We start from the raw sequence: 142,754 nt of genomic DNA on the forward strand, positions 1-142,754 counted from the left end.
ACCATGGCAGACAGACACGAGCAAGCCCCCGAAGAAAGGGAGCAAGCCCCCGAAGAGAGACAGGAAGCCCCTGAACAGAGAGAGGACCAAGCCCCCGAAGACAGGCAGGAAGCCCCCGAAGACAGGGAGCCAGGTGAGAGCAAAGTGCCCCTCCCGCAGCCTGGCAGAGGGGCTGTCAGGGTGGGCAGCACAGGTGCCATGCCCGGGGCCACTGTCTCTCTCCCTCCAGCATGCGTGCTGTGTCAGCGATCAGAGGCTGACCCGGACATCTTGTGCGGAAAAACTCCAGATAAATGGGCTCTGTGTCCACAAGCTCTGGTGACCCTGGGCCTGGCAGTGGGTGCCCAGGGTGGGTTTGGCAGAGCCGCACTGCTCTGGCCTATCTTGACCCAGGTCTGGAACGATCTTGTCCCTCCTGTTTCCCCTCACACCCTCCCGAGATGACTCAGGGCTTGCTGGTGTCAGTGTGGCCAGACAGTCAGGACTGGAGCCTTCTGACAGCTCCAGGGAACCTGAGACCATCAGCCCCAACACAGGCAGCCTGGCGCTATCAGGGCTGTCTCCCGGTTCTCCAGCACTGGAGACCGTCAGCCCCAGCCCCAGCGCCCAGCTGCCATCTCCTGGATCTTCAGCACCACAGACCAGCAACCTCCATACCACCCAACAGGCAACATCAGAGGAGACTCTGGAATCCCCCTCACAGGAGACGAGCAGCTCCAGCCCTGACAGTCAGGTAACATCGGGGTCGTCCCACAGCAGCTTCCCAGAAACTGAGGACAGCAGCTGCTCCAGCAGTCGGGGGCCTGACCGACAGCAAAACCACTCCCGCCGGCAACGTCGGGCCCAAATTCCACACCTTTGGTCCAGAAGTCCCCAGGACAGGACCCATGTGCCAGCACCAAGTCCTGGGAGGCGCAGGCCCAGGCAGAGACACTCAAGGACATTCCGCAGGCGAAACCGCTCCCGCCTGCAACGTCAGACCCCAAATCCATCCGGCCGGTGCAGAAGTCCCCATGACAGGAAGTGCACGCCAGCACCGAGTGCTGGGAGGCGAAACCCAGGGGAAACAGCAGCCAGGACTTGCCAAAGGCAACACCACTCCCGCCAGCAGCGTCGGACCCGGAACTCATGCAGAACATTCCGAAGTCGCCATGAGAGAAGCCGTGTTAGAGCACCCAGTGCTGGGAGCCCCACTCACCGCTCAGACGGTGAGACAGGGACCCACCACTGACATGTCCCACATCAGACAGAGAGGAGGAGGCCCCCAAAGGGAGGGAGCCAGGTAAGAAGCAAAGCACCTGGTAACCCTGGGCCTGGTGCCCCTGGGCCTGGCAGTGGGTGCCCAGGGTGGGTTTGGCAGAGCCGCACTGCTCTGGCCTATCCTGGCTGGGCCTGGGGTGGCCTTGACATTCCTGCTTCCCCTCACAGCCTCCTGAGATGACTCAGAGCTTGCTGGCCCCAGCATGGCCTGACTGTCAGGACTGGAGCCTTCTGACAGCTCCAGGGAACGTGAGACCATCAGCCCCAACACAGGCAGCCTGGCGCTACCAGGGCTGTCTCCCGGTTCTCCAGCACTGGAGACCGTCAGCCCCAGCCCCAGCGCCCAGCTGCCATCTCCTGGATCTTCAGCACCACAGACCAGCAACCTCCACACCACCCAACAGGCAACATCGGAGGAGACTCTGGAATCCCCCTCCCAGGAGACGAGCAGCTCCAGCCCTGACAGTCAGGTAACATCGGGGTCGTGTCAGTGTTTCCTGCCTCGGAACCAGTGGAGGAGCACCTTGGAAGCGACCTCGGTGTTCCGAGGACAGACGCCCTGCTGACATCACCATGGCAGACAGACACGAGCAAGCCCCCGAAGAAAGGGAGCAAGCCCCCGAAGAGAGACAGGAAGCCCCTGAACAGAGAGAGGACCAAGCCCCCGAAGACAGGCAGGAAGCCCCCGAAGACAGGGAGCCAGGTGAGAGCAAAGTGCCCCTCCCGCAGCCTGGCAGAGGGGCTGTCAGGGTGGGCAGCACAGGTGCCATGCCCGGGGCCACTGTCTCTCTCCCTCCAGCATGCGTGCTGTGTCAGCGATCAGAGGCTGACCCGGACATCTTGTGCGGAAAAACTCCAGATAAATGGGCTCTGTGTCCACAAGCTCTGCCTGGTTAGTTGCCCTGCAGGCTCCCTCCACTTTTTGACAGGCAGTCCCTGCCAGTCTTTCCTCATCAGTGAGTGTCCTTTTCCTGCAGTTTTTTGTCAGCAACTCTCCTGACATCCCGGTTCAGCGACTAGAAGACTGGAATATTGGCGCAAGGGAGATCCCAGATATAGTCTCCCAGGCGGCTCAGCAGGTGAGAGCCTGACAAGAGCAGGGAGATTTGGGCAAGGCAAGGTTTGCTGGAGCTCAGCCCAGACCCCAAGCAAGAAAGCCCAGCCCTTCCAACCAGCTCTGGCACAAGGAGGAGGCCCTGAGGCTGCTGCTGATGGGGCTGCTCTGCTCTTTCCAGAGCTGCTGCATCTGTGGCCAGAGTGGGGCCAACATCCCCTGCTGTGATGGCACAGTGGGAAGGCAGGGACACCCTGCACCTGCCCAATACCAGGACAGAGGGAGCTCATCAGTTTTCTTTTCCCATCAGGCCACCATCATGGGAGGGCTTTAATGCATTGGCCGAGCTAGAAGAGACACACAGACACTGCCTCCTTTGTCCAGGAGGCAGGCAGGAGGCAGAAAAGGAGGGGTAAGTTGCCAAAGCTGCACCCCAGGGCTCTTCAGGGCTTGAAGCAGAAGGACCCAGGAGAAGAGCTCAGCACCTCCATGAACTCCTTTGCTTCCCTCAGGCCCTGGGAACTGCTCCTGTGCTCCTCCTGTGCTGCCGAGGGCACCCACCGACACTGCTCTGGCCTGGAGACAGCAGAACCAGATGGGAATGTGATGGCTGTGCACTCCCGGGCACAGGTAAAAAGGCAAAGCACCCTGGTGATCCTGGCAGCTGGTGCCCCTGGGCCTGGCAATGGGTGTCCAGGGTTGGCTTGGCTGAGCTTGTCTGCTCCAGGAGGGCTGGAGGTACTGCTGTGGGAGGGACCCCACGGGAACAGGGGAAGGACTCCAACTCCTCTCCCTGAGCAGCGGCAGAAACAACAACTGACCGTGACCCCCATTCCCATCCCCTCCCATCTCCCTGCTGGGGGGGAGGAGGGAGAACAAGGAAGGAAAGGTGGCGGAAGGTGTTTTTAAGACTGTTTTATTTCTCACTCTTTGGCTCTTATCCTGTTAGTAATAAATATAAGTACTATCCCCACTTGGAGTCTTGTTTTGCCCGTGAAGGTGATCAGTCACTGACCTCTCCCAGCTCTTATCTCTACTCAGGAATTCTTAGCTGTTTTTTTTCTCTGTCCTCTGTCCAGTTGCAGAAGGAGAGTGAGAGTGGCTTTATTGGGTACCTGGTGTCTGGCCAGGGTCAACCCACTACAAGAATATAAAAAGAAGTAATTTTTTTGGTCTTGTTCTGATGCAGTTAAGGAGCTGGAAAACCAAGACTGGTGCAGGGAGGTCCAAAGCATGGCTTTGGGTCTGGATGATGGAGACATCACATTTAGAGGGAGATAGACTCTGCCATTGCTTTCCTAGACTTTGTCCCAGCTTAATGGTGTTTTTCCACCCACAGCAGCATTGCTGGGAGATGTTGCAGTGGCACATCCCTCCTTCTCTGCCAGGGCAGCATCTTGGCCCTTCCCACCCCACCATGGATTTTCCATTCCTGTGGCAGGGACTTGTCCCCACCTGATATCCGAATGGGAAATGCAACTCCTGGGGGTGGCTTTCATGGTTTCACCACAGGCTGGCACAGATTCTGATCCAGCTTTGAGAAATTGTGTGGTCTACGTGTTCTGGATAAAGCTGTCCCACCTTTGCACGTTATGACCCAAGAGAGTTTCGGTGGCCAGTTCGTGTATCAAAAGCACTCAGTACTAAAATGTACCAAGTTGCACCTGTGGACAAATCTGCAGGAGCTCAATGCCCCGCGTACCCACACAGGCTTTTCTGTCTCGAATCCTGCTCATTGCGTGCCTGAGACTGGATTTATTTCAGCAGCTAAATGGTTCACTGGAGGACTAATTGGCTCTGAGAGCTCCAGTCCTTTGCGACAGATTATTAACCCTTCCCCCTTCATTATAAAAACATGAACTGTAGAGAAACCAAATACCACAGGGCCCCTGCACCGAGCCCGTCAGTGCTCCCGGCTCGGTGTTCAGCACAGAAAGTCCCTTTTATAGTTGGGAAGCGGAGGGAGAAAATTCTGAAAGCGCGAGAACGCGGCAATAGCTGGGATGAACTGGTAGCCCTTAGGAAAGGACTGGGAGGTACTGGGATAAACTGGGAGCCCCGAGGAAGGAACCGGGGCTCTCCCGCCATTTGCGTAGCGCTGAGGGCAGGGCGCTTACGCCATTTGCGTAGCTTAAAGCAGTTTACGTAGCGCCCCTCTCTTGCCGTTACCGGCGCCCCCTTACGCCGTTTGCGTAGGGCTGAGGGCAGCGGCAGCGCCCTTTACGCCGTTTGCGTAGCGCTGAGGACAGCGGCGTTAGGAGGGGACTGGGATGGACTGGGAGGGACTGGGAGCTCTTAAGACGGAACTGAGAGCCCTTAGGAAGGGACTGGGACAAACTGGGAGTCTTTGGAGAGGACTGCGATGAAGTGGGAAAGGTCCGCGAGCCCTCAGGAAGCCACCGCGGCCCTCCCGTCATTTGCGTAGCGCTGAGGGCAGGACCCTTGCGCCACTTGCGTAGCTTTACGCAACTGACGTAACACCTCCATTACCATTACCGGCGCCCTCCTTACGCTGTTTGCGTAGCGCCGCAGGATTGCTGGCCCCCTTACGCAATTTGCGTAGCGCCGCTCCATTGCCGGGGGTGTCCAAAAGCTCCTCCAAAAGTCAGTTTATGGCTTTGCAGAGGGCTCTCGGGAGTCACCGAGGGGCTGAATGTAAAGAGAGAAAAATTAAATCTTTAGGAGGAAAAGAGTCTCATGGCACCCCCTGTGCCTCCCCAGAACTCCATGGAATCAAGCAGAGCCCCTGCCTCCCCCCCGCCGCCGCAGGGACCGGTGTCGCCGGCTCTGCCCCGCTTGGACACCTCTGGAGTCAGCGTGTTCTTGGGCAGCACAACTGATCTCAGACCAGAGATTTGCCCAGATTTGGCTTTGCCCCCTCTTTCCTTGGTTTCTTTTTTGTTCTTTGTTCATTCAGGGGGAAAAGGGGGAAGGCAGGCACGTGTTGATCCCTGTTTTGATCTGTTTACAAAAGGGAGTTGGGGCAGGGGGGCAGAGAGGAAGCAATTTCTCTCTCTGCTGTTCTTTGAACTGTTCTGTTGCTATTGCTGGTTTTGCTGCTCTATTTCTCATCAGTGAACTGCCACGGCCCGCGGGGGAAAGGAAAATGGGACCGGGCACTGCAAATCAGGGTCCTGACACAGCTGAGGTCTCGTGAAGCAATGCCAACTTTATTAGGACAAGCAGGGACTTACAGAGGGTTGGAACAGGGGCTGGACTCAGGATAGGGGAGGAGTAAAGGATTGACAACTCAGGGGCTCTTGGGATAGGGCAACAGGGTAGAGATGGGCGGAGTCTGGGTGTCACCAGGAGAATGGGCCAATAGGAGCTACCTCTGCACTGCACCAAACAGCAGCCAATAGCAGGCAGAGGAGCGGGAAAACAGGGCAGAACAACAGGGTTTGGCGGGAAAACTGTGAGGGAAGAAGGAGACAATATGGAGGATATGATTTTTAAAACAAGAAGCTGGGGTACATACAGCACTAGAACAGTACAACAACAAACTGGGGAAAACTGGGGAAAAACTGTCAGTGCAATGGTAGTCACATCGGGTAAATAAACGTCTTTTCCAGTGTATTAGTGTCCATTCCGGTGTAGATTAGTCATCTCAGGGGTTATAGATCTGTCTCCAAGCCTGGTATTTCTGCCAGTCGTTTTCTTCTTCCCCAACAGTAAACTGTTATTTTTTTCACTTATACCTCTTTGTATTTTGTCTCCTTGTACTGGTGGGGAATAAAAGGGGAGTAATTTGATTGGAGTTCCCACCTCAATAAATGTCTTTAAACCAGGACAGGTTGCTCAAGGGCTCCCTGAAATTTGGCATCATTCACAAAGGACTTGAAAACACATTTTGTCCCATTGTACAGAGAGATAATAAAGATGTTCTCTAGTGGTGTTCAAGAGATGGTCACTGAGGGATTTCACCAGGAAGTTGCTGCCAAGAGGACTTTGTACCATGGATTTTATTTGACACTCTTCATTCAGCCAACTTCCCACCCACCACATCTTCCACTTCTTCAGTCCAGCTCTCACCAGTCTGGCCATAAGGAGACCACAGGAAACCATGTCAAGGGCCTTGATAAAGTCTGGGCACAAAACATCCCCTTCTATTCCCTCCCACAGGCGTTCTGCAATCCCTGCCTTGTCCTTCCCATGCCTGGCAATGGCTGCAGCAGGACTTGCCCTCTCCCCTTCCCTGCTGAGCCTGAGCAGTGTGGAACTCTGCCAACCCTCCTTGCTGCCCTGTTTGCAGACTGCTTCCATGTCTGCCTTTGCCAAGGCCCCAGGAAGCTCTGGGATGGCTCTGGCCTTTCCAAGGGTTTGGGAGAGGTCTCCCAGTGACACTGCCCAGCCTTCTCAATAGCCCTGACACCAAAACCTTTTCCATATCCCACACTTCCAGAGGAGTGCCCAGGACACAACACAGGTTGTCCTGCTGGTTCTGGAAAATGAGAATTGATTTCTTCCTCGAGGCCAACCCCTCCAACTGGATTTGAGTGCAGCTGAAAGGTTTCCTCAGCATTTTGCCCGGTGCCTCCCTGCCCTGAAGGTTTGTGGCCATCAGGCTGGAGCTGAGGGGGTTGGGCAGGTGCCTGAGGAGGGGGTAGAACAAGGGCTGTGTCCAACTGTGCCAGGAGGGCTGTGCTGGGCAAGGATGAGGAGGCTGCAGAAAACAGTGGCACTGGGGAGGGGAGAGGAGCAGCTGGAGAGACCTTGTGCCTGCCCACGCTGGGCAGGAGCTGCCCCAGGATGGCAGCTCTGAAGCACTCACAGGATGTCCCTGTGAACAGGAGGGGAAGACTGGATCTGAAAATGGAACCTGGAAAGCAGAGAGCAGCAGTGTCATGGTGACACTGCAGGAGAGTTCCAGCCCTGGAGCAAGGTGACAGAAGAAGTGACCCAGTCCATGCAGTGGCCTCAGAAGATCCCACAGCATCCTGGAGATGCTGGAAGGGAGCCCAGCTCTGCTTCACAAGTTCCCAGGGCCTGTCCCTGCCTGTGCTCCAAGGGCTTCCAGCCCATAGGACTGCACTCAGAGAGCACTCAGGCCTTACAGCGAGAAAGGGGCTCAGGAGGACAGTGTGGGAGTGGCAAGAGAGCAGCTCTGCAAAGACCAAGCACTGCTGCTCCCTGGCAGTGCTGCTGGGCTGGGATTATTGTCCTCGTCCCGTTTGCAAATACACCCTGTCCTGCAGTGTGCTGTCCTTTGGGAACAGCTAAGAAGAAGGGTCTTGGATAAAGAAGACACTGCAGTGTCCTTTATTTTGTTTAAATAGTCAGAGAGCACAATTCACCATTTATACATCTCTGGGTCCAATTCAATGGGTAGACACTAAATTAGAAGGCAGATGCAAAATAATATTTCATTGCACAGAAGATTATTGTAAGAACAATCTGATGACCTTCACGAAAACCTGAGCAGGAAGGCTGGGCCATGAAGGAGTCCCATTCTGAATGCTATGCACCAGAAAACAGGCACTTTATTGCTCCTGAAAAGCATCCAGTCCTCATTTTTCTCAGGGTGTTCTTGAGCTCTTTGTTCCTCAGACTGTAGATGAAGGGGTTCAGTGCTGGAGGCACCACCGAGTACAGAACTGATAGTGCCAGATCCAGGGATGGGGAGGAGATGGAGGGGGGCTTCAGGTAGGCAAATGGGCCAGTGCTGACAAAGAGGGAGACCACGGCCAGGTGAGGGAGGCAGGTGGAAAAGGCTTTGTGATGTCCCTGCTGAGAGGGGATCCTCAGCACAGCCCTGAAGATCTGCACATAAGAGAAAATAATGAAAACAAACCCACCAAAACAAAAACAAGCACTAACCCCAATAAGGCCCAGTTCCCTGATGTAGGAGTGTGAGCAGGAGAGTTTGAGGAACTGTGAGATTTCACAGAAGAACTGGCCCAGGGCATTGCCCTGGTCCAGGGGCAGGGAAAATGTATTGGCTGCGTGCAGCAGAGAATAGAGAAACCAGTGGCCCAGGCAGCTGCTGCCATGTGGGCACAAGCTCTGCTGCCCAGGAGGGTCCCGTAGTGCAGGGGTTTGCAGATGGGAACATAGCGGTCGTAGCACATGATGGTGAGGAGGGAAAACTCTGCTGAGATGAAAAAGGCAAAGAGAAACAGCTGAGCAGCACATCCTGCATAGGAGATGGTTGTGGTGCCCCAGAGGGAATTGTGCATGGCTTTGGGGACAGTGGTGCAGGTGCAGCCCAGGTCTGTGAGGGAGAGGTGGAGCAGGAAGGAGCCCATGGGGTGTGCAGGTGGTGGTCGCAGCTACCGCGCTGAGGATGAGGCCGTTGGCCAGGAGGGCAGCCAGGGAGATGCCCAGGAAGAGCCAGAAGTGCAGGAGCTGCAGCTCCCGCCTGTCTGCCAATGCCAGGAGGAGGAACTGGGTGAGGGAGCTGCTCTTGGGCATTTGCTGCTTCCCAGCACAGGGACACTGCTCAGAAACACAAAAGGACAGGGAGAAGTTAAACAGACTCCTCTAAGCAAAGCCACTTTATTTCTCATAGAAATCCCCAGAACTGAAAGGCTTTTCCTTTCCCTTTCTTGTGGTGGCTGAGGGTGCTGTGAGGAACAGGAGCTCTGCCCATGTGCTGCCAAGGGCTCAGTTTTCCTCTGCTCCAGTGGGGACGTGGAGCTGGTCTGTGACAGCATCAAACCCTCCCAAGGGATGTCAGGCATCATCCACCCTGTTCAGTCTCCACTCTCAAGACATGGAACAGTGTGTGCTTCAGGGGAAAGGCTTAGCATGTCCTTAAAATAATGTTGTCTGTGGTTATTATTTTCTATGGTTGCACCTGATACCTGTTCTTGTTAGAGTACAAATCCTCATTTTTATGATGCAAAATGTAACGAGACTTTAAACAAGAGAGGACAAACAGCACAGCTCTCTGTAGCTCAGTGCAGAGCCAGGAGAGCTGCAGTGTCCCTCCGTCTGTTCCCATCTGCCCTGTGCTTTCCCTCGTGCTGTCTGAGGAACAGATTGACACACTGCTCACCTTTTCATCTCTCCCCTCCCAGAGTGAGACACAAACTGCTGATTGCAGCTGCCCAGAGCATTTCCATGGATTTCGCACTGAGGAGTTTTCTCCATGGGGATCCTGTGCAGCACAGAGATACTATGGCAGAGCTGTGCCCTTCTGGAGGGCACCTGCAGCCCTGCAGGACACCCAGGCAAGCAGCTGAATCCCCTGAAGGTGCCTGGAGGGCACTTGGGCACTTGGCTCCCCCAGACACATCCCCACAGCAGCACCCTCAGGAATCTGTCCACCACAGGAATCTGTCCACCACAGGAATCTGTCCCACCCTCAAACCCCAAAGTGGCTCAGAAAAGCCAATGGTGAGAACCAGGAGAGCCCAGGCAGCAGGGGATGGCAGTGAAATGCCACAGTGCTGCTGCCAAGGGAGGAGGGACACCCAGAGACAGCTGGAAATCAGGGCCCTGTCCTTGCCTGGGCTCTGGCTGCTGCAGGGCAATGCACAGCCCAGCCCCCGTGGGCCTGAGGGCACAGGCTCTGCTTAGGCTGGGAAAGGAGCCCAGGCAGGAGCTGCTCAGGGAAGGGGTCTGTGCCACAGGGACAGCAGGGAGGGGCCCACATCCCGCTGCCCAGCCCTTGTGGCAGCAGCTGCCTCTCCCTGCCTGCCTGTCTCCGGGTGAGGAGCTGTTCCTGCCAGCAGCCCCTGCCTGTGCCCAGCTCAGCTCCCTGCCAGTGCTGCCAGAGCCATCCCCAGCCCAGTGCCCAGGGGCAGCTCTGCCTGGGCAGGGGCTGCAGAGCAGATCCCAGACCCCCTGCGGTGGCTGGGAAGGGGGGGTGTTCTGGGGGGATGTGCTTCCTGAGAAGGGCCCCTGGAAATGGAGGAGGTGGAGCTGAAGCTGTGAGGAGCCCTGACCCTGCAGCTGAAGGGCCCTACCCAGCCCTGCCCTGCCCTGCCCTGCCCTGAGGGGTCACTCCTTCCACCCCCCCCCTCTCCCTGCAGGGCCGTGGCAGCTCCTTGGCCGGGCTGAGAGCTGCCCCTGGCAGGCAGCAGAGTCCCTGCCCCAGCACACAGAGCCCTGGGGGCAGGACCCTGCTCTGCACCACAGCCCTGGGCACCCCTGGCTGCACCCCCACCTTCCCACCCCACAGCCAGCCCTGGCACAGGGAACCTTCTTGCCCTGGGCCTCTGAGGGGGCAGCAGCAAGTTCTGCTCTGCAGCAGCTTCTCCTGCTGCACCCCAGCAAATCCAGCAGAGCCATCCTGACAGCTCCTGCCACTGTTGGCATTTGGCAGCTGGCAGAGGCACTTGCAGGAACTCCCCTGCACTGCTCTGCAGCCACAGCCTGACCCTGGCAAAGGGCTGGCAAGGTTCCTGCCCTGAGCAGCTCTGCCCTGTCCTCCCACCCCAGGATCCCTTGAACCTCCTGCTCACTTCTCTCTGCCCTTGCTGCCTGCAGCTCCTGCCCTGCTCTGCCATGTGGCCACTTCCCCTGCACTGCAGCAACTGGGAGAGTCCTGCTGAAAGATCCTAGAAGCTGTGGGATGTGCCAGCTTGAGGAGATGCCTCCAGGAAGGGAAGCTGAACTTTCCTACAGCCAGAGAAATCTTCCTTCAAATCCTGGGAAGGCTTCTAGCCTAGTGAGGGCTCAGTCACCTCCCAGCCCAGGCTGCCTCTCATCTCTCTGCCTTCTCTCCTGTGCCCTGGGTGCTGCAGGCAGTGCCCTCAGCCCTGCTGGGCTGTGCAGAGGAGCTGCTCACCAGCAGAGCTGTCTCTTGGAAGCTCTTCTTGCTTGCCAGGAGCTCCCTGTGTACCAGGAGTCCGGCCCAGCTCAGCAGCACAGACAGCCCCAGGTATTTCATGACCCTCGGGGGGTTTGGCGTTGTTTGCATGAGACTCAGTCCCTGAGAGGAAGTTCAAACAACTTTTCAACAAGTCAAAATGAGTTTGAAATACTGACGTTTCTTGTAGTGTTAATGGGTCCCACTGAGGGACACGACTGTGAAAGTGTCCCCAGGTTCCAATTGGAACAGAAAATTCCAGTGATGACAAGTATGGACAAGCAATGGAAAGGTGGCTCTGATGATAAGGAAACCTGGATGTGTTTTATTAGTCCAAAGGACCAAGCCCTGACCCCCAGCCCCTATGAAGGCACATCCTGTCCCTGCCTCATTCCTCAGGGCTCTTCCTGGGGCACTGGGATGTGAGATGGGCAATGCCAAGGGCAGGCCCATGGGGTGGCACCTGCCAGGCTGCTGAGCAGGGACAAGGAGGCCATGAGGCCCCAGGGCTGCAAGGGGCACTCCCCTCCCCCTGGCATCAGGGGACACAGACAGCAGCCCTGGCCAAAGGCCTGCAGAAGGTGGCTCTGTCAGGGCCTTTCAGCTTCTCCCCCTCCCTGTCTCCTCTCCAGCCCAGGCTGTCCTACGGTGTCCATGCCCTGCCCCTTTCCCTGCAGGCTGTCGTCATCCCCCCGGCTGCCCCACCTGGCTGGCACCTTCCTGCACTGACATCTCTGCGTCCTCCCTGGCTCTTCCTGCACACACAAAGCCTTGGGCTCATCCACACTCCTCCTGGGGGATGTGTTGCACCACACCATTGCCCTCAGAGTGAAATTCCTTTCTCTTTGTTTCCATTCTGGACCTCTCCAGCTGAACTTGGCAGTATTTCTTTATTTTTCATGCTGTTTCCTGCTATGACAAAAGGATCCTTCATCTCTGAAACCCCCCTTCAAGCCTTCTCTGGCTACTCCTGCACTGTCCTCAGTCTCCACACCATGGAGCCCACAGCTCCTTAGTCCCTACAGAGTGGTCATGGGCTTGAGGCCTCCAAATCTTTTCTTGGGAGATCCCTGGGTACTCTCCAAGGTGTTTGTAGATGAACACCTGGTGCTCATAGTCTAAGGAAAACACAGGGATATGTTTTACCAAGGCCTGTAGTGGCAGAACACGGAGCAATTGCTTTAAACTGAAAGACTGGAGTATTTTATTTATAATCAGAAGAAATATTTAACATTGAGGGTGGCAAGAACTGGAACAGGTTCCCAGAGAAGTGGATGCCCCATCTCTGTATTTGTCCAAGGTCAGGGAATGTGAGTAATCTCAATTAGTAAAAGATGTCCATGTCCAGGGACTTAGACCAGATGACCTTTTAACTCCCTTCCAACCCAAATCATTCTGTGGTTCTTTCAGTCCCAAACTCCTTCTCCAAAGAATTGCCATATCTAGGACATGAATTGCCATGTTTTTAGAGAAACCCTTCTAAGCCACAACTAGTCAGGTCTGGTGTTCTTTGGGGGGGCAGACTCTGCCCAGAGTTCTGTGTGTGTTGGAAGCACAAAAGAGTGAAGCAAATGCAAAGCTAAACACCCAATGTAGCCTGACTTTGTCCCTAAGTGGGGGCTGAGAATTGGACACAACATGTGCAGGGACAGATGGAGGGGTTTGTCCCCCTGGCCCTGCCCAGAAGGGACACCTTTCAGGAAGGGTTGTGGCCTTGGCTGTGCTGAGGGTTGCCCCGGGCAATGCAGCTTGGGATTGCAGTGGCACTGTCAGGGCTCTGCAGAGCTCCTGGCAGTTCATGCATTTGTCCCCAGCAATGCCAGAGACCTGCAGGGGTTGCAGTCAATCACTTGTGCTCTTTGGGACCCCGACTGGCTCTGCTGAATGTCAGCAGGCCTGGAGTTCCCAGACTGTTCCTGCATCCAGGGTCAGGCCTGCAGTGACGTTTGTGCAGCATTCAATTGGGGCAGTGGCAGGATGGCCATGGATCCATTCCTGCACAAACACAATGGGGCTCCATCCCAGGCAGGGAGAGAATGGGCCCACAAGTTTTGGAAGGATAAGAACCAGGGAGTTTTGGCCCTGTGGAACCCCATGGAACCGAAGGAACCCTGGGACATGGCAGAACCTCATGGAATAAAGGGGACATTGTGACCCTGCAGCACCTCATGGAACCAAAGGGAGTCTGGGACGTGGCAGAGTCTGATGGAAACAAAGGAACCTCCTGGGAACAAAGGGACCCTGGGACACTGTGGAATCTCCTGGAATCCAGGGGCCATTGGAATACACTGGGGCCTCCTGGAACCAAAGGGAACATGGGACACTGTGGAACCTCATGGAATCAAAAGGACCCCAGGACTCTGTGGAATGTCAGGGAATCAAGGGGCCAGTGTGACATCCCAGAACCTTTTGGAACCAAAGGGAACCAACGGGACACTGAGGAATCTCATGGAATCAAGGGTCCATTGTGACACTGGGGAAAATTATGGAATCAGTGGGCTGTTGTCACACTGCAGGGCCTTATGGAGCCCAAGAACGGTGGGAAACAGTGCAACTTCATGGAATCAAGGAGCCATTGTTGCACTGCAGAGCCTCAAGGAATAAGGGATCCAATCTTTGCCTCAGATTTTGTCAACAAATTAAATTTAAGGAATTACAGAAGTGGGATTGGAACATTTTTGTCCCACAAGTTTCAATGATTGGCCAAATGAGAATATTTATATAAAGTGAATCATTTATTCTTACAAATGATCAGACAAAAGATCTTAATCAGAGTTATTTACTACACAGTATGAAGGTTAAAACTACTAGTAGTACAGTATAAGATAGGATAGTGCACTATATTGAAGCAATTATTGGAACAATTATATTAAAGTTAGCCAAAAGAAATAATTATTATGTAGAGATCTGATGGAACTCACCCAGACCAACGGTCGTGGGGAGATTTCTTTTGCTCAGCCTTGAGGAGTGTCCTTGGAGGGCGTCCCCAGCCAAGGCAGGAATCTCCACACATCTACCCCAAGAAGGGCTGTGTCAGAAGAACCTGCCTGGATGAAAGGGACTGGACTTCTCTAGTAGGAAGGGATTGACTGCTCCTCACAAATGGACAGGCCAGTTACCAGCTTCTCTGTCCCATCCAACTTCCAAAAGCAGGATGTGTGTTTGGAGTTGGGTGAACCAGGCTGGTTTGAGCATCATCCAACACCAAAACCATTCCCATGGTGGCACCAGTAACTCTCAGATCTCACAGACAGCTTGCAGGAGAGCTGGCACTGTTGGCATTGTCTGATGGGATTTTAGGCCTTATCAGGGCAGGCCCTCCTGCCACCCGGGCAGAGAGGTTGGCTGTGAAAGTCCATCCTGGAGATGCACAGGAAGCCAAGAGTTGGGCTCCTGAGTGACATCCAACAGTGGACAGGGGGATGGGACTGACCAGATGAAAGTGTCTCAGGCAGAGCTGGACTGGCAACACAAGGGGGAATTATTCCTGGCTCCCTGGGCCCAGGACACCTCAGGGCCTCAGGGAAGAGGTGCAACATCCAGCTGGGCTTGTGATCCAGGGCTGCATTTAACCATGGACACCAACTGCCAGGTTCTCCAGAACTGGGAAATGTGTGCTGCCATCAAAGAGGCCAAGAAGGGGATGATGGCTGAAATAGAGATGTGGGCAGGCCTGGCAGATTGATCCCAGCACACTCCCCAAACCCACCAAGGCAAGCTCTACGTGCTGACAATGGTGGACACAAGCCCTGGATGGCAGGAGACACCCACCTGTGCCTCCCACCACTGCCCAGAGCACCATCCTGGGCCTGGAAAAGCAAGTCCTGTGGAGACATGGCCCTCCAGAAACACTGGAGTTGGACAGCAGGACTCTTTTCCAAAACAACCTTGTGCACACCTGGACCAGAGAGCTCAGCATGGAGTGGATGGGTCATATTCCCTGTCCTGCACCAGCCTCTGGGAAAGTGGAATGGTAGAGTGGACTGTTCCAAACCACCTGGAAAGCAATGGGCAGTGGGACCTTCAAACCTTGGGACGTGAATTTAGCAAAAGCCACCTAGTTAGTTAATCCTGTAAGCTCAAGAGAGAAAACTCCAGGCCAATTCAGTGTGTAAGATCAGCTCAAAAGAGCAGGTCCTTTAATCAGGCCCACAGGCCCAGGGGAACACACACGACGCACCCTCCCAGGCAATGGTTCTACAGTTTTAGAAGATGGTCTGTCCAATGCCAGAACTCTCCACCCCCCAGTTCTGCCCAGTTCTGCCCCCGACACGCCCCTTGGGGAATTGGGTTTGGGGGCTTTGGGACCCCTTCTTCCTCATCTTTCTCTTCTTCACAGCACGTACAGTCCTTGGAGCGCCTCCAAAGTTCTGGGCTTGAAGGTTGCTTTGTCTCTTGTGGGATCTTGTTGTCCAGGCCTAGGGTGTGATGGTGTTCAATAGAGGTGTTTTTCTACAATTCTACCTTGAAAAGAAGTCTAAACACGCTAAAGGAATTTAGAAAGTTTGATATCAAATGGGGTAATAAGATTGGGTCTCTGTAAACTACTGTGCTAAAGGGTTGCATCTAATACAGCTACATTAACATCTACATTTACTGCACAACTACTTTTAAATTAAAAAAAAAAATATCCAGAAAGCTTTAAGGCATCACACAAACCGAGTTAGTTAACTCTACCAGTTGAACTGGCCCTGCCCAAAAAGAACCTCTCCGTACCATTGAAGGGGATAAAATCCCTGTGGTCCATGTGAGGAATATGTTAGGGAGGACAGTTTGCATTAGTCCTGCCTTAAGCAAAGGCAAACTCACCCATGGGATTGTTTCTGCTCAAGGACTTGGGTGCACTTGGTGGATGATGCAGAGGGAGGGGAAACACTCTGTGTACCTCAAGGGGATTTGATTTTTGGGTCAGAACAGTCCGTGATGTTGAATTGTAGAATATTGTTTGCTGAATGACACTCCCACTGTGTGCCAGAACTTCCATGAACAATGAGATCTTTCCTTATGTCCATTTTTTTTTATTTTCTATAGTTTTGATGTTTTCTTTTTAAAAAAAGTCATGTTTTCATTCCCTCCTTCTTCAGTAGCCCCCATCTTGTGTGTCCCAGAGAATTAGTCTACCTGGGGAGTCTCATATTGCATTTGAGTGACATAAATGAACCTGCAATAAGGTTTTGTCTGAGATTCCTTTCCTGAGCAGAGCAGGACTGATCAGGAAATGAGAACAGCTTTCTGGCTGCCCCAGCTTTGGGATGGGCCCTGTGCCTGGAGCTGGAAGAGCTCTGGAGGACCACAGGGGCCGGGGCTTTTGTGCTGGCCTGGGGTGATGGGATGGCAGGGAGGGGCTGCAGAGCTCTCAGGATCTCCTGCAGAGCAGAGCAGGGCACACCGGGAGCCTCCTTTCCCTTTTGCCAAGCACGTTCCCCCCCGGCTGGGGCTGAGTCCTCTCGGAGCTCCAGCTCTGCTGTGCCCAGAGGGGCTGGGGCTGTGGTGCCACTGCCCAGAGCAGCCTGCCCTGGGCAAGGCTGTGGGGCCAGAGCCACCTGGTCTGTGCTGGGGAGAGGCCCTTGGGGGTGGAGAGAGCTCAGGGCAGGTGGGAGAGCTTGGAGGGAGCTGGGCTGGGCTGGAAAGGAGCTGGGAGAGAAAGCCCTGGGTGTGTCTGTGACACTGTGTGAGCGTGCAGGGGGAGGACTCAGCCCAGGGGGGTTGTGGTGCAGAGCCAGGGCCTGTGGAAGGGATGGAAAACATGCAAGTGCCAGCGAGAGGAGGCTGCTCTGTGCCCTTGGTGGCAGGAACAGAGCAGGAAGGTGGCCCAGGACAGTTGTCCCCCCCAGCCTCTCTCCCCAGCCATTCCCAGCAGTGGCTGCTCAGCCCAGGGTTAGGGGTGAGTTTTGCTGTGCCCCCCTCCATCCTCCTGCTGGGCTCAGGGCCTGTGCCAGGGCCATGGCCAGCCCTGCCCGGCCTCTCTGCTGGCCCAGAACCCGGCAGAGCCTGGAACAGGGCTGGCTGTGAGGCCCCACAGGGGACACGGCCTGTCCAGGAGCTTGGAGAGGGGCTGAACAGGAAGGCCCCGGGTGCCCGAGGCCAAGGACTGCCCTGGGCATCCCGACAGAGGGGCCCTTCCCCACCCTGAGTGCTCCTGTGCTGGGCTGGGCCTGCCCAGGGGGCTGTGGGACCAGCTGGGAGGCAGCGGGGCACAAAGGGGCCACGGAGCCACTGCCAGGGGGGGACAGCAAGGCAGGGACAGACAAGGGATTGCTGGGCATGGCCTGGGCTGTGCAGGGGGACTGTGGGAAAGGCAAAGCTCCCCTGCAGTTGGGGGCTGCAGGAAAAGTCCAGAGCCCAAAGAGCCTCAAGGGCTGTGTTGGACACCAAGGCTGCAGGAGGGAAAGGCAGGGCTGCTGTGCAATGGGGAGGGGGGTTGAATTCCAGCAGACACTGATGTGGTGCTCAGGGACTCCCTGGCTTCTCTGCCTGAGTCTTTCCTGGAAGGGTCTCTCAGGCCTCTGTGCTCGGGGAAGGGCTTCAGGGAGGAGGAGAGCACGTCTGGGCAGGAACCTGCTGAAATCCCCAAGGGACAAATGGCAGTGTCTGCCCCTGCAGGGGACTCAGCCTGGCCATGGCACAGCTGGAGCTGCCTGGCTGGGAGCAGCCCTGTCAGAAGCTGTGGGTGGGCAGGGAGCTGGGCAGGAGGCAGCCGTGTGCCCTGGCACCAGGGGAGGCCAGGAGCACCCTGGGCTGTGGGACCAGCACATCAAGGACGGGCATCCTCCAGGTCACTGCGGCTGAGGAAAACTGAGGGAAGAGCTGGGATGTTTATAAATTGTATCGTGTTTAAATTTTGTTTGTGGGCAATGAAGAGAAACTTTCTGTGTCTCTAAGTCTCACCAGTTCCAGACCTCCCAAAGAACACAAACCTGAGGAGTTGTGGTTCCCACTCCAGTGGCACTTGGAGCTCCCTCCGTACCCAGAGCACAGAGCTCCCTTGTCCCACAGAGTCCTTGGAAATGGAGGGATTAAGGACACAGGACAGGCTGTGGGGAGCAGTTGCAGGGCATGGTCAGGGCTTTGGGGTGGTTGTGACCCCAGGGCAGGACCCAGCACTTGGCCTTGTTGAACCTCCTCCAAGTGGCCTGGGCCCATGGATCCAGCCTGTCCAGATCCCTGTGCAGAGCCTTCCTGCCCTCCAGCACATCAACACTCCCCCCAGCTTGGTGTGCCCTGGGAACTGCCTGAGGCTGCACTCGATGCCCTTGTGCAGATCATTGAGAAAGAGATTGAAGTGCCCTGAGCCCAGTGCTGAGCCCTGGGAACACCCCTGGCTGGAACTCCATTGCCCACCACTCCTTGGGCCTGGCCATCCCCACAGATGTTTGCCCAGTGAAGAGATGCTGCAGAATGTGTTTGATAAAGGTCCTGTAAGCCCAGAATATTGGGATGAGTGCAGATTTAGCTCTGCACAACACAGAAATTCTTTCACTGTCTCTTTTCCTCCCTCTGTGGACTGAGGGATCTTGTGACTTCAGTGTGTGACTCCCTCTGTGCAAAGGGCAAATATGGACAGAATGCGGGGCAGGGAGTGCTGGGGGGACCTTGGGCTCTGTGCTTGACACAGAAGGTGTTTGCCATTGGTCTAAGACTATCTACTGTGCAAAGTGGACTTCATTGGAGGCAATGTGGACCTAATATACAGCAGGGGAAGGACTTCTGGGTTTATTGAGCTGTGCCTTCCTCTGGTTTTGTTTGCTGGCAATAAATGAACATCCCTCTGTGTCTCGGGCAGCTCTCTCTCCAAGCCAAGCAGGTGGGAGTTGGTGCCAAGGAGCTGAAACCTGCAGGTCCAGCCTTGAGTGGAGGGAGCTCAGATTTGCCCAAGGCTGCTTTGAGTGCCAGGGGTTTGATGAGGGAATGGTGGGGTGGGGATAGGGACAAAGTCTGATGGATTGTCAGACATAAAGGGTCCTGATTTTCTGATGTATTCAGACTGAATTAGGAGGTGTCCATGATCAATATCGACTGGGGATTGCTGATATCAATGTTAAAACAGGAAAAAAGTAAACAGGACACAAAAAAACCATCTTTTTTAATGGTTTTATTAATATAAGATATTCACTTTGAATGCACTTCTGAGATCTATCTAATTAACCACAAAAGAATTGAAGACTTAGAAGTAAATTATTCCCAGGGGCTTGTCTGGTTAAGATGCCATCACTGAGAAGAGAGTGTGGAGGAATGAGCAGACAAGGAGACCATCCCTGGGGCTGGGGAAGCAGGAACTCAGAGTCACTGGTTCCAGGTGGCAAATGGACTGTGGGATGTTTCTGTGAGAGCCCCTAAAGGGTTTGCTAGTTTCAGGGGGAGTCCAGTTAAATTTCTTCCCCTGCACAGGCCCATCCCCAAGGGTCACACCATGAGCCTGAGAGGATCATGCAAACACTTCTTGAGCTCTGCCAGCCTTGGTGCTGTGCCCGCTGCCCTGGGGAGCCTGTTCAGTGCCCAACCACCCTCTGGGGGAAGAATCCTTTTCTAAGATCCAACCTAAACCTCCCCTGACACAACTCCAGGCCATTCCCTCAGACCTGTCCCTGGTCCACACAGAGCAGAGCTCAGGGCCTGCCCCTCCTCTGCCCCTCCCCAGAAAGCTGGACCTGCAGTGAGGTCTCCCCTCAGTCTCCTCTTCTCCAGCTGAACACACCAAGTGCCCTCAGTGTCCTCACACGCCTTCCCCCCAGGGCCCTTCCCCATCCTCGTTGCCCTCCTTTGGACACTCTCTAATGGCTCAATCTCTCCCTTCCATTGTGCCCCCCCAGACTGCCCCAGTGGTGCAGGTGAGGCCGCCCCAGGGCAGAGCAGAGCGGGACAATCCCCTCCCTGGCCCGGCCGGCCATGCTGGGCCTGATGCCACCAGGACAGGCTTGGCCCTCCTGGCTGCCAGGGCACTGCTGACTCAGGACCAACTGGCCACCCACCAGCACCCCCAGGGCCCTTTCCCAGCGCTGCTTTCCAGCCTCTCCTTCCCAGTCTGTCCGTCCATGCGGGGTTGCCCCATCCCAGGGCAGAATCCGGCACTTGCCCCTGTTGTTGGGGACGGGGTGGGGGCACAGCGGGGCCGCACATGCAGGAGCGGGGAGAGAGGGAGATCTCCCGGGGCAGTTTGTGGCCGCAGGGAGAGCTGGGGGAGTCCTTTTGGGTTTGGTCGGGGACCTGGTTTTTGGCCACCTCTTTCCCTTTTCCTGAGGGGAAGTTTTTCTCCTCACAGGACACCTTGCGGAGAACGACTGAGAGAGAGAGACCGACCCATCTCAGAGCGAGGCATTCTGCTTTCAAGACTGCCTGTGGGGAAAAAGGGACTTCTTTGCTGGCTGTGAGCAGCTGTTGAACTGCCAGGACAGTCCTGCCTTCTCTCCCCCCTCCCTGGATTGCCACAAGTTTCTCCCAGTACACCTGGGGAATTGGGTCTTTGTGTTTGTTCTGAAAGTTTTTGATTGCACCATTTGTTGCTTATTTAGATTTTGTTAATAAAAAGTTGTTTCTTTTCCTTTTCCACACTTCCACCTGAAGTTTCTTAATTTCTAAGTTGTAATCTTGTTAGACAGTAAGCAAATTATTCTTTATATTATTGTTCAAATAGAGTACCATTGGCCTCTCCAGTTGCGTGTTTGAAAATGGATTCTGTTTTCAGAAGTGCAGGAAGTTCTTAGGTCACCAGGGAGTTTGCTGTAACTGCCTGTCTGTGCTGCCATGGACCCCTGAGGGAGCAGGAAAGCAGCTGAGTGCACCAGTTCTGGAGCACGGGGTTACACTTAGAGCCAAAGCCTTAGAGCAGCGGCCACTTCCGCCGTCACCCCGCTCCCGTCTAGACACGTGAGGACACTTAGAACCAAAACCTCCAACTCGTGGCCGCTTCCACCGCCACCCCGCCCCGCCGAGACACACGGGGACACTCAGACCACAAGCCTTAAAGCAGCAGCCGCTTCCGCCGTCATCCCCCTCCTGTCTGGACACGCGAGGACACTTAGACCAAAAGCCTTAAAGCGGCAGCCGTTTCTGCCGTCATCCCTTCCCACCGAGACGCGAGAAAACTTAGAACCAAAGCCTTAAAGTGGCGGCCACTTCCGCCGTCACCCCGCTCCCGCTGAGACATGCGAGGACACTTAGAACAAAAACCTCCAACTGGTGGCCGCTTCCACTGCCACCCCGCCGAGACACACGGAGACACTTAGACCACAAGCCTCAAAGCAGCAGCCGCTTCCGCCGTCATCCCCCTCCCGCCTAGACACGTGAGGACACTAAGAACAAATGCTGCCCGGCACGCATTTGCTGGGGGGAAGCGGGAGACCTTGACAAAGAGAGACGTTCCTTTTGGACCCTCCCAGCATGAGGCTGCAACCCAAAGAGAAGAAGGTAGGAGGTGAGCAGGTAGGGAGGCACCGCAGAAGTGCCAGTGTTTGCTGACCACGAGAGGAGAAGGAAGAGGAGGGACAGCGAGGTGGCTGTGGCTGCAGCACAGGGGGAAGGCAGGGACACCCTGCACCTGCCCGATTCCAGGACAGAGGGAGCTCATCAGTTTTCTTTTCCCATCAGGCCACCATCATGGGAGGGCTTTAATGCATTGGCCGAGCTAGAAGAGAGACACAGGCACTGGGATGCCAGTGAGTGCCTTTGTCCAGGAGGCAGGCAGGAGGCAGAGGAGGAGGGGTAAGTTGCCAAAGCTGCACCCCAGGGCTCTGCAGGGCTTGAAGCAGAAGGACCCAGGAGAAGAGCTCAGCACCTCCATGAACTCGTTTGCTTCCCCAGGCCCTGGGAACTGCTCCTGTGCTCCTCCTGTGCTGCCGAGGGCACCCACAGACACTGCTCTGGTCTGGGGACAGCAGAACCAGATGGGAATGTGATGGCTGTGCAGTCCCAGGCACAGGTAAAAGGCAAAGCACCCTGGTGATCCTGGCAGCTGGTGCCCATGGGCCTGGCAATGGGTGTCCAGGGTTGGCTTGGCTGAGCTTGTCTGCTCCAGGAGGGCTGGGGGCACCTCTCTGACCTATCTTGTCCTGGGTCTGGAAAAATCTTGTCCCTCCTGCTTCCCCTTACAGCCTCCAGTTAAGACCCAGAGCATGTTGCGCTCATGAGGGAATCTTCTGACGACTCGACAGAATACGAGACCATCACCCCCAGTACGAGCAAACTCCATAGCAACCAACAGGCAACATCGGAGGAGACTCTGGAATCCCCCTCACAGGAGACGAGCAGCTCCAGCCCTGACAGTCAGGTAACATCGGGGTCGTCCCACAGCAGCTTCCCAGAAACTGAGGACAGCAGCTGCTCCAGCAGTCGGGGGCCTGACCAACAGCAAAACCACTCCCGCCGGCAACGTCGGGCCCAAATTCCACACCTTTGGTCCAGAAGTCCCCAGGACAGGAGCCATGTGCCAGCACCAAGTCCTGGGAGGCGCAGGCCCAGGCAGAGACACTCAAGGACATTCCGCAGGCGAAACCGCTCCCGCCTGCAACGTCAGACCCCAAATCCATCAGGCCGGTCCAGAAGTCCCCATGACAGGAAGTGCACGCCAGCACCGAGTGCTGGGAGGCGAAACCCAAGGGAAACAGCAGCCAGGACTTGCCAAAGGCAACACCACTCCCGCCAGCAGCGTCGGACCCGGAACTCATCCAGAACATTCAGAAGTCGCCGTGACAGGAGCCGTGTTAGAGCACCCAGTGCTGGGAGCTCCACTCACCGCTCAGACGGTGAGACAGGGACCCACCACTGACATGTCCCATGTCGGACAGAGAGGAGGAGGCCCCCAAAGGGATAGAGCCAGGTGAGAGCAAAGTGCCCCTCCCGCAGCCTGGCAGAGGGGCTGTCAGGGTGGGCAGCACAGGTGCCATGCCCGGGGCCATTGTCTCTCTCCCTCCAGCATGCGTGCTGTGTCAGCGATCAGAGGCTGACCCGGACATCTTGTGCGGAAAAACTCCTGATAAATGGGCTCTGTGTCCACAAGCTCTGCCTGGTGAGTTGCTCTGCAGGCTCCCTCCACTTTTTGACAGGCAGTCCCTGCCACTCTCTCCTCATCAGTGAGTGTCCTTTTCCTGCAGTTTTTTGTCAGCAACTCTCCTGACATCCCGGTTCAGCGACTAGAAGACTGGAATATTGGCACAAGGGAGATCCCAGATATAGTCTCCCAGGCGGCTCAGCAGGTGAGAGCCTGACGAGCAGGGAGATTTGGGCCAGGCAAGGTATGCTGGAGCTCAGCCCAGACCCCAAGCAAGAAAGCCCAGCCCTTCCAACCAGCTCTGGCACAAGGAGGAGGCCCTGAGGCTGCTGCTGATGGGGCTGCTCTGCTCTTTCCAGAGCTGCTGCATCTGTGGCCAGAGCGGGGCCACCATCCCCTGCTGTGATGGCACAGTGGGAAGGCAGGGACACCCTGCACCTGCCCGATTCCAGGACAGAGGGAGCTCATCAGTTTTCTTTTCCCATCAGACCACCATCATGGGAGGGCTTTAATGCATTGGCCGAGCTAGAAGAGACACACAGGCACTGCCTCCTTTGTCCAGGAGGCAGGCAGGAGGCAGAAAAGGAGGGGTAAGTTGCCAAAGCTGCACCCCAGGGCTCTGCAGGGCTTGAAGCAGAAGGACCCAGGAGAAGAGCTCAGCACCTCCATGAACTCCTTTGCTTCCCTCAGGCCCTGGGAACTGCTCCTGTGCTCCTCCTGTGCTGCCGAGGGCACCCACAGACACTGCTCTGGCCTGGAGACAGCAGAACCAGATGGGAATGTGATGGCTGTGCACTCCCGGGCACAGGTAAAAGGCAAAGCACCCTGGTGATCCTGGCAGCTGGTGCCCCTGGGCCTGGCAATGGGTGTCCAGGGTGGGCTTGGCTGAGCTTGTCTGCTCCAGGAGGGCTGGGGGTACTGCTCTGGGAGGGACCCCACGGGAGCAGGGGAAGGACTCCAACTCCTCTCCCTGAGCAGCGGCAGAAACAACAACTGACCGTGACCCCCATTCCCATCCCCTCCCATCTCCCTGCTGGGGGGGAGGAGGGAGAACATGGAAGGAAAGTGGGGGAAGGTGTTTTTAAGACTGTTTTATTTCTCACTCTTTGGCTCTTATCCTGTTAGTAATAAATATAAGTACTATCCCCACTTGGAGTCTTGTTTTGCCCGTGAAGGTGATCAGTCACTGACCTCTCCCAGCTCTTATCTCTACTCAGGAATTCTTAGCTGTTTTTTTTCTCTGTCCTCTGTCCAGTTGCAGAAGCAGAGTGAGAGTGGCTTTATTGGGTACCTGGTGTCTGGCCAGGGTCAAACCACTACAAGAATATAAAAAGAAGTAATTTTTTTGGTCTTGTTCTGATGCAGTTAAGGAGCTGGAAAACCAAGACTGGTGCAGGGAGGTCCAAAGCATGGCTTTGGGTCTGGATGATGGAGACATCACATTTAGAGGGAGACAGACTCTGCCATTGCTTTCCTAGACTTTGTCCCACCTTAATGGTGTTTTTCCACCCACAGCAGCATTGCTGGGAGATGTTGCAGTGGCACATCCCCCCTTCTCTGCCAGGGCAGCATCTTGGCCCTTCCCAGCCCACCATGGATTTTCCATTCCTGTGGCAAGGACTTGTCCCCACCTGATATCCGAATGGGAAATGCAACTCCTGGGGGTGGCTTTCATGGTTCCACCACAGGCTGGCACAGATTCTGATCCAGCTTTGAGAAATTGTGTGGTCTACATGTTCTGGATAAAGCTGTCCCACCTTTGCACGTTATGACCCAAGAGAGTTTCGGTGGCCAGTTCGTGTATCAAAAGCACTCAGTACTAAAATGTACCAAGTTGCACCTGTGGACAAATCTGCAGGAGCTCAATGCCCTGCGTACCCACACAGGCTTTTCTGTCTCGAATCCTGCTCATTGCGTGCCTGAGACTGGATTTATTGCAGCAGCTAAATGGTTCACTGGAGGACTAATTGGCTCTGAGAGCTCCAGTCCTTTGTGACAGATTATTAACCCTTCCCCCTTCATTATAAAAACATGAACTGTAGAGAAACCAAATACCACAGGGCCCCTGTGCCGAGCCCGTCAGTGCTCCCGGCTCGGTGTTCAGCACAGAAAGTCCCTTTTATAGTTGGGAAGCGGAGGGAGAAAATTCTGGAAGCGCGAGAAGGCGGCGATAGCTGGGATGAACTGGGAGCCCTTAGGAAAGGACTGGGAGGTACTGGGATAAACTGGGAGCCCCGAGGAAGGAACCGGGGCTCTCCCGCCATTTGCGTAGCGCTGAGGGCAGGGCGCTTACGCCATTTGCGTAGCTTAACGCAGTTTACGTAGCGCCCCTCTCTTGCCGTTACCGGCGCCCCCTTACGCCGTTTGCGTAGGGCTGTGGGCAACGGCAGCGCCCATTACGCCGTTTGCGTAGCGCTGAGGGCAGCGGCGTTAGGAGGGGACTGGGATGGACTGGGAGGGACTGGGACAAAGTGGGAGCCCTTTGGAGAGGACTGGGATGAAGTGGGAAAGGTCCGCGAGCCCTTAGGAAGCCACCATGGCCCTCCCGCCACTTGCGTAGCGCTGAGGGCAGGGCCCTTGTGCCACTTGCGTAGCTTTACGCAACTGACGTAACTCCCCCATTGCCATTACCGGCGCCCTCCTTACGCTGTTTGCGTAGCGCCGCAGGATTGCTGGCCCCCTTACGCAATTTGCGTAGCGCCGCTCCATTGCCGGGGGTGTCCAAAAGCTCCTCCAAAAGTCAGTTTCTGGCTTTGCAGAGGGCTCTCGGGAGTCACCGAGGGGCTGAATGTAAAGAGAAAAATGAAAGCTTTAGGGGAAAAAAAAAGATAACAATTGCATGTCTGTGTTCCCGAGGAGCCGTGGGTGTTTTTAGGCAGCTGCCTGCAGAGGCCATCGCCGTTTCGTGAGGCGGCATTAATGCAGCGGGAGGAGACTTGTTCTGCTGTTCACAGAAATTCGGATTTTAAGGTTTTTCTCCTTGGTTTGAAGCTTCTTCATTCTTCCTTCGCTCTCTTTCAGAGCAAAGGTTTTAATTTTTAAACTTAAGAGGAAAAAATTAATAACAACAAGTGAGGAAAACTAGGGGGAAAAGTTCTTCTGAAAGGATTACAATGTGCAAGCAGAATCAGTTCTCTCTCCAGGAGAGAAAAAAATATTAGAGGTGTAAATTGGCTCCAAAAATGCCCCCAAGGGCATAGAGAGGATAATCAGGATGACAGCATGGCTGAGCAAGTGTGTTCTGCTCTATACCATTAATTTTGTGATGTTTAATACTTCAGCAGGTCCAGGACTTCCAGGACTGTCCTGGTGGCTGTGATCACAAAGGATTCATCAGAGCCACTTGAACAAGAAAAGCCTTTCTAAACAAGGGCATTTCTGAGGCTCTTGCTGTTTTTTTTGCCTTCCAGCTGACCATCTTTGACTTCAGGGAGGTTGGTCTCAGGCTCAGGAAGAAGCCGGACAGCCCTCAGGAGACAAAGCTGCCCAAGACTGTCCGGCCCCCAGGCACGAGTGAGAACTCCAGTTCCAAGGTAGCCTTTTCCTGCCCTTTTCCTTGCTGTTTGATGTGACACTTGAAGAGGCTGCGTGCCTTGCCTCCAGCTCATTGAAACCCCTCAGTGTCCGGGTCCTGTTGTTGTTGCAAACTGCTGGTGGTGGTGGAGTTCCTTCTGCTGGGGCAAAGGCAAAACGTGTTCTCCTAGTGAGATGCTGGAGTCCTGATCTGTGCTAAGCCAACACAAATAATTTCTGCTGAAGCTGGTGGGGTTTGCTGGAGTTTAGCTACCATGGCGAAGGCACAATAGCGGGGGAAGGCTGGGGCAGGACACAAGGGCACGAGCTTGCCATTTTCCATTGTCCCACTGAAAGAGCCACCTCTTGCTTTGGTGTTGTCACTGGCAAATGCTGGGGGTCATAGGATTCCCTGCACAGTGGCAGTGCTGGCCTTTGAAGGCTGAGGGCCTGAGGGAATTACTCCCAGTCTAACACAACTCCAGCACTGCTGAGAAAAGAGCTGAACCTTATCCTCATGCAGCACTCACCTTATTTGTCCTATCCCTATCTACTGTGGTACTTTCTTTTTGCCCTTAACCTTCTCTGTGCTGTTCTCTTCTTACTGGTGTCTAAGCTCTAGAGTCTGGAGTTGTGTGGGCCTCAGTCTCCCTGCCTCAGAGTAAAGGTCACCCAAAAATTGTTTCCTATGGAGTCTGATGTAAATTCTTGAGTTTCACTTACTGCTTGAGTGCTCAGTTAGTGCCCAGAGCTCTGGGACCCCATTAGCACAGGGCTGTGCTGGAGGTAAGCGCTGCCTGGCATTTTGGAGAAGGAAAGCTGGAGAAACTCCTGCCAAAAGAGCTGCTCAGCTTGAGCCTGCTTGGTGTGGTCCAGCAGATTTTGATCAGCTCAGAGCAGAGGTGGGTGAGCTACTGTTCCCCCAGTGGCAGCTGGGCAGACCTAGTCACCAAGAGCCTGTCCTTCACCAGGGATCAAGAGAGGAGAGTCGTTCACGAACCTTCCTCCCAGCAGCTGAACCTCTCCCTGCTCTCTCTCGCCTCTCCAGTTCTCATCCCCTGACCGGAACAAGACCTTGCTTGAGCCTGTCCCATCCGAGCTGGTGTTTCAGAACTATGTCCTTGGCAAGGTCTGTGAAACGGCCCTGCTTCTGAGGAATAGAGACAAGGTAAGTGCTGGGATGTGGAGCTTTAACACTGTGCTAGAAGAAGAGGAGAGTGGTGTAACCCCCATGGTGTACAGCAGAGTATCAGCTGTGGCCCATCCAGATTCACCACCTTGGATTTGCAAGATGGTGGGAATTTTCCCGTGCTGAGGATTCTCCCCTGATTTTGGCCGTGCCTTGGTGGTATCTGACATCCAGAGCAATGGGCTCTTGAGGGTTTCCACCTTCACTTGAACCAAGTGTGATTGTTTTGCAATTGCCCACGAAAGCTGAGAAGGAAGAAGTTGAAAAATGTCAGCAATTGTGTTGCCCTGTAAAGAGGAAAACTGAGACCTTTTGAATTTCAGTCAAGGAAACAGTTTCTCAAATGACTCTTGTGCCAAGAGCAAGCTGGTGGGAATAGACAGCAGGGAGTCCAAATCACCTGGTTTAGAGGTTGTGAGATGGGATTTGGTGCTCAGGGGTTGATACCCTGTGCTAGCAAATGCCTGTTTGCTGTCCCTGTGCCTGTGTTCTCCTGAGGGCAGAAACTGGCAGCAGGGTGGCTGCAGGAATGCCCAGCAGTCTGGCTTGCCTGCACTGGCAGCTGCCTGGCCACAATCACCAGGCAGCAAGAGCTCCTGGAGAGCTGAGACTGGCTTTTAATAATGAAACCACACTGTCAGTCGGTGCTGCTCATGTTTCTCCAGGCAAAAAATAACCTTTCAAGCCCAGAGTTGACAGGCCCAGCCTGCAGGGCCCTCTGGCTTTCCCTCACTCTGGCAAGCTGACTGCTCCCATCTTCTGCACCAGCCTTTCCTGGCAGTGTCTTGTGCTTCTCCCTTGCTTCTTTACAGCCCATTTCAATTCTCTTTGCCATCTCATTGTGTCAGGGCTTGTCTCTTTGTCTTGCTGTGTTCCTCCTTTTCTCTTCAGTTTCCCAGGAAGGCCAAGGGTCTGGTCTCCTCTGCTGGTGTGCCCATAGGACTGTCTCCCCACAGCTGGACTTCCCCACTCCACCTCAGTCTGTTAGAAGGGAATTTCTTCCTTCCCCCAGGACAATGTGCTGGTTTGCCTTCAGGTAGCACATTCTCCCTCTGGAACAGGGCTGCGTGGCTGTGTGCAGGCAGAAGCAGGCAGATTCTCTGGGCTTGTTGAAATGAGGATGACTTGGTTCAGGTGTTCTATCTCCATACTGCTGGTGCCTGACCTTCCTTCCCAGCAGGCACTGCCCTACTGCCTCTGGCCGAGCCGCTTTGCCCAGGCAGAGGGATCCAAGTTCACCCTTGTGTAGCCTGTGCTTGTACCTCCAGAGCTAAAAGTCTTTTGGGAAAATGGTCAAGGAAGGCTGTCACCAGGGCACACCCAGGCCTCCTCCTGTTTCCATTAGTGGCAAAATCACCATTTTGTGTCTTTCCTGCAGGTTACTCAGCTGGTGAAGGTCACCATGGACAGCTCACCTTATTTCAAGTTGGTCGGCCCCAATGGTGTGTGCCATCAGATCCCACCGGGCTCATTTTGCACTATAAACATCCTTTTCACCCCTGAGGGGAGCAAGGTGAGTTTGGAGGAACGTTCTCTCTAAAGCCAGGGCCTTTGTTGCACACTGGTTATAGCCCAGCCCGTGCTGTGAGGTCGGCTCTGGGCTGGGGGCAGGCAGCCTGGAGCTGGTCACACCTTGGCATGGCGTGGTGCTGCCAGGCCCTGCAGCTGGGCCTAGAGGGCTGTGCTTTCCCTCCATGCCTGTTCTTGAACGTTCACGGGGGAAGAGGCAGATGGAACAGCAGGGAAGTGACAGGGAGGGGTGTTGATGTTTAGCCACCTCTGGGTTCAGTGGAAGGGATTTAAATATGGAAAATACCAGAGGAACAAAAAGATGATCCACAGAGCTTTATTCTTTCCCATTGGAATGGAGCAAAAATGATGCTTTTTCACATGCTCTGTTCTCCAGCCTTTATTAGTATGAATTAATGGTCGTTTTTGGGGTGGGAGAGGTCAATTCATGCCCACAAAGGGTCATAGAAAACAGCACTATTTCTTCTGCCATGAGGATGGCACTCAATGTCCTCAATGCTGTGCCAGTTACTTTTCCTGCAGGATCATTTCCACCAGCTTGTCTGCAGCAGTGAAAGGGAAAAGGTCTCTGTGCCAATCCAAGCCATTGGTGCCCGCCCAGTCTTGGACTTCCCTGACCAGCTGGACTTCTCGTCGTGTCCAGTCAACCACAGCACCCAGAAGACTCTGCTGGTTCACAACACCGGGAACCTGGAAGCCTGTTACAGCCTCAGCACTGAGAGGTAAAGCAGCTCATCTGTCTTAGTGCAAAACACCTTTGGGTGATGGCAGAGTTGGGAAAGAGTATCCCAAAGGAACCAGAGCATCCGAGCTGCTGCACTGCAGCCACAGCTGGAAAGGGGCAGGACGTGTGGGGCCTGCTGTTGCTTCTAGTGTTTTAAGCAGGATGCAAGCCCTGAGCTTTGTCTCTCCCAGATTTCCTGGGGACTGCTGGAACACGTTAGTGGTTGGTCTGCACCCTCCTGAGCACCACCACCTTCTGAAATGGCTGCCTCCCACTGTCAGCCAATAAACCCACTGGGCAGAAGCACCTCTCACCTGAGCTATCCTGAAGCACTAAAGCTCTGATTTTTGTGTCTGTCAGGCAAGAGCTGTTTACCTGGTGACAAAGCCAAATTGCTCCTGTTAAATCCAAGCTGCACCAACACATTTGCCTAATGATTTCCCTTGTTTCTCTGGTGGGCCAAGCAAATAGTTACCAGCCTGGATGACACTCCAGAATCCCAGACTGCATCGCTGGGGAATACACAGAAACCTCCTGTTCAGCTCCCTTGATGTGCTGCTCTTAATGGCACTTCATTTAGCTGGGATTGAATCCTTCAGGCTGTAAACAGGACCCTCCTTTTGGGTATTGTGTCCAGGTCACTGTATTGCTCCAATTTGCAGTTGCACTCCTTCAGAGTTTTCATTGCTCCTTTTCTTCCAGCAGCTTTCCTTGAAATGTGATAAAAGGTGCCCTTTCTTAGGCTAAACCAGGATGTTTACAAGGGGAAAAACAACCCCAAACAACCACACTGCAAATTAAACTCATTATTCTCTGGTCTTCAAGGAAGACTTTATTCTCCTTCTTGATTCCTAGGCTGTAATCTCACAGGACAGGTGAGATGCCATTTGCATCTCTTGAATGAGGTTTATAAGGGACTGGAAAAGAGATTCCTGAGGCAGTCAGTGTCAAGTTGTGCATGCAAATAGCTCTTAACCCCCTCTGTGCTCTTCCCAAACCATTCTCTGCTGGGATTGCTGGCAGTGGGACCCTTGAGCCTCCATGCAGAGTATGGGGGAGATGAGTTCATTTCATCCAACAGGATTTTCTGAGGGCTGCATCTCCTCCAAAGAGAGTCAGTAGCTGTTTCTGATGCTGTGTGTTCTGTCTGTCTTCTGCTGACTGTGGTTGCTTTGCTCCTCGCTTGCACAAGTCAGCTGAAGTGAACTAGACTGCAAATATTGTCCCCAAACCTCCCCCAAGAGTCCTGATCTCTCTCTTGGTCTTGCAGCCCTTTCACTGTCAGCCCAGCCACGGGAACCCTCGATGTTGGTGAAGCCAAGCAAGTGACAGTGGAATATCACCCGCTGCAGACCGGGCACCATTCCACATCCCTGGCAGTGCACTGTGACAGAGGTGAGTGCTGGGCACTGCAGGTGCACTCACCCTGCGTCCTTCCGAATAGCAGAGCCCTTTCTAAGCAGAATAACGTTAGACTTGCTCTGCAAACTACTTGTAGAACTGTTCCTTTCAAAGCCTCCATGTGTTTCAGTGCTCAGAAGTGAGCAGAGAAGGGGCCAAGGCTGAGTCTGCCCCTGTCCTGGATGTGCTGTGTTGCTGTGTGCTGGTCCATCCCTGGGGGGACCCTGGTGCCAGCATGGTGTCCTCCATCCTGCACCCCCACCCCAGTCCTCTACCAGCACTCCCCACTGTCCCAGCCACCTGAATTCCCCTCCAGCAGCACCGCCCCGTCCCAGCTTCACCGCAACGAAAAGTGCAGACTAGTTAGTGTTTAGGGGTTTGATAAAGAGGATAAAGCCCTCAAACAGGGACGAGATTTTTGGAATCCTGTTTTGCTGGGAGTTGCTGAGTGGAGGAAGGAGGAACCTTGATTCTCCACTGCAGTGTGGATGTGCAGGGCTGAAGTTGTGTTCCTGGACAGTGCTGTCTGTGACGTGGGAGCTTTCCATCCAACTCTCTCCAATGTCATGTGTCTTTTGCTCACCTCTGTCCCCTAAGCTGCTTCTCTGTTGTCTTGCCACAGACCCCTTTTCTATGTTGTCCTTTACACATACATGTCATTTCTGTCTAAAAACATTTTCAGGCCCTCAGGTTCCTGTTGGATGACAAACCGTGACAAATTGTCCCTTATTCCCATTTCCCAGGCCATTCATGCTCTCCAAACCTCTCCCATCTGTCTCCCATTTGATTTCTAGGTCGAAGAACCCCATTCAGTCTTCGTATAAAAGCTGCTCTGTACATTTAGTCTGTCTCTCTGCCCTTCTTTCTTTCATTTCAAATGTTTCAGCTTGGTGTTTGAGATCAGAATGATATCAAATATTTCTAGACTGATGTGGCCGTGGGTTTGGACAGGGAGGGGATGATGGCTTTCATGGTGTTGATTTTCTAGTGCTTTGTCATATTGAATGTTGTAGAGCATTGTGTCTTGTTTCCTCACCTTTGTTCCCTTCTGCCGTGGGCTTCACTTCCCTTGCTCCCCTGGACCTCCCTTTCTTCACACCTGCCCCCAGGAATCTTTGCTTGTCAGCAACAAGGGATTGGGAGAGGCAGGAGCCCCGTGGGGTGCCTTCAGGAGCCCCTGGGCTGTGACTGAGTGGGGCTCCTTAGAGTCACCCGAATGAATTTGATGCAGAATTGCCTGGGATCTGAGTGGGTCACCTGAGCACACCTGACAAATCTCACTGTAAATACTGTCACCTGGGGACAAATCTCTACAAACCCACCCAGAAATCAGGTGCTTAAGGTGGTGTCCAGGACATCCTCACACTGTACCCACGGAGCTGTTGGCATTTGATAAATGTACTGATCCATGGAATTACTTATCCAGCTAAAAGCTGGACACTTTCTTCTGTTACCTGTGGTTTGCTCTGCTCCTTGTAATTCCATTAGCGAGTGAGCTGAGCAAAGACTCCTCTTTGCTTTGTTCCAGGTGAAGATACCCACACCAGACTTCTTGGAAAAGCTAAGGACTTCAACATCGGGCTGGACAAGTACTCTTTGGAACTTGTCAAGCCACAGAACCATCCACAACATGTCAAGCCATCCACAGCAGAAGTAACATCACAGCCCAATTCCAGTGCGAGGCTTTTGCTACTGAGGCAGAGGAGTATCAGCAGAAGATCAGGTTGGTCTGAAAGATGCAGTGACATGCACTGCCCAAGGGTAAAACTAAGCTATGGCCTCAGGGGGTGCTTGTGCTTTTGAGTGCTTTAGGGTGTTAGGAACAAGTAGGTGTTCCTGCAGAGTTTGCAGGGCAGTCACAGCTCGCAGTAAGAAGCGACAAAGTTGTTCAGGTCTCAGCTCTGGAGAGGAGCAGTTTGCCCAGAGACAGGGGGACCAACCAGCAGCACGGGAGGATCATGTGGCCCTGTCCTCCCTTTTGAAGTGCTGTGGCCTCCACCTTGAACAATGTCAGCGACCTCCAGAGCCACCGAATCAGCACATAATGGGGGACACACAGTAGGCCTGCTGGGAAGCCTGTAACTCCAGAGTATCCCAGCAAATGGAGAAATGGGGAGGGACCTGTGCTCCGGGCAAAGGAGATAAAAGAAGCTGCAACCTCCACTGAGTTGAGAGACCTCCCTGAGGTCTGTTCAGTGAACTCTCTCTTTTATTAGAGTAAAGGTTTATTTTTTCAGTTAGCTCCTCTGTCTCCTGGCCATTTATGTGAGTTACTTCTGTACAGTCTCTCATCAGCATGGGAGGTGAGAGTGGCAGTGGTTTTGCCATTCCACATACTCAGGTCTTGGTTCAGTGGTTGTCAGGGATCCACTCTGGGGGTCCTCCGAGGTGAGAGCCCCCTAAATCAGTCGTCCTATTTGTGACCCCGCTTCTTGCACTCGGGCAGGTATTCCCTTGTTATATAACACAAGGCAGTGGAAGGTGGGGGTGCAGAGTATCAGGGCCTTCTGGCACGTCATGGGGAAATTACTGTCTGTTGATGGAGGTTGAGCAGAGGGTTGCCATCTCAGTGGCTGGATGCCCTCCTCATGCCCAGCGCTGCAGGTCAGCCCTGGAGAAACATTTCCGAATGCGCTGCACAAGGAGCCAGCCATAGCCAGTATTTTTGGGGCAGGGAGCCAGCCATAGCCAGTATTTTTGGGGCAAGGAGCCAGCCATAGCCAATATTTTTGGGGCAAGGGAGCCAGCCGTAGCCAGTATTTTTGGGGCAGGGAGCCAGCCATAGCCAGTATTTTTGGGGCAGGGAGCCAGCCATAGCCAGTATTTTTGGGGCAGGGAGCCAGCCATAGCCAGTATTTTTGGTGCAGGGAGCCAGCCATAGCCAGTAGTTTTGGTGCAGGGAGCCAGCCATAGCCAGTATTTTTGGGGCAGGGAGCCAGCCATAGCCAGTATTTTTGGGGCAGGGAGCCAGCCATAGCCAGTATTTTTGGTGCAGAGAGCCAGCCATAGCCAGTAGTTTTGGTGCCGGTGACAGTGTTTGTCCAAGGCTCTGTCTGTGTGCAGCTGGTAATATCCATGACTGTACTTCCTTTACAACTGTGTTTGAATTTGGCTGGGTGAGGGTGCTGTCCTGTTTATACTCCACTGCCTCAATTTGCTCCCTATGGAACCTTCTACTTGTCCCCCCAGTTGCCACCTGCAGGTTCTTCACGGCCAGGGGACTGGAGTCTGAGGGGGGAACAGTGATCTGCCAGCTGGGAAAAGCAGCTGTTCCTTTCTCATCTCTTGGTTGTGATCTTAAAACACTGGAATGATTTCTGCTGCAGCTACCAAGTAATGGAGAGATTAACTGTGCCAAAGGTCTGCAGAGAAGGCCAGAAGGAGGAAAACAAGAAGGTGGTTCAAGGCTAGATGTCCCCCTCTCAGGGCCTCTGTTTTCATGCCTACAAAACCTTTAATGCCACTGAAGAGGTGCCATGCCTGAATTCATCAGTTGGCTTTGAAAGTGCTCTGGGATGCTCTGGTGGAAGGCAGTGTAGAGAACAGGGCACACAGGGTTAGCTTATCCCTGCAGGTCCAGAAGGGAAGAAGCCAAGAGTGATGCTGGTAAGCTGCAGCTGAGAGCCAGCTTCTTCTCCCCTTGCCAGGGAAGCCCTGCAGGCAGTGGGGGGACTCCTTGATCTTTATCTGCCTCCCCCAAGCAGCTCTGTGGTAGGAAGAGTCAGTTGAGGTCACCGGTGGGTTCTCCCTCAGTTTTGGCAGTGGCTCTGAGCCAGGAGGTTCTCTTGAGGGCTGCTGGCTTTTAAAACCTCTCCTGAGCTTGTAAGTGTGGAGTAAAAGCACCTGCCCTGCGAGCGACCAACCAGTGATCCTCTGAGCCCTTTGGGAGCCCGTGGCTCAGGCTCAGCCCCTTGCTGGGGAGCTGCTGCTGCTCCTCCCCGAGTTATTTGCTGCTTCTGCACTTACACTCAGCTCTGCAAATCAGCGGCTTATTAAATGACGTGCTGCCTTTGTTTCTCCCTGTGGCTGCAGGCTGTGTCACAATCTGTCTCGGCCACCCCAGGAGATAGCAAAGGCTCTTGTGATGAAGCGCTATGAGGAGCTGGACCTTTACGACCGCGAGTTGGAGAAGGAGACAGCAAAGATTGAAGCAGACTCCATGCTCTTCTCAGATGACGTTTTCACCATTGAGCCCTTGGTAAGTGATAGCTGAGAACCTCCTCCTCCTCCCCCTCCCTGAATGAGGTCGCTCGGCAGATCCCCACCTCAGCTGTCTCGATGTGCCCCGAGAGAAGACATGGGGTTTCTGGCCAGGCTGGAGAGCTTGTTGCAAAAAGCATTGCTACCCTGTGGGCTCCTGGCAGGCAGCAGGAACCTGCCTAAAGCTGAGCTCTGCTGCAAGGGCTCGACGTCAAGGGAGCTTGGTGCGTGTCCTTGCAGTGTCCAGAGGGGTCGGTTACTGTAGGAAGGGGCACAGCTTACACGTGATGTGTGGGGCTTCCCAGAGGGCATTGGAGAACTGTCAGTTCACAGACTGACCTGAAGCGAAAAGGAGGCCAAATTCAGCCCAAGGTCATGGAAATGCCAAGCCCTCCCTGGAACCAGGACTTACAGCATGTCTGAGTCTCCCTTCCAGTGTCATCTGGGAGCCTGGACACAAGACTTGGAAATGGACTTTTTGAGTTCTTTTGCACACAGGGACAGAAAATCTTTTTCTGTTTCTGCAAGCAAACCCCCATGTCCTTCCATCAACCAGAGCCCTGAGTATGAGTATTGACACAGCGTGAGATGAGGAATCCCTGCTGCCTGCGCAGTGCAAAATCCCTCCTCGTCTTGGAGTAAACCCTACAAGAATCCCAGCCTCTGCTTTCTTTTAAAAAAAGTGAAACTAAGTTTTTTCTTTCCAAGGAAGGGCATCATGTTCTCTTCTTGGTGACTCCTATAGCCCATCTAAGGCCAAGAGCCACCAGTGTCAGCACAACAGCAGTTTCACACCACTGTAGCTGACAGCAGCACGATGTGACCAAGCGCTTGTGTCAGAGTAGGAATATTGTAGCGTGGGGGCTGATCAGCTGAGCATTAAGAGCATCCTGCGGTTGTGTTGAGCTGGTTTGGGAGTGTTCACTCCTTGCTCTAAGTAAAGGCTTACAGATTGAAAAGAAGAAATGTGATACTGGAAGGTAAATGGTTTGCTGTCTCTTTCTGCTTTAGGAGGGAGAGGTTGGGCCACATTGTTCAGCTGAAATCAAGGTGTTCTTTAAACCCCGAGAAGCCCAAGTCTACAGAAAAGTGGCCTACTGTTCCATCTCAGGTACGGCTCCTTCTCCTCTTTCTCTTACCCACACACAGTGAGGGGGAGGTGCAAATACTCTTCCAGCCCACTGAGCTCCTGTGGAAGTGCTGGGAAGGGTCCAAGGTCATCAGGGCAGTGCTGGCTCATGTCCACTGTCCCTGCAGCTTCCTGGTGGTCTCCCATGCAAGGCCAGGGCTCAGGACACTGATCCCAGAACAGTCCAAGCAGTGCATGGATAAGCTTTCATGCCACGGGTTTGCCAGTATTTCCTCAAAGGCCAAAGAGCTACACAGCAGAACAGCTTTAGGGAACAGGCACTAAGCCCCTCTAGAGCACTGACCTCCAGGATGGCTCCTCATGGATCCATCATCAGGCAGTAGGAGCTGAGGTAGAAATGTGCTCCCTGAGCCCGGATCACCTCCCACTGCCCAGACAACAGCAGACCAGAGGTGGCTGAGCCCTGCTGAGCCCAGGCTGTCTGCAGAAGGACCACCCCTGGCCAGCACCTGCTTCTCTCCCTGTGTGGGAATTGTCACCTTCTGGCTCTCAGGCTGAAGTGTGTCCAGGTGGTGGCCACTGGGCTTGCTGTGCTCAGCTTCCAGGAGTGCTGTCAAGTCCTCTTCTGGGAGCAGTTATCATTACCCCCCACCCCGAGGTGGTGGCTTTGCTGTGCCCGCACAGGGGAGGGAACACTCACAGAGCACAGTGTGGTTCAGGTTCCCCTGTCCTTCCTCTCTGTCTCTGCATGGTGCTGCTTAGTGTTTTTCACCTTAAAGTGGGAGATGGCTGCCAGGTTTCCATCCAGGGAATACTCTGGGTTTGCCCATCTACGAGAAAGAGGTGGGAGGCCCATGGTCCTCCAGCAGCCAGGCTCCTGTTCTGGAGGGTGCTGCAATCCCCTAACCCAGCCACCCTGTTGCTTTCCTTCCTGCTCCAAGCTGATAGATACAAATGTCATGAAACAGCTTTTTATTTAGACAGTAATTGTGCAGGGATAACTCAACAAATGCCATCTACAGTAATTACTCAGGGCTCATGCTAACAAACTCTCTTCTTGCCCACCAACTGCTGTCGTTAGAGCTGTGGAAGGAAAGCATGGATTTAAAAAGTTGCTCCCAAGGCATTCCTTGTGATGTGTGAAACTGTGCATCTCTGTTTGTTGACATGGTCAGATGAGAATCGTGTTCCAAGCCAGTCACCGAACACGGGGACATTCTGTCAACAAGATGCTGAGTGTCAGAAAGCAGCAGAAGCTGAAGGCTTTGGCAACAAAGCCCTGTGCTGTTGGGCCACCGCCCCCCAATTTAGTTGGAAGCCAGGCAGCAATGTCCAACTCTTTGCAAGCTTTGTCCCTTCACTGAATGGGTTTCAAAGCTCCTCCAAGTGTGTAAGAAGGAAATCACAGAATCATAGAATGATAAGGGGTTGGAATGGCCCTTAAAGATCACCTAATCCCCAACCCCCCTGCCATGGGCAGGGACACCTTCCACTAGCCCAGGTTGCTCAGAGCCCCGTCCAACCTGACCTTGAACACTGCCAGGGACAGGGCAGCCACAACCTCCCTGGGCAACCTGTGCTAGGTTCTCACCACCCTCCCAGGGAAGAATTTCTTTTGTATATCTAACCTATCACTGCAGAAATCATGTTTTAAACTTGGCATCGCTTTTTCAGGGTGCAAACTGGTGGCTAAACGGGAAACAAGCCCGAGGGGTGGGTTAGAAATTGGAAGGAGCTGGTCTCACCCATCTCAGAGTCAGGGACTGGCACTGAGGCAGCCTGGAAAAAACAGGATAAGAGAGTAAGAATTACTCTACTGAAATGGAAATCTCTCCCCAGGCCGTGAGACCAGGCTGCCCCTGCGACTCACAAGGGAAGGCCTCGAGCCCTGCCTCCAACTCAGCTCTGAGGAACTGGACATGGGGAAAGTTTTGGTTGGAGAAGCCTACAGCTACGAGGTGAGCAGCAGGGGCTGGGGTGGATCCTGATGGCTCCTGGGGCAGAGGAGAGCCTGGTGGACCTGTGGAATTTCTGGCAACTTGGGCAGTTGTGAGCAGGGAATATTTGGCATACTAGTCAAATCTGGGGGGTTTCACAGAATCTGGATCCTTTTCTGGGGTCTGAAATATGTTGTCTGTTGTTCATGAAGCCCCAGTTCCTGCTTTCTGACAACCGCCCTTGGAGATCAGCTGGGATGCTTTCTGCAAAACAACCCCTCAATACATGAAAGCAACACTGGGTCAAAAAGCTGAAGTGTTCAGAGGCTTCTGTTCCAGCCTCAGACTGGGCCACAGGAGCATCCCACACTGCACCCCCGACCTCAGAGCCAGGGCTGCCCCTTGTGACCTTCTGGCTGGGCCAGATGGTGCTGCCTGAGTCACCCAGCAGGATGAGCACACAGACTGTGCCTCGTGCCCCTGACAGGGATCCTTTTTCTTCCCCTGCTTGTTAGACCATGGTCTTCCAGTGCCACCTCCTGCTGCCAGCACATGGTGCTTTCCTCAGTGTGTGGTGAGGGCAACAGTCTCCTCTGCAGCCTTTTCCCCTTCTCTGGACAGGTACAAGGCACAGAACTGCCCCGGCAACAGCGAAAAGTTAACCATCCTCAACGACTCCCCCATGGAGGCAGAGGTGCATTTCTCCTTTGAGAATGACAGCAAAGGAGAGACGTTCCTTTTGGACCCTCCCAGCATGAGGCTGCAGCCCAAAGAGAAGAAGGTAGGAGGTGAGCAGGTAGGGCAGGCACCGCAGAAGTGCCGTTCCTCCTGCTCACAGAGGGCTCTTTGTATTTCTGTTTGTGGGGACGGGTTCAGAAGCTGAGTGTTTGGGCGTACCCGACTTCTGCTGGCCTCCTGGAAGACAGTCTCGTCTGCTGGATCAAGGACAACCCAGAGCCAGTGGTCTTCCAACTGTGCTGCGAAGGGGTGCAAGTGAAGCTGAGGGTCAGCCCCCAGGAGCTGCATTTCAACAAGATACTTCTGCACAGGTCAGTCATCCCACGGCTGAGGGCACTCCAAGGCTCGTGACAAAGAGAAGAGGTTTGACTCTGGTTCCAGAGGCTCAGATGGAGCTGCTTTGAGCCGCATTCAGTGGCCAGGCTGGTGTGACCACCCAGCACTGACGCTGAGTGTCTTCCTGTCTCTGCAGGACTGACACCCAGACCCTGGTCCTAAGAAACGACAGCCCACTGCCCATGGCATGGCATCTCAGTGGGCTGGACGACCTTGGAGATGACTTCTCTGCATCGCAAGGCAGGGGCATCGTTGGGCCTCGCACAGACTTTGAGGTGAAGCTGAATTTCAAGGCTGAGAAGATTGGCATCACAAATAAGATGATCCAACTAGAGGTGAGAGGGGCTTGGGCCTTCCTGGCAGAGCAGGGCAGAGCAAGCAGCCGTGTGCTCTTAGGGACAGAGTCAGGGAGAGCTGCACCTGACAGACACGGGGGACATTAATGCTTTCGCCGAGTTCGGAGAGAGACACAGGCACTGTGATGCCAATGAGTGCCTTTTTCCAAGAGGCAGGCAGGAGGCACAAGAGGGGGGGTAAGTTGCCAAAGCTGCCTCCCGAGCCTCTGCAGGGCTTGAAGCAGAAGGACCCCGGAGAAGAGCTCAGCTTCAAAGCTCCCATGCTTTGGACACTTTGTCCTCACCTCCATGAACCCATTTGCTTCCCCAGGCCCTGGGAACTGCTCCTGTGCTCCTCCTGTGCTGCCGAGGGCACCCACAGAGCCTGCTCTGCCTGAGAAACAGCGTAACTAGCTGGGAATGTGATGGCTGTGCTGGTCTGGGCACATGTAAGAGGCAAACAACCTGGTGACCCTGGGCCTGGTGCCCCTGGGCCTGGCAGTGGGTGCCCAGGGTGGGTTTGGCAGAGCCGCACTGCTCTGGCCTACCTTGACCCAGGTCTGGAACGATCTTGTCCCTCCTGTTTCCCCTCACACCCTCCCGAGATGACTCAGGGCTTGCTGGTGTCAGTGTGGCCAGACAGTCAGAACTGGAGCCTTCTGACAGCTCCAGGGAACCTGAGACCATCAGCCCCAACACAGGCAGCCTGGCGCTATCAGGGCTGTCTCCCGGTTCTCCAGCACTGGAGACCGTCAGCCCCAGCCCCAGCGCCCAGCTGCCATCTCCTGGATCTTCAGCACCACAGACCAGCAACCTCCATAGCACCCAACAGGCAACATCAGAGGAGACTCTGGAATCCCCCTCACAGGAGACGAGCAGCTCCAGCCCTGACAGTCAGGTAACATCGGGGTCGTCCCACAGCAGCTTCCCAGAAACTGAGGACAGCAGCTGCTCCAGCAGTCAGGGGCCTGACCGCCGGCAAAACCACTTCCGCCGGCAACGTCGGGCCCAAATTCCACACCTTCGGTCCGGAAGCCCCCAGGACAGGAGCCATGTGCCAGCACCAAGTCCTGGGAGGCGCAGGCCCAGGCAGAGACACTCAAGGACATTCCGCAGGCGAAACCGCTCCCGCCTGCAACGTCAGACCCCAAATCCATCCGGCCGGTGCAGAAGTCCCCATGACAGGAAGTGCACGCCAGCGCCGAGTGCTGGGAGGCGAAATCCAGGGGAAACAGCAGCCAGGACTTGCCAAAGGCAACACCACTCCCGCCAGCAGCGTCGGACCCGGAACTCATGCAGAACATTCCGAAGTCGCCATGAGAGAAGCCGTGTTAGAGCACCCAGTGCTGGGAGCCCCACTCACCGCTCAGACGGTGAGACAGGGACCCACCACTGACATGTCCCACATCAGACAGAGAGGAGGAGGCCCCCAAAGGGAGGGAGCCAGGTAAGAAGCAAAGCACCTGGTAACCCTGGGCCTGGTGCCCCTGGGCCTGGCAGTGGGTGCCCAGGGTGGGTTTGGCAGAGCCGCACTGCTCTGGCCTATCCTGGCTGGGCCTGGGGTGGCCTTGACATTCCTGCTTCCCCTCACAGCCTCCTGAGATGACTCAGAGCTTGCTGGCCCCAGCATGGCCTGACTGTCAGGACTGGAGCCTTCTGACAGCTCCAGGGAACGTGAGACCATCAGCCCCAACACAGGCAGCCTGGCGCTACCAGGGCTGTCTCCTGGTTCTCCAGCACTGGAGACCGTCAGCCCCAGCCCCAGCGCCCAGCTGCCATCTCCTGGATCTTCAGCACCACAGACCAGCAACCTCCACACCACCCAACAGGCAACATCAGAGGAGACTCTGGAATCCCCCTCACAGGAGACGAGCAGCTCCAGCCCTGACAGTCAGGTAACATCGGGGTCGTGTCAGTGTTTCCTGCCTCGGAACAGTGGAGGAGCACCTTGGAAGCGACCTCGGTGTTCCGAGGACAGACGCCCTGCTGACATCACCATGGCAGACAGACACGAGCAAGCCCCCGAAGAAAGGGAGCAAGCCCCCGAAGAGAGACAGGAAGCCCCTGAACAGAGAGAGGACCAAGCCCCCGAAGACAGGCAGGAAGCCCCCGAAGACAGGGAGCCAGGTGAGAGCAAAGTGCCCCTCCCGCAGCCTGGCAGAGGGGCTGTCAGGGTGGGCAGCACAGGTGCCATGCCCGGGGCCACTGTCTCTCTCCCTCCAGCATGCGTGCTGTGTCAGCGATCAGAGGCTGACCCGGACATCTTGTGCGGAAAAACTCCAGATAAATGGGCTCTGTGTCCACAAGCTCTGGTGACCCTGGGCCTGGCAGTGGGTGCCCAGGGTGGGTTTGGCAGAGCCGCACTGCTCTGGCCTATCTTGACCCAGGTCTGGAACGATCTTGTCCCTCCTGTTTCCCCTCACACCCTCCCGAGATGACTCAGGGCTTGCTGGTGTCAGTGTGGCCAGACAGTCAGGACTGGAGCCTTCTGACAGCAACAGCGAAAAGTTAACCATCCTCAACGACTCCCCCATGGAGGCAGAGGTGCATTTCTCCTTTGAGAATGACAGCAAAGGAGAGACGTTCCTTTTGGACCCTCCCAGCATGAGGCTGCAGCCCAAAGAGAAGAAGGTAGGAGGTGAGCAGGTAGGGCAGGCACCGCAGAAGTGCCGTTCCTCCTGCTCACAGAGGGCTCTTTGTATTTCTGTTTGTGGGGACGGGTTCAGAAGCTGAGTGTTTGGGCGTACCCGACTTCTGCTGGCCTCCTGGAAGACAGTCTCGTCTGCTGGATCAAGGACAACCCAGAGCCAGTGGTCTTCCAACTGTGCTGCGAAGGGGTGCAAGTGAAGCTGAGGGTCAGCCCCCAGGAGCTGCATTTCAACAAGATACTTCTGCACAGGTCAGTCATCCCACGGCTGAGGGCACTCCAAGGCTCGTGACAAAGAGAAGAGGTTTGACTCTGGTTCCAGAGGCTCAGATGGAGCTGCTTTGAGCCGCATTCAGTGGCCAGGCTGGTGTGACCACCCAGCACTGACGCTGAGTGTCTTCCTGTCTCTGCAGGACTGACACCCAGACCCTGGTCCTAAGAAACGACAGCCCACTGCCCATGGCATGGCATCTCAGTGGGCTGGACAACCTTGGAGATGACTTCTCTGCATCGCAAGGCAGGGGCATCGTTGGGCCCCGCACAGACTTTGAGGTGAAGCTGAATTTCAAGGCTGAGAAGATTGGCATCACAAATAAGATGATCCAACTAGAGGTGAGAGGGGCTTGGGCCTTCCTGGCAGAGCAGGGCAGAGCAAGCAGCCGTGTGCTCTTAGGGACAGAGTCAGGGAGAGCTGCACCTGACAGACACGGGGGACATTAATGCTTTCGCCGAGTTCGGAGAGAGACACAGGCACTGTGATGCCAATGAGTGCCTTTTTCCAAGAGGCAGGCAGGAGGCACAAGAGGGGGGGTAAGTTGCCAAAGCTGCCTCCCGAGCCTCTGCAGGGCTTGAAGCAGAAGGACCCCGGAGAAGAGCTCAGCTTCAAAGCTCCCATGCTTTGGACACTTTGTCCTCACCTCCATGAACCCATTTGCTTCCCCAGGCCCTGGGAACTGCTCCTGTGCTCCTCCTGTGCTGCCGAGGGCACCCACAGAGCCTGCTCTGCCTGAGAAACAGCGTAACTAGCTGGGAATGTGATGGCTGTGCTGGTCTGGGCACATGTAAGAGGCAAACAACCTGGTGACCCTGGGCCTGGTGCCCCTGGGCCTGGCAGTGGGTGCCCAGGGTGGGTTTGGCAGAGCCACACTGCTCTGGCCTACCTTGACCCAGGTCTGGAACGATCTTGTCCCTCCTGTTTCCCCTCACACCCTCCCGAGATGACTCAGGGCTTGCTGGTGTCAGTGTGGCCAGACAGTCAGAACTGGAGCCTTCTGACAGCTCCAGGGAACCTGAGACCATCAGCCCCAACACAGGCAGCCTGGCGCTATCAGGGCTGTCTCCCGGTTCTCCAGCACTGGAGACCGTCAGCCCCAGCCCCAGCGCCCAGCTGCCATCTCCTGGATCTTCAGCACCACAGACCAGCAACCTCCATAGCACCCAACAGGCAACATCAGAGGAGACTCTGGAATCCCCCTCACAGGAGACGAGCAGCTCCAGCCCTGACAGTCAGGTAACATCGGGGTCGTCCCACAGCAGCTTCCCAGAAACTGAGGACAGCAGCTGCTCCAGCAGTCAGGGGCCTGACCGCCGGCAAAACCACTCCCGCCGGCAACATCGGGCCCAAATTCCACACCTTCGGTCCGGAAGCCCCCAGGACAGGAGCCATGTGCCAGCACCAAGTCCTGGGAGGCGCAGGCCCAGGCAGAGACACTCAAGGACATTCCGCAGGCGAAACCGCTCCCGCCTGCAACGTCAGACCCCAAATCCATCCGGCCGGTGCAGAAGTCCCCATGACAGGAAGTGCACGCCAGCGCCGAGTGCTGGGAGGCGAAATCCAGGGGAAACAGCAGCCAGGACTTGCCAAAGGCAACACCACTCCCGCCAGCAGCGTCGGACCCGGAACTCATGCAGAACATTCCGAAGTCGCCATGAGAGAAGCCGTGTTAGAGCACCCAGTGCTGGGAGCCCCACTCACCGCTCAGACGTGGTCCCTGAGACAGGGACCCACCACTGACATGTCCCACATCAGACAGAGAGGAGGAGGCCCCCAAAGGGAGGGAGCCAGGTAAGAAGCAAAGCACCTGGTAACCCTGGGCCTGGTGCCCCTGGGCCTGGCAGTGGGTGCCCAGGGTGGGTTTGGCAGAGCCGCACTGCTCTGGCCTATCCTGGCTGGGCCTGGGGTGGCCTTGACATTCCTGCTTCCCCTCACAGCCTCCTGAGATGACTCAGAGCTTGCTGGCCCCAGCATGGCCTGACTGTCAGGACTGGAGCCTTCTGACAGCTCCAGGGAACTTGAGACCATCAGCCCCAACACAGCCAGCCTGGCGCTATCAGGGCTGTCTCCCAGTTCTCCAGCACTGGAGACCGTCAGCCCCAGCCCCAGTGCCCAGCTGCCATCTCCTGGATCTTCAGCACCACAGACCAGCAACCTCCATACCACCCAACAGGCAACATCAGAGGAGACTCTGGAATCCCCCTCACAGGAGACGAGCAGCTCCAGCCCTGACAGTCAGGTAACATCGGGGTCGTGTCAGTGTTTCCTGCCTCGGAACCAGTGGAGGAGCACCTTGGAAGCGACCTCGGTGTTCCGAGGACAGACGCCCTGCTGACATCACCATGGCAGACAGACACGAGCAAGCCCCCGAAGAAAGGGAGCAAGCCCCCGAAGAGAGACAGGAAGCCCCTGAACAGAGAGAGGACCAAGCCCCCGAAGACAGGCAGGAAGCCCCCGAAGACAGGGAGCCAGGTGAGAGCAAAGTGCCCCTCCCGCAGCCTGGCAGAGGGGCTGTCAGGGTGGGCAGCACAGGTGCCATGCCCGGGGCCACTGTCTCTCTCCCTCCAGCATGCGTGCTGTGTCAGCGATCAGAGGCTGACCCGGACATCTTGTGCGGAAAAACTCCTGATAAATGGGCTCTGTGTCCACAAGCTCTGGTGACCCTGGGCCTGGCAGTGGGTGCCCAGGGTGGGTTTGGCAGAGCCGCACTGCTCTGGCCTATCTTGACCCAGGTCTGGAACGATCTTGTCCCTCCTGTTTCCCCTCACACCCTCCCGAGATGACTCAGGGCTTGCTGGTGTCAGTGTGGCCAGACAGTCAGGACTGGAGCCTTCTGACAGCAACAGCGAAAAGTTAACCATCCTCAACGACTCCCCCATGGAGGCAGAGGTGCATTTCTCCTTTGAGAATGACAGCAAAGGAGAGACGTTCCTTTTGGACCCTCCCAGCATGAGGCTGCAGCCCAAAGAGAAGAAGGTAGGAGGTGAGCAGGTAGGGCAGGCACCGCAGAAGTGCCGTTCCTCCTGCTCACAGAGGGCTCTTTGTATTTCTGTTTGTGGGGACGGGTTCAGAAGCTGAGTGTTTGGGCGTACCCGACTTCTGCTGGCCTCCTGGAAGACAGTCTCGTCTGCTGGATCAAGGACAACCCAGAGCCAGTGGTCTTCCAACTGTGCTGCGAAGGGGTGCAAGTGAAGCTGAGGGTCAGCCCCCAGGAGCTGCATTTCAACAAGATACTTCTGCACAGGTCAGTCATCCCACGGCTGAGGGCACTCCAAGGCTCGTGACAAAGAGAAGAGGTTTGACTCTGGTTCCAGAGGCTCAGATGGAGCTGCTTTGAGCCGCATTCAGTGGCCAGGCTGGTGTGACCACCCAGCACTGACGCTGAGTGTCTTCCTGTCTCTGCAGGACTGACACCCAGACCCTGGTCCTAAGAAACGACAGCCCACTGCCCATGGCATGGCATCTCAGTGGGCTGGACGACCTTGGAGATGAGTTCTCTGCATCGCAAGGCAGGGGCATCGTTGGGCCTCGCACAGACTTTGAGGTGAAGCTGAATTTCAAGGCTGAGAAGATTGGCATCACAAATAAGATGATCCAACTAGAGGTGAGAGGGGCTTGGGCCTTCCTGGCAGAGCAGGGCAGAGCAAGCAGCCGTGTGCTCTTAGGGACAGAGTCAGGGAGAGCTGCACCTGACAGACACGGGGGACATTAATGCTTTCGCCGAGTTCGGAGAGAGACACAGGCACTGTGATGCCAATGAGTGCCTTTTTCCAAGAGGCAGGCAGGAGGCACAAGAGGGGGGGTAAGTTGCCAAAGCTGCCTCCCGAGCCTCTGCAGGGCTTGAAGCAGAAGGACCCCGGAGAAGAGCTCAGCTTCAAAGCTCCCATGCTTTGGACACTTTGTCCTCACCTCCATGAACCCATTTGCTTCCCCAGGCCCTGGGAACTGCTCCTGTGCTCCTCCTGTGCTGCCGAGGGCACCCACAGAGCCTGCTCTGCCTGAGAAACAGCGTAACTAGCTGGGAATGTGATGGCTGTGCTGGTCTGGGCACATGTAAGAGGCAAACAACCTGGTGACCCTGGGCCTGGTGCCCCTGGGCCTGGCAGTGGGTGCCCAGGGTGGGTTTGGCAGAGCCGCACTGCTCTGGCCTACCTTGACCCAGGTCTGGAACGATCTTGTCCCTCCTGTTTCCCCTCACACCCTCCCGAGATGACTCAGGGCTTGCTGGTGTCAGTGTGGCCAGACAGTCAGAACTGGAGCCTTCTGACAGCTCCAGGGAACCTGAGACCATCAGCCCCAACACAGGCAGCCTGGCGCTATCAGGGCTGTCTCCCGGTTCTCCAGCACTGGAGACCGTCAGCCCCAGCCCCAGCGCCCAGCTGCCATCTCCTGGATCTTCAGCACCACAGACCAGCAACCTCCATAGCACCCAACAGGCAACATCAGAGGAGACTCTGGAATCCCCCTCACAGGAGACGAGCAGCTCCAGCCCTGACAGTCAGGTAACATCGGGGTCGTCCCACAGCAGCTTCCCAGAAACTGAGGACAGCAGCTGCTCCAGCAGTCAGGGGCCTGACCGCCGGCAAAACCACTCCCGCCGGCAACATCGGGCCCAAATTCCACACCTTCGGTCCGGAAGCCCCCAGGACAGGAGCCATGTGCCAGCACCAAGTCCTGGGAGGCGCAGGCCCAGGCAGAGACACTCAAGGACATTCCGCAGGCGAAACCGCTCCCGCCTGCAACGTCAGACCCCAAATCCATCCGGCCGGTGCAGAAGTCCCCATGACAGGAAGTGCACGCCAGCGCCGAGTGCTGGGAGGCGAAATCCAGGGGAAACAGCAGCCAGGACTTGCCAAAGGCAACACCACTCCCGCCAGCAGCGTCGGACCCGGAACTCATGCAGAACATTCCGAAGTCGCCATGAGAGAAGCCGTGTTAGAGCACCCAGTGCTGGGAGCCCCACTCACCGCTCAGACGTGGTCCCTGAGACAGGGACCCACCACTGACATGTCCCACATCAGACAGAGAGGAGGAGGCCCCCAAAGGGAGGGAGCCAGGTAAGAAGCAAAGCACCTGGTAACCCTGGGCCTGGTGCCCCTGGGCCTGGCAGTGGGTGCCCAGGGTGGGTTTGGCAGAGCCGCACTGCTCTGGCCTATCCTGGCTGGGCCTGGGGTGGCCTTGACATTCCTGCTTCCCCTCACAGCCTCCTGAGATGACTCAGAGCTTGCTGGCCCCAGCATGGCCTGACTGTCAGGACTGGAGCCTTCTGACAGCTCCAGGGAACTTGAGACCATCAGCCCCAACACAGCCAGCCTGGCGCTATCAGGGCTGTCTCCCAGTTCTCCAGCACTGGAGACCGTCAGCCCCAGCCCCAGTGCCCAGCTGCCATCTCCTGGATCTTCAGCACCACAGACCAGCAACCTCCATACCACCCAACAGGCAACATCAGAGGAGACTCTGGAATCCCCCTCACAGGAGACGAGCAGCTCCAGCCCTGACAGTCAGGTAACATCGGGGTCGTGTCAGTGTTTCCTGCCTCGGAACCAGTGGAGGAGCACCTTGGAAGCGACCTCGGTGTTCCGAGGACAGACGCCCTGCTGACATCACCATGGCAGACAGACACGAGCAAGCCCCCGAAGAAAGGGAGCAAGCCCCCGAAGAGAGACAGGAAGCCCCTGAACAGAGAGAGGACCAAGCCCCCGAAGACAGGCAGGAAGCCCCCGAAGACAGGGAGCCAGGTGAGAGCAAAGTGCCCCTCCCGCAGCCTGGCAGAGGGGCTGTCAGGGTGGGCAGCACAGGTGCCATGCCCGGGGCCACTGTCTCTCTCCCTCCAGCATGCGTGCTGTGTCAGCGATCAGAGGCTGACCCGGACATCTTGTGCGGAAAAACTCCAGATAAATGGGCTCTGTGTCCACAAGCTCTGGTGACCCTGGGCCTGGCAGTGGGTGCCCAGGGTGGGTTTGGCAGAGCCGCACTGCTCTGGCCTATCTTGACCCAGGTCTGGAACGATCTTGTCCCTCCTGTTTCCCCTCACACCCTCCCGAGATGACTCAGGGCTTGCTGGTGTCAGTGTGGCCAGACAGTCAGGACTGGAGCCTTCTGACAGCAACAGCGAAAAGTTAACCATCCTCAACGACTCCCCCATGGAGGCAGAGGTGCATTTCTCCTTTGAGAATGACAGCAAAGGAGAGACGTTCCTTTTGGACCCTCCCAGCATGAGGCTGCAGCCCAAAGAGAAGAAGGTAGGAGGTGAGCAGGTAGGGCAGGCACCGCAGAAGTGCCGTTCCTCCTGCTCACAGAGGGCTCTTTGTATTTCTGTTTGTGGGGACGGGTTCAGAAGCTGAGTGTTTGGGCGTACCCGACTTCTGCTGGCCTCCTGGAAGACAGTCTCGTCTGCTGGATCAAGGACAACCCAGAGCCAGTGGTCTTCCAACTGTGCTGCGAAGGGGTGCAAGTGAAGCTGAGGGTCAGCCCCCAGGAGCTGCATTTCAACAAGATACTTCTGCACAGGTCAGTCATCCCACGGCTGAGGGCACTCCAAGGCTCGTGACAAAGAGAAGAGGTTTGACTCTGGTTCCAGAGGCTCAGATGGAGCTGCTTTGAGCCGCATTCAGTGGCCAGGCTGGTGTGACCACCCAGCACTGACGCTGAGTGTCTTCCTGTCTCTGCAGGACTGACACCCAGACCCTGGTCCTAAGAAACGACAGCCCACTGCCCATGGCATGGCATCTCAGTGGGCTGGACGACCTTGGAGATGAGTTCTCTGCATCGCAAGGCAGGGGCATCGTTGGGCCTCGCACAGACTTTGAGGTGAAGCTGAATTTCAAGGCTGAGAAGATTGGCATCACAAATAAGATGATCCAACTAGAGGTGAGAGGGGCTTGGGCCTTCCTGGCAGAGCAGGGCAGAGCAAGCAGCCGTGTGCTCTTAGGGACAGAGTCAGGGAGAGCTGCACCTGACAGACACGGGGGACATTAATGCTTTCGCCGAGTTCGGAGAGAGACACAGGCACTGTGATGCCAATGAGTGCCTTTTTCCAAGAGGCAGGCAGGAGGCACAAGAGGGGGGTAAGTTGCCAAAGCTGCCTCCCGAGCCTCTGCAGGGCTTGAAGCAGAAGGACCCCGGAGAAGAGCTCAGCTTCAAAGCTCCCATGCTTTGGACACTTTGTCCTCACCTCCATGAACCCATTTGCTTCCCCAGGCCCTGGGAACTGCTCCTGTGCTCCTCCTGTGCTGCCGAGGGCACCCACAGAGCCTGCTCTGCCTGAGAAACAGCGTAACTAGCTGGGAATGTGATGGCTGTGCTGGTCTGGGCACATGTAAGAGGCAAACAACCTGGTGACCCTGGGCCTGGTGCCCCTGGGCCTGGCAGTGGGTGCCCAGGGTGGGTTTGGCAGAGCCGCACTGCTCTGGCCTACCTTGACCCAGGTCTGGAACGATCTTGTCCCTCCTGTTTCCCCTCACACCCTCCCGAGATGACTCAGGGCTTGCTGGTGTCAGTGTGGCCAGACAGTCAGAACTGGAGCCTTCTGACAGCTCCAGGGAACCTGAGACCATCAGCCCCAACACAGGCAGCCTGGCGCTATCAGGGCTGTCTCCCGGTTCTCCAGCACTGGAGACCGTCAGCCCCAGCCCCAGCGCCCAGCTGCCATCTCCTGGATCTTCAGCACCACAGACCAGCAACCTCCATAGCACCCAACAGGCAACATCAGAGGAGACTCTGGAATCCCCCTCACAGGAGATGAGCAGCTCCAGCCCTGACAGTCAGGTAACATCGGGGTCGTCCCACAGCAGCTTCCCAGAAACTGAGGACAGCAGCTGCTCCAGCAGTCAGGGGCCTGACCGCCGGCAAAACCACTCCCGCCGGCAACATCGGGCCCAAATTCCACACCTTCGGTCCGGAAGCCCCCAGGACAGGAGCCATGTGCCAGCACCAAGTCCTGGGAGGCGCAGGCCCAGGCAGAGACACTCAAGGACATTCCGCAGGCGAAACCGCTCCCGCCTGCAACGTCAGACCCCAAATCCATCCGGCCGGTGCAGAAGTCCCCATGACAGGAAGTGCACGCCAGCGCCGAGTGCTGGGAGGCGAAATCCAGGGGAAACAGCAGCCAGGACTTGCCAAAGGCAACACCACTCCCGCCAGCAGCGTCGGACCCGGAACTCATGCAGAACATTCCGAAGTCGCCATGAGAGAAGCCGTGTTAGAGCACCCAGTGCTGGGAGCCCCACTCACCGCTCAGACGTGGTCCCTGAGACAGGGACCCACCACTGACATGTCCCACATCAGACAGAGAGGAGGAGGCCCCCAAAGGGAGGGAGCCAGGTAAGAAGCAAAGCACCTGGTAACCCTGGGCCTGGTGCCCCTGGGCCTGGCAGTGGGTGCCCAGGGTGGGTTTGGCAGAGCCGCACTGCTCTGGCCTATCCTGGCTGGGCCTGGGGTGGCCTTGACATTCCTGCTTCCCCTCACAGCCTCCTGAGATGACTCAGAGCTTGCTGGCCCCAGCATGGCCTGACTGTCAGGACTGGAGCCTTCTGACAGCTCCAGGGAACTTGAGACCATCAGCCCCAACACAGCCAGCCTGGCGCTATCAGGGCTGTCTCCCAGTTCTCCAGCACTGGAGACCGTCAGCCCCAGCCCCAGTGCCCAGCTGCCATCTCCTGGATCTTCAGCACCACAGACCAGCAACCTCCATACCACCCAACAGGCAACATCAGAGGAGACTCTGGAATCCCCCTCACAGGAGACGAGCAGCTCCAGCCCTGACAGTCAGGTAACATCGGGGTCGTGTCAGTGTTTCCTGCCTCGGAACCAGTGGAGGAGCACCTTGGAAGCGACCTCGGTGTTCCGAGGACAGACGCCCTGCTGACATCACCATGGCAGACAGACACGAGCAAGCCCCCGAAGAAAGGGAGCAAGCCCCCGAAGAGAGACAGGAAGCCCCTGAACAGAGAGAGGACCAAGCCCCCGAAGACAGGCAGGAAGCCCCCGAAGACAGGGAGCCAGGTGAGAGCAAAGTGCCCCTCCCGCAGCCTGGCAGAGGGGCTGTCAGGGTGGGCAGCACAGGTGCCATGCCCGGGGCCACTGTCTCTCTCCCTCCAGCATGCGTGCTGTGTCAGCGATCAGAGGCTGACCCGGACATCTTGTGCGGAAAAACTCCAGATAAATGGGCTCTGTGTCCACAAGCTCTGGTGACCCTGGGCCTGGCAGTGGGTGCCCAGGGTGGGTTTGGCAGAGCCGCACTGCTCTGGCCTATCTTGACCCAGGTCTGGAACGATCTTGTCCCTCCTGTTTCCCCTCACACCCTCCCGAGATGACTCAGGGCTTGCTGGTGTCAGTGTGGCCAGACAGTCAGGACTGGAGCCTTCTGACAGCAACAGCGAAAAGTTAACCATCCTCAACGACTCCCCCATGGAGGCAGAGGTGCATTTCTCCTTTGAGAATGACAGCAAAGGAGAGACGTTCCTTTTGGACCCTCCCAGCATGAGGCTGCAGCCCAAAGAGAAGAAGGTAGGAGGTGAGCAGGTAGGGCAGGCACCGCAGAAGTGCCGTTCCTCCTGCTCACAGAGGGCTCTTTGTATTTCTGTTTGTGGGGACGGGTTCAGAAGCTGAGTGTTTGGGCGTACCCGACTTCTGCTGGCCTCCTGGAAGACAGTCTCGTCTGCTGGATCAAGGACAACCCAGAGCCAGTGGTCTTCCAACTGTGCTGCGAAGGGGTGCAAGTGAAGCTGAGGGTCAGCCCCCAGGAGCTGCATTTCAACAAGATACTTCTGCACAGGTCAGTCATCCCACGGCTGAGGGCACTCCAAGGCTCGTGACAAAGAGAAGAGGTTTGACTCTGGTTCCAGAGGCTCAGATGGAGCTGCTTTGAGCCGCATTCAGTGGCCAGGCTGGTGTGACCACCCAGCACTGACGCTGAGTGTCTTCCTGTCTCTGCAGGACTGACACCCAGACCCTGGTCCTAAGAAACGACAGCCCACTGCCCATGGCATGGCATCTCAGTGGGCTGGACGACCTTGGAGATGAGTTCTCTGCATCGCAAGGCAGGGGCATCGTTGGGCCTCGCACAGACTTTGAGGTGAAGCTGAATTTCAAGGCTGAGAAGATTGGCATCACAAATAAGATGATCCAACTAGAGGTGAGAGGGGCTTGGGCCTTCCTGGCAGAGCAGGGCAGAGCAAGCAGCCGTGTGCTCTTAGGGACAGAGTCAGGGAGAGCTGCACCTGACAGACACGGGGGACATTAATGCTTTCGCCGAGTTCGGAGAGAGACACAGGCACTGTGATGCCAATGAGTGCCTTTTTCCAAGAGGCAGGCAGGAGGCACAAGAGGGGGGGTAAGTTGCCAAAGCTGCCTCCCGAGCCTCTGCAGGGCTTGAAGCAGAAGGACCCCGGAGAAGAGCTCAGCTTCAAAGCTCCCATGCTTTGGACACTTTGTCCTCACCTCCATGAACCCATTTGCTTCCCCAGGCCCTGGGAACTGCTCCTGTGCTCCTCCTGTGCTGCCGAGGGCACCCACAGAGCCTGCTCTGCCTGAGAAACAGCGTAACTAGCTGGGAATGTGATGGCTGTGCTGGTCTGGGCACATGTAAGAGGCAAACAACCTGGTGACCCTGGGCCTGGTGCCCCTGGGCCTGGCAGTGGGTGCCCAGGGTGGGTTTGGCAGAGCCGCACTGCTCTGGCCTACCTTGACCCAGGTCTGGAACGATCTTGTCCCTCCTGTTTCCCCTCACACCCTCCCGAGATGACTCAGGGCTTGCTGGTGTCAGTGTGGCCAGACAGTCAGAACTGGAGCCTTCTGACAGCTCCAGGGAACCTGAGACCATCAGCCCCAACACAGGCAGCCTGGCGCTATCAGGGCTGTCTCCCGGTTCTCCAGCACTGGAGACCGTCAGCCCCAGCCCCAGCGCCCAGCTGCCATCTCCTGGATCTTCAGCACCACAGACCAGCAACCTCCATAGCACCCAACAGGCAACATCAGAGGAGACTCTGGAATCCCCCTCACAGGAGACGAGCAGCTCCAGCCCTGACAGTCAGGTAACATCGGGGTCGTCCCACAGCAGCTTCCCAGAAACTGAGGACAGCAGCTGCTCCAGCAGTCAGGGGCCTGACCGCCGGCAAAACCACTCCCGCCGGCAACGTCGGGCCCAAATTCCACACCTTCGGTCCGGAAGCCCCCAGGACAGGAGCCATGTGCCAGCACCAAGTCCTGGGAGGCGCAGGCCCAGGCAGAGACACTCAAGGACATTCCGCAGGCGAAACCGCTCCCGCCTGCAACGTCAGACCCCAAATCCATCCGGCCGGTGCAGAAGTCCCCATGACAGGAAGTGCACGCCAGCGCCGAGTGCTGGGAGGCGAAATCCAGGGGAAACAGCAGCCAGGACTTGCCAAAGGCAACACCACTCCCGCCAGCAGCGTCGGACCCGGAACTCATGCAGAACATTCCGAAGTCGCCATGAGAGAAGCCGTGTTAGAGCACCCAGTGCTGGGAGCCCCACTCACCGCTCAGACATGGTCCCTGAGACAGGGACCCACCACTGACATGTCCCACATCAGACAGAGAGGAGGAGGCCCCCAAAGGGAGGGAGCCAGGTAAGAAGCAAAGCACCTGGTAACCCTGGGCCTGGTGCCCCTGGGCCTGGCAGTGGGTGCCCAGGGTGGGTTTGGCAGAGCCGCACTGCTCTGGCCTATCCTGGCTGGGCCTGGGGTGGCCTTGACATTCCTGCTTCCCCTCACAGCCTCCTGAGATGACTCAGAGCTTGCTGGCCCCAGCATGGCCTGACTGTCAGGACTGGAGCCTTCTGACAGCTCCAGGGAACTTGAGACCATCAGCCCCAACACAGCCAGCCTGGCGCTATCAGGGCTGTCTCCCAGTTCTCCAGCACTGGAGACCGTCAGCCCCAGCCCCAGCGCCCAGCTGCCATCTCCTGGATCTTCAGCACCACAGACCAGCAACCTCCACACCACCCAACAGGCAACATCAGAGGAGACTCTGGAATCCCCCTCACAGGAGACGAGCAGCTCCAGCCCTGACAGTCAGGTAACATCGGGGTCGTGTCAGTGTTTCCTGCCTCGGAACCAGTGGAGGAGCACCTTGGAAGCGACCTCGGTGTTCCGAGGACAGACGCCCTGCTGACATCACCATGGCAGACAGACACGAGCAAGCCCCCGAAGAAAGGGAGCAAGCCCTCGAAGAGAGACAGGAAGCCCCTGAACAGAGAGAGGACCAAGCCCCCGAAGACAGGCAGGAAGCCCCCGAAGACAGGGAGCCAGGTGAGAGCAAAGTGCCCCTCCCGCAGCCTGGCAGAGGGGCTGTCAGGGTGGGCAGCACAGGTGCCATGCCCGGGGCCACTGTCTCTCTCCCTCCAGCATGCGTGCTGTGTCAGCGATCAGAGGCTGACCCGGACATCTTGTGCAGAAAAACTCCTGATAAATGGGCTCTGTGTCCACAAGCTCTGGTGACCCTGGGCCTGGCAGTGGGTGCCCAGGGTGGGTTTGGCAGAGCCGCACTGCTCTGGCCTATCTTGACCCAGGTCTGGAACGATCTTGTCCCTCCTGTTTCCCCTCACACCCTCCCGAGATGACTCAGGGCTTGCTGGTGTCAGTGTGGCCAGACAGTCAGGACTGGAGCCTTCTGACAGCAACAGCGAAAAGTTAACCATCCTCAACGACTCCCCCATGGAGGCAGAGGTGCATTTCTCCTTTGAGAATGACAGCAAAGGAGAGACGTTCCTTTTGGACCCTCCCAGCATGAGGCTGCAGCCCAAAGAGAAGAAGGTAGGAGGTGAGCAGGTAGGGCAGGCACCGCAGAAGTGCCGTTCCTCCTGCTCACAGAGGGCTCTTTGTATTTCTGTTTGTGGGGACGGGTTCAGAAGCTGAGTGTTTGGGCGTACCCGACTTCTGCTGGCCTCCTGGAAGACAGTCTCGTCTGCTGGATCAAGGACAACCCAGAGCCAGTGGTCTTCCAACTGTGCTGCGAAGGGGTGCAAGTGAAGCTGAGGGTCAGCCCCCAGGAGCTGCATTTCAACAAGATACTTCTGCACAGGTCAGTCATCCCACGGCTGAGGGCACTCCAAGGCTCGTGACAAAGAGAAGAGGTTTGACTCTGGTTCCAGAGGCTCAGATGGAGCTGCTTTGAGCCGCATTCAGTGGCCAGGCTGGTGTGACCACCCAGCACTGACGCTGAGTGTCTTCCTGTCTCTGCAGGACTGACACCCAGACCCTGGTCCTAAGAAACGACAGCCCACTGCCCATGGCATGGCATCTCAGTGGGCTGGACGACCTTGGAGATGACTTCTCTGCATCGCAAGGCAGGGGCATCGTTGGGCCCCGCACAGACTTTGAGGTGAAGCTGAATTTCAAGGCTGAGAAGATTGGCATCACAAATAAGATGATCCAACTAGAGGTGAGAGGGGCTTGGGCCTTCCTGGCAGAGCAGGGCAGAGCAAGCAGCCGTGTGCTCTTAGGGACAGAGTCAGGGAGAGCTGCACCTGACAGACACGGGGGACATTAATGCTTTCGCCGAGTTCGGAGAGAGACACAGGCACTGTGATGCCAATGAGTGCCTTTTTCCAAGAGGCAGGCAGGAGGCACAAGAGGGGGGGTAAGTTGCCAAAGCTGCCTCCCGAGCCTCTGCAGGGCTTGAAGCAGAAGGACCCCGGAGAAGAGCTCAGCTTCAAAGCTCCCATGCTTTGGACACTTTGTCCTCACCTCCATGAACCCATTTGCTTCCCCAGGCCCTGGGAACTGCTCCTGTGCTCCTCCTGTGCTGCCGAGGGCACCCACAGAGCCTGCTCTGCCTGAGAAACAGCGTAACTAGCTGGGAATGTGATGGCTGTGCTGGTCTGGGCACATGTAAGAGGCAAACAACCTGGTGACCCTGGGCCTGGTGCCCCTGGGCCTGGCAGTGGGTGCCCAGGGTGGGTTTGGCAGAGCCGCACTGCTCTGGCCTACCTTGACCCAGGTCTGGAACGATCTTGTCCCTCCTGTTTCCCCTCACACCCTCCCGAGATGACTCAGGGCTTGCTGGTGTCAGTGTGGCCAGACAGTCAGAACTGGAGCCTTCTGACAGCTCCAGGGAACCTGAGACCATCAGCCCCAACACAGGCAGCCTGGCGCTATCAGGGCTGTCTCCCGGTTCTCCAGCACTGGAGACCGTCAGCCCCAGCCCCAGCGCCCAGCTGCCATCTCCTGGATCTTCAGCACCACAGACCAGCAACCTCCATAGCACCCAACAGGCAACATCAGAGGAGACTCTGGAATCCCCCTCACAGGAGACGAGCAGCTCCAGCCCTGACAGTCAGGTAACATCGGGGTCGTCCCACAGCAGCTTCCCAGAAACTGAGGACAGCAGCTGCTCCAGCAGTCAGGGGCCTGACCGCCGGCAAAACCACTCCCGCCGGCAACGTCGGGCCCAAATTCCACACCTTCGGTCCGGAAGCCCCCAGGACAGGAGCCATGTGCCAGCACCAAGTCCTGGGAGGCGCAGGCCCAGGCAGAGACACTCAAGGACATTCCGCAGGCGAAACCGCTCCCGCCTGCAACGTCAGACCCCAAATCCATCCGGCCGGTGCAGAAGTCCCCATGACAGGAAGTGCACGCCAGCGCCGAGTGCTGGGAGGCGAAATCCAGGGGAAACAGCAGCCAGGACTTGCCAAAGGCAACACCACTCCCGCCAGCAGCGTCGGACCCGGAACTCATGCAGAACATTCCGAAGTCGCCATGAGAGAAGCCGTGTTAGAGCACCCAGTGCTGGGAGCCCCACTCACCGCTCAGACGTGGTCCCTGAGACAGGGACCCACCACTGACATGTCCCACATCAGACAGAGAGGAGGAGGCCCCCAAAGGGAGGGAGCCAGGTAAGAAGCAAAGCACCTGGTAACCCTGGGCCTGGTGCCCCTGGGCCTGGCAGTGGGTGCCCAGGGTGGGTTTGGCAGAGCCGCACTGCTCTGGCCTATCCTGGCTGGGCCTGGGGTGGCCTTGACATTCCTGCTTCCCCTCACAGCCTCCTGAGATGACTCAGAGCTTGCTGGCCCCAGCATGGCCTGACTGTCAGGACTGGAGCCTTCTGACAGCTCCAGGGAACTTGAGACCATCAGCCCCAACACAGCCAGCCTGGCGCTATCAGGGCTGTCTCCCAGTTCTCCAGCACTGGAGACCGTCAGCCCCAGCCCCAGTGCCCAGCTGCCATCTCCTGGATCTTCAGCACCACAGACCAGCAACCTCCATACCACCCAACAGGCAACATCAGAGGAGACTCTGGAATCCCCCTCACAGGAGAGGAGCAGCTCCAGCCCTGACAGTCAGGTAACATCGGGGTCGTGTCAGTGTTTCCTGCCTCGGAACCAGTGGAGGAGCACCTTGGAAGCGACCTCGGTGTTCCGAGGACAGACGCCCTGCTGACATCACCATGGCAGACAGACACGAGCAAGCCCCCGAAGAAAGGGAGCAAGCCCTCGAAGAGAGACAGGAAGCCCCTGAACAGAGAGAGGACCAAGCCCCCGAAGACAGGCAGGAAGCCCCCGAAGACAGGGAGCCAGGTGAGAGCAAAGTGCCCCTCCCGCAGCCTGGCAGAGGGGCTGTCAGGGTGGGCAGCACAGGTGCCATGCCCGGGGCCACTGTCTCTCTCCCTCCAGCATGCGTGCTGTGTCAGCGATCAGAGGCTGACCCGGACATCTTGTGCGGAAAAACTCCTGATAAATGGGCTCTGTGTCCACAAGCTCTGGTGACCCTGGGCCTGGCAGTGGGTGCCCAGGGTGGGTTTGGCAGAGCCGCACTGCTCTGGCCTATCTTGACCCAGGTTCCTTTTGGAACGATCTTGTCCCTCCTGTTTCCCCTCACACCCTCCCGAGATGACTCAGGGCTTGCTGGTGTCAGTGTGGCCAGACAGTCAGGACTGGAGCCTTCTGACAGCAACAGCGAAAAGTTAACCATCCTCAACGACTCCCCCATGGAGGCAGAGGTGCATTTCTCCTTTGAGAATGACAGCAAAGGAGAGACGTTCCTTTTGGACCCTCCCAGCATGAGGCTGCAGCCCAAAGAGAAGAAGGTAGGAGGTGAGCAGGTAGGGCAGGCACCGCAGAAGTGCCGTTCCTCCTGCTCACAGAGGGCTCTTTGTATTTCTGTTTGTGGGGACGGGTTCAGAAGCTGAGTGTTTGGGCGTACCCGACTTCTGCTGGCCTCCTGGAAGACAGTCTCGTCTGCTGGATCAAGGACAACCCAGAGCCAGTGGTCTTCCAACTGTGCTGCGAAGGGGTGCAAGTGAAGCTGAGGGTCAGCCCCCAGGAGCTGCATTTCAACAAGATACTTCTGCACAGGTCAGTCATCCCACGGCTGAGGGCACTCCAAGGCTCGTGACAAAGAGAAGAGGTTTGACTCTGGTTCCAGAGGCTCAGATGGAGCTGCTTTGAGCCGCATTCAGTGGCCAGGCTGGTGTGACCACCCAGCACTGACGCTGAGTGTCTTCCTGTCTCTGCAGGACTGACACCCAGACCCTGGTCCTAAGAAACGACAGCCCACTGCCCATGGCATGGCATCTCAGTGGGCTGGACGACCTTGGAGATGACTTCTCTGCATCGCAAGGCAGGGGCATCGTTGGGCCCCGCACAGACTTTGAGGTGAAGCTGAATTTCAAGGCTGAGAAGATTGGCATCACAAATAAGATGATCCAACTAGAGGTGAGAGGGGCTTGGGCCTTCCTGGCAGAGCAGGGCAGAGCAAGCAGCCGTGTGCTCTTAGGGACAGAGTCAGGGAGAGCTGCACCTGACAGACACGGGGGACATTAATGCTTTCGCCGAGTTCGGAGAGAGACACAGGCACTGTGATGCCAATGAGTGCCTTTTTCCAAGAGGCAGGCAGGAGGCACAAGAGGGGGGGTAAGTTGCCAAAGCTGCCTCCCGAGCCTCTGCAGGGCTTGAAGCAGAAGGACCCCGGAGAAGAGCTCAGCTTCAAAGCTCCCATGCTTTGGACACTTTGTCCTCACCTCCATGAACCCATTTGCTTCCCCAGGCCCTGGGAACTGCTCCTGTGCTCCTCCTGTGCTGCCGAGGGCACCCACAGAGCCTGCTCTGCCTGAGAAACAGCGTAACTAGCTGGGAATGTGATGGCTGTGCTGGTCTGGGCACATGTAAGAGGCAAACAACCTGGTGACCCTGGGCCTGGTGCCCCTGGGCCTGGCAGTGGGTGCCCAGGGTGGGTTTGGCAGAGCCGCACTGCTCTGGCCTACCTTGACCCAGGTCTGGAACGATCTTGTCCCTCCTGTTTCCCCTCACACCCTCCCGAGATGACTCAGGGCTTGCTGGTGTCAGTGTGGCCAGACAGTCAGAACTGGAGCCTTCTGACAGCTCCAGGGAACCTGAGACCATCAGCCCCAACACAGGCAGCCTGGCGCTATCAGGGCTGTCTCCCGGTTCTCCAGCACTGGAGACCGTCAGCCCCAGCCCCAGCGCCCAGCTGCCATCTCCTGGATCTTCAGCACCACAGACCAGCAACCTCCATACCACCCAACAGGCAACATCAGAGGAGACTCTGGAATCCCCCTCACAGGAGACGAGCAGCTCCAGCCCTGACAGTCAGGTAACATCGGGGTCGTCCCACAGCAGCTTCCCAGAAACTGAGGACAGCAGCTGCTCCAGCAGTCAGGGGCCTGACCGCCGGCAAAACCACTCCCGCCGGCAACGTCGGGCCCAAATTCCACACCTTCGGTCCGGAAGCCCCCAGGACAGGAGCCATGTGCCAGCACCAAGTCCTGGGAGGCGCAGGCCCAGGCAGAGACACTCAAGGACATTCCGCAGGCGAAACCGCTCCCGCCTGCAACGTCAGACCCCAAATCCATCCGGCCGGTGCAGAAGTCCCCATGACAGGAAGTGCACGCCAGCGCCGAGTGCTGGGAGGCGAAACCCAAGGGAAACAGCGGCCAGGACTTGCCAAAGGCAACACCACTCCCGCCAGCAGCGTCGGACCCGGAACTCATGCAGAACATTCCGAAGTCGCCATGAGAGAAGCCGTGTTAGAGCACACAGTGCTGGGAGCCCCACTCACCGCTCAGACGGTGAGACAGGGACCCACCACTGACATGTCCCACATCAGACAGAGAGGAGGAGGCCCCCAAAGGGAGGGAGCCAGGTAAGAAGCAAAGCACCTGGTAACCCTGGGCCTGGTGCCCCTGGGCCTGGCAGTGGGTGCCCAGGGTGGGTTTGGCAGAGCCGCACTGCTCTGGCCTATCCTGGCTGGGCCTGGGGTGGCCTTGACATTCCTGCTTCCCCTCACAGCCTCCTGAGATGACTCAGAGCTTGCTGGCCCCAGCATGGCCTGACTGTCAGGACTGGAGCCTTCTGACAGCTCCAGGGAACGTGAGACCATCAGCCCCAACACAGGCAGCCTGGCGCTACCAGGGCTGTCTCCCGGTTCTCCAGCACTGGAGACCGTCAGCCCCAGCCCCAGCGCCCAGCTGCCATCTCCTGGATCTTCAGCACCACAGACCAGCAACCTCCACACCACCCAACAGGCAACATCAGAGGAGACTCTGGAATCCCCCTCCCAGGAGACGAGCAGCTCCAGCCCTGACAGTCAGGTAACATCGGGGTCGTGTCAGTGTTTCCTGCCTCGGAACCAGTGGAGGAGCACCTTGGAAGCGACCTCGGTGTTCCGAGGACAGACGCCCTGCTGACATCACCATGGCAGACAGACACGAGCAAGCCCCCGAAGAAAGGGAGCAAGCCCCCGAAGAGAGACAGGAAGCCCCTGAACAGAGAGAGGACCAAGCCCCCGAAGACAGGCAGGAAGCCCCCGAAGACAGGGAGCCAGGTGAGAGCAAAGTGCCCCTCCCGCAGCCTGGCAGAGGGGCTGTCAGGGTGGGCAGCACAGGTGCCATGCCCGGGGCCACTGTCTCTCTCCCTCCAGCATGCGTGCTGTGTCAGCGATCAGAGGCTGACCCGGACACCATCATGGGAGGGCTTTAATGCATTGGCCGAGCTAGAAGAGACACACAGGCACTGCCTCCTTTGTCCAGGAGGCAGGCAGGAGGCAGAAAAGGAGGAGTAAGTTGCCAAAGCTGCACCCCAGGGCTCTGCAGGGCTTGAAGCAGAAGGACCCAGGAGAAGAGCTCAGCACCTCCATGAACTCGTTTGCTTCCCCAGGCCCTGGGAACTGCTCCTGTGCTTCTCCTGTGCTGCCGAGGGCACCCACAGACACTGCTCTGGCCTGGGGACAGCAGAACCAGATGGGAATGTGATGGCTGTGCACTCCCGGGCACAGGTAAAAGGCAAAGCACCCTGGTGATCCTGGCAGCTGGTGCCCCTGGGCCTGGCAATGGGTGTCCAGGGTTGGCTTGGCTGAGCTTGTCTGCTCCAGGAGGGCTGGAGGTACTGCTCTGGGAGGGACCCCACGGGAACAGGGGAAGGACTCCAACTCCTCTCCCTGAGCAGCGGCAGAAACAACAACTGACCGTGACCCCCATTCCCATCCCCTCCCATCTCCCTGCTGGGGGGGAGGAGGGAGAACAAGGAAGGAAAGGTGGCGGAAGGTGTTTTTAAGACTGTTTTATTTCTCACTCTTTGGCTCTTATCCTGTTAGTAATAAATATAAGTACTATCCCCACTTGGAGTCTTGTTTTGCCCGTGAAGGTGATCAGTCACTGACCTCTCCCAGCTCTTATCTCTACTCAGGAATTCTTAGCTGTTTTTTTTCTCTGTCCTCTGTCCAGTTGCAGAAGGAGAGTGAGAGTGGCTTTATTGGGTACCTGGTGTCTGGCCAGGGTCAACCCACTACAAGAATATAAAAAGAAGTAATTTTTTTGGCCTTGTTCTGATGCAGTTAAGGAGCTGGAAAACCAAGACTGGTGCAGGGAGGTCCAAAGCATGGCTTTGGGTCTGGATGATGGAGACATCACATTTAGAGGGAGACAGACTCTGCCATTGCTTTCCTAGACTTTGTCCCAGCTTAATGGTGTTTTTCCACCCACAGTAGTATTGCTGGGAGATGTTGCAGTGGCACATCCCTCCTTCTCTGCCAGGGCAGCATCTTGGCCCTTCCCACCCCACCATGGATTTTCCATTCCTGTGGCAGGGACTTGTCCCCACCTGATATCCGAATGGGAAATGCAACTCCTGGGGGTGGCTTTCATGGTTCCACCACAGGCTGGCACAGATTCTGATCCAGCTTTGAGAAATTGTGTGGTCTACGTGTTCTGGATAAAGCTGTCCCACCTTTGCACGTTATGACCCAAGAGAGTTTCGGTGGCCAGTTTGTGTATCAAAAGCACTCAGTACTAAAATGTACCAAGTTGCACCTGTGGACAAATCTGCACGAGCTCAATGCCCCGCGTACCCACACAGGCTTTTCTGTCTCGAATCCTGCTCATTGCGTGCCTGAGACTGGATTTATTTCAGCAGCTAAATGGTTCACTGGAGGACTAATTGACTCTGAGAGCTCCAGTCCTTTGCGACAGATTATTAACCCTTCCCCCTTCATTATAAAAACATGAACTGTAGAGAAATCAAATACCACAGGGCCCCTGCGCCGAGCCCGTCAGTGCTCCCGGCTCGGTGTTCAGCACAGAAAGTCCCTTTTATAGTTGGGAAGCGGAGGGAGAAAATTCTGGAAGCGCGAGAACGCGGCGATAGCTGGGATGAACTGGTAGCCCTTAGGAAAGGACTTGGAGGTACTGGGATAAACTGGGAGCCCCGAGGAAGGAACCGGGGCTCTCCGCCATTTGCGTAGCGCTGAGGGCAGGGCGCTTACGCCATTTCCGTAGCTTAAAGCAGTTTACGTAGCGCCCCTCTCTTGCCGTTACCGGCGCCCCCTTACGCCGTTTGCGTAGGGCTGAGGGCAGCGGCAGCGCCCTTTACGCCGTTTGCGTAGCGCTGAGGACAGCGGCGTTAGGAGGGGACTGGGATGGACTGGGAGCTCTTAAGACGGAACTGAGAGCCCTTAGGAAGGGACTGGGACAAACTGGGAGTCTTTGGAGAGGACTGCGATGAAGTGGGAAAGGTCCGCGAGCCCTCAGGAAGCCACCGTGGCCCTCCCGTCATTTGCGTAGCGCTGAGGGCAGGACCCTTGCGCCACTTGCGTAGCTTTACGCAACTGACGTAACACCTTCATTACCATTACCGGCGCCCTCCTTACGCTGTTTGCGTAGCGCCGCAGGATTGCTGGCCCCCTTACGCAATTTGCGTAGCGCCGCTCCATTGCCGGGGGTGTCCAAAAGCTCCTCCAAAAGTCAGTTTATGGCTTTGCAGAGGGCTCTCGGGAGTCACCGAGGGGCTGAATGTAAAGAGAGAAAAATTAAATCTTTAGGAGGAAAAGAGTCTCATGGCACCCCCTGTGCCTCCCCAGAACTCCATGGAATCAAGCAGAGCCGCTGCCTCCCCCCCGCCGCCGCAGGGACCGGTGTCGCCGGCTCTGCCCCGCTTGGACACCTCTGGAGTCAGCGTGTTCTTGGGCAGCACAACTGATCTCAGACCAGAGATTTGCCCAGACTTGGCTTTGCCCCCTCTTTCCTTGGTTTCTTTTTTGTTCTTTGTTCATTCAGGGGGAAAAGGGGGAAGGGAGGTACGTGTTGATCCCTGTTTTGATCTGTTTACAAAAGGGAGTTGGGGCAGGGGGGCAGAGAGGAAGCAATTTCTCTCTCTGCTGTTCTTTGAACTGTTCTGTTGGTATTGCTGGTTTTGCTGCTCTATTTCTCATCAGTGAACTGCCACGGCCCGCGGGGGAAAGGAAAATGGGACCGGGCACTGCAAATCAGGGTCCTGACACAGCTGAGGTCTCGTGAAGCAATGCCAACTTTATTAGGACAAGCAGGGACTTACAGAGGGTTGGAACAGGGGCTGGACTCAGGATAGGGGAGGAGTAAAGGATTGACAACTCAGGGGCTCTTGGGATAGGGCAACAGGGTAGAGATGGGCGGAGTCTGGGTGTCACCAGGAGAATGGGCCAATAGGAGCTACCTCTGCACTGCACCAAACAGCAGCCAATAGCAGGCAGAGGAGCGGGAAAACAGGGCAGAACAACAGGGTTTGGCGGGAAAACTGTGAGGGAAGAAGGAGACAATATGGAGGATATGATTTTTAAAACAACAAGCTGGGGTACATACAACACTAGAACAGTACAACAATAAACTGGGGAAAACTGGGGAAAAACTGTGAGTGCAATGGTAGTCACATCCGGTAAATAAACGTCTTTTCCAGTGTATTAGTGTCCATTCCGGTGTAGATTAGTCATCTCAGGGGTTATAGATCTGTCTCCAAGCCTGGTATTTCTGCCAGTCGTTTTCTTCTTCCCCAACAGTAAACTGTTATTTTTTTCACTTATACCTCTTTGTATTTTGTCTCCTTGTACTGGTGGGGAATAAAAGGGGAGTGAGTTAATTTGATTGGAGTTCCCACCTGTGAGAAACAGAGACCCAGTCGGGCAATTTCCAATCAGAATTTATTATATGATAAAAGCAAATTCAGCGCTGGGTGATCAGGGAAGGGGTCCAACAACTCCCAACACCTGTCACACCCAAAGAAGACATTTGTTCTACATTTATTTCCAGCTACTACATGAATATTCATTATACATAAGTATAAACATTGTTAGGTACATGAGTATAAACATTACACATTGTTAGGTACATGAGTATAAACATTACACATTGTTAAGTACATGAGTATAAACATTGCGCATTGTTAGGTTAGATATTTCTTAACAAGAATGTTATCTATAAGCTTTCATAATATATTGTTAAATCAGACTTGCAGCAGATGTTCGCTGGTTATCTATACAAAGTTATAAATTTTAAGAAAGGTGCTATTATCTAGCTAACTAAACAAAATTCTCTCATTATAAATCCTACACAAGGTAAAAGGGAGGTAGCTTGTTTTATCTCTTTATAGGGGCCCAATTAAGTTTTACGACTTGTTTTTCTTTTCTCTCCAGGTCATATTGACCCTTCACTGTTTCCTCTTAATCAACTCGAATTATTTTCTCAGTTTATCACACACCTCAATCTGTGTCTTTAAACCAGGACAGGTTGCTCAAGGGCTCCCTGAAATTTGGCATCATTCACAAAGGACTTGAAAACACATTTTGTCCCATTGTACAGAGAGATAATAAAGATGTTCTCTAGTGGTGTTCAAGAGATGGTCACTGAGGGATTTCACCAGGAAGTTGCTGCCAAGAGGACTTTGTACCATGGATTTTATTTGACACTCTTCATTCAGCCAACTTCCCACCCACCACATCTTCCACTTCTTCAGTCCAGCTCTCACCAGTCTGGCCATAAGGAGACCACAGGAAACCATGTCAAGGGCCTTGATAAAGTCTGGGCACAAAACATCCCCTTCTATTCCCTCCCACAGGCGTTCTGTAATCCCTGCCTTGTCCTTCCCATGCCTGGCAATGGCTGCAGCAGGACTTGCCCTCTCCCCTTCCCTGCTGAGCCTGAGCAGTGTGGAACTCTGCCAACCCTCCTTGCTGCCCTGTTTGCAGACTGCTTCCATGTCTGCCTTTGCCAAGGCCCCAGGAAGCTCTGGGATGGCTCTGGCCTTTCCAAGGGTTTGGGAGAGGTCTCCCAGTGACACTGCCCAGCCTTCTCAATATCCCAGACACCAAAACCTTTTCCATAGCCCACACTTGCAGAGGAGTGTCCAGGACACAACACAGGTTGTCCTGCTGGTTCTGGAAAATGAGAATTGATTTCTTCCTCGAGGCCAACCCCTCCAACTGGATTTGAGTGCAGCTGAAAGGTTTCCTCAGCATTTTGCCCGGTGCCTCCCTGCCCTGAAGGTTTGTGGCCATCAGGCTGGAGCTGAGGGGGTTGGGCAGGTGCCTGAGGAGGGGGTAGAACAAGGGCTGTGTCCAACTGTGCCAGGAGGGCTGTGCTGGGCAAGGATGAGGAGGCTGCAGAAAACAGTGGCACTGGGGAGGGGAGAGGAGCAGCTGGAGAGACCTTGTGCCTGCCCACGCTGGGCAGGAGCTGCCCCAGGATGGCAGCTCTGAAGCACTCACAGGATGTCCCTGTGAACAGGAGGGGAAGACTGGATCTGAAAATGGAACCTGGAAAGCAGAGAGCAGCAGTGTCATGATGACACTGCAGGAGAGTTCCAGCCCTGGAGCAAGGTGACAGAAGAAGTGACCCAGTCCATGCAGTGGCCTCAGAAGATGCCACAGCATCCTGGAGATGCTGGAAGGGAGCCCAGCTCTGCTTCACAAGTTCCCAGGGCCTGTCCCTGCCTGTGCTCCAAGGGCTTCCAGCCCCCAGGACTGTGCTCAGAGAGCACTCAGGCCTTACAGCGAGAAAGGGGCTCAGGAGGACAGTGTGGGAGTGGCAAGAGAGCAGCTCTGCAAAGACCAAGCACTGCTGCTCCCTGGCAGTGCTGCTGGGCTGGGATTATTGTCCCCGTCCCGTTTGCAAATACACCCTGTCCTGCAGTGTGCTGTCCTTTGGGAACAGCTAAGAAGAAGGGTCTTGGATAAAGAAGACACTGCGGGGTCCTTTATTTTGTTTAAATACTCAGAGAGCACAATTCACCATTTATACATCTCTGGGTCCAATTCAATGGGTAGACACTAAATTAGAAGGCAGATGCCAAATAATATTTCATTGCACAGAAGATTATTGTAAGAACAATCTGATGACCTTCATGAAAAACCTGAGCAGGAAGGCTGGGCCATGAAGGAGTCCCATTCTGAATGCTATGCACCAGAAAACAGGCACTTTATTGCTCCTGAAAAGCATCCAGTCATCATTTTTCTCAGGGTGTTCTTGAGCTCTTTGTTCCTCAGACTGTAGATGAGGGGGTTCAGTGCTGGAGGCACCACCGAGTACAGAACTGATAGTGCCAGATCCAGGGGTGGGGAGGAGATGGAGGGGGGCTTCAGGTAGGCAAATGGGCCAGTGCTGACAAAGAGGGAGACCACGGCCAGGTGAGGGAGGCAGGTGGAAAAGACTTTGTGATGTCCCTGCTGAGAGGGGATCCTCAGCACAGCCCTGAAGATCTGCAGATAGGAGAACACAATGAAAACAAACCCACCAAAACAAAAACAAGCACTAACCCCAATAAGGCCCAGTTCCCTGATGTAGGAGTGTGAGCAGGAGAGTTTGAGGAACTGTGAGATTTCACAGAAGAACTGGCCCAGGGACTTGCCCTGGCCCAGGGGCAGGGAAAATGTATTGGCTGTGTGCAGCAGAGAATAGAGAAACCAGTGGCCCAGGCAGCTGCTGCCATGTGGGCACAAGCTCTGCTGCCCAGGAGGGTCCCGTAGTGCAGGGGTTTGCAGATGGGAACATAGCGGTCGTAGCACATGATGGTGAGGAGGGAAAACTCTGCTGACATGAAAAAGGCAAAGAGAAACAGCTGTGCAGCACATCCTGCATAGGAGATGGTTGTGGTGCCCCAGAGGGAATTGTGCATGGCTTTGGGGACAGTGGTGCAGATGCAGCCCAGGTCTGTGAGGGAGAGGTGGAGCAGGAAGGAGCCCATGGGGTGTGCAGGTGGTGGTCACAGCTACGGCGCTGAGGACGAGGCCGTTGGCCAGGAGGGCAGCCAGGGAGATGGCCAGGAAGAGCCAGAAGTGCAGGAGCTGCAGCTCCCGCCTGTCTGCCAATGCCAGGAGGAGGAACTGGGCCATGGAGCTGCTGTTGGACATTTCCTCCTTCCCCAGGGTATTTTGATCTGTTGAGGAGGAAACGTCACTGCTGAGTTAGACCAGGCTTCTGCAGCCAAACATTACACACCTCACAGCCACCCCACTCTCAGGCTCTCTCTGCTCTCTCAGACCTCCCTGCAGCTCCCTCCCCTGAGCTCTGGCTTTTGCTGCCTGAGGGGACCATTGGAAGCAGTAACTCTGTGATGGGCTCCCAAGGACTCCTTCTTGCTCTGCTGGAGAGGGAACTTGGATTGCAGGGTGATCTCAAAATAGATGTACTCATGATACATCAAAGAGCTTCTCAGCTTTGCTGTTTGCAATTTGCCCAAATGAGGACTGAGCTGAGGGAATTCTTTGTGTTTGTTCACCCACTTGCACCTGTCACAGTTATGAGTGTTTGTGAAGGTTTGAAATCCCTGACATTCCTATTGCACTGCAGGCCAAGTCTTGTGGGTTCTGAGGGGCACAGGGACGGTCCCTCAGTGCAGAGAGAAGAGCTGCTCTGCCCATCAGTCCTGGGCTCAGCTGCCCTGTGCTGGCAGCTTGGAGCTGGAGGAGCATCACACTCAATTGTTCCCCTACAGAGAAACTGCCCAGAGATCCAGGAATCCATGTCCAAAGAACAGATTGGCACACTCCTCACCTTTTCATCTCTCCCCTCCCAGAGTGAGACACAAACTGCTGATTGCAGCTGCCCAGAGCATTTCCATGGATTTAGCACTGAGGAGTTTTCTCCATAGCGATCCTGTGCAGCACAGAGATACTATGGCAGAGCTGTGCCCTTCTGGAGGGCACCTGCAGCCCTGCAGGACACCCAGGCAAAGAGCTGAATCCCCTGAAGGTGCCTGGAGGGCACTTGGGTACTTGGCTCCCCCAGACACAACCCCACAGCAGCACCCAAAGGGGTTGTGTCTGGACAGGAATCTGCCCCTCCCAACCCCAGAGTGGCTCAGAAAACCCACTGGTGAGAACAAGGACAGCCCAGGCAGCAGGGGATGGCAGTGAAATGCCACAGTGCTGCTGCCAAGGGAGGAGGGACACCCAGAGACAGCTGGAAATCAGGGCCCTGTCCTTGCCTGGGCTCTGGCCAGGGCAATGCACAGCCCAGCCCCCGTGGGCCTGAGGGCACAGGCTCTGCTTAGGCTGGGAAAGGAGCCCAGGCAGGAGCTGCTCAGGCTGGGAAAGGAGCCCAGGCAGGAGCTGCTCAGGGAAGGGGTCTGTGCCACAGGGACAGCAGGGAGGGGCCCACATCCCCCTGCCCAGCCCTTGTGGCAGCAGCTCCCTCTCCCTGCCTGCCTGTCTCCGGGTGAGGAGCTGTTCCTGCCAGCAGCCCCTGCCTGTGCCCAGCTCAGCTCCCTGCCAGTGCTGCCAGAGCCATCCCCAGCCCAGTGCCCAGGGGCAGCTCTGCCTGGGCAGGGGCTGCAGAGCAGATCCCAGACCCCCTTCGGTGGCTGGGAAGGGGGGGTGTTCTGGGGGGATGTGCTTCCTGAGAAGGGCCCCTGGAAATGGAGGAGGTGGAGCTGAAGCTGTGAGGAGCCCTGACCCTGCAGCTGAAGGGCCCTGCCCAGCCCTGCCCTGCCCTGACGGGTCACTCCTTCCACCCCCCCTTCTCCCTGCAGGGCCGTGGCAGCTCCTTGGCCGGGCTGAGAGCTGCCCTTGGCAGGCAGCAGAGTCCCTGCCCCAGCACACAGAGCCCTGGGGCAGGACCCTGCTCTGCCCCACAGCCCTGGGCACCCCTGGCTGCACCCCCACCTTCCCACCCCACAGCCAGCCCTGGCCCAGGGAACCTTCTTGCCCTGGGCCTCTGAGGGGGCAGCAGCAAGTCCTGCTCTGCAGCAGCTTCTCCTGCTGCACCCCAGCAAATCCAGCAGAGCCATCCTGACAGCTCCTGCCACTGTTGGCATTTGGCAGCTGGCAGAGGCACTTGCAGGAATTCCCCTGCACTGCTCTGCAGCCACAGCCTGACCCTGGCAAAGGGCTGGCAAGGTTCCTGCCCTGAGCAGCTCTGCCCTGTCCTCCCACCCCAGGATCCCTTGAACCTCCTGCTCCCTTCTCCTCTCTGCCCTTGCTGCCTGCAGCTCCTGCCCTGCTCTGCCATGTGGCCACTTCCCCTGCACTGCAGCAACTGGGAGAGTCCTGCTGAAAGATCCTACAAGCTGTGGGATGTGCCAGCTTTAGGAGATGCCTCCAGGAAGGGAAGCTGAACTTTCCTACAGCCAGATGATTCTTCCTTCAAATCCTGGGAAGGTTTCTCGTGTAGTGAGAGCTCAGTCACCTCCCAGCCCAGGCTGCCTCTCATCTCTCTGCCTTCTCTCCTGTGCCCTGGGTGCTGCAGGCAGTGCCCTCAGCCCTGCTGGGCTGTGCAGAGGAGCTGCTCACCAGCAGAGCTGTCTCTTGGAAGCTCTTCTTGCTTGCCAGGAGCTCCCTGTGTGCCAGGAGCCCGGCCCAGCTCAGCAGCACAGCAACAGCCCCAGGTATTTCATGACCCTCAGGGGGTTTGATGTTGTTTACATGAGACTCAGTCCCTGAGAGGAAGTTCAAACAACTTTTCAACAAGTCAAAATGAGTTTGAAATGCTGACGTTTCTTGTAGTGTTAATGGGTCCCACTGAGGGACACGACTGTGAAAACGTGTCCCTAGACTCCAATTGGAACAGAAAATTCCAGTGATGACAAGTATGGACAAGCAATGGAAAGGTGGCTCTGATGATAAGGAAACCTGGATGTGTTTTATTAGTCCAAAGGACCAAGCCCTGAGCCCCAGCCCCTATGAAGGCACATCCTGTCCCTGCCTCATTCCTCAGGGCTCTTCCTGGGGCACTGGGATGTGGGATTGGCAATGCCAAGGGCAGGCCCATGGGGTGGCACCTGCCAGGCTGCTGAGCAGGGACAAGGAGGCCATGAGGCCCCAGGGCTGCAAGGGGCACTCCCCTCCTCCTGGCATCAGGGGACACAGACAGCAGCCCTGGCCAAAGGCCTGCAGAAGGGGGCTCTGTCAGGGCCTTTCAGCTTCTCCCCCTCCCTGTCTCCTCTCCAGCCCAGGCTGTCCTACGGTGTCCATGCCCTGCCCCTTTCCCTGCAGGCTGTCGTCATCCCCCCGGCTGCCCCACCTGGCTGGCACCTTCCTGCACTGACATCTCTGCGTCCTCCCTGGCTCTTCCTGCACACACAAAGCCTTGGGCTCATCCACACTCCTCCTGGGGGATGTGTTGCATCACACCATTGCCCTCAGAGTGAAATTCCTTTCTCTTTGTTTCCATTCTGGACCTCTCCAGCTGAACTTGGCAGTACTTCTTTATTTTTCATGCTGTTTCCTGCTATGACAAAAGGATCCTTCATCTCTGAAACCCCCCTTCAAGCCTTCTCTGGCTACTCCTGCACTGTCCTCAGTCTCCACACCATGGAGCCCACAGCTCCTTAGTCCCTACAGAGTGGTCATGGGCTTGAGGCCTCCAAATCTTTTTTTGGGAGATCCCTGGGTACTCTCCAAGGTGTTTGTAGAAGAACACCTGGTGCTCACAGTCTAAGGAAAACACAGGGATATGTTTTACCAAGGCCTGTAGTGGCAGAACATGGAGCAATTGCTTTAAACTGAAAGACTGGAGTATTTTATTTATAATCAGAAGAAATATTTAACATTGAGGGTGGCAAGAACTGGAACAGGTTCCCAGAGAAGTGGATGCCCCATCTCTGTATTTGTCCAAGGTCAGGGAATGTGAGTAATCTCAATTAGTAAAAGATGTCCATGTCCAGGGACTTAGACCAGATGATTTTTTAGCTCCCTTCCAACCCAAATCATTCTGTGGTTCTTTCAGTCCCAAACTCCTTCTCCAAAGAATTGCCATATCTAGGACATGAATTGCCATGTTTTTAGAGAAACCCTTCTAAGCAACAACTAGTCAGGTCTGGTGTTCTTTGGGGGGGCAAACTCTGCCCAGAGTTCTGTGTGTGTTGGAAGCACAAAAGAGTGAAGCAAATGCAAAGCTAAACACCCAATGTAGCCTGACTTTGTCCCTAAGTGGGGGCTGAGAATTGGACACAACATGTGCAGGGACAGATGGAGGGGTTTGTCCCCCTGGCCCTGCCCAGAAGGGACACCTTTCAGGAAGGGTTGTGGCCTTGGCTGTGCTGAGGGTTGCCCTGGGCAATGCAGCTTGGGATTGCAGTGGCACTGTCAGGGCTCTGCAGAGCTCCTGGCAGTTCCTGCATTTGTCCCCAGCAATGCCAGAGACCTGCAGGGGTTGCAGTCAATCACTTGTGCTCTTTGGGCCCCCGACTGGCTCTGCTGAATGTCAGCAGGCCTGGAGTTCCCAGACTGTTCCTGCATCCAGGGTCAGGCCTGCAGTGACGTTTGTGCAGCATTCAATTGGGGCAGTGGCAGGATGGCCATGGATCCATTCCTGCACAAACACAATGGGGCTCCACCCCAGGCAGGGAGAGAATGGGCCCACAAGTTTTGGAAGGATAAGAACCAGGGAGTTTTGGCCCTCTGGAACCCCATGGAACCAAAGGAACCCTGGGACATGGCAGAACCTCATGGAATAAAGGGGACATTGTGACCCTGCAGCACCTCATGGAACCAAAGGGAGTCTGGGACGTGGCAGGGCCTGATGGAAACAAAGGAACCTCCTGGGAACAAAGGGACCCTGGGACACTGTGGAATCTCCTGGAATCCAGGGGCCATTGGAATACACTGGGGCCTCCTGGAACCAAAGGGAACATGGGACACTGTGGAACCTCATGGAATCAAAAGGACCCCAGGACTCTGTGGAATGTCAGGGAATCAAGGGGCCAGTGTGACATCCCAGAACCTTTTGGAACCAAAGGGAACCAACGGGACACTGAGGAATCTCATGGAATCAAGGGTCCATTGTGACACTGGGGAAAATTATGGAATCAGTGGGCTGTTGTCACACTGCAGGGCCTTATGGAGCCCAAGAACGGTGGGAAACAGTGCAACTTCATGGAATCAAGGAGCCATTGTTGCACTGCAGAGCCTCAAGGAATAAGGGATCCAATCTTTGCCTCAGATTTTGTCAACAAATTAAATTTAAGGAATTACAGAAGTGGGATTGGAACATTTTTGTCCCACAAGTTTCAATGATTGGCCAAATGAGAATATTTATATAAAGTGAATCATTTATTCTTACAAATGATCAGACAAAAGATCTTAATCAGAGTTATTTACTACACAGTATGAAGGTTAAAACTACTAGTAGTACAGTATAAGATAGGATAGTGCACTATATTGAAGCAATTATTGAAACAATTATATTAAAGTTAGCCAAAAGAAATAATTATTATGTAGAGATCTGATGGAACTCACCCAGACCAACGGTCGTGGGGAGATTTCTTTTGCTCAGCCTTGAGGAGTGTCCTTGGAGGGCGTCCCCAGCCAAGGCAGGAATCTCCACACATCTACCCCAAGAAGGGCTGTGTCAGAAGAACCTGCCTGGATGAAAGGGACTGGACTTCTCTAGTAGGAAGGGATTGACTGCTCCTCACAAATGGACAGGCCAGTGAGCAGCTTCTCTGTCCCATCCAACTTCCAAAAGCAGGATGTGTGTTTGGAGTTGGGTGAACCAGGCTGGTTTGAGCATCATCCAACACCAAAACCATTCCCATGGTGGCACCAGTAACTCTCAGATCTCACAGACAGCTTGCAGGAGAGCTGGCACTGTTGGCATTGTCTGATGGCATTTTAGGTCTTATCAGGGCAGGCCCTCCTGCCACCCAGGCAGAGAGGTTGGCTGTGAAAGTCCATCCTGGAGATGCACAGGGAGCCAAGAGTTGGGCTCCTGAGTGACATCCAACAGTGGACAGGGGGATGGGACTGACCAGATGAAAGTGTCTCAGGCAGAGCTGGACTGGCAACACAAGGGGGAATTATTCCTGGCTCCCTGGGCCCAGGACACCTCAGGGCCTCAGGGAAGAGGTGCAACATCCAGCTGGGCTTGTGATCCAGGGCTGCATTTAACCATGGACACCAACTGCCAGGTTCTCCAGAACTGGGAAATGTGTGCTGCCATCAAAGAGGCCAAGAAGGGGATGATGGCTGAGATAGAGATGTGGGCAGGCCTGGCAGATTGATCCCAGCACACTCCCCAAACCCACCAAGGCAAGCTCTACGTGCTGACAATGGTGGACACAAGCCCTGGATGGCAGGAGACACCCACCTGTGCCTCCCACCACTGCCCAGAGCACCATCCTGGGCCTGGAAAAGCAAGTCCTGTGGAGACATGGCCCTCCAGAAACACTGGAGTTGGACAGCAGGACTCTTTTCCAAAACAACCTTGTGCACACCTGGACCAGAGAGCTCAGCATGGAGTGGATGGGTCATATTCCCTGTCCTGCACCAGCCTCTGGGAAAGTGGAATGGTAGAGTGGACTGTTCCAAACCACCTTGACAGCAATGGGCAGTGGGACCTTCAAACCTTGGGACGTGAATTTAGCAAAAGCCACCTAGTTAGTTAATCCTGTAAGCTCAAGAGAGAAAACTCCAGGCCAATTCAGTGTGTAAGATCAGCTCAAAAGAGCAGGTCCTTTAATCAGGCCCACAGGCCCAGGGGAACACACACGACGCACCCTCCCAGGCAATGGTTCTACAGTTTTAGAAGATGGTCCATCCAATGCCAGAACTCTCCACCCCCCAGTTCTGCCCAGTTCTGCCCCCAACACACCCCTTGGGGAATTGGGTTTGGGGGCTTTGGGACCCCTTCTTCCTCATCTTTCTCTTCTTCACAGCACGTACAGTCCTTGGAGCGCCTCCAAAGTTCTGGGCTTGAAGGTTGCTTTGTCTCTTGTGGGATCTTGTTGTCCAGGCCTAGGGTGTGATGGTGTTCAATAGAGGTGTTTTTCTACAATTCTACCTTGAAAAGAAGTCTAAACACGCTAAAGGAATTTAGAAAGTTTGATATCAAATGGGGTCATAGGGTTGGGTCTGTGTAAACGACTGTGCTAAAGGGTTGCATCTAATACAGCTACATTAACATCTACAGTTACTGCACAACTACTTTTAAATTAAAAAAAAAAAATATCCAGAAAGCTTTAAGGCATCACACAAACCGAGTTAGTTAACTCTACCAGTTGAACTGGCCCTGCCCAAAAAGAACCTCTCTGTACCATTGAAGGGGATAAAATCCCTGTGGTCCATGTGAGGAATATGTTAGGGAGGACAGTTTGCATTAGTCCTGCCTTAAGCAAAGGCAAACTCACCCATGGGATTGTTTCTGCTCAAGGACTTGGGTGCACTTGGTGGATGATGCAGAGGGAGGGGAAACACTCTGTGTACCTCAAGGGGATTTGATTTTTGGGTCAGAACAGTCCGTGACGTTGAATTGTAGAATATTGTTTGCTGAATGACACTCCCACTGTGTGCCAGAACTTCCATGAACAATGAGATCTTTCCTTATGTCCATTTTTTTTTATTTTCTATAGTTTTGATGTTTTCTTTTTAAAAAAAGTCATGTTTTCATTCCCTCCTTCTTCAGTAGCCCCCATCTTGTGTGTCCCAGAGAATTAGTCTACCTGGGGAGTCTCATATTGCATTTGAGTGACATAAATGAACCTGCAATAAGGTTTTGTCTGAGATTCCTTTCCTGAGCAGAGCAGGACTGATCAGGAAATGAGAACAGCTTTCTGGCTGCCCCAGCTTTGGGATGGGCCCTGTGCCTGGAGCTGGAAGAGCTCTGGAGGACCACAGGGGCCGGGGCTTTTGTGCTGGCCTGGGGGCATGGGATGGCAGGGAGGGGCTGCAGAGCTCTCAGGATCTCCTGCAGAGCAGAGCAGGGCACACCGGGAGCCTCCTTTCCCTTTTGCCAAGCACGTTCCCCCCCGGCTGGAGCTGAGTCCTCTCGGAGCTCCAGCTCTGCTGTGCCCAGAGGGGCTGGGGCTGTGGTGCCACTGCCCAGAGCAGCCTGCCCTGGGCAAGGCTGTGGGGCCAGAGCCACCTGGTCTGTGCTGGGGAGAGGCCCTTGGGGGTGGAGAGAGCTCAGGGCAGGTGGGAGAGCTTGGAGGGAGCTGGGCTGGGCTGGAAAGGAGCTGGGAGAGAAAGCCCTGGGTGTGTCTGTGACACTGTGTGAGCGTGCAGGGGGAGGACTCAGCCCAGGGGGGTTGTGGTGCAGAGCCAGGGCCTGTGGAAGGGATGGAAAACATGCAAGTGCCAGCGAGAGGAGGCTGCTCTGTGCCCTTGGTGGCAGGAACAGAGCAGGAAGGTGGCCCAGGACAGTTGTCCCCCCCAGCCTCTCTCCCCAGCCATTCCCAGCAGTGGCTGCTCAGCCCAGGGTTAGGGGTGAGTTTTGCTGGGCCCCCCTCCATCCTCCTGCTGGGCTCAGGGCCTGTGCCAGGGCCATGGCCAGCCCTGCCCGGCCTCTCTGCTGGCCCAGAACCCGGCAGAGCCTGGAACAGGGCTGGCTGTGAGGCCCCACAGGGGACACGGCCTGTCCAGGAGCTTGGAGAGGGGCTGAACAGGAAGGCCCCGGGTGCCCAAGGCCAAGGACTGCCCTGGGCATCCCGACAGAGGGGCCCTTCCCCACCCTGAGTGCTCCTGTGCTGGGCTGGGCCTGCCCAGGGGGCTGTGGGACCAGCTGGGAGGCAGCGGGGCACAAAGGGGCCACGGAGCCGCTGCCAGGGGGGGACAGCAAGGCAGGGACAGACAAGGGATTGCTGGGCATGGCCTGGGCTGGGCAGGGGGACTGTGGGGAAGGCAAAGCTCCCCTGCAGTTGGGGGCTGCAGGAAAAGTCCAGAGCCCAAAGAGCCTCAAGGGCTGTGTTGGACACCAAGGCTGCAGGAGGGAAAGGCAGGGCTGCTGTGCAATGGGGAGGGGGGTTGAATTCCAGCAGACACTGATGTGGTGCTCAGGGACTCCCTGGCTTCTCTGCCTGAGTCTTTCCTGGAAAGGTCTCTCGGGCCTCTGTGCTCGGGGAAGGGCTTCAGGGAGGAGGAGAACACGTCTGGGCAGGAACCTGCTGAAATCCCCGAGGGACAAATGGCAGTGTCTGCCCCTGCAGGGGACTCAGCCTGGCCATGGCACAGCTGGAGCTGCCTGGCTGGGAGCAGCCCTGTCAGAAGCTGTGGGTGGGCAGGGAGCTGGGCAGGAGGCAGCCGTGTGCCCTGGCACCAGGGGAGGCCAGGAGCACCCTGGGCTGTGGGACCAGCACATCAAGGACGGGCATTCTCCAGGTCTCTGTGGCTGAGGAAAACTGAGGAAAGAGCTGGGATGTTTATAAATTGTATCGTGTTTAAATTTTGTTTGTGGGCAATGAAGAGAAACTTTCTGTGTCTCTAAGTCTCACCAGTTCCAGACCTCCCAAAGAACACAAACCTGAGGAGTTGTGGTTCCCACTCCAGTGGCACTTGGAGCTCCCTCCGTACCCAGAGCACAGAGCTCCCTTGTCCCACAGAGTCCTTGGAAATGGAGGGATTAAGGACACAGGACAGGCTGTGGGGAGCAGTTGCAGGGCATGGTCAGGGCTTTGGGGTGGTTGTGACCCCAGGGCAGGACCCGGCACTTGGCCTTGTTGAACCTCCTCCAAGTGGCCTGGGCCCATGGATCCAGCCTGTCCAGATCCCTGTGCAGAGCCTTCCTGCCCTCCAGCACATCAACACTCCCCCCAGCTTGGTGTGCCCTGGGAACTGCCTGAGGCTGCACTCGATGCCCTTGTGCAGATCATTGAGAAAGAGATTGAAGTGCCCTGAGCCCAGTGCTGAGCCCTGGGAACACCCCTGGCTGGAACTCCATTGCCCACCACTCCTTGGGCCTGGCCATCCCCACAGATGTTTGCCCAGTGAAGAGATGCTGCAGAATGTGTTTGATAAAGGTCCTGTAAGCCCAGAATATTGGGATGAGTGCAGATTTAGCTCTGCACAACACAGAAATTCTTTCACTGTCTCTTTTCCTCCCTCTGTGGACTGAGGGATCTTGTGACTTCAGTGTGTGACTCCCTCTGTGCAAAGGGCAAATATGGACAGAATGCGGGGCAGGGAGTGCTGGGGGGACCTTGGGCTCTGTGCTTGACACAGAAGGTGTTTGCCATTGGTCTAAGACTATCTACTGTGCAAAGAGGACTTCATTGGAGGCAATGTGGACCTAATATACAGCAGGGGAAGGACTTCTGGGTTTTATTGAGCTGTGCCTTCCTCTGGTTTTGTTTGCTGGCAATAAATGAACATCCCTCTGTGTCTCGGGCAGCTCTTTCTCCAAGCCAAGCAGGTGGGAGTTGGTGCCAAGGAGCTGAAACCTGCAGGTCCAGCCTTGAGTGGAGGGAGCTCAGATTTGCCCAAGGCTGCTTTGAGTGCCAGGGGTTTGATGAGGGAATGGTGGGGTGGGGATAGGGATAAAGTCTGATGGATTGTCAGACATAAAAGGGTCCTGATTTTCTGATGTATTCAGACTGAATTAGGAGGTGCTTGGGATCAATATCGACTGGGGATTGCTGATATCAATGTTAAAACAGGAAAAAAGTAAACAGGACACAAAAAACCCATCTTTTTTAATGGTTTTATTAATATAAGATATTCACTTTGAATGCACTTCTGAGATCTGTCTAATTAACCACAAAAGAATTGAAGACTTAGAAGTAAATTATTCCCAGGGGCTTGTCTGGTTAAGATGCCATCTCTGAGAAGAGAGTGTGGAGGAATGAGCAGACAAGGAGACCATCCCTGGGGCTGGGGAAGCAGGAACTCAGAGTCACTGTTTCCAGGTGGCAAATGGACTGTGGGATGTTTCTGTGAGAGCCCCTAAAGGGTTTGCTGGTTTCGGGGGGAGTACAGTTAAATTTCTTCCCCTGCACAGGCCCATCCCCAAGGGTCACACCATGAGCCTGAGAGGATCATGCAAACACTTCTTGAGCTCTGCCAGCCTTGGTGCTGTGCCCGCTGCCCTGGGGAGCCTGTTCAGTGCCCAACCACCCTCTGGGGGAAGAATCCTTTTCTAAGATCCAACCTAAACCTCCCCTGACACAACTCCAGGCCATTCCCTCAGACCTATCCCTGGTCCACACAGAGCAGAGCTCAGGGCCTGCCCCTCCTCTACCCCTGCCCAGGAAGTTGGACCTGCAGTGAGGTCTCCCCTCAGTCTCCTCTTCTCCAGCTGAACACACCAAGTGCCCTCAGTGTCCTCACACGCCTTCCCCCCAGGGCCCTTCCCCATCCTCGCTGCCCTCCTTTGGACACTCTCTAATGGCTCAATCTCTCCCTTCCATTGTGCCCCCCCAGACTGCCCCAGTGGTGCAGGTGAGGCCGCCCCAGGGCAGAGCAGAGCGGGACAATCCCCTCCCTGGCCCGGCCGGCCATGCTGGGCCTGATGGCCCCAGGACAGGCTTGGCCCTCCTGGCTGCCAGGGCACTGCTGACTCAGGGCCAACTGGCCACCCACCAGCACCCCCAGGGCCCTTTCCCAGCGCTGCTTTCCAGCCTCTCCTTCCCAGTCTGTCCGTCCGTGCGGGGTTGCCCCATCCCAGGGCAGAATCCGGCACTTGCCCCTGTTGTTGGGGACGGGGTGGGGGCACAGCGGGGCCGCACATGCAGGAGCGGGGAGAGAGGGAGATCTCCCGGGGCAGTTTGTGGCCGCAGGGAGAGCTGGGGGAGTCCTTTTGGGTTTGGTCCGGGACCTGGTTTTTGGCCACCTCTTTCCCTTTTCCTGAGGGGAAGTTTTTCTCCCCACGGGACACCTTGTGGAGAACGACTGAGAGAGAGAGACCGACCCATCTCAGAGCGAGGCATTCTGCTTTCAAGACTGCCTGTGGGGAAAAAGGGACTTCTTTGCTGGCTGTGAGCAGCTGTTGAACTGCCAGGACAGTCCTGCCTTCTCTCCCCCCTCCCTGGATTGCCACAGGTTTCTCCCAGCACACCTGGGGAATTGGGACTTTGTGTTTGTTCTGAAAGTTTTTGATTGCACCATTTGTTGTTTATTTAGATTTTGTTAATAAAAAGTTGTTTCTTTTCCTTTTCCACACTTCCACCTGAAGTTTCTTAATTTCTAAGTTGTAATCTTGTTAGACAGTAAGCAAATTATTCTTTATATTATTGTTCGAATAGAGTACCATTGGCCTCTCCAGTTGCGTGTTTGAAAATGGATTCTGTTTCCAGAAGTGCAAGAAGTTCTTAGGTCACCAGGGAGTTTGCTGTAACTGCCTGTCTGTGCTGCCATGGACCCCTGAGGGAGCAGGAAAGCAGCTGAGTGCACCAGTTCTGGAGCATGGGACCCAGGAGCAGGATCCAATGGTTGCCTTTGTGCAGCATGATTAGGTGCCTCTGCGCCCAACGCTTGAGCCTGCCCAGGACTCACTGGACGGCAGCAGAGCCTTGTGGTGCCTCAGCCACTCCTCCCAGTCCCATATCATCAGCAAACGTGCTGAGGGTGCTCTCCGTCCCTTCTGCCAGGTCACTGGGCAACCGGTCAAACGAGGCTGGCCCCAGCACTGAGTGCCACGCTCACAACCCTCTGAGCTCTGCCATTCAGCCAGGTCTCAACCCCCTCAGTGTCCACTCATCTAAGCCACACTTCCTGAGCTGCCTGTGAGGGTGTTCTGGGAGGCAGGGTCAAAAGCCTTGCTGAAGTCATGGCAGACAACAGACACTGCTCTCCTCTCACTTACCCAGCTAGTCACTCCAGCACAGAAGGCTAGGAGACTGTCAGGCATGATTTTCCCTTCCTTTTATTCCACCGGCTTAGAGATGACATGCAGCATGAGCTGTTCTGTCCCCTTTCTGGGGGTGGAGGTGACTGTATTTGACCTGTCATTTCCTGGGTCCATCTTGCTGCCCTTTTTGAAGACTGGAGTGATGTTGGCTTTCCTGCAGCCCTCAGGCACCTCTGCTGGGGAATCAGCATCCCTGATGTGCTGGCAGTGTTCCCTGTGCCAGGGGCAGGAGCAGAGATTTGCCTTGGCCAGGGCTGGAGCCCTGGAGTGGCACTGCCTGAACAGCACTTTTCATCCAACAGTCCTTGGTGGCTGCCCCAGGGCCTGGCATTTGACCCTGTGCTTGCTGCAGCAGCAGCCCCGGCTCTGTGGTTACTGAGGGCTCGGGACCCGCCTCGGAACCTCGGTTGCCAAGGGGCCGCCTTACACTGGGGGGGGGGGGCTGAGGCCATCCATGCCCGTATTTCAGGTGCAGGGTGCTGATGTCACAGTGGCCACTGTGACCCGTGGGGCCAAGGGCACAAAACCGGACTCTGGGCTCGGGCTCAGTGTCACTGTTTCCTACCTCGGAACCAGTGGAGGAGCACCTTGGAAGAGACCTTGGTGTTCCGAGGAAAGACGCCCTGCTATCACCATGGCAGACAGACACGAGCAAGCCCCCGAAGACAGGCAGGAAGCCCCCGAAGACAGGGAGCCAGGTGAGAGCAAAGTGCCCCTCCCGCAGCCTGGCAGAGGGGCTGTCAGGGTGGGCAGCACAGGTGCCATACCTGGGGCCATTGTCTCTCTCTCCTCCAGCATGCCTGCTGTGTCAGCAATCAGAGGCTGACCCGGACATCTGCGGAGAAAAAATTTTCCTATTTGGGCTCTGTGTCCACAAGCTCTGCCTGGTGAGTTGCACTGCGGGCTCCCTCCACTTTTTGACAGGCAGTCCCTGCCACTCTCTCCTCATCAGTGAGTGTCCTTTTTCTTGCAGTTTTTTGTCAGCAACTCTCCTGACCGCCCCGTTCTGCGACTCGAAGACTGGGATATTGACGAAAGAGAGATCCCAGATATAGTCTCCCGGGCGGCTCAGCAGGTGAGAGCCTGACAAGAGCAGGGAGATTTGGGCCAGGCGAGGTTTGCTGGAGCTTAGCCCAGACCCCAAGCAAGAAAGCCCAGCCCTTCCAACCAGCTCTGGGACAAGGAGGAGGCCCTGAGGCTGCTGCTGATGGGGCTGCTCTGCTCTTTCCAGAGGTGCTTCATCTGTGGCCAGAGCGGGGCCACCATCCCCTGCTGGGAAAGACACTGTGACCTGAGATTCCACCTGCCCTGTGCCAAGCAGGGAGGCTGTGTCACCGAGTTCATGCCACCATACAGGTACCTCCTGTCCCCTCCTCCCCACCACCAGGGAAGGGCCCAGCACTTCTCACCTCACCCACTCCTTTTCCCCCCAGGGCCTTCTGCCCCGCACACAGACCAGATCAGTCAGTGTGGGTGACTCCGGAGCCGGGCACCGAATGCCTCATCTGCTTGGAGCCTGTGGAGAACAGACAGACCTTCAACACCCTGGTGTGCCCAGCCTGCAAAACCGCCTGGTTCCACAGGGACTGCGTCCAAGTAGGAGTGGTTCTGTCACCCCGGGGGGCACACAGGGGCTCAGCAGCACCAGGGCCTCACTCTGGCTGTTTGTGTTTCTCCTGCAGAGACTGGCTCTGCATGTTGGACTTTATTCCCTCCTGTGCCCCATCTGCAGAAGTCTTGATGGCACATTTCGCAGGGATATGGCCATCATGGGGATCCGAATCCCCTTCAGGTTGGTGTCCTTCTGCCTGGCTCACAACACAGGGGGTGCAAGTGCTGTGCTGTTCCAGGGCCTGCCCCAGCAGTCCTGGCCCTGCCCTGTTCCGTGAGTCCCGGGTTCAGCTTCCCGCAGGAGTTGGAAATGGCACAGGGGGAAGGCAGGGACACCCTGCAGCTGCGCGATGCCAGGGCAGAGGGAGGTCATCAGTTTTCCCTTTTCCCATCAGAGAGTCATCAGAGGAGGACATTAATGCTTTCGTCGAGTTCGGAGAGAGACACAGGCACTGTGATGCCAATGAGTGCCTTTTTCCAGGAGGCAGGCAGGAGGCACAAGAGGGGGGGTAAGTTGCCAAAGCTGCCTCCCGAGGCTCTGCAGGGCTAGAAGCAGAAGGACCCCGGAGAAGAGCTCAGCTTCAAAGCTCCCATGCTTTGGACACTTTGTCCTCACCTCCATGAACCTGTTTGCTTCCCCAGGCCCTGGGAACTGCTCCTGTGCTCCTCCTGTGCTGCCGAGGGCACCCACAGAGCCTGCTCTGGCCTGAGGGCCAGCATAACCAGCTGGGAATGTGATAGCTGTGCTGGTCTGGGCACAGGTAAGAGGCAAACAAACCTGGTGACCCTGGGCCTGGTGCCCCTGGACCTGGCAGTGGGTGCCCAGGGTGGGTGTGGCAGAGCCGCACTGCTCTGGCCTATCTTGACCCAGGTCTGGAACGATCTTGTCCCTCCTTCTTCCCCTCACAGCCTCTCGAGATGACTTGGGGCTTGCTGGTTTCAGCGTGGCCAGACAGTCAGAACTGGAGCCTTCTGACAGCTCCAGGGAACCTGAGACCATCAGCCCCAACACAGGCAGCCTGGCGCTACCAGGGCTGTCTCCCAGTTCTTCAGCACTGGAGACCGTCAGCCCCAGCACCAGCGCCCACTCCGAAAACAACTCCGGCCGGCAACATCGGGCCCAAAATCCACAGCTTCGGTCCAGAAGTCCCCTGGACAGGAGCCATGTGCCAGCACCAAGTCCTGGGAGGCGCAGGCCCACGCAGAGACAATCAGGGACATCCTGCAGGCGAAACCGCTCCCGCCTGCAACGTCAGACCCCAAATCCATCTGGCCGGTCCAGAAGTCCCCATGACAGGAGCCATGGGAGAGCACCGAGTGCTGGCAGGAGCAGCCACATCCAGGAAACATTGCGGACATCCTGCACACAAAATCGCTCCCGCCAACAGCATCAGACCCCAAATCCATCCGGCCGGTCCAGAAGTCCCCATGACAGAAACTGTGTGAGAGCACCAAGTGCTGGGAGCCGCACCCCCAGCCAGGAAGCATCAGGGACATCCCGCAGGCGAAACCGCTCCCGCCTGCAACGTCAGACCCCAAATCCATCCGGCCAGTCCAGAAGTCCCCATGACAGGAGCTGCATGCCAGCAGCGAGTGCTGGGAGGCGAAACCAAAGGGAAACAGCAGCCAGGACTTGCCAAAGACAACACCACTCCCGCCAGCAGCGTCGGACCCCCAATTCATCCAGCACATCCAGAAGTCGCCATTACAGAAACCGTGTTAGAGCACCCAGTGCTGGGAGCCCCACTCACCGCTCAGACGGTGAGACAGGGACCCACCACTGACATGTCCCATGCCAGACAGTGAGGAGGAGGCCCCCAAAGGGAGGGAGCCAGGTAAGAAGCAAAGCACCTGGTAACCCTGGGCCTGGTGCCCCTGGGCCTGGCAGTGGGTGCCCAGGGTGGGTTTGGCAGAGCCGCACTGCTCTGGCCTATCCTGGCTGGGCCTGGGGTGGCCTTGACATTCCTGCTTCCCCTCACAGCCTCCTGAGATGACTCAGAGCTTGCTGGCCCCAGCATGGCCTGACTGTCAGGACTGGAGCCTTCTGACAGCTCCAGGGAACGTGAGACCATCAGCCCCAACACAGGCAGCCTGGCGCTACCAGGGCTGTCTCCCAGTTCTCCAGCACTGGAGACCGTCAGCCCCAGCCCCAGCACCCAGCTGCCATCTCCTGGATCTTCCGCACCAGAGACCAGCAACCTCCATACCACCCAACAGGCAACATCAGAGGAGACTCTGGAATCCCCCTCACAGGAGACGAGCAGCTCCAGCCCTGACAGTCAGGTAACATCGGGGTCATCCCAGAAAAGCTTCCCAGAAACTGAGGACAGCAGCTGCTCCAGCAGTCGGGGGCCTGACCGACGGCAAAACCACTCCCGCCGGCAACGTCGGGCCCAAATTCCACACCTTTGGTCCGGAAGTCCCCAGGACAGGAGCCATGTGCCAGCACCAAGTCCTGGGAGGCGCAGGTCCAGGCAGAGACACTCAGGGACATCCCGCAGGCGAAACCGCTCCCGCCTGCAACGTCAGACCCCAAATCCATCCGGCCGGTGCAGAAGTCCCCATGACAGCAAGTGCACGCCAGCACCGAGTGCTGGGAGGCGAAATCCAAAGGAGACAGCGGCCAGGACTTCCCAAAGGCAACACCACTCCCGCCAGCAGCCTTGGACCCCCAGTTCATCCAGCACATCCAGAAGTCACCGTGACAAGAGCCGTGTTAGAGCACCCAGTGCTGGGAGCTCCACTCCCCGGTGGGACGGCGAGACAGGGACCCACCACTGACGTGTCCCGTGTCGGACAGAGAGGACGAGGCCCCCAGATGGATAGAGCCAGGTGAGAGCAAAGTGCCCCTCCCGCAGCCTGGCAGAGGGGCTGTCAGGGTGGGCAGCACAGGTGCCATGCCCAGGGCCATTGTCTCTCTCCCTCCAGCATGCCTGCTGTGTCAGCGATCAGAGGCTGACCCGGACATCTGCGGAGAAAACCTTCAGATAAATGGGCTCTGGGCCCACGAGTTCTGCCGGGTGAGTTACTCCATTTTTTGACAGGTAGTCCCTGCCACTCTCTCCTGATAAGTGTCATTTTTCTTGCAGATTTTTACCAGCCACCTTCCTCACCACCCGGCTCACTGAGGAGGACTCAGGGCTTTTCTCCCAAGGGATATCCCAGATATAGTCTCCTGGGCGGCACAGCAGGTGAGAGCTTGACAAGAGCAGGGAGATTTGGGCCAGGCGAGGTTTGCTGGAGCTCAGCCCAGACCGCAAGCAGGAAAGCCCAGCCCTTCCAACCAGCTCTGGGACAAGGAGGAGGCCCTGAGGCTGCTGCTGATGGGGCTGCTCTGCTCTTTCCAGAGGTGCTTCATCTGTGGCCAGAGTGGGGCCACCATCGCCTGCTGTCAAACAGACTGTGACCTGAGCTTCCACCTGCCCTGTGTCACCCAGTTCATGCCACCGTACAGGTACCTCCTGTGCCCTCCTCCCCACCACCAGGGAAGGGCCCAGCACTTCTCACCTCACCCACCCATTTTCCCCCCAGGGCCTTCTGCCCCGCACACAGCCCACAGCAGGCAGTGGAGGCGACTCCAGGGCCGGGCACCCAATGCCTCATCTGCTTGGAGCCTGTGGAGGACAGAAAGACCTTCAACACCCTGGTGTGCCCGGCCTGCATGACCACCTGGTTCCACAGGGACTGCATCCAAGTAGGAGTGGTTCTGTCGCCCCGGGGGGCACAGCAGGGGCTCAGCAGCACCAGGGGTTCACTCTGGCTGCTTGTGTTTCTCCTGCAGGGACAGGCTCTGCGCTCTGGATTTTTATCCCTCCAGTGCCCCATCTGCAGAAACAGGCACACTTTTCTCAGGGATATGGTCACCATGGGGATCCGAATCCCCTTCAGGTTGGTGTCCTTCTGCCTGGCTCACAACACAGGGGGTGCAAGTGCTGTGCTGTTCCAGGGCCTGCCCCAGCAGTCCTGGCCCTGCCCTTTTCCGTGAGTCCCGGGTTCAGCTTCCCGCAGGAGTTGGAAATGGCACAGGGGGAAGGCAGGGACACCCTGCAGCTGCGCGATGCCAGGGCAGAGAGAGCTCATCAGTTTTCCCTTTTCTCCTCAGGCCACCATCATGGGAGGGCATTAATGTATTCACTGAGCTAGGAGAGAGACACAGGCACTGTGATGCCCGTGAGTGCCTTTTTCCAGGAGGCAGGCAGGAGGCAGAGGAGGAGGGGTAAGTTGCCAAAGCTGCCCTCCAGGGCCCTGCAGGGCTTGAAGCAGAAGGACCCAGGAAAAGAGCTCAGCTTCAAAGCTCCCATGCTTTGGACACTTTGTCCTCACCTCCATGAACCTGTTTGCTTCCCTAGGCCCTGGGAATTGCTCTGGTGCTCCTCCTGTGCTGCTGAGGGCACCCACAGACCCTGCTCTGGCCTGAGGGACAGCATAAGCAGCTGGGAATGGGATGGCTGTGCTGGTCTGGGCACAGGTAAGAGGCAAACATCCCTGGTGATCCTGGACCTGGCAGCGGGTGCCCTGGGTGGGTTTGGCAGAGCCTGTCTGCTCCAGGAGGGCTGGGGGCACTGCTCTGGCCTATCTTACTCTGAGTGGCCTTGACCCTCCTGCTTCCCCTTACAGCCCCCATGGAAGAGCCTGAGCTTGACAGCCCCAGCCTGTCCACACAGTCAGGCTTGGAGCCTTCCCATGAACCCAAGACCATCAGCCCCAGCACTGGTAACCAGGTGCCATCAGGGATGTCTCCCAGTTCTCCAGCACCAGAGACCAGCAACCCCAGCACCACCCAACAGGCAACATCGGAGCAGTCTCTGCAATCTCCCTCACAGGAGATGAGCAGCCCCAGCACTGAGAACCAGGTGACATCAGACTCATCCCACAGCAGCTCCTCAGAACCTGAGGACAGCACCTGCTCCAGCAGTCCTGGGCCTGACCTGACACAAAACTGCTCGTGCCAGCAACGTCGGACCCCATTCCATATGGCCGGTCCTGGACTCCCCATGACAGTAACTGCGAGTCACATCGAGTTCTGAGAGGCAAAACCCAAGGGAGACACAGCAGCGAGGACATCCCGAAGGCAAAACCACGCCCACCAGGAGTGTCAGACCCCAAATCCACAGAGCCGGTCCCAAAGTCCCCATGACAGGAGCCATGAGCCAGCACCAAGTCCTGGGAGACGCAGGCCCAGGCAGACACAAACAGGGACATCCTGCAAGCAAAAGCACTTCTGGCAGCAATATCAGACCCCCAATACACAGAGCCAGTCCAGAAGTCATCGTGACAGGAGCCGCGTGAGATCACCAAGGGCTGGGAGGTGCAACAGCGGCCAGAAGCATCGAGGACACCCCAAAGGCGAAACCAGTCCCGCCAGCAACGTCGGACCCCAGATGAATGCAGCCAATCTAGAAGTTGCCGTGACAGGAGCCGTGTGGCAGCCCCAAGTGCTGGGAGATGCACCCCCAGCCAGGAAGCACGAAGGACATCCCACACGTGAAACTGGTTCTGTCAGCAACGTATCAAATCCCTTTATCAAATCCCTTCAATAAATGTATAGGACTGCTTTTTAAAATATTTTTATGTATTTGCAAAATTATGCAAGTGGCACTTTTGATGTTGTAGCGTTTAGTATTTTCATTGTAAAGTTTCACCTGACACATTGGAGACTATTGCAAAGACCAAGGCTTAGTAGTATCTTGTTCAGGTTTCCCTTTCATCCCCCTTGGCTTTTGGCACAGCTTTCCTTTCCTTCCTATTCTATGGTTTCCCCTTGGTGTTGCAAGGGAGATGTTTGGAATGTTTTGCAATCCAGCGGTGCCACCGCCTTGATGCACTGAAGGCAGGGAAGCACTGCCGGGGTGTTGGCAGCCCCGTCCTGTCCCTGCTGCCGGCGGCCCGGGGGCAGGAGCACCCCGGCAGTGCCATGGCGGGGTTCCCCTCAGGTGTGGGCAGCCACAGCCCAGCTCTGCGGGGCGGCCCCGGCGGTGCCATGGTGGGGTTCCCCTCAGGGCGGCCCCCACTGCCCGTGCACGGTGGTGTTGCCGGGGCAGCCTCTTCCCCAGGCACATCTGTGGGCTGTGACCCAGCGGCGATCGCTTCCCGCTCTAAGAGCCCGCAGGAATGGCTGCCTGGCTCCAAACTGCCCGCCGGGAGCGCGCTGGGATCACAGGGGGAGCTCTGCCCAGGGCAGCCCCCGCACTCAGTCGCCCCGAGCCTTCCCGCCCTCCCCGCACATGGCCGGCGCTTTGGGAACGGCCGCGGTCGGCGCTGGAGTGGCGGCGCTTGGGCACGAGGGAGCGCCGCGAGCCCGGGAAAAGAGTCAGGAACATTCTGGCACTGAGGGGAGCGCGGGTGCGGAACTTGGGCACAGAAATGATCGTGGGCCCGAGCGGGGGAGGGTCCTGGGCAACGGAGCGCAGGAGAGGACGGCGAGCGATGAGTGCTGCGGGTTGGGCTTCGCTGCCCTGGAGGCAAAAACTGCACTGTGCACCATCCAGAGATTTCCCATCGACCTTTCCCAAAACCTGCCAATTGGGACAGGACATCAGACCTGCGCCCTGCCCAGACCCCAGGAAAGCTCCCCAGGCAGCCACCCCAGGCCCCACCATGGCAGGGAGGGCATTTGGAGCAGTCACCCCACATTGTGAGTCCCAGGCCAGGCCAGGCCACTGCTTTCCACACAGCCCCAGCCCCCATTTGCCGACAGGGCTGCCCCTCACACCGCCCTGCTCACCATCTCAGCTCTCTGCGACAGCCCGGCGAGCCCTTCCAGCAGTAGCCTGGACATCCCCACATTTGGACAGCCCTGATGGCTCTCGATGTCGGGCTCGTCAGCCAACTCCTCTGACTCAGCCTTCCTGGAGGACGACTGCAGGAGCAAACAGAGCCGTGAGGGGCCGGCAGAGCCTGCAGGGCTGGCGGGAGGGGACCAGGGCCTTTAGTGGTCACTCACAGCCATGGGTTGGGGTGTGGGGGCCTTCTGCAGAGCAGCGGAAGCACTGTCTACTGCAGCAGGTTGGTAAAGTCCTCCAAGATCTTGGCCAGAGTGGCCCACGGTGGGCCAGTGTCCGTCAGGACGGTGACCGCCAGGATAGGAGTGCACCTGCCCCCAGCAACAGGTCCCAGGGAGCCACCACGCAGGCAGGAACAGGCAGGGTGTCCCTGGGGACACAGGCCTGCCTCAGCCCTGGGCGCCCAGCTGCCCTCAGGGTGTCTCCAGGCCCTACTTTGCTCTCGTGTCTCCTCGGGACATCCCGAGGAGCCCCATGTTCAGACAGCCCTGCGTGCCCCCAGGACACCCCTTTTCTGTCCCCACACCGCAGAGCCTGACCTGTGAGCCCTTCAGTCACATTAAATGCATAACATTTGCTCAAGCTTAAGAGAAACCATGGCTTTTGTTGCCTCTTCTCTTTCTCCCACTGACCAGCAAGAGCTTTTCCCCACTCAACAGCTCTTCCAGCACCTTCTCCCAAGGCCTTTGCCGCGCCCCAGGCCCCTGTGCGGCACCCCGAGCTGCCCCAGGGGTGGCTGAGTGGCCCTGCCAGGCTGGCGGAGTCTTGAGGGGGGCTTAGGGCTGAAGGGAGGAGGATGGCACCCAGGGGGATTCCTTGGATTCACCAAGGAAGGCCTAGACTAAACTACCCCCGGGATCCAGCTGGAAGGGCCAAGCTCCTCAGCATGCTGGGAGCTGTCATCTGCTGGCACAGCCCAGCTGAGCGGCCGCATTGGTCCATCTGAGGGGCCAGGAGCTGTAGTCCTACTGCTCTTGCCTCAGTTCTGTGTCTCTTCTACAGAATCCGAGCAAAGAAGCCCCCAGAAGCCCAAAGGGCCCTGGAACAGCCCCTCTCTGACAGCCCCAGAGGTGCCCTGGAGCCACTGCCCAGTGTGACCCCGCTCAGGCACCTTCAGAGCCCTGCTCTGCCCTGGGGGGCTGGTGTGGGCGTCCGCGCTGCCTGGGGACAGCCAATGGGGACAACTGGCAGTTGACAACAGGAAAGACCTGGAAAAGGCTATCTTGGCAAAGAGTCCCCCCACTTTGAATTTCCATCCCATCCCCTCAGGACTTGTTCATTTTCCCTTCCGGTCCCCCCAGGCCTAGAGCCCTCCTCATACCACAAGTCCTCTCTGAACCTTCTCTTGTGCTGGGGCTGCCTCAGCCTGGGCCATTTGCCCTCTCAGCACCCTAAGGCACCTTTGGATGTGCTCCAGAGGCCACAGTTTGTCCCCTGGTCCCCACAGTACCCCTCCATCCCCCTCCCCGCACCCTTCCTTGGAGCCTCACGAGCCCTCCCTTGGCCCTCGAGGGACACAAAAGCCCACAGTTTGCTCTTCTGCAGCCAGGAGAGGCCTCTTGGCCACAGTCCCACCACAGGACTCCTCCACCTGCCCTGCAGCTGTCTTCAGGCCAGATCATACAATCACAGAACCATTTAGGTTGGCAAAGATCTGCAAAATCATCGAGTCCAAACTTGCGCCCATCCCCACCTTGTCAACTAGAGCAGAGCACTGAGGGAGTGCCATGTCCAGTCTTGTCTTGGATACCTCCAGGGATGGGGATTCCACCACCTCTCCGGGCAGCCCCTTCCAATGCCTGACAACCATTTCCATCAAGAAAAGCTTCCTCATGATCACACACAAAACCTCCTGAGGCCCTCAAGTGCACCCCAGGCCCCGCAGCAGAAACCACCCAGTCATCATGGCCGGGACCCCCGGGGCCCCCGTGGGTCAGGAAAAATACACAGCTCGGGGGGGCAACCCCTACAATAAATAACTCGAGTAGCCGTTGTTTTTCTGCTTCACTCGATCCCAGAAGTCGCCCCTGCAGCGGGCCCGCGTCTAAAGCTGCTCTTTCCAAGCCTCCTAGTCCTGGGGTTCGCCTACAGAAAATTGTTGAATTTAAAAAAAAAAGAAAAGGTGTGGCAGTGCTGTTCATGAAGCCTTCAGCAGTTACCAAGAGTTCTGTTCTGCAGAGATTTCAACTCTCTCCTAAATTCCACACTCGTGGCTTCAGGCCATGACTTGCCAGAGCAGTCCCAGAGCTGGCCACTGCCCAGAGATGCCCTGGGGCAGCTCAAGGGCCCAAGTGGGACAAGTGCCCCAGGGTGTGTGGGAGCCCTTTGGAGCAGGAGCTGGTGGGCAGGAAGGGCCCAGCTGGGGAGGGTCAGGGAATCCCCCCCCTCCAGCCCTGCTGCCCAGGTTGAGGAGGGTCCTCTCCAGCACAGCAGCACATCGTGTGCCCTTGGGGGCTGGGCTGCCAGGGCTGTTCCCAGGAACTGACCAGCCAAGGTGAGGAGTGTCAGAGACTGAGATGGTTCATGACTGTCCTGGGTTGAAAAGGGCTTTCCCCTGGAGTTGGAAAGTGGTTAACCCCAGGAGGTGGTGTTCTTGGTGTTGACCCAATCAGCACCCCTGCAAAATTAAACATATCACAACAGGCTGGAAAAGAAGAGATTACGTAGCCGAGAGAAGAGCGGCAGCCACGGGCTGAGACCACGAGGAGAGAGGGGGCCAGGGAGCCCCACTGGGGGCCAAGACCCCCCAGCCCCCCGGCTGGGGCTGTAGAAACTCGGAACAGTGTTAAACTGGGCCCAGTACTGCGGCCAAGAGCCGAGGGAGTTTTTCTCCACTGTGAGTGGGCAGCAGGAGCGGCAGCAGAGACAGCACTGAACAGAGAGCTGTGGCTGAGAGCCAAGAAGACAGTCAGCAGGAGTGAGGTGGCACAGAGCCAAGCTGAGAGACACAGAGATGCCCGACAGAGAGACAGAGCACCAGGCTCAGCAGAGACTGTTTGGGGTGAGCCTGGCTTTATTTCTCCAAACCCTTTAAGACCCCTCTTGGAAGGAGGGGGTGGGCTTCCACTTGAAGGGAGTCCTGAAATGCAGCAGCAACTAGAGAGAGAGAGAGAGAGAGAGAAGCTGAGAAGCTCAGAGATGTCCTGGAGCTGGACCAGGACAGCCAGGAGGAATGTGGAGGGGGGAAGAGGCTTTCCTGCCCCTCTTCGCCATGCTGACAGTTTGAGACAGAGCAAAGGAGCTCTGCTAGAACGCTGGGGGCCAAAACTGAACTGAAAGCCCTAAATGTTCTGACTCAGGAGGAACTTGAATCCCCTGAGGAAGGGACTGTCAGGGGTGCCCAGTACCCCGTGATATGACTGTGGAGAGGTGAGTCTTGTCCCTGCTTTCGCAGTCCACGGGAGAGAGACCTTGGGCTGGAGCCGAAGGGCCGAGGGGTGAGAGAAGACCCCTGTGTTGTAATGGAGAGAGAGAGAGATTTTCCAGCTCTGACAAATCCAGCTATGACTGCTGCCTTGAAGAGGAGAGACACTGCTGCCCTGAAAGTGGAAAGGATCTTTTCTTCTTCCCTTCTGAACGTTTATTGGAGGGAAAGGAGGGATTTGATCTAATGTAAATATATTGCTCTATCATAGGAGAGATAGTTAGAATTGTGTATATAATGTATTATAGTATTTATTTGTGTAAGTAATAAACTGTAATAGAATTCCCTTCCCCCCATACTGAGCTGTGTTTTGTCTGAAAACCCTCTCACACTGAAACAAACTGGGGGGGGGAGGGGGCTTGGACTTGGAAATTGGATTTGTGAGGGTCGCAAACTGCCACAATGATTTATGCATTCTGGGATTGCCAGGGCACTTCTGCAGGCTGGGAAGAGGCAGTTGGACCCATCCCCCCTGCCAGTGCTGCTGAAGGTGTCAAGCCCTGAAAAGGCGAGAAGAGCCGTGTTTCCCAGGCCCCTCACGGGAACTCTGTGCAGGCCCAGCAGACCTTGGAGGCTCGAGGCACGGCCCAGAACACTGTCCATGGATATAATAACTCATAACTTCTTGGAGTGTGGGGGCTTCCCTCCCTTACCCCAAACGGGTCAAGGCCACCACTTCAACTGACAGACATTGGAGCTGCAACTGCCAAGTTCCATCTCTGGACCCCGTGGGCGGTGACTATAGACAGCTTTCCACTCTCAGCTTTGCTTTCCCTTACTCTCCCTTACCCTTATCCTGCCTTTCCCTTATGCATTTTCCCTAAAGGTTCTCTCTATGCCATGTTGCTGTAGATGAGAGATAGAGATGATAACACCCAAAATGGCAACATACCTGTTTACCTTTGAAACAACATTGTTCTAAAATAAACCCTACATATATATGTTTTCAAACACCGATTATTCAGTGTCGTTTCACTCTAATCCACCCCAAGGGATTTATTAATAAGAACCTGGTTACCCCCCCCTTTCTGGGGTGGGTGGTAACAGACCCCTTGTAGCAGGATGTTCTACCTGGAAAAGAATCTCGTCAGAGAATGCAAGCACTGCCAGCTCTCTGTGGGGAGTTACTGCTGGTGCCAAGGGGTTGGTTTAGTGTTGAACTGGGCCCAACCCAGCCTGGTTCCCCAGCCTTCCAACACACATCCTGCTTTTGGAAGCAGAGTTTGACAGATCAGCTGCTCACTGGCCTGGGAATATGTGACTGCTGATCCATCACTGGAGAAGCATAAAAGCCCAGGGCCAACTTTGACAGAGCAGATTCTTCCACAGACTTTGTTGAAGTGTGTGCAGCTTCTGCCGTGAAGCAGGGACAGCTCTTGATGGTCACTGCCCAGGGGGGAAAAGAAAGAGAGAGCTCTGCCTTGATTTATTTCTATCAGACCCCGCCGGGCCCTCCCCGCTTCCTGCCGGGATCGGACACCGCCGGCGGCCCCGGCCCTGCCGGGCTCCATCAGCCTGAGGAATTGCTCCGGAGGAGGGGTCGGGGCTTCCTCTTGGGCTTCGTCTCCCTGGCGCTGGGGCTCGGCTTCTACCTGTGCCAGAAGGTGAGGGGGGTCCCAGGGGGTCGCGTGTCCCCCCAGAGCGTCTGTGCCCCCCCGGGGACCCCCCACCCCGGTGTCACCCCCTTTTCTCTCCCCACAGAGCTCCTGAGCCGCCGGCGGCCACAACCCCTCCCTGGGGCCTCAGGCCCAGCCTGGACCCCTCCCCGTCCCCGTGAGGTTTTTGGGGGGGTCGTGTGTCCCCCCTGTCCCTGCTGTCACTCTGCCTCCACCTGGTTGCTCCCAGTGATCCCAGGAAAGCTTCCCAGTTTTCTCCAGTGACAGATCTGGGAGGCAGTGGGGGAGGGGTTTGAAGGAATCCCAAGGATTGGAGCTGAGTTTGGGGGGAGCAGAACCGGCCCCGGGATGGATCGGGAATGGGGACCCCCCTGTGTTCCCCCAATGTCATCTCGCTCTGGGGGGGCTTTGGGAGGGCACCTGCCCCTCAATAAAGCACCCAGCTCACCCCAAAACGTGCTGGGAACCCCCCTACACTTCCCCAAAGCCCTTCAAGGACCCCCAAACACACTCAAAGCCCACCCAGGACCCCCCCAACCCCTTTTCTGGGGGACTTCTCTGGGCACTGGTGGTGCTGGGAGCCCCCCTGGCTGCAGGCGAGGAGTGGGGAGTGGGAGGGGGGGTGGTTGGTGGGAAAAGGGGGGTCAGAGGGGATAAAGGGGTGGTGGGACCCCAAACTGAGTGGGAGGGGAGTGGGACCCCCCAAAAGTGGAGGGGGAGAGGCACTGAAGTTTGGGGGGTGATGAGAAATGGGTGGGAGAGGTCAGAAGAGTGGAGAAAAGGGGAGGGTGGGACCCCCAAACTGATCATGAGGGGGCTGGGGAGTGGGGGGATGATGTGGGAGGGGTGGGAAGGGGGGCAAAAAGTGGGGGTTGGGACCCCAAAAGTGATCCTGGTTGGGCTGGGGATTGAGGGGACCACGGAAAAGCAGGAGGAACAGGGAGAAGGGTGGAAAAGGAGGGGTGGTCTGGTGGGTCCGGCAGTCCCATGGGGGTCTTTGGAAACCAGGTTTTGGGAAAGGGAGTGGTTCCCCTGAGCTCCCAACTTCCTGTGGGGTGCTGGAGGCTGCTGGATCCAATCTCAGCCTTGAATCTTGTCAACATTTTATATTTAGAGGAATTACAGAGGTGTGACTGAACCACTTTTGTCCCCCAGGTTTTAATGATGGCAAATCAGATCTATTGATAGAAATGAAATTATTTAGGGTTATGATGCCATGGAATGTTGATGCTAAAAAATAACTCCAGGGACACCTCCAGGGACAGGGACTCCACTCCCTCCCTGCCCAGCCCATTCCAAGGCCTGATTACTCTCTTGGGAAAAAATTCCTTCCCAATATCCAGCCTAAACCTCCCCTGGCACAGCTCCAGACCCAGCCCTCTTGTCCTACTGCTGCTTCCTGGCAGAACAGCCCCAACCCCACCTGGCTACACCCTCCTGGCAGGGACTTGCAGAGAGTCAGGAGGTCTCCCTTGAGCCTCCTCTTCTCCAGCCTCAACACCCCCAGCTCCCTCAGCCTCTCCTCACACCACTTGTGCTCCACTCCCTTCCCCAGCCTCCCTGCTCTTCTCTGCTCCTGCTCCAGCCCCTCCAGGGCCTTCCTCAACTCAGGGGCCCAGAGCTGGACACAGCACTCCAGGGGTGGCCTCACCAGCGCTCACTCCAGCCCAACAATCCCTTCCCTGCTCCTGCTGCCACACTCTTCCTCAGCCAGGCCACCATCCATTGGCCCTCTTGGCCACCTGGCCACACTCTGCCTCCTCTTCAGCTTCCTGTCCATCCCCACTCCCGGCTCCCTTTCTGCCTGCCTGCTCTCCAGCCACTCTGGCCCCAGCCCAGGGGGCTGACGGGGCTTCTTGTGGCCAAAGGGCAGGACCCGGCCCTTGGCCTGCTTGACCCTCATCCCCTTGCAATCAGCCCATGGATCCAGCTTGGCCAGGTCCCTCTGCAGAGCCCTCCTGCCTTCCAGCACATCAACACACCCCCAGCTTGGTGTCAGCTGCACATTTGCTGATGGAATGCCTGGTTCTGCAGCAGCTGCAGATGCTCAAGGGGCAGCAGGACCAAGTTGGGCCTGGGGGGCCCTGGGGAGCTTTGGGGTGCGGGAGGGTCCTGGGGGAGCTGGGGAGGGGCTTTGGGGATTGGGGGTACAAACCAGGACAGACCAGTACAGACCAGGACAGACCAGTAGCTCCTCACTGCTCCCCAGATCTCTCCTGGAGCTGGGCCATGTTGTCATGGGACACCTGAGGACCCCCCAGTGCCCTCCCAGTACAGCCCAGTGCCCCCAGTACAGCCCACTGTGTTCCTGTCCCAGGGTGCCGGGCGATCCCTCTTGGGGGGGTTGGAAGGGATTTGAGGGGGGAGCTGGGGGAGATTTGGGGGGATCTACAGGGGTGGGATGGGGATTTAAGGGGGTTTAGGGTGGCTTTGGGTGCATTTAGGGAAGTTAAAAGAGGTCTTGGGGGCATTGGGGGGTCAAAGGGATATGTGTGGGGAAGGGATTAAAGGGAAAATGGGGGTTAGGGGACATTTGGGGGGGGTTAATGGGGCCTGGGGGGGGAGAGGAGGGGCTGCACCACGAGTAGGTGAATCCTGAAACCCCCCTGGTGTCCCCAAGACCCTCTTGGTGTCCCTAATTCCCCTGTGGAAGATATTGCAGAAACCTGGTTGGTAGAGAGAGGACACATTAAAGATTCTATACCGCTGGTCTCACGCTAAAGCAAGAAAACTATTAGAAGATCACTGATTAGTGTGTTTGTGAAACTGCTTTGTTTAAGAAACTGCAAGGCTGCATTGTCTGCTGTGAAGCTGTATTGTTTAAGAAACTGCATACGTGATAGAAAAATTAGAGCAACAGGATGGGAAAGGTAGAGAAAGTAGCAAATAGTAAATAAAGTAACTATAGCCATGAGAAAGAGGCAGCATTTGCGCAAATAGAACTTAGGTAATTAGGAGCCAATGATGAGCTTGTATTTGGAATATTAATGAGCCTAATTATTAACCTTTATAAGCATGGAGCTTACAGCAATAAAGTTGGATTAGTCATGATCAATACTGTGATCGTGTGATACTTTCCCGTCGTCCGCAACAAATGGTGACCCCGACGTGATAATTTAAAGAAACGGGGGAATCCACGGTTGGGATGGCATAGTGTCGGAGCCTTAGCAGCGAAGGCTGGTCAAAAAGTCAAATTGAGGAGTGACTTGGACCTGGAACTGGTCAAAAAGTTGGCAGAATTTGCGACTTCGGACCCGGATCAAAAAGTGGGCAACTGCAACTTCGGATCCTTAAAGCGTCACTTGGGACGAGTTCCACCGTACGTGCTGCCGGACCCTGGAGGCTGCAAGAGCGCGCTAAAAATAGGTAAAAAATGGAAAGGGAAGCAGCATATAGTTTATTTTCTGAATTTTTGCAGAAAAAGGGTATTAAAGATATAGATTTAAAAAAGGAATTACCAGGATTGCTTGCTTTTGGGTATGCAAAAGGGTGTTTTATCAACCCGCATACCGTGCATTCTTTAGAAGAGTGGCGAAAGTTTGGAGATAAAATATGTGAGGCCATTCTAGAAGAGGATAAAGTTGCAAAAAAGCTGGGAAAGTTTTGGAAAGTTGTGAATGATACATTGTTACAACATGAGGCAGAGAAACGAGCTGCTGAACAAGTTCGAGGTATGCAGCAACACAACAGAGATTGGTTCTCTATTTCCCCGACCCCCCCTGCATTTCAATCAGTTATGCTCCCAGCACAGCCGTCTGCCCCCCCTCCTAATGAAAATACGGCTCCCCCTTCTGCAACCCCTCCTGACCCTCCTGCCCCTGCAGAACCTTTAAGCAATAACGCTGATCCATTGCTGGAGCCACCAGCACCCCCTCCTCCTGCTTTAGATGCTGTGATGCCTGTCCCTGGGGCAAGCACTGACCCGGCGGGGGCCATAGCCAAGGAGAGGAGAGATACATGGGCAGCGATTGCTAAACATTGCCTGTCAGAAGAATTGCAGGGGGCAGAGGGCATGGCATTTCCAGTTATTTATAATCAAATGCCAGGGGGAGGGCTAAATGCCACTATAACTCCATTAGATTGGAAACTTTTGGCACAACTGCGGAGCACTGTAAGTGAATTTGGTTTGCATGGAGAACCTGTTAAACAAATGTTAGATTATTTCTGGGCCACTCAACTTTTACTACCCTCAGATCTCCGTTCCATTTCGAGAATGATACTTACAGAACATCAGCAGCTTTTGTTTAATGCTTATTGGCAAGCATATGTTAATGAAAGTGTTGCTGTGATCAGGCAACTGGGGGATCCTTTACACGGCGTTACAGCAGACGAACTAATGGGAACAGGTCCATATTCACGAACCGAAGCACAAGTACACATTGGGGCAGATAAAATTAGAGAAGCCATGGACCTTGTAAGGAAAGCATTAAATAGGGTCAAAGAGCCAGGGGGAGTGCCATTATATATGAGCTTAAAACAGGGAAGGAATGAATCTTTTGGTGAATATGTTGACAAGTTAACAGCTGCTATCACAAAAGCTGGGGTCCCAGATTATATGAAGGGAACCATGCTAAAGCAGTGTGTTTTGCAAAATGCTAACTCAATGGTTAAACAAGTAATAAATACATTGGGTCCTTATTGGACTATAGAAGAATTATTAGACAAAGTATTGCAAATACCAACAGGAGAGAATGCATTTTTAGTCAATGCTATTCAGGATTTTACTAAAGGGCTTAAAGAACAGACTCAGGACTTAGTTAAGGAGCTTAAAGAACAGGCTCAAAATTCCCAAATTCAAGTGTTAGCAGCTCTTGCACCCCTCCAGGGAAAGGCTAATAACTCCACAGATGGAAAAGCTCGATCAAAGTGTTACCGATGCGGAGCTACTGGACACTTCAGAAGGGAGTGCCGAGCAACAGGAATTTGGTGCCAGCAGTGTCAGAACTCCACCCACAACACTTCTGTTTGTCGGAGCCGTTCGGGAAACTCACGGCAGAGCGCGAGGGATTGCAGTGGCCGCGCCAAGACACAAATCGTCGCTGCAGCACAGATAACCCCAGCCAGCAACTTTTCACCGAACAATCCATTCCACGGACAGGAGAACAGCTGCAACCTGCTACAACCACAGCCTCAGCCAATGCTTTCGGATTACAACCTGCCACAGCCGGCAGCCTCGGATTGGATTTGGCAACAGCAGTAGAAGTTACTTTGTTATCCACCCAACCTCAAAAGATTCCCACCGGGATTTATGGACCTTTAATAATAAACAAACAAGTGTTTGGTGCACTGCTGATAGGAAGATCATCAGCTAGTCTTGCTGGATTATTTGTACTGCCTGGATTAATTGATGCTGACTACACTGGACAGATAATGGTTATGGCATATACTATTTTTCCACCTTTAAGGATTCCTAAAGGACAACGTATTGCTCAATTAATACCCCTGCCACAGTTAGCAAAACCTTTAACCAACGACCGACAACTGATGCAACGTGGAGATCGTGGATTTGGTTCTACAAGGGGACTTACCTTACTGACACTGGATTTAAGTGAGAGGCCAAAACATAAAGTTACAATTATATGGAAAGATCAAACAAAAACACTGGATGCTTTACTAGATTCAGGAGCTGATTCCAGTATAATAGCTCCTCATTGTTGGCCTAGACACTGGCCTCTGCAACCTGCTACTACAACTGTGACTGGCATTGGGGGTGCCTCAATTGCTATGCGGACTCCTACTGTGAACATCGAGGTGGAAGGTCGTGTGGCCAGTGCTGTCCTGTCTGTTGTGCAGCTTCCACCAACAGTACAATGCTTAATCGGGAGAGATGTTTTGACACAAATTGAGATGAAACTCTCCAATGATTACCCTTTGGGGGAATAGCCATTGCTTGGTCTTTCCCAATTCCTATTACTTGGATTGTTGATACTCCAGTATGGGTTAAGCAATGGCCTTTAAAACGGGAAAGCTTGGAAGCTGCTCATGAATTAGTACAAGAACAAATTGATCAAGGACACTTAAAACTTTCTACTAGTCCCTGGAATACACCTATATTTGTAATAAAGAAAAAGTCTGGAAAATATCGATTATTGCATGATCTAAGAGCAGTTAACTCACAAATGGAAGCCATGGGGGCTTTACAGCCTGGACTACCAAATCCTGCAATGCTTCCCATGGATTGGTCCTTACTGATTATAGACTTAGAGGATTGTTTCTTTACAATTCAATTGCACCCTCGAGATACTAAACGTTTTGCTTTTACATTACCTGCTATTAACAGAGAAAGACCTGACCAACGATTTGAATGGACAGTATTACCACAAGGGATGAGGAACAGTCCAACTTTGTGTCAACTATATGTGGATACTGCCTTACAAACCTTGCGAAGAAGATGGCCTGACTGCATAATCTATCACTATATGGATGATATATTGTTTTGCCAGCCTGAGGAGTTTGTACCCGAACAAATACAAATAATTCGCAGACATTTGGAACAATATAAGTTAATAATAGCAGATGAAAAAATTCAAACGACAGAACCATGGAGATATTTGGGGTGGACTATCTCTCGACATGCTGTTATCCCACAGAAATTGGTATTTCAATCAAAATTGCGCACTGTGAATGATGCACAAAAACTTCTTGGGGATTTACAGTGGTTACGCCCTGTTGTGGGAATCCCTGCTGACCTTTTAGCTGAATTGCGACCCCTATTAAAAGGAACAGACCCAACAACCAAAATTACTGTCACAAAGCACCAACAACTCATACTCCAACAAATTTTAGATTGTGTCACTCAGGGCCGTGTTCGGAGAAGACAATGGGAATTACCTTTAGAACTTACCTTTTGGGCTGACAAACGATACATTTTGGGTGCTATTACACAATCACAAACAGAAACGGGGGAGGATATAGGGGTTTTAGAATGGTTATCAACTAGCATACAACAGCCTAAAACACTTTTACAAAAAATTGAAATGTTGGCAGCCCTGATAAAAAAGGGTCGAGAGCGTGTGTTACAAATTGATGCTCAAGAGCCTGCACGTATACGATTACCAATGCAGAAAAATGATCTTGATTGGTACCTATGTACTAATGAGGGTCTTCAAGAAGCATTATTAGGACTGACATGTCCCATAATTACCAGTAGACTGCACAATGTCCCTACAGCATGGATTGGTTCTTGGCAATGGATACCAAAACCTAAAAAACAGGAACAACCAATTCCACATGCACGAACAGTTTACACAGACGCTGGCAAAAAATCTCACACTGCTGCCCTAACCTGGTTAGAGAAAGGAGAATGGAAGCATGAAATTTTAACAGGAGAACCTACAGATTCATTACAAACTTTAGAGTTGTTAGCAGTGGTCAGAGCACTGGCTAGCATGGATAGACCCCTTAATATTGTTACTGACTCATTCTATGTAGCAGGAGTAGTTAATCGGATAGAAGGGGCCCTAATTAAAGAAGTCCCAAATAAGAGGCTCTTTCAGTTATTTTGTCAATTATGGTTGGCAGTAACAAACAGAGATCATGACTATGCTGTCATACATGTACGAAGCCATAAATGGGACATTGGGTTGGGTGAAGGAAATGCTAGGGCAGACAGATTAGTTTCTATGGCTACAGACGATGAGGAAGAATTTACCAAAGCACAGAAAGATCATGAACAATATCATCAAAATGCCAGAGGACTAAAAAGAATGTATGACATCACCTTAAATGATGCTAAAAATATTGTTCGATCCTGTCCAACATGTAGCAATCATAATGGTGGTGTAGGATTGGGTATGGGAGTAAATCCCAGAGGGTTAAAGAGTAATGAAATCTGGCAAATGGATGTTACACATTATGCACCTTTTGGAAGATTTAAATATATACATGTGTGTATTGACACATATAGTCATTTTATGTGGGCTACAGCTCAAACAGGAGAAAAAGCTTTACAAGTAGAAAGACATTTGTGTGAATGTTTTGCTGTGATGGGGAAACCACAACAGATAAAAACAGACAATGGACCTGCCTATGTGGGTACTAGAGTAGGCCAATTTTTGAAAAAGTGGAAAATCACTCACCGCACAGGTATTGCTCACTCTCCCACAGGACAAGCAATCATAGAAAGAGCTCATTACACACTAAAAATGTATCTTGAAAAACATAAAAACATTATTGATATTAAGAAAAGGTTAAGCAAGGTACTGTTTGTCCTGAATCATTTATGCATTTTTGGAGATCAAAAAGATCCTCCTGTAACAATTCATTATACATTAAAACAGGATGCAGAGAAACCTGAAGAGGTGTGGGTCAGATTTAAAGATCCACGTACAGGAATTTGGCAAGATCCAGCAAAAGTACTCTATTGGGGAAGAGGTTATCTTTGTGTTTCTTCACCACAGGGACCTCTTTGGATACCTGCCAAGTGGACTCGAGCTGCTGTGAATGTCTCGAGCCCTGCTAATGCAAAGTCACCTGAATGACTTTGAAGTTCAAAAAGATCCCATTAGGGGATGGCTAGCAAAATTAGGTTTAGGACCATGGCTTGCGGAGATCACTAATCAAGCAATTTCGCTTTTACTAATACTGCTGGCTGCTTTATGCATTGTTCCTTGTGCTTTTAAATGCATTCAAAGCATGCTAACAAAGGCAATGAGTGACGTGTTTTTAACATTGTCTAAACAGAGCGGGGGAAGTGTAGAAGATATTGCAGAAACCTGGTTGGTAGAGAGAGGACACATTAAAGATTCTATACCGCTGGTCTCACGCTAAAACAAGAAAACTATTAGAAGGTCACTGATCAGTGTGTTTGTGAAACTGCTTTGTCTAAGAAACTGCAAGGCTGCATTGTCTGCTGTGAAGCTGTATTGTTTAAGAAACTGCATACGTGATAGAAAAATTAGAGCAACAGGATGGGAAAGGTAGAGAAAGTAGCAAATAGTAAATAAAGTAACTATAGCCATGAGAAAGAGGCAGCATTTGCGCAAATATAACTTAGGTAATTAGGAGCCAATGATGAGCTTGTATTTGGAATATTAATGAGCCTAATTATTAACCTTTATAAGCATGGAGCTTACAGCAATAAAGTTGGATTAGTCATGATCAATACTGTGATCGTGTGATACTTTCCCGTCGTCCGCAACATGGGGCCACAGCACCCCCGTGTCTGTCAGGTGCAGCTCTCCCTGACTCTGTCCCTAAGAGCACACGGCTGCTTGCTCTGCCCTGCTCTGCCAGGAAGGCCCAAGCCCCTCTCACCTCCAGTTGGATCATCTTATTTGTGATGCCAATCTTCTCGGCCTTGAAATTCAGCTTCACCTCAAAGTCTGTGCGGGGCCCAACGATGCCCCTGCCTTGCGATGCAGAGAACTCATCGCCAAGGTCGTCCAGCCCACTGAGATGCCATGCCATGGGCAGTGGGCTGTCGTTTCTCAGGACCAGGGTCTGGGTGTCAGTCCTGCAGAGACAGGAAGACACTCAGCGTCAGTGCTGGGTGGTCACACCAGCCTGGCCACTGAATGCAGCTCAAAGCAGCTCCATCTGAGCCTCTGGAACCAGAGTCAAACCTCTTCTCTTTGTCACGAGCCTTGGAGTGCCCTCAGCCGTGGGATGACTGACCTGGGCAGAAGCAGCTTGTTGAAATGCAGCTCCTGGGGGCTGACCCTCAGCTTCACTTGCACCCCTTGGCAGCACAGTCAGAAGACCACTGGCTCTGGGTTGTCCTTGATCCAGCAGACGAGACTGTCTTCCAGGAGGCCAGCGGAGGTCGGGTACGCCCAAACACTCAGCTTCTGAACCCGTCCCCACAAACAGAAATACAAAGAGCCCTCTGTGAGCAGGAGGAACAGCACTTCTGCGGTGCCTGCCCTACCTGCTCACCTCCTACCTTCTTCTCTTTGGGCTGCAGCCTCATGCTGGGAGGGTCCAAAAGGAACGTCTCTCCTTTGCTGTCGTTCTCAAAGGAGAAATGCACCTCTGCCTCCATGGGGGAGTCGTTGAGGATGGTTAACTTTTCGCTGTTGCTGGGGCAGTTCTGTGCCTTGTACCTGTCCAGAGAAGGGGAAAAGGCTGCAGAGGAGACTGTTGCCCTCACCACACACCGAGGAAAGCACCGTGTGCCGGCAGCAGGAGGTGGCACTGGAAGACCATGGTCTAACAAGCAGGGGAAGAAAAAGGATCCCTGTCAGGGGCACGAGGCACGGTCTGTGTGCTCATCCTTGCCTGGCTTTGATGCTGCCCCTATACCTGGTGCCTGCACCCCAGAAGCGTGACGATGCACAAGCCATTTCAAGAGTGTTTCACACCATATAAATTCAAAAGTGCCTGGAAAAACAACAATACACCAGGCACAAGGGTTCTTTCCCCTTCTTTCTTGGGGTGCCTTCCCTGCAGAGGATAGAGAAAGGCTTTGGAAAAGATGTTTGCAAAAGAGTTTCGCTTATCTCTTTTAGAAAAGTCGTCAGACTACTGTGGGTTAGCTCAAAAGTCTGAGGGAAAGAAATCAAAAGCATCAGTTCCCAAGGGGAATGTGAAAGATAACAAATGACCCTTCCCTGAGGTGTGCAACTGAATTTGGAGTGAAAGGGTTAAAGAGGCAAACAGAAATCCCAGACCATCCATCAGCCTGGCCTTCCAGAGCTCCCATGGAGACAAGAACTTAACTTCAAATATTATTAAAAAAATTAAAAGAAGAGTGACATTAAAAACAGAAATATGCCAACAGCTACAATGACAACATTTTTAGGCAGACTTTTTCCAGCACTGCAGATGCACTGGAATCTCAGGAAAACGTAATTCCTGCTGTAGGTTCCCCTCTGACTCACACATATTGGCAGGTCAAATCACAAAATCTCACTACTATTAGAGATTAATGAAAGGTTTACAAAAACCATCTAGAGAATACTTGCTTGTTTAGTCTACCTGTAAAGCTCAAAGCACTTGAAAAAGCACCATAAACTTCATTTCCTAAGGGGTGGAGCTGAGATGTGGAGGGGACACAGGTTGCCCCAAGTCACCTTCGGGCTGGCAGCAGCAGCTCTGGTGGCTCTGGACACCAGGGCACCCACAAGGCTGGCAAAGCAGCTCCTCCAAGGCTCATTTGCCTGTTATCTGCTCACACTCACACATCTGTGCTCCCTCAAGCCCATGTGTCTGCCAGGTCTCTGCCCGGGACTGCCCTGCATTGTGCCACTGGGACAGTGTGTCTGCAAGTGTGTCCAGGAGAGCACAAGGCCCTGGAGATCCCCTCCTGACATCTCAGTCTGTACAGGCAGCACACAGGGATGCTCACTTGGGAGCAGGGAGCACATACCACTCTCCTGACTTGCCACAAAGCAGCGGTCCAAAGTGGAACTGCTTCGTGCTCATGACATACTCCTTGGAGATGATGTCCTCCTTCTCCTTGCTCTTCCTCCAGCGAGGAAACACCAGCCTGGGCAGAGAAAAAATGGGGAATGAGGAGCTCTGAGATGCTGCAAGCAGGAAATCTAGTCAGAAAGCCATCACCCTTCTCGGTGGCTGAGGTACCAGTTCAGCCTCCCAGCTCCCAGCAGAGGAAGGGATGCTGGGTGACTCAGGCAGCACCATCTGCCCCAGCCAGAAGGTCACAAGGGGCAGCCCTGGCTCCCAGGTCGGGGGTGCAGTGTGGGATGCTCCTGTGGCCCAGCCTTACTGTGGGTTCTGGCTGATGCTGGGGTACAGGGCAGTGGCACTGCAGGGCAACTGGTACAGGCGCTTTGAGCCCAGGATCTCAAAGTTCCTCAGCTGGTCAAACTGCCCTGGCACTGTGGGGCTGAAGCGGATCTTCAGTTCCACCTCGCCGTGGGCAGGAACGATCCACCGGAACCTTCTCAGCCTGGCAGTTAAAAGGGAAGCTTCAGACATTGCTAAGGGGCAAAGGAGACAAGGAGGAGGGCTGTGCACTCGCCATCCCATGGAGGCACTGGCAGAGGGTCGCTGCGGAGCTGAGGACGATGGACCTCGTTTGGCAAGATGTGCGTGAAGCACAGGGATCACCTCCTCCCCTGCAGCTCACCTGGCAGGTCTCTCGAGGGTTGAGTCACTCTGCAGTTGGCTTTTCATTGGCTCAGGTGAACTTCGGGGTGTTTCTGGGGAGTGATCCTGGAGACTTTTCGGGCTCTGGGGGGAGTTTGGCTTTTCCTTGCTAGACTTGTGTCTGCTCGTGGCTTTCCCCTCATTAAAGTGGTCCTGTGCCTCTGCCTCTGGGGCCTTGGCATAAGGGGAGAGAGAAAAGGGAGAGAGAGGTGAGACCTGCCCTGAGACACCCCCCTCCTGGAAAGCAGAATGGGGGATTTGTTAGCCAACAGGAGAGAGAATAAATAATCACCAGTGCCCATGGACTTGGTCTTCCTTATTGGCCTTTGTCTTGCCTCGGACACCCCTCCTTACCCAGGACTCTCTCCCCACCAAGGACCCTTGGGTTGATGGGTTTAAGCCATTTTTTTCCTGTTGTCTTACAGAACTGCTCTGTGCCTCCAGCAGAGCCGTCTCTTTTCTCTCATCCCTGGTGGAAAGGATGCCTGCAGACATGGGGCCCCATCACATCTTCACTGCCCCTCTATGGTGACCCTTTTCCATCCAACCTGTCCCCTGCCCTGGCACCCTCACTGAAGGCACAAAAGGAATACCCACCACATCATCTTCTGCAGCAGCACCCTCAGGTTCAACAAGGATGAAGTGTCTGAGGTCTTCTGTTGCTGTGGGGACTCTGTCCTCCTCTGGGTAGGGGACCACAGAGAAAAGAGAGCCAGGGGGAATGGGAGGTCCCAGTCCCAGAGAGTGCAGGATCTAAAACCAAAGAGAAAAGCCTGTTTATACTCCTGTCACCTTCATCCTCACACTCCTTCCGTAAAGGCCCTGAGCTTTTGGCAGTGGAGTTTTTGATTTATACAGAGTACAAGTGCTTTTTTATTCACAGTGGGTCAGCAGGCTCCAGAGCAGAGGCAGGACCTACAGTGGGACCAAGAGAGAAAGCTCTCCCAAGTGACTCAGCTGAAGAGAACAATGCCTGGGAGCTGCCCTGCCCTGGGACCATTTTTAATGATTTCCAGACTGAGAAACTCTCTGAACAGATGGGATGCTTGGACACAGAGCACTCCCACTTTCCACACATCTGAGGGAGGCTGAGAACCTCCCCATCCACAGAGATACTGCGGAGCTATTGTGGAACATCATCAGTGGCCTCAACAATGCTCTGTGTTCTTATCACCTGGGGGACACACTGTTCCAGGGCCCCAGACCACGGCAAGTTCAGCATCTGAGCCTTGCAGGCTTTTACCTGCTTTGGTGGTGGCAGCTTCTTGCTCTTCAGGATCCTCCTAAACACCTTTTCACGACGCGTGACGTGGAAGTCCAAGCAGGGCCCTCCGGCATCCTGGCTTCCGACTGAGCCTTCTGCAACTTCCCCTTCCCGCTGAAGACTCTTGTGGCTGCCATGTTTTTCCAGAGGCTTCTTCTCTGGCTTCTCCGGAGACTTACTGCTCTTCTTCTCATCTTTGTGTTTAGGGGAAGAGTGGGACTTGTCTGGCACTTGGTTCATGATACCCTGAACCCTGTCCCAGGATGACAGAATATGTCTGATCCTGTTCTGCCCATGGATCCAGCTTGGCCAGGTCCCTCTGCAGAGCCCTCCTGCCTTCCAGCACATCAACACACCCCCAGCTTGGTGTCAGCTGCACATTTGCTGATGAAATGCCTGGTTCTGCAGCAGCTGCAGATGCTCAAGGGGCAGCAGGACCAAGTCAGGGGCCTGGGGGGGCCTGGGGGGCTTTGGGGTGCAGGAGGGTCCTGGGGGAACTGGGGAGGGGCTTTGGGGATTGGGGGAACAAACCAGGACAGACCAGTACAGACCAGGACAGACCAGTAGCTCCTCACTGCTCCCCAGATCTCTCCTGGAGCTGGGCCACGTTGTCGTGGGACACCTGAGGACCCCCCAGTGCCCTCCCAGTACAGCCCAGTGCCCCCAGTACAGCCCACTGTGTTCCTGTCCCAGGGTGCCGGGCGATCCCTCTTGGGGGGGTTGGAAGGGATTTGAGGGGGGAGCTGGGGGAGATTTGGGGGGATCTTGTGGTGTTGGATGGGAATTTGGGGGTTTTGGGGGGTTTTGGGTGCATTTGGGGGAGTTAAAAGGTCTTGAGGGCATTGGGGGGTCAAATGGATCTGTAGGGGGAGAGGATTAAATGGAAAAGGGGGGTTGGGGGACATTTGAGGGGGTTAAATGGGCCTGGGGGGGGGGAGAGGATGGGCAGCACCACCAGTAGGTGAGTCCTGAGACCCCCCTGGTGTCCCCAAGACCCTCTTTGTGTCCCCAGTTCCCTCCTTAACACCCCAAGACCCCCCCGGTGTCTCCATTTTCCCCAGGGCCCCCCCATGGCCCCAATTCCCCCCTTGACAACCCCAATTCCACTGTCCCCAAACTCCTCCCCACTGTCCCCAAACTCCATCCCTGATGTCCCCAACCCTCCATCTCACCCCAGGAGCCCCCCATGGACCCGTCTGAGCACAAAAACATCCCCTCTCCCCCTCACACTCACAGAAAGGCCAAGGGCGTCTGGGGACACCTTGGGGACAGTTGGGGGGCTTTGCAGGGCACTGGGGGATTACTGGGGGATACTGGGACACACTGGGGGGAAGCAGGGGGCACTGGGAGGGACTGGGAGGTTACTGGGGCATTACCAGGACACACGGGGGGACACTGGCAGGTTACTGGGCCATACCGGGGGTTACTGGGTGCTCACTGCAGGATCACTGGGCCATACTGGGGGGCAGTGGGAGGTCACAGGGACACACTGGCTGGTCACTGATGGGGTTACTGGGCCGTACTGAGGGTCACTGGGATATACTGGGGGCACTGGGATCCCCTTACCCGAATGTGGTCCGTCACCCCCCCGCACTTTTGGGGGCACCCCCAGGACCTCTCCCCTGAGGGCTGGGAGATCCCCTGAACCCCACTGCTGGGCTTTAGGGGACCCCGGGACCCCTTCCCTGTGAGGTCTCTGTGTGCTGAGTGTTGGGGGTCTCTGGGGTTCGAGGGGGCATTAAGATCCCCTTTCCCTGGGGTCGGTCCGCCGGGCCGGCAGGGGGCGCTGTGGCAGGAGGGGGTAATGGCGGGTCGCGCAGAGCCTCATGGGAGTTGATGTTCCCTCTTGAGGACTCCGCCGGCGCCTGCGCAGTGCAGCCAGGGCGTTAGCAAAGCTCCCCCCTCCGCTCGCTGGTTCCAGGCCTGCGCTCTGACCCTCGGGAACCCCCGAACCCCTTGGCTAAACCCTCCCGAGCCCTCCAGCCTTTCCACCCGCAGCCGCGCTCCCCGCAGCCCCCGAGGGGATCCCCAGAGCCCCGCTCTCCCGCAGGCCCCGCAATCTCCCCCAGCGCAGCCGCACCTTCCGCCATCATGGCTTCCGCCCGCCCGCCCGCCGGGGCTGTGTCCGGGACCGGCCGTGCCCTGGGGCGGGGCTTTGCTGCACTTTGGTGTTAAACCCAACAAACTGCGAGGGGGGACAGCCCCAGAAACCAGGGACTGGCTTCCTTTCCCCGCACAGATGTGGAAAGCCAAGTCCCGGCTGCCCCCCGGCCGCCTCCAGCGCCTTCCACAGCTCCAGCCTCATCCCTCCTCCTCTCCCCTTTACTCGGCACCAGGTTCTCCCTCCTTCTCTCCCTACAGATCCTACAAAACCATCGGGCTTCACTTCATCCCTGATTTCCTCCCTTTCCCCCCCCACCCCGGGGGCCCAGGGAGATGGGAGTGGGGGTTATGGTCAGTTCATCCCATGTTTGTGCTGCTGCTTCAACCTCAGGGAGAGGAGTCCTTCCCCTGCTCCATCCAGCCTGGCTCCCTCCCACGGGAGACAGTCCTCCATAGACTTCTTCAACCTGAGTCCTTCCATGGGGTCAGTCCCTCAGGAACAGGCTGTTCCAGTGTGGGTCCTTCCATGGGGTCAGTCCCTCAGGAACAGGCTGTTCCAGTGTGGGTCTTTCCATGGGGTCAGTCCCTCAGGAACAGGCTGTTCAAATGTCAGTCCCTTCCATGGGATCAGTCCCTCAGGAACAGGCTGTTCCAGTGACAGTCCCTTCCATGGGGTCAGTCCCTCAGGAACAGGCTGTTCCAGTGTGGGTCCTTCCATGGGATCAGTCCCTCAGGAACAGGCTGTTCCAGTGTGGGTCCCTTCCATGGGGTCAGTCCCTCAGGAACAGGCTGCTCCAGTGTGGATCCCCCACAGGGTCACAAGTCCTGCCAGCAAATCTGCTCCAGTGTGGGCTCCTCCCCGGGCTGCAGGGGGGTCTCTGCTCCAGCCTGGACTCACCCACAGGTCACAGGCCCTTCAGCTCGAGTTCACACGGAGTTGCAGCCACCAAGGAGCCCCAGACTCTGACACACAGCCAGGAGCCCCAGACAGCCCCAGCAGCTGCAAATTTCAGCAGCACATCCCAGACACATCTGTGGCTATCTCCAACACTCCCAGCCCCACCCTGGACACCAACAAAGGCTGTTGTGGTTTCACCCCATGCAGCCCCCAAGCCCCTCCCGGCCGCTCCTCACTCCCCCACCAGCAGGACCCTGGAGAGAACTGGGAGGGGAAAAGCTGGAAAACTCGTGGGTGGAGAGAAAGACACTTTAATAAGGACGAGCAGAAGCTGCACGCAGGAGCAAAACAAAACTGGGGATTCATTCCCTGCTTCCCACGGTTGGGCAGGTGTTCAGCACCTCCAGGAGAGCAGGGCCCTATCCCGTGGAATGGGGACTTGGGAAAACAATCTCCATCCCTCTAAACCTGTCCCAGCTGTGTCCCCTCCCAACCTCCCCCACACCCCCAGCCCCTCCCCAGTGTGTCTGTGCCAGGGGCAGGAAAGGCCTTGGCTCTGGGGAGGCTCAGCACTAACCAAACCACCTCTGTGTTCTCAAGCCTGTGCTCAGCACAAGCCCAACCACAGCCCCACAGCAGCCCCTGCAAAGAAAATTAACTCCACCCCGGCCCAAAGCAGCACATTCTGGCCCTTATTCCACACCAGTCCCATCATGCCCAGGCCCCACACGACTCAATACAACTTCACCCCCCACCAGCCCCTTCCCATTCTTTGCTAGAACACACAGGTCTCCTTCCCTTAGTCTGTGCACCACCCCTGCAAAATGTCCATCAAATGGCCCCAAAATGTCTGTTCAATTCCTCCAGTCCAGTCCTTTGGGCTCCCCCTGTTCTGCTGGTCCCTCGGGGCAGGAGAGGGGCTGTGTGGGGAGTTCCTGGGCACCAAAGGCAGCTCAGGTCGGTCCCTGCTGCCCTGCAACTGCTGCTTGGGAGGCTCCTCCTGCACTGCTTGCTATTTCTGAAAGGGATTTTTGCCTGAATCTTGGTGGTTTCAGTTTTTCTGGGCTGATTCTTGCTGTTTTGGAGGTTTTTATGATGCCCGATGAGTTCTAGAGATGGACTTGGGCAGGAGGAACCCCCAAACCAACGTGCTCAGCCCTTGTTTTCCCCCCCATCAGGATTTGTCCTTCCCAAAGCTTGGGCGGATGGAGGAGGAGGCTGCGAGGAAGAGGAAGATGCCTTGGGCCCCCCAGGCAGGTGAGGAGGCAGTCAGTGTCCCTTTGGGCGGGTGTTGTGCTGGCTCTGTCAGCCGAGCATGGCCCTGGCTGCAGGACAACCCCGCTGGCGCCGCCGTCCTGCCGGGGCCGGAGTTGGGGGGATGTCCTTGGCCTTCCCTGTGGGCCGGAGGCAAATCCCCTCCCTGTCCTTGTTGCTTCCTGCCCCAGGCCCTGAGCTGAGGACGGAGAGCCCGGAGGACAAATCCCCCCATGAGACCCTGGTGGGAGAGGCCGTTTTGAAGGGCTCCCTGGCGCAGGAAGGCAGCGGGGAGGAAAAGGGCCGGAGATCCTCCCGCAGGAGGGGCTCCAAAGTCAGCCCAGGGTGCTGTGAGGAGGAAAGACGCAGCCTGTGTGGGGAAGGTGGCCGGAACTTGAGCCAGATCTCGGACCTGGTGGAGCCTGAGCAGCCTCCCAGCAGGGAGAAGCCCGTCCGGTGCTTGGAGTGTGAAAAGAGCTTCAGGAAGAGCACCCACCTGCTCCAACACCAGCACATCCACAGTGGGAAACGGTCCTACCCATGTGGGGAATGTGAAAAGAGCTTCAGGCAGATCTCCAGCCTGATCCGACACCAGCGCATCTCCAGCTCAGATCACACCAGCTCAGATCTCCTCAACACTCAGTTTCACACCAGTTTAGATCTCCTCCTGCATGAGCGGATTCACACGGATGAGAGGCCCTTCCACTGCACCGACTGCGGGAAGGGCTTCCAACAGAACCAGAACTCCCACCTCATCACCCACCGGCGCGTCCACACCAGGGAGAGGCCTTACAAGTGTGGGGAGCTCTGCTGTGTTGAGCTCTATGTACCCGTCAAACCCTTCCATCCCAGCATCCAGTGATGGCTGATCACAAGACTTAGAAGGGGGAACTATTTACAACGGCACGCTCCGAGTTGAAGTGCTGAATGAGATGCCCATGGAGTTGTTGTGCCGGTAGTAGTGTGGCCTGGCGATGGACTCCATGACGTTGGAGAGCCCTGGTACCACGCAGCAGCTGACAGCGCTGCGGGTGATGCCCATGCTGTGGGCGTTGTACAGGTTGTCCCTGTGCCTTCCCCTGCAGGGCCCCTGTCCATCCCCATCAGGTCCCTGCCCGTGCCCCCTGGGCTGAGCTCCCCCCAGGAAGTGCCGTGGAGCTGAAGCTGCTGCCATCCCCCCCCTGCAGCCGCTGCCCCGGCCAAGGGAGCAGCAAAGGCAGGGCCAGGAGCAGAGGCAGCAGCAGGGGAGCCCTGGGGGGGCCGGGAAGCTCTTGTGTGGGGCAGGAAAGAGGCGCTGGGCACGAGGCCGGGGCTGTGCTGAGCAGGCCCAGCCCTCACATCCCCCCAGCCAACGCCGGCTGCCCGGGGGGCACGGGAGGGACCCCCAGCCCGTGTGCCCCACACTGAGCTGGCAGAGAGAGAGCCAAGGGACAGGGCCACGGGCAGGGCCACGGGGGAGGGACAGGCAGGGCCATTGCAGGACCACGGTGAGGGCACAGCCTGTGGCAGCAGAGCTGCCCAGGGCCGGGGGCAGCCGGGGCTGTTGGGACCAGCCAGTGCTGGGGCCGAGCAGAGCACGAGGCCTCTCGCAGAGCCCTGGAGCAGCCTCCCACTTGCCAGCCCCGGCCTGGTGGGGTGACACTGTCCCCTCCCTCCAGGACACTCCCCCTGAAATCTTTGGGGGGACCTTTTGTGTCTATTCCTGGTTCCTGATTCCTGCTGGGGACCTGAGGGAGCCTCTGCAATCCCCTCCATGGGGCACCATCTCCTCTCCAGAGCTTTACTCAGTGCAGGCTTTGCAGGGAAACCTGTGCTGGCAGCCCGAGTATGTCCTGACCCCCCATGCTCCCCCCAGAATATTTGGGATGAGTTCCCCCTTCCCAGGCACGCACAGGATGGGGGGCAGTTGTTTTCCTGCTGTTCCTGTTCCTGCTCAGCCCTGGGTGGCTCCTGGGGGTGGGCGGGAGGTGTTTTCTGAGGGTACTGGGCTGGGTTGGGGGCAGAGCCCCAGCGGTGGGTGGGGGATGCGGGTCCCCCCCATGGTGGGGGTTGGTGTTGCTGGGTCAGGCCCCGCCGGCTCCATTGTCAGCCCGGTGCCGGCGGGGGGGACACAGCGGGTTTGGGGCCCCTCCAGGAGTGCTGGGGGTGGGTGTGGAGCCCGGGAGCTGCCAAGTGTGGAGGGTGGAGCGGGGTGATGCCAGAGCTGGGGGACCCCGGCAGCCTGGAGGGGGGAGCACGGAGAGGAAGGAGCCCCGAGACCCCCGGGAGCCTGAAACGGGGGGCGTGGAGAAGGGGAAGCCTGGACAGTGGGGACCCCTGGGATCCCCGAGACGATGAAGTGGAAAACCTGGAGAGAGGGAATATCCGGGAATGTGGCACCCTGAAGGCGAGAGTCAGAGGAGAAGGGACCCTTGAGACCCAACACTCCCAAGTATCCCTAAGTGGGACCCCAAGCATCCCAGACAGGGGAGACTCTCTGAACCCCAGAGGGCAGAGACTAGAGAGGGGGAATTTCTGGGAGAGATTTTTTGGGCTAATCTTCATATTTTGGAGTATATTTTAGCTGAATCCCAACTTTTTGCAGTTTGTGGGGACGAGGGTTTTCTTGCTATTTGAGGGGTTTTTTTCCTGAATCACTGTGGTTTGGGTTTTTCTGGGCTGAATCTTGGTGTTTTGGAGGTTTTTATGGTCACGGGATGCCCGATAGGTTCTAGAGATGGACTTGGGCAGGAGGAACCCCCAAACCAACGTGCTCAGCTCTTGTTTCCCCCCCATCAGGATTTGTCCTTCCCAAAGCTTGGGCGGATGGAGGAGAAGGCTGCGAGGAAGAGGAAGATGCCTTGGGCCCCCCAGGCAGGTGAGGAGGCAGTCAGTGTCTATTTGGGCGGGTGTTGTGCTGGCTCTGTCAGCCGAGCATGGCCCCGGCTGCAGGACAACCCCGCTGGCGCCGCCGTCCTGCCGGGGCCGGAGTTGGGGGGATGTCCTTGGCCTTCCCTGTGGGCCGGAGGCAAATCCCCTCCCTGTCCTTCTTGCTTCCTGCCCCAGGCCCCGAGCTGAGGACGGAGAGCCCGGAGGACAAATCCCCCCTTGAGACCCTGGTGGGAGAGGGCGTTTTGAAGGGCTCCCCGGCTCAGGGAGGCAGCGGGGAGGAAAAGGGCCGGAGATCCCCCTGCAGGAGGGGCTCCAAAGCCAGCCCAGGGTGCTCTGAGGAGGAAAGAGCCAGCCTGTGCCGGGAAGGCCGGAGCTTGAGGGTGAGCTCTGAGCTGGTGGTCCCTGAGCAGCCTCCCAGCAGGTAGAAGCCCTTCAAGTGCTTGGAGTGTGAGAAGAGCTTCAGGAAGAGCCCCAGCCTCCTCACCCACCAGCACATCCACTCTGAGGAACGGCCCTACAGGTGTGGGAAGTGTGGGAAGAGCTTTGCCCAGAGTGGACACTTGTCCAAACACCAACGGACCCACCCTTAAGAGAGCCAGCGAGTGGGTTCAGCGCTGGATGTTTGCAGGCAACACCAGAGTGTTCCACACGCGTCAGTGAGGTCCACTCTGCCTCTGACTGCAACGTGGGGGATAGCTGAGCACCCACCAGACAGTCATCCTCCAACATGGAGAGGAAGATGAGTGCAAGCAAGTGGAGCATCGCCAACGAGTTCCGCCTTGAAGGGACATTCTGTGATGTGGTTATAAGAGTTCATGGAGTGGAATTCAAGGCTCACAAGCTCATCCTCTGTTGTTGCAGTACCTACTTCAGGTCCTCCAACATGGAGAGGGAGATGAGCGACACGTCTACAGAAATTCCAAGAGGGCCGGGCTGGGCGGGTGCAGGGGCCAGGACGTTGTCTTTCCTCCTTGCTGCACAAAGCTCCAATGTGCCATATGCAAAATGGTTTGGAAGCAGCAGGAAGCCTGGGAGCTGCTGGCCTCCAGCCCAGCTCTGTGGGTGAGACCTGGGGAGGCAGCTGATGGGTTCTGGAGGTGAAGGGTCAAGCTGGAGCCCTCACCAGTGCTGCAGGGGGCAGCTGCCCCCCAACAGCGCAGGATTGAGCCCATCAGGATGCGTGTTTTTGAGCTGTGGATTCTGCCTGCAGCACAGAGGCTCATGGGCTGTGGTGGGCTACCTGCACCTCGGGGAGGGGGCAGCCCTGTGCCCCCACTCTGCCCCCCCCCAGCAGCTTTGGGAGCTTCATCCTTTTTTGCACCTCTGACGGGCCTGTCCCTTCGCCCCAGCCATGACCGAGGGACCACAGTGGTCGGCGTGGTGGGCGTGGGGCGGCTGATCACCGGCATGGACAGGGGGCTGCAGGGCATGTGCGTGAACGAGCGGCGTCACCTGGGCCCCACCTGGGCTACGGCAGCATCGGCGTGGGTAAGGGGCCACGGCACGGAGGGATGGAGGGGGCAACCCCCCTGGGGCTGCTGTCAGCAGGGACAGGGCTCCAGTGCCCACCTGGCAGCTCCACGGCCAGGGCAAGTGGTGCTGAAGCAGGGCTTCCCTGCAGCTTGGCCACCCCCTGCTCCCGGAGGGTCCGGAGGATCCCCCGCACGCGCTCGGGCTGCCGGATCCAGACCGTGGCTTTCTCCAGCTCGGGCACCTGCGGGCAGAGCAGAGACCCCGCTCGGTGCCGCCCTGGTGGGACCGAGGAGCCTCCAGCGCCCTCCTGGCCGCGCTCCCCCGCCCAGCCCCGGGGCCGCCGCTGCCCCAGCCCGGGCTCCCGGCCCGCGGACCCCGCTCACCATCGCTCCCGCTCCGCTCCCGCCGGGCCGCGCAGCCGCGGGGCGGGGCCGGGGGGGCGGGACCGGAACGCGGCCGCGGGGCCGGGGGGGACTCGGGGCGTGCTCGGGGTAGGGGGTGCGGGGGGACCCCCCGTGCCCCGGCTGCGCCTCCGCCCGGCGCCCGCAGCAGCGCGGGGCGGGACCGGCGGTTTCGTTTCTGCCGCAGCGAGCGGGGAGGGCGAAACAGAAAGGAAAGGTTCCAATAAAGAAGCCGCGGGCAAGGGCGCCCGGCACTGAACCGCCCCGCAGCGCCGGGGACGCGGAGTCGCGGAACCCTGTGCGGGAAATGCCCGCAGAGAACCGTCCCCCAGCACTGCCAAGGCCACCACTAACCCATGTCCCCAAGAGCCACACGGCTTTTAAACCTGGACAGGGATGAGGACGCCACCGCTGCTGCCCTGGGCAGCTGTGCCAGGGCTGGACAGCCCTTTTGGGGAAAAAACTTTCCCATGAGCCAAACTAAATCTCCCCTGGCACACCTCAAATGACAAATCAGGGGCAGCGTGTGCGACTTCAGCACTGACAGGAGCTGGGCTGTGCCTCAGCTTCCTCCTGGGTGAGGTGGCACAAGGCACTTCAGCAGCAGTCAGTGCCCACCTTTCGGGACTTTTACACTCTGGCAAAATAATACTGAGGATTATTTATTATTATTATTATTCATTATTCTTATGCTGGGGGATCACACAGACGATTTTGCTCCAGCAACCATTAACATTGTGCAGGCCCGGGGTTCAGCAGAACCTGGGCCGAGGGGAAGTGAAGGCGCCGGGCAACCAGGGAATGTTGGGCCTGGGTCACCCCTGTGGTTGTGATGTCATCACGGGTCACAATCCAGAGCCAGCGAGTGGGTTCAGCACTGGATGTTTCCAGGCAACACCAGTGTTCCGCACACGTCAGTGAGGTCCACTGCCTCTGACTGCAGCGTGGGAGATAGCACCAGAAAGTCATCCTCCAGCACAGAGAGGGAGATGAGCGGAAGGAATTGGAGCATCACCAACGAGCTCCGCCTTGAAGCTCCGCCCTGTGATGTGATCATAACAATTGATGGAGTGCAATTCAAAGCTAACAAGCAAATCCTCTCCTGTTGCAGTGTCTACTTTGGGTCAGTACTGGAAACACAAGAATTTATTTACAAGGGCCTGGAGTGACAGGACAAGGGGTAATGGTGTCACACTGACAGAGGTTTATATTAGATAGTTGGAAAAACTTCCTCCCTGTGAGGGTGGTGAGGTCCTGGCACAGGTTGCCCAGAGAAGCTGTGACTGCCCCATCTCTGGAAGTGTCCAAGGCCAGGTTGGATGGGGCTTGGAGCAACCTGGTCTAGTGGAAGGAGTTCCTACCCATGGCAGGGGTTGGAATGGGATAATCCTTAAGGTCCCCTCCAACCCAGGCCATTTTGTGATTTTGTGATTCCTGTGGAAGCATGGGGGTCGTTCACCCTGGTGCTCCCTGTCCCCAGCCAGAGGCTTTCTCTCCTTTTTCAAACAACCAGCAAGTAAAACATTAATTAATAAACTATGGGGCCTCCCAGCAGGGCTCCTGTCAGTGCCTAAACTGTTGCCCTGGGAGTTCGGGAAACACAGGGGACCCAAGGACAGGATTTAATGCAGCAGTGCTGTGTTTTCAGGATACTGTTTACCAACTGTGACAAGATGGTCTATGAAATCCCTGGTGTTTCAGCTGAAATGATGGGTCTCATCATCGATTACGCCTACACTGGAACAGTACCGATCACAGAGGACAACGTTGAGAGTTTGCTGGCTGCAGCAGACCAGTTCAATGTCATGGGCATTGTCAACCTGTGCTGCGAGTTCCTCATTTCCAGGCTCTGCTCTGAGAACTGCATTGGCATCTGGAGATTAACTAGCTATTACTACTGCCCTGACCTGCGCGCAGCCGCCTGCGCTTACATCTTGCATCACTTCGAGGAGGTGTCCCAGGTGTCCGAGGAGTTCCTAGCCCTCTCTGCTGAGGAGCTGGCACATATCATCGAGAAGGACGAGCTCAACGTGAGGTGAGAAGAAGCCATGCTCGAGGCTGTGCTGAGGTGGATCACTCACGACCCGCAGAACAGGAGGCAGTACATCGCCTGCTTGCTGGACAAGGTGGGTGCAGCACAGCTTTGAAGCTGTCCCCAAAGGCTGCCGAGGGGGAAACCATCAGCATTAGTATTCTAACCTCCTCCTTGCATGTTCCAGGTTCGACTGGCACTCCTACAGTCTGAACAACGTCGAAGCTCACGAGTACGTGAAGGACAGTGCTGAGGGCAAAGATCTCATCATCAGGGCCCTGTCAGAAATCTATGACTTTTTTATAGATTATTAAAGAATAAATTTGCAGATCGAAGTAAGAGACAACTCAATAATGTTATAATGTTATATTTAGCGTTTTGTTAAAAGCACAAGTTTGAGAGTTGTGTAATAACTAACCACAAGATCTGTTGAGTTGCTGACTAACAAACCACAACGCAGAGATGAATTGTCACATTATGCCTTGTTCTTAAAAGTACTTGTTCTAAGCATATTTGTAGGAATCAAAATGGAGAAAGCAGGGGGAGGGGTAGACCATGAGGTCTGGATTTAAAAACCACTACCTGCAATGGAAAATTCCAGCATCACGGCCCATAGAGACTATTGACTACTGGACTATTGGCTGATGTCTCCCAGCAACAGGATTAGCCCACGAAAAGAGGAACCAAACAGGAGTCGGCCCGTGTCATGGTTTGAAATCCCCAAAATCTAAATTCCCTAGTCCTAGCCCCCTGTCACATCTCAATCTAATGTGAGATGGGTTTTTTTTTTTCCAGACAAAACACACCAGACTCCAAATGGGGGAAAGGGAATATATTACAATGACTATACAAATAAATACTACAATACATTATATACAATCTTAGCTATCTCTACCATGACATAAGTATTTACAATGGATCAGATCTCTTCCCCCCTCCAAATAAAAGTCCAGGAGGGAAGAAAGACAGATCCCTTCTTGTCTCTGAGCAGTTTCTCTACGGCAGCAGTCCTCTTCACATGCAGCAGCTGATAGCTGGATCTCTTTTCAATACACACAAGAGGATCTCCAAGCCCCTTGGCCCGTCGTCTCCAAAACGAGGGTCTTCAAGACACAGGGGGTCTCCTTTCACCCCTCTTGGCTCTCCTTCGACTCCAAGCAAAGGCCTCATCTGTGGACTGCCAGCAGGGACAAGGCTCGCTTCACCACAGGCATATCACGAAATGCAGGGGCATCTTCGTGAAAGTCCCTTCCTCGGGGGATTCACCCCTGAGTCAGAACATCTTGGGCAGCATTCAGTTGCAAGCCTTTGCCTCAAGAGTTCTACCAGAGCTCCTGTGCTCTGTTCCAGGCTGCCAGGCTTGTCAGCAGCAGCGGGGGGGCCAAGGTCAACTCCCCCCACATTCCTTTTCTGTCCCGATCCAGCTTCAGGACACCTGTGAGCTTCTCAGCTCCTCTCCCTCTGGTGCTGCACATCCAAAACTACTCTCCAAAATAGGAGTCCATGTCCCTCCTTTCCCGGAGGTCTCAAAGGAGTTTGGGGGGTTTGGTTCAGTTCTTACCCCCAAAGCTCTGTAGCTCTGCTGCTGACTCTCCTTCTCGGCTCTCCGGGACAACTCGGTGTCTCCCTTACTCAGCTGCATGTCTCTGCTGCTTCTCCGGTTCAGTTCTTATCTGTCCTGGCTCTCTGCCAGAGTCTCTGGACGCTGCGTCTGCCGCTGCTGTCTCTGCTCACTCACCGTGGAGAAAACATCTCCCAGCTTAACTACAAACAGTCTAACACTGTTCCAAGTCTCTGCAGTCCCCCCAGCCGGGGGTCGGGAGGGGGCCAGAGCCCTCCAAGGGGCTCCGAGCCCCTTCCTCGTGGCTCACAACATGGCTGCCTCTCCTACAACAACAAAACTACAACTCTTCTCTTCCGTTTGCTTGTGGTATGTTTACATTTTGCAGGAGCGCAGATTGGTTCAAAGCTCAAGTGCCACCACCCCTCGGGGGTTACCACTTTCTTAGCCTCTGGGGGAAAATCTGGTTCAAACCACTACAGCCCGCGAAAGGGGAACCAAACAGAATCTAACCCGCGGAACTGGAGTCAATGGACAGATGACGTGACATTGGGGGGAGGTGGTTGTGAAAGGGTATAAGAAGTGCTGCCCTGTTGTTCCCTTTTGCGGACCGTGGCAGGAACAAGGGGCTTCCTCCGATCGCCCGGCTCGCCGTTTTGCTTATTTGTTCTTCAATAAATTCTTTATTTCCTTGCAACCCTAAATTTCTCGAGTCCCTTTACTATATCAACCTGAACTCGTACGGCCAGAGCTCCTCAGCCGACGCCAAGCCACTCACCCTGTAGGGGACGCAAAGTCCTTGTATAACAAGGAATAACTGCTCCTCGTGTGGTGCTGAGACAAAAAGAGCTTTATTTCAAATTCGGTGCGGTTTTATCCTTTTACACCATGTGACTTCTTTAGCCAATGAGGTTACCTATGTCGGCGCATGGTCCCCTGGGCTCCTCTGCCCCGGCACGTCCTCTGTGCCTTGGACACGCCTCCCACATCACCCTGCTCTTAATTATCTAAAGAAGTCACGAAAACAGTGCAAAACAACAACAGTGCAAACATTCAGAACAGTACGTTGTAAACTACCAAGGTTTGCAATGACCCAGCACATCGCTTGCTTGGTTTCTTATACTTCTATGGCAAATCTTTTAAAACTTTCTTATATTCCTAAAGGGTAGTGCAACTTGGAGAAATAACTTTATTAACTTAGGGGCCTTAGGCCAACCGTGTATAAACTTACAACCTTTATTAATCTGAGGGGTTTTATAACTAGGGAATTCAACTTTATTTAAAAAACAGGATAATCTTAGCAAAACTAAATTTTCTTAAAAGTGACCTTGTGGCTGAGGTAATGTTATTTTGTGAGGTGTTTTGTGTTTTAGTATTTGACTAGTCAAACAACTCTTTTCATTCATTCACTCCTTTCATTCATTTTCATTCATCGGTGGCCACCTTCACTCACACACACACATACACACTCATTTTACAGACTGCTTCTTACCACATTGGTCATTCCTTAATGTAAACCTGAAACATAAACATAACTCTTTTTAAACTTCTGCGTTACTCTGGTTCCTGCTGCTGTGGTCATGTACCTGAATAGGATTTTACACACCTGGAAGAATTCTGCTTAAGTTCTTTTCTTGTAGCTACACAGGCATAGCTCCCTCCCCCGTCACAAAATCTAGGGATCTCGTCCACTGTCCTGAAATCAAGTTCCTAACCACGACCGGTGGTTCAGGAGAGGCACAAGCCTGGGGTTTATGTTGCTTTTCATACTTACGCTTTTCAGTGCTGTCACAATTTAAAAAACTGATAACATACATAGCTTTTTACAGATGTTCTTGCAGGCTACACAGATTCTCCCCCTTTTTGTTTTTATCTAGTATGTGTTTCAATGTGTGATGTGCTTGTCTTATGGGTTAGTGTGGAATGCTTGTGACGTGAGAATTTTCCTATTTGATAGGAAGTAAAGCTGTATTATTATTATTGTTAATCTATTTTAGAGTACCAAGGTTGCTAAGCAACTAAATCATTGTGTTTTACACTCTTGTGCTTTGTCCAGTGGATGCTGTGGCAGTTATGTTTTGTGGATGTGTATCTATGTGCATGTACATATTTCAATATGTCCAATTCAGAGATGTATATATTTGTTTGCTAGACTTCATTTGCCATTAACTCTCTAGAGTTAACGCTTTCCTGAGATGGCATGGGTGTGATTTCTTGACAGTGTGGGCATGCCCTGATAATGTCTGAGCTTTATTAATCGTTGTTTTGAATTGTCTCTTTAGAGAACGTGCATTCTGATGGAAAAATGAATGAGACAATTTTGTTTGCTTTAGAACTCTGGGTATGGTGTTAAACATTGCTGCTTTAGCAGCTTCTTAGTTTCTGTCAGTTATTGGCCCTGTCCTGTCAGCATGTGATTTGTGTGTATTGTTTAGAAATCATACCTTCTGTGAATCACAGGAACCAAACAGAACGCATTTCAAACAACAGGTGAGGGTTAACAATATCTCAAAGAAACTAGGTTTCAAGACGGGGTATGAACCTTATAGTATAATAAACATAGTTACAACATTAAGGGTTGTTCAGAAATTTTTCCCAAGGCAACATGAATGGCAGTCAGTTCCAGAACCTGCACAGAGCCTTGGTTCACGGTCTGTAGTTCTCGTTCCCACTGTTCTGTGGCAGGATTTATTCAAGTCACTGCAGTATTTTGTGTTTTTCCTGGATGCATCTGTGAAGGCCCTGAGGCTTTTCACTGGTTCAGGTTTGCATCTGGTGTGGCTTTTAAAGGTAAATTACCGATTTTTGCCCACAACCTGTGCTTAGGGAGATGAATTTAAATGTCACTGTCAAAACTTGCCAGGGCAGCTTGGAATCCTGTGTCTTCAGCTGGCATCCTATCCAAATTGTCCTTCGTGGCTGGAAGGTAAATGATAGCTGGATCCCTTCCGTCCAGTTCCGGTAGTCGTGCTCTGCCTTTAATGACAAGCTTTGCAAACATCTCATTAACAGCCTACACAGTTTTTAGGTGGTGTGTGTGTGGCAAAAACAGCCACTTAGAATTTGCAGCGGGTCTTGCCTGTCTGATCCCACTGAAACAAAACTGCAATGGTTCATCCCTGCTGGAAACAAGGACTAGGCAGATTTGCCGTTCAGGATTTCTCGTTTTGTCTGCTTTGTATCGCCTTGACACAAATGTCTAACACCTGGTTTGCCTCTGCAGCCAGAGACTTGTCAGACCTTAGGCTGGAGTCCCCCTTTAGCAGCTCAAACAGAGGGTGTAGGTCCCCTGTGGTTATGGTTAAAACAGGCCTTAACCAGTTGACAGCCCCCTGAGGCTTCTGCAATTTGTGTAAAGTGTTTTTTACCTCGAGCTGCAGCAGCTGTGGAGAACCTTTTTGCTGCATTAGTTCCCGTCCAAGGCAAGTCCAGAGTTGTGATTGTTGGATCTTCTCTGAAACAATCTGAAGTCCTGCATCTTGGACAGTTTTGGTTAGAGCAGTAACAATGAATGGCAGTTCATTTCTTGTGGCCGTGGTTATTAATGTGTCATCTACATAATGATGTATCATGGCTGTTTGAGATCTTGTCGGGTTATTTTGCATCCCCTGAGGAAGGACAGCCCAGCAATAACTTTGCATAGGCTGTGCATTGTTCAGGGCCATGATGGGAAATGTAAACCTTGGCTCATTATCAGGGTGCAGAAGGGTGGTAAAGAAATAGTCCTTTGTATCAATTACCACTAGTGGCCAATTTGCTGGAGGCATGATGGATGAAGGCAGTCTGTTCTGCAGTGCTCCTGTAAGCTTTATGACTGCATTTCCTGCTTTTACATGTCGCAGCGTTCTCCCCCTGTCACCTTTCTGGGGGGTGCAGAGTATAGGGGTGTTTTGGGGGCTGGTTGATGGCACATTGTGGCTCGCCCCAAGCTACTTCCTCTCTTGCACGTGAAAGGTGGTGGCACAGAGGAGGACAGCGAGCAGTACCCCCACAAGCAGTGTGATGCTTGTGGCATATCCTTTGCCTTGCTTATGGCACCCTTGGTACAACTCAGTCCATTCCCTGCTCTTAGGGTATTCGTGAGATGTTGCTACTAAGGGTCTCCAAGGGCAATCCCTTTGAGATTGATCAGTGTCTCCACATCTAACACAACTTTCCTTATGTCTGGCTTCTTTTTGTACTCCTAGCTGGGCTTTTAAGGCCGCAGTTAAAGAGGCAGACTGGTGCTTCTCAGAGCTAACTCTTTGGTAGGGTTGAACCAGCTCAGTAATGCTGCAGCCTTCCCCTGCAGGAAGGACTTGCAAAGCTCTTTCACAGCTTGTATTCCCCTCTCCAAAAGCCAATTGCTTATACAGCATCTCTCTGGCTTCATTGTATTAACCTTGCTTGTTTAAAGCAGACTGCAGTTGGTCTCAACATCTCAAATTTGGTTCAGTACTACCTTGTAACACTTTTGTGGGGGACAGGTAATCATCTTGGTTTGTAGTGAGAATGTTTTTCATGGCTTTTCTGGCTTGCCTGGCCACTACGCCGCATATCTCTCTATGGTATTTATATTGTGTATCTATTGAACTATAATTTGCATCCCCGGTCAACTGATGTGCTGTCACGCTTGCTTGGGTGTTAGCTGCTGTGGGTTTGGCACAACTTTCCCGAAAGCCAGATAGCCAGACTGTATATTGGGTGTCATTAAGAACTAATTCATTAGCTCCTTCCAGTCATGTGGGGTGAAAAAATAGATGGAACTCAATGTCTCCAAATACTTGAGAGTATTGGTTAAGGACATACCAGATTCTCTTACCGAAGGCCTCAGTTTCTCTGTAGCCCCATACAGGGGCTGAAGCTGAGGGGACTGGCTTTGGCTGAATTTGTTTGGGCACGGCTGAATATTATTCAAGCTTCCCACTTGAAGAGCCTCGCCCAGACATTGTTCCCACGTGTTAACTGACTTCCCCCCATTCGCCTCACTGCTCCCCAGATCTCTCCTGGAGCTGGGCCACTTTGTCGTGGGACACGTGAGCCCCCCCCAGTGCCCTCCCAGTACAGCCCAGTGCCCCCAGTACAGCCCAGTGCCCCCAGTACAGCCCACTGTGCTACTGTCCCAGGGTGCTGGGTGATCCCTCTTGGGGGGGGTTGGAAGGGATTTGAGGGGGGAGCTGGGGGAGATTTGGGGGGATCTGGAGGCAGCAGCAGGGGAGCCCTGGGGGGGCCGGGAAGCTCTTGTGTGGGGCAGGAAAGAGGCGCTGGGCACGAGGCCGGGGCTGTGCTGAGCAGGCCCAGCCCTCACATCCCCCCAGCCAACGCCGGCTGCCCGGGGGGCGCGGGAGGGACCCCCAGCCCGTGTGCCCCACACTGAGCTGGCAGAGAGAGAGCCAAGGGACAGGGCCACGGGCAGGGCCACGGGGGAGGGACAGGCAGGGCCATTGCAGGGCCACGGTGAGGGCACAGCCTGTGGCAGCAGAGCTGCCCAGGGCCGGGGGCAGCCGGGGCTGTTGGGACCAGCCAGTGCTGGGGCCGAGCAGAGCACGAGGCCTCTCGCAGAGCCCTGGAGCAGCCTCCCACTTGCCAGCCCCGGCCTGGTGGGGTGACACTGTCCCCTCCCTCCAGGACACTCCCCCTGAAATCTTTGGGGGGACCTTTTGTGTCTATTCCTGGTTCCTGGTTCCTGCTGGGGACCTGAGGGAGCCTCTGCAATCCCATCCATGGGGCACAATCTCCTCTCCAGAGCTTGACTCCCTGCAGACTTTGCAGGGAAATCTGTGCTGGCAGCTGCATCCTGAGCCCGAGGGCAGTTTGTATCCCCGAGTGCTGATCCATCCTGGGCACCCAAGGGATCCTCTGCCATTCCATCCATGCAGGAGGGTGACTCCTGCTGCCCTTGACTCCCTGCAGAGGAACAAGTGCCATCTCTCTGTCTGGGAGAAGCCAGATGCTGCCCCCAGGCCATCAGAAGTGGTGCTGAAGCCTCTTTCAGCCCAGCCCCAGGTGCAGTTTTCTCATCCTCTCACCAAGTGCCCGCTCCCCCAGCTGGCACTGACCATCCATGGCATTTGGCACATTTGGTTTGGTGGTTTGGAGAAACAGCCCTGGACTGGCAGGGGGCCAGAAAACCTCGAGTATCAGCCCTGGCGAGTTTAAGTGATGCTACTTCAAAACAGCTTTTGATTAATATATAGCAACTCAATCAAGTGTTCATGAAATGATCTCACTTACCTCATCCTCCCAATTAAACACCATTTTTTTCACTGAATCTTCATATTTTGGAGTATTTTCTACTATGGCTAAACTTTAACTTTTTGCAGTTTGGGGGGGGTTCATCTCGCTATATTGTAGAGGTTTTTTGCCTGAATGTCGGTGGTTTGGGTTTTTCTGGGCTGATTCTTGGTGTTTTGGAGGTTTTTATGATGCCTGGTGAGTTCTAGAGATGGCCTTGGGCAGGAGGAACCCCCAAGCCAACGCGCTCAGCCCTTGTTTCCCCCCCATCAGGATTTGTCCTTCCCAAAGCTTGGGCGGATGGAGGAGGAGGCTGCGAGGAAGAGGAAGATGCCTTGGGCCCCCCAGGCAGGTGAGGAGGCAGTCAGTGTCCCTTTGGGCGGGTGTTGTGCTGGCTCTGTCAGCCGAGCATGGCCCCGGCTGCAGGACAACCCCGCTGGCGCCGGCGTCCTGCCGGGGCCGGAGTTGGGGGGATGTCCTTGGCCTTCCCTGTGGGCCGGAGGCAAATCCCCTCCCTGTCCTTGTTGCTTCCTGCCCCAGGCCCCGAGCTGAGGACGGAGAGCCCGGAGGACAAATCCCCTGGCAGACCCTGGTGGGAGAGGCCGTTTTGAAGGGCTCCAGGGCGCAGGAAGGCAGCGGGGAGGAAAAGGGCCGGAGATCCCCCCGCAGGAGGGGCTCCAAAGTCAGCCCAGGGTGCTCTGAGGAGGAAAGAGCCAGCCTGTGCCGGGAAGGCGGCTGGAGCTTGAGGGGGAGCTCTGACCTGGTGGTTCCTGAGCAGCCTCCCAGCAGGGAGAAGCCCTTCAGGTGCTTGGAGTGTGGGAAGAGCTTCAGTCACAGCTCCAATCTGATCTGACACCAGCACATCCACACTGGAGAATGGCCCTTCAGGTGTGGGGAATGTGGGAAGAAGTTTCAGACCAGCTCACATCTCTTCCAGCACATGGCAGAGAGGCCCTTCCGCTGCATCGACTGCAGGAAGGGCTTCAACCAGAACTCTGCCCTCATCACCCACTGGCGCATCCACACCAGGGAGGGACCCTACAACTGGGGGGAGTGTGGGAAGAGCTTCAGCAAGAGCTCTGGCTTGACCAGACACCAACGGACCCACCAGTAAGGGAAACCCTGCAAGTGCCCCGACTGCAGGAAGAGTTTTGGCCGCTCCTTCCACCCCAAATGAACCCCCTGATGGGGAGGCAACCACCGGAGTCCAGTGACTGTCAGTCCATCCCTTTTGACCACAAAGGGCCAGTCCCTTTTCCCAGGGGCAGGTTCTTCCAGCAGAACCTTTCTGTGTGTGTGTGTGTAGATTCCTGCCTTGGCTGGGGACCCCCCAAGGTCACTCCTGGAGGTTGAGAGCAGAGATCTCCCCACCAGCATTGGTCTGGGGGAGTTCCATACAACTTTTGTTAAGAATTCTTGCTTTTGTTCCAGCTTTAGTAGAATTGCTTCAACAACTGCTTTAGTGTAGAGCCCTGTCCTATCTTATCCTGTACTCCTGGTAGTTTTAGTGTCTCTATTTTGCAGTAAATAATTCTGATGAAGATCTTCTGTCTGATCATTTGCATCTCTAAATAATTTATTTTTATCAATAGATCTGTTTTGCCATCATTAAAATCATGGGGATCAAAGTGATTCAGTCACACTTCTGTAATTCCTCTAAAGTGGTGGCATAATCCAGGGCTGATTGGATCCAGCAGCCCCCAGCACCCCAAAGGAAGTGTGGAGCTCAGGGGGCCAACCCCCTTGTGCTCAAAGACCCCCATGGGACCATCAGACTCGCCAGACCGGCCTCCCTTTTCCACCCTTCTCCCTGTTCCTCCCACTTTCCCACTGTCCCCTCAATCCCCAATTTCTGCCGTGAACGGTTTTGGGTCCCAACCCCCGCTGTTTGCCCCCTCTCCTGTGGGTGCTGAAGGAGAAAATGAGGCTGCACACACAGAGTTCATTGCGGGCCTTGTCCACCCCTCTTTCCCCGTCCCCCTTTCATTTGGGATCCTTTGGAAACAGCGCCTGGGGTTGTGGCCGGCAGGAGTTCCGGAGCACACGCAGACAGTCAGTATGATCAGGCGATGTTCAATTTATTATTCAATGAGTTAACTTTTATACAGTTTAGTTTTTTCTGGGTACGTACTTACAACAAGGTGATTGGATAGCTCAGTCTGTGCACGCGTACCACGCCGTCGGTCCGCTGGTTCTGGTGCTCTGTCCACGCGGCCTGACATCATAGGGCCACCCAAAGTCCCTCCTATTGATCCGCCCTTAGGGACTTTCTGATATCTTGCAGGAGTTCCTTTATCTCCAGTTTTCCCAAACTTTCCACCATAAACCCAGGATTTTCTCATACCTACGACTATAAACATATAGCTAACAAGTATAAACATTGCATAGTTTCACAGAGTTTGTGAGTATAAACACAGAGCTTTCACACAGTTTGCAACCTCCAAAGTCGTGTCAAGCAAGGCCTAGTGCTTCTTAAAAGCCATCATCATTCCCTTTGCGATGGTCAGTTACCATGGCAACCGTCATACATTCCAGTTTCTACAGTCAGTTACCATGGCAACCATCATACATTCCCACTGCTATGTTCAGTTACTATGGCAACCGTCATACAGTCCTGTTTCTGCAGTCGGTTCCCATGGCAACCATCATACATTCCCACTGCTAGGATCAGTTACCATGGCAACCATCATACATTCCCACTGCTAGGATCAGTTACCATGGCAACCATCATACATTCCCATTGCTATGTTCAGTTACCATGGCAACCATCATACGGTCCCATTACTATGTTCAGTTACCATGGCAACCGTCATACGGTCCCATTGCTACGGTCAGTTACCATGGCAACCAGTGTAAATTCTTATTGCTACAGTCGGTTACCGTAGCAACCGTCATATATTCATGTTGCTATGGTCAGTTACTATGGCAACTGTCATACATTCTTATTGCTCCTGTCAGTTACCATGGCAACCATCATACATTCACGTTGTTACAGTCAGTTACCATAGCAACCATCATACATCCACGGTGCTATGGTCCATTACCATGGCAACCATCACACATTCCCATTGCCATGGTCAGTCACCACGGTGTCCTGGTTAGGGAGCAGGAGGGGCAGTTTAGCGCTTTGTGGGTGTCACCAAGTTATTTATCCTGTACATTCCATGCCATCCCTAGGGCTGTGCTTCCAGCAGGAAAAGCCGGGGCTCTGCACCACAACTGCTCCATCCTGCCCCGCTCTCTGCAGAGCAGGGACTGTCAGCATCACTCCTGCGCTCCCCGTCCTCTGCCCCGCTGCTCCCCCTCATGTTTCCCCGGATTGGGACGATGGACCTTTGGTGCTGAAAGGGGAAACCACGACGGGCCGTGGTGCTGAACCAAAGCCCTGAGCAGGACGGGGCGGTTGGGGGGCAGCCTCAGCCCCCTCAGCCGTCGGGTTGGGAGGAGAAGAGAGGAGCCAGGGCGGGACTGAGCCCAGGGAGCGGCTGCGCCACACGGCCGGGACGACCCAGCTCCCAGGGCTTGGCTTGTCCTTGGCTCTCCTTGTTGTCGGGCTCAGGGGTTGAACACGTTACCCTTGGGAGCTCCCCCACCGCATTGCCTTTGTCCGGGGGTGCCGCGCAGACACGTCACTCGGAGAGCACCCGGCATCTTGTCTGTGTGCCCCATGGTGACCCCTTTTTGGGGGTGAAACACCTTCTCTTTCTGGATACTTTTGCTGCTGATATTGCTGTTGTGACTGTGCGTGTCTTATTCCACTGCTCTGTGCTTTTAGTGAATTGTTATCTCCACCCAGAGTCTCTCATTTTTTGTCCCTCCCTCACCAGAAAGGGCGTGGGAAGGGGAGTGACTGATCTGAATTTTAATTTCCTGCTGGTGCTAAAAGCAGCACACCTGCCATGCACCAGCCTCGGGAAAGATGGAATGATGCAGTGGGTGCTGGGACCTGCAAACATTGGGATGCACATTTAGCAAAGGCCACCTGGTCACTCAGCACCGGGGGATGTGCCAATCGGGCTGGCCCTGTCCAATCCAAGTTTTCACGTGCCATAGAAAGGGATAAAGTTCCTGTAGTGCACATTAAAAACATGCTGGGAACACAGTCTGGGTTATTCCCGCTTCAGGCAAAGGGAAGTGCACCCGTGGGATTCATGTTGCTCAAGGACACGGATGCACTTGGTGGGTAAGGAGGGAAAGATGGGAAATCCAGTGTGTGCCTCGAAGGGGTTGGATTTTGGGTGAGAACAGCCAAGGAATTCAGTTGTGTTACGGTGGTAACTATCCAACACTGCATTCTCACTGCTGTGGCAACTCTTTGCTGTGTCGGGGTTATTACAGTGAAAATCACTGAGAGAAATGAACAATGAGCTTGGAGGAGACCAGACAAGCACAGCGGTGATGGAACAAGAACTGGCTGCAACAGGCAACAATCCCACAGTAGACAGCATTTTTCCTGCCCTGAAAGAGTATTTTGGCAGGTGGAGCCTAAAATCCTGGACTAAATGAACTCAACAGACTTTCATAGACTAAGCAATGAGATCTGTGGGTTTATATCAAATGATAGGAAAGGTGATGGTGGAATGTATTGGAAAGTGTGGGATCTGACACGGTGTAAATGGTGCGGAATAAGGGGTGGACACCAGCCTTGGCTTGGCTGTTCTTCCTAGGAGATGTGATTAATCTTCCTATAGATTAACTACAGATTAATTCGGAGATAATTTGCTTCCTAACTAGAGAGTTCATTTTCTTCCTAGTAGCTGGTGCAGGGCTGTGGTTTGGATTCCATGGAGAACAACGTTCATCACACACTGATGGTTTGGTTGTGCTTACCCTAATCAAGGACTTTCCAGCTTCCCGTGCTCTGCCAGGTGCACAAGAAGCTGGGAGGAAGCAGGGCCAGGACAGCTGACCTGGACATTCCAAAGGGATATTCCACACCACAGAACATCATTCCCAGTGGATACATGAGGAGGGGTTGTGCAGGAGGGGCAGATCACTGCTTGGGGTGTGGGGCATTGAGCAGTGTGTGTGAGCATCACTTGTTCCTCTGGGGTTTTATTTCTCTCTCTCTTTATTCTGTCTCCCTTGTCAATACAGTTATTATTACAGTTACTACACTTATTATTATTTTCATACTTTACTTTGTTTCAGTTATTACATTTTTCTTATCTCAACCCACGGGTTTTGTCTTTCCTTGACTCTCCTCCCCATGTCAGTGCAGGGGGAGGTTGGAGACTGAGTGAGCAGTTCTGTGGTACTTGGCTGCTCACTGGGGTTAAACCACACGAAAAGGGAATGCACAGGAGTGGAGACCCTGCTGGGATGTGCTTTGTATTCACAAACTACCCAGCACCAGCTGGATAGAGAAGGGCCACACGTTATGTCCCTGCAGGGCTGGGATTCACTCCCTGCCCCAAAGGCCCCCAATGTGTCTGAGAAGCCCTGGGTGGTGCCTGTCCCACAACTGCTGGGAATGGGGACGGGGTCCCTGCACAGGCCCTGTGCTGTCCAGGGCAGCTGCTGCACTTGTGCTGCAGAGCCCTGGCACCTCCCCTGGCACTACAGGCCCCTCTTTGGCTGTTCAATCCAGGCTCAGCTGCCCTGAAGTAGGTTCAGCAGTGAAGGGATGTCCAGGAGCCAACTGCCATTGTACTCTGAGGACATGTAAAAATACCCTGAGAAAGAACAGGAGAGAGACCTCTCTCCCTGTGCCACCTGACTCCATTTGGTCACCTGAACACCTCTAGGGGCTGCCCTGGACAGAAGGAACAGTGACAGGTTCCTCTGTCCTACATGTGGGTCCCTTCTGCCACTGAAGTTGGTCAAAGCAATGTCCCAACAGCCTCCAAGGAGATCCCACAGCTGCTGCCCTGTCCCTAGGAACATTGGAGCTCCATTGGAGCCTGCAGTTCCCAGCAGGAATCTCAGTCACCTCTGGCTCCTCAGAAGGAACCAGGGCTTTGTGTCCCAGCAGGTCACTCCTGGCTTTGGTCTTCCTTCATTCCCATGGGAGCTGGGACAAGGAGTCACTGCAGGGGCCTGTTTTGGGCCCACTGAAGTGGGGCAGGAGGAATCCCAGCCCATGGGGGTTGTGGAGGGAGCTGAGTGTCCTTCTGGCCCCAGGTCTGCAGAGCCACAAGGAGACACCTCTGTTGACTCAGCTGAGTCCCTTCCCTCAGTGCAGGTGAAGGAGATCCCTCCTGGGCACTGTCTGGGTTTCCTGTCTAATGATGGGACATGAAAAGGGGACTCTTGGACTTCCCTGTGAGTCTGTTTGGAGAAATGACAGTGCTGAAAGAAGTGTCTGTGCCCAGCTGAGAGAAGGCACATCATGATTTCCTTCAGCTGTGTGCCAGCAGGTTCCCCTGGAGCCCCAGGGACAGCTGGAGGGAGCCCAGAGGGGCAGAGCAAGGGCTGCCTGGGGCTGTAGCTGTGCTGCTGAGCTGGGCCAGGCTCCTGGCACACAGGGAGCTCCTGGCAAGCAAGAAGAGCTTCCAAGAGACAGCTCTGCTGGTGAGCAGCTCCTCTGCACAGCCCAGCAGGGCTGAGGGCACTGCCTGCAGCACCCAGGGCACAGGAGAGAAGGCAGAGAGATGAGAGGCAGCCTGGGCTGGGAGGTGACTGAGCTCTCACTACACGAGAAACCTTCCCAGGATTTGAAGGAAGAATTCTCTGGCTGTAGGAAAGTTCAGCTTCCCTTCCTGGAGGCATCTCCTCAAGCTGGCACATCCCACAGCTTCCAGGATCTTTCAGCAGGACTCTCCCAGTTGCTGCAGTGCAGGGGAAGTGGCCCCATGGCAGAGCAGGGCAGGAGCTGCAGGCAGCAAGGGCAGAGAGGAGAAGGGAGCAGGAGGTTCAAGGGATCCTGGGGTGGGAGGACAGGGCAGAGCTGCTCAGGGCAGGAACCTTGCCAGCCCTTTGCCAGGGTCAGGCTGTGGCTGCAGAGCAGTGCAGGGGAGTTCCTGCAAGTGCCTCTGCCAGCTGCCAAATGGCAGCAGTGGCAGGAGCTGTCAGGATGGCTCTGCTGGATTTGCTGGGGTGCAGCAGGAGAAGCTGCTGCAGAGCAGGACTTGCTGCTGCCCCCTCAGAGGCCCAGGGCAAGAAGGTTCCCTGTGCCAGGGCTGGCTGTGGGGTGGGAAGGTGGAGGTGCAGGCAGGGGTGCCCAGGGCTGTGGGGCAGAGCAGGGTCCTGCCCCAGGGCTCTGTGTGCTGGGGCAGGGACTCTGCTGCCTGCCAGGGGCAGCTCTCAGCCCGGCCAAGGAGCTGCCACAGCCCTGCAGGGAGAGGGGGGGTGGAAGGAGTGACCCCTCAGGGCTGGGCAGGGCTGGGCAGGGCCCTTCAGCTGCAGGGTCAGGGCTCCTCACAGCTTCAGCTCCACCTCCTCCATTTCCAGGGGCCCTTCTCAGGAAGCACATCCCCCCAGAACACCCCCCCTTCCCAGCCACCGCAGGGGGTCTGGGATCTGCTCTGCAGCCCCTGCCCAGGCAGAGCTGCCCCTGGGCACTGGGCTGGGGATGGCTCTGGCAGCACTGGCAGGGAGCTGAGCTGGGCACAGGCAGGGGCTGCTGGCAGGAACAGCTCCTCACCCAGAGACAGGCAGGCAGGGAGAGGGAGCTGCTGCCACACGGGCTGGGCAGGGGGATGTGGGCCCCTCCCTGCTGTCCCTGTGGCACAGACCCCTTCCCTGAGCAGCTCCTGCCTGGGCTCCTTTCCCAGCCTAAGCAGAGCCTGTGCCCTCAGGCCCACGGGGGCTGGGCTGGGCATTGCCTGGTTTATATCAATACATTTAAATATAAATATATAAAAACATATATTAATATAAAAAATCTATATATTATATAATTGAATAGTTATTTATTTTCTATACATTTTATATATTTACACATATTATTGATATATATTATATAGCAATATATTTATATATAAATATATAAACCCATATATTTATATAGAAATCTATATATTATATATTTGAATATTTATTTCTTTTATATACATTTTATATATTTACATATATTATTGATATATATTATATATCAATATATTTATATACAAATATATAAAAACATATTTATATATAAATCTATATATTATATATTTAAATGTTTATTTATTTTATATATATTTTATATATTTACATATATTATATATCTACATATTTATATACATTTTATATATTTACATATATATTTGGTATATATTATAAATCAATATATTTATATACATTTTATATATTCATATATATTATTGATATATATTATATATCTATATATTTAGATATAAATATATAAAAACATGTATTTATACATAAATCTATATATTATTTATATATTTCAATATTTATTTCTTTTATATACATTTTATATATTCACATATATTATTGATATATATATTATATGTCTATGTATTTAGATACATTTTATATATTTACATATATTATTGATATATATTTTATATCAATACATTTAAATATAAATATATAAAAACATATATTAATATAAAAATCTATATACTATATATTTGAATAGTTATTTATTTTCTATACATTTTATAAATTTACACATATTATTGATATATATTATATAGCAATGTATTTAAATATAAATATATTTTAAAAATATTTTTATATAAATCTATACATTATATATTTGAATATTTATTGATTTATTTTCTATACATTTTATATATTTTCGTATATTATTGATATATGTTATATATCAATATATTTATATATAAATATATAAACCCATATATTTATATAAAAATCTATATATTATATATTTGAATATTTATTTATTTATTTTATATACATTTTATATATTCACATATATTATTGATATATATTATATATCTATATATTTAGATATAAATATATAAAAACATATATTTATATATAAATCTGTATATTATTTATATATTTCAATATTTCTTTATTTTATATACATTTTATATATTCACATATATTATTGATATATATTATATATCTATGTATTTAGATACATTTTATATATTTACATATATTATTTATATATATTTTATATCAATATATTTAAATATAAATATATGAAAACATATATTTATATATAAATCTATATATTATAAATTTGAATAGTTATTTATTTTCTATACATTTTATATATTTACACATATTATTGATATATATTATCTATCAATATATTCAAATATAAATATATAAAAAACATATTTATATATAAATCTATACATGATATATTTGAATATTTATTTATTTATTTTATATACATTTTATATATTTACGTATATTTTTGATATATATTATATAGCAATATATTTAAAAATAAATATAGAAAAACATGTATCTATATATTTATATACATTTTATATATTCACATATATTATTGACATATATTATATATCAATATATTTATATACATTTTATATATTTACATATATTATTGATATATAATATATATCAATACATTTAAATATAGATATATAAAACCATATATTTATATATAAATCTATATATTATTTATTTATTTCAATATTTATTTATTTTATATACATTTTATATATTTACATATATTATTTATATATATTTTATATCAATACATTTAAATATAAATATATGAAAACATATATTTATATCTAAATCTATATATTATATATTTGAATAGTTATTTATTTTCTACACATTTTATATATTTACACATATTATTGATATATATTATATAGCATTATATTTAAATATAAATATATTTTTAAAAATATTTTTATACAAATCTATACATTATATATTTGAATATTTAGTTATTTATTTTCTATGCATTTTATAAATTTTCGTATATTATTGACATATATTATATATCAATATATTTATATACATTTCATATATTTACATATATTGTTCATGTACATTATACAACAATATATTTATATACAAGTATATAAAAACATATTTATGTATAAATCTATATATTATATATTTAAATGTTTATTTATTTTATATATTTTATATATTTACATATATTATATATCTACATATTTATATACATTTTATATATTTACATATATATCTGACATATATTATATATCAATATATTTATATATATTTTATATATTCATATATATTAATGATATATATTATATCTATATATTTAGATATAAATATATAAAAACATATATCTATATATAAATCTATATATTATTTATATATGTGAATATTTATTTATTTTTTATACATTTTATATATTCACATATACTATTGATATATATTATATATCTATGTATTTAGATACATTTTATATATTTACATATATTATTTATATATATTTTATATCAATACATTTAAATATAAATATATGAAAACATATATTTATATATAAATCTGTATATTATTTATATATTTCAATATTTCTTTATTTTATATACATTTTATATATTCACATATATTATTGATATATATTATATATCTATGTATTTAGATACATTTTATATATTTACATATATTATTTATATATATTTTATATCAATACATTTAAATATAAATATATGAAAACATATATTTATATATAAATCTATATATTATAAATTTGAATAGTTATTTATTTTCTATACATTTTATATATTTACACATATTATTGATATATATTATCTATCAATATATTCAAATATAAATATATAAAAAACATATTTATATATAAATCTATACATGATATATTTGAATATTTATTTATTTATTTTATATACATTTTATATATTTACGTATATTTTTGATATATATTATATAGCAATATATTTAAAAATAAATATAGAAAAACATGTATCTATATATTTATATACATTTTATATATTCACATATATTATTGACATATACTATATCAATATATTTATATACATTTTATATATTTACATATATTATTGATATATAATATATATCAATACATTTAAATATAGATATATAAAACCATATATTTATATATAAATCTATATATTATTTATATATTTCAATATTTATTTCTTTTATATACATTTTATATATTCACATATATTATTGATATATATATTATATGTCTATGTATTTAGATACATTTTATATATTTACATATATTATTGATATATATTTTATATCAATACATTTAAATATAAATATATAAAAACATATATTAATATAAAAATCTATATACTATATATTTGAATAGTTATTTATTTTCTATACATTTTATAAATTTACACATATTATTGATATATATTATATAGCAATGTATTTAAATATAAATATATTTTAAAAATATTTTTATATAAATCTATACATTATATATTTGAATATTTATTGATTTATTTTCTATACATTTTATATATTTTCGTATATTATTGATATATATTATATATCAATATATTTATATATAAATATATAAACCCATATATTTATATAAAAATCTATATATTATATATTTGAATATTTATTTATTTATTTTATATACATTTTATATATTCACATATATTATTGATATATATTATATATCTATATATTTAGATATAAATATATAAAAACATATATTTATATATAAATCTGTATATTATTTATATATTTCAATATTTCTTTATTTTATATACATTTTATATATTCACATATATTATTGATATATATTATATATATATGTATTTAGATACATTTTATATATTTACATATATTATTTATATATATTTTATATCAATATATTTAAATATAAATATATAAAAACATATATTTATATATAAATCTATATATTATATATTTGAATAGTTTTTTATTTTCTATACATTTTATAGTTTCGTATATTATTGATACATATTATATATCAATATATTTATATATAAATATATAAACCCATATATTTATATAGAAATCTGTATATTATATATTTGAATATTTATTTCTTTTATATACATTTTATACATTCACATATATTGTTGATATACATTATATATCAATATATTTATATACATTTTATATATTTACATATATTATTGATATATAATATATATCAATGTATTTATAAATAACTATATAAAACCATACATTTACATATAAATCTATATATTATTTATATATTTCAATATTTATTTGTCTTATATGCATTTTATATATTCACATATATTATTGATATATATTATATATCTATATATTTATATACATTTTATATATTTGCATATATTATTGATATCTATTACATACCTCTATATTTAGATACATTTTATATATTTACATGTAGTATTGATATATATTATCTATCTATATATTTATATATAAATAAATAAAACCATATATTTATATTGAAATGTATATATAATATATTTGAATATTTATTTATTTTCTATCCATTTTATATATCTATAAATATTATTTATATATTATATACCAATATATCATATAAAAATATAAACATATTGCATAAATATATATAAATATATATAAATATATAAAACCATATATTTATATAGAAATCTATATAGTATGTATATATTTAAATATTCATTTTTTATATACATTTTATATATCTATAAATATTATTTATATATATTATATATCAATATATTTATATATTGATATAAAAACATATATTTATATATTTACATATATTATTTATATAAATTTTATATCAATGTATTTATATACCAATATATAAACCCATATATTTATATATAACTCTAAATATTATTTATATATTTCAATATTTATTTATTTATATACATTTTATATATTTACATATATTATTAATTTATATTATACACCAATATATTTTTAAATAAATATATAAAACCATATATATTTGATATATATTATATATCAATATATTTATATATAAATATATAAAAACATTTATATATATATTTATATATATATTTGAATATTTACTTCTTTTATACACATTTTATATATTTACATATATTATTGACATATATATCAATATATTTATATACATTTTATATATTTTTATATATTATTTATATATATTTTATATCAATGTATTTATATATAAATATATAAAACCATACATAAATCTACATTTGAATATTTATTGATATGCATTATATATCAATATATTTAAATATATAAAAACATATATTTATATATAGATCTACATATTATTTATATATTTGAATATTTACTTATTTTATATACATTTTATATATCTATACATATTATTATATATCAATATATTATAAATAAATATATAAAGACATATTTATATATTAATTTCTAGATGTTATTTATGTATTTAAATGTTTGTTTATTTATTTTATATACATTTTATATATTTACATATAAATATATAAAAACATATATGTATATATAAATCTATATATTATATATTTGAATATATATTTCTTTTATATACATTTTATATATTCACATATAGTATTGATAAATATTATATATCTATATATTTAAATATAAAATATATGTTATATATCAATACATTATAGATAAATATATAAAAACATATATTAATATATATAAACCTATATATTATTTATATACTTAAATATTTATTTATTTTATACATATTTTATATATTTATATATCATTATATAAATAGATAATAAGTATATAAATATATAAATATATATATATGATTGATACATATTATATATATTAATATTTATATATAAATTTATATATTACTTATATATTTGAATATTTATTTGAAATGCATTTTATATATTATTTATATATTTTATTATACAAAAATATAATAATATAATAATATAATATATAAATATATAAAAATATTAAAACATATTTATATCTTCATTTCTATATATTATTTAAATATATTTAAATATTTTTTATTTACTGGTTTTTATGTACATTTGATCTATTCATATATATATAAAAATATATATTTATATATTTATTTATTTGTTTGTACATACATTATATATATTATTGATATATAATATATCAATGTATTGTATATGAATATATTATTAATATATAAATATATATTAATATATCTAAATATATAATAATATAAATTATATATTATATACCAAGATATAAAAACATATGTCTAAATATCAATTTATTTATATATTTCTGTATATATTACATATGAATATATATTATTATTAATAATATATATTTTTTAATATATTTATTTATTATATATATTTCTATATGCCTATATATAAAGATATAGAAATATATTTGTATATTATTTGTAAAGTCTTTACATATTTTTATATATATTTATTATATATTTGAAATATTTTTTATTTATTTGTTATTTATATGTTATTATATATTGACATTTTTAAATATAAAAAATATACAGATATATTTATATATTAATTTCTATATATTTTTCTATATATATTTATTTTTTATTTTTAATAAATTTTTTATATTTATGTATTATTGATCTATATAATATATCAATATATTATATATAAATATATAAAACATATTTATATATAAATTTATGTATTATTCATATATTTCTATATTTATTCATATATTTCTATATTTATTCATATATTTCTATATTTATATGTATTTATATATTTATATATTATCTATTTCTATATTTATATATTATATATAAATATAGAAAAAAAATATTATATATGCTAATTTATAAATATTTTTAATAAATATATATAAAATGCTTATAAATGCTCATAGTTATAATTTTATGTAGTTATATTTGTTATATTTATTTTTTATTTTTATATATTTACATTTATTGTTATATTTATCGTAATATTTTTATATATTTATATTTTTATATATTCATTTTTTTATTTCTATATCCTTGTGTTTATGGTTATATTTATAGTTGTATTTTTTATGGTTATATTTTTATATATTTATTTTTATATCTACATATTTATGTTTATGGTTATATTTATAGTTACATTTTTATATAATTACATTTTTATATAGTTACATTTTTATATTTTTATATATTTATGCTTATATTTGTAGCTATAATTTCATATAGCTATATTTTTATAGATTTATTTTTATATTTTTATTTATTTATGTTTATAGTTATATTTATGTTTATATTTTTATATAGTTATATTTTAAATATATTTTTATATTTTTATATATTTTTAGTTATAATTATATTTACAGTTATATAGTTATATTTTATCTGTTTTTATATTTTTCTATATTTATGTTTATAGTTATATTTATTGACATTTTTATATAGTTCTATTCTTACATTTTTATTTTTATATATTTATATTTATCCTTATATTTATCATTATATTTCTTAAATAGTTGTATTTTTATATATTCATTTTTTTATTTTATATACTTGTGTTTATGGTTCTATTTACTGTTACATTTTTATATTGTTGTATTTTTTATATATTTATTTTTATATTTTTATGTATTTATGTTTATGGTTATATTTACAGTCATATTTTTATATATTTATTTTTATATTTTTATGTATACATGTTTTGAGTTATATTTATAGTTATATTTTTATATAATTATACATTTTATCTTTATTTTTCTATTTTTATATAGTTATATTTATAGTTCTATTTATAGATCTATTTATATATATTTATTTATATATATTTATATGTTTCTATTTATAGATATATTTATATTTATATAGATATATAGATATAGATCTATTTATAGATCTATTTATAGATCTATTTATAGATAGATTTTTATATCGTTATAATTTTTATAGTTATTTTTATATATTTATTTTGATGTATTCATATTTATAGTTATATTTGTTGTTATACTTTTATATAGTTCTATTTTTATATATTTCTATTTATAGAAATATATTTATATTTATATTTATTTTTATAGATATATTTATAAATAAATTTATATTTCTATATTTATAGATATATTTTTATATTGTTATAATTTTTATAGGTTTTTATATATTTATTTTGATGTATTTATATTTGCAGTTCTATTTATCGTTATATTTTTATATAGTTCTATTTTTATATATTT

The 142,754-nt window shown here is 52.7% G+C and overlaps 1 protein-coding gene, 1 long non-coding RNA gene and 1 pseudogene across 2 annotated transcripts; 2 read left to right on the forward strand and 1 right to left on the reverse strand.

Annotated features, from left to right (window-relative positions):
- Window positions 1–26,274: 26,274 nt before the first annotated feature.
- Window positions 26,275–88,450, forward strand: LOC135404853 (uncharacterized). Its single transcript, XM_064639586.1, has 22 exons — window positions 26,275–26,286; window positions 26,424–26,585; window positions 27,614–27,733; window positions 29,133–29,267; window positions 29,792–30,006; window positions 31,279–31,403; window positions 32,938–32,998; window positions 33,058–33,132; window positions 35,442–35,607; window positions 36,621–36,720; window positions 38,539–38,657; window positions 39,152–39,210; window positions 39,258–39,330; window positions 81,704–81,932; window positions 82,030–82,121; window positions 82,208–82,309; window positions 82,466–82,590; window positions 86,377–86,539; window positions 86,627–86,826; window positions 86,948–87,061; window positions 87,195–87,313; window positions 87,463–88,450. Exons 1-22 carry the CDS (start codon window positions 26,275–26,277, stop codon window positions 87,870–87,872), a joined length of 2,976 nt encoding a protein of 991 aa, XP_064495656.1. The 3' UTR covers window positions 87,873–88,450.
- An 18,415-nt stretch (window positions 88,451–106,865) lies between these two features.
- On the reverse strand, window positions 106,866–108,766 carry LOC135405820 (uncharacterized). Its single transcript, XR_010426027.1, has 3 exons — window positions 107,962–108,766; window positions 107,316–107,471; window positions 106,866–106,892 (listed from the first exon to the last, which is right to left on the reverse strand). It is a non-coding gene; the product is annotated as an uncharacterized LOC135405820 (long non-coding RNA).
- A 6,939-nt stretch (window positions 108,767–115,705) lies between these two features.
- Window positions 115,706–121,360, forward strand: LOC135404854 (kelch-like protein 10; annotated as a pseudogene).
- The last annotated feature ends 21,394 nt before the right edge of the window (window positions 121,361–142,754 follow it).

This window comes from Pseudopipra pipra, chromosome W, assembly GCF_036250125.1.
Source record: "Pseudopipra pipra isolate bDixPip1 chromosome W, bDixPip1.hap1, whole genome shotgun sequence".
Lineage (NCBI taxonomy): Eukaryota > Metazoa > Chordata > Aves > Passeriformes > Pipridae > Pseudopipra > Pseudopipra pipra.

What these genes read in the sequence shown, in the direction of transcription:
- LOC135404853 (XM_064639586.1), top strand. An exon ending in GTGAGAACTCCAGTTCCAAG is followed by an intron (nt 26,586 to 27,613) that starts GTAGCCTTTTCC and finishes TCGCCTCTCCAG; the next exon opens with TTCTCATCCCCTGACCGGAA. An exon ending in CAGGAGGCAGAGGAGGAGGG is followed by an intron (nt 87,062 to 87,194) that starts GTAAGTTGCCAA and finishes TTGCTTCCCTAG; the next exon opens with GCCCTGGGAATTGCTCTGGT.